Genomic DNA, 144,179 nt, shown 5'->3' with positions numbered 1-144,179 from the left:
CCTCAGGCTGTGCCCCCCCTGGCGCTCCAGTGGTTGAAGTATCCAGGGAAGTTCTTGCCTGTTATTAAAATCTGTAGATGAGAATGCAAACAGCTTCAAGCTGTCACTCTCTTCCTCCTTTGGCACCACCAGCTCAGTTGACTGCATTTTCATTTCATTTCCTCCTTCCTCCGTCCAAATTCTTGATTGCCTTTTTTAACCCTAAGAAGGCTGAATGGGTTGCTCTGGTGTGGTTCTCCACCCATGAATGGCCTCAATTGTACTCGGTTTGGTCTACTTGTGCACCTTTGCCTAAAGTTGGTGCAAAAGTCGGAAGGATTCCTCTAATGATCGGGTCAGCTGCTTCCTAAGGCAATCCACAGGGCCGAGAGAAGGTGGAACATCTTCTGCTTCTGGATTTGGCCTGAAAGACCAAGGCCAAAGTTGGGTGCATGGAGAGGGAGTGATAAGCAAGCACATTGTGCAACATGGCACAACATCATTCCTGATCGCAGGCTATGTCTGTTAAGGCATCAGCTCTCCCTTTCCCTTTCACAGCTTTGCAGCCCTTACGAGACAGCCTTAACTCTTGCATTTCATCAGCAAATTTCTTAATCATTACATTTCCAGAATTTGCCATTATAGCATTGACGATCTTACTCTGTCTCTTAACATATCTGGATCTGCTTTCGTGCCAGTGAGTGTGCTTGTTAACTGAGACTGAAAATGCGTTGCTAATGGTCATCATCCTGATTTGATTTCAAAGTGCCCACTTACACATGGGTGCATGCATGTACACAAAAAATGAAGGCTACTGTGCTCACAAATTAGAACAGAAAAACAGCATGATTTTATGAAGACATTTCTATTAGCAATGATTAGGCATCCTTCAGTCTCAAGAGACGATGGTCATGTGCTTTGTATGGAGGACTTGCAACAGCATCTAGTGTGACTGAGAAGGCCAATACGAGAGTAACACAATCCCTTCCACCCTGAAGACAAATCCAATCTGTCCCCTGTCCAACTCCCTGATTTGGCTGGTTTCAGGACTGCCTCTTTGCCTTGGCCTGCTGGACAAGGGTCTCTTCAAATTGGGAGAGGCCGTGATGCAACGCCTGCCTCCAGGCTGAACGCTCAGAGGTCAGGGTTTCCCATCTCTTGAGGTCCATTCCTAAGGCCTTCAGATCCCGCTTGCAGATCTCCTTGTATCGCAGCCGCGGTCTCCCTTTTGTGGCGATTTCCTTGTGTGGATCTTGGTATATGCCATCAGTTTCTTGTTAAGCCATACTCTCTTTGTGAGTCTAGAGAACATGGTAGTTGCTTTGCCAATGTGCTTATCCAGCTCGACATCTAGAGAGGGAGTATCAGAGATTGTTGAGCCAAGGTACACAAAGCCATGAACAACCTCCAATTAGCAATGACCAGACATCTAATTTTACAGACCTGACATATTGGGGTTGGGGGTACCAGGAACCCAAATCTGAGTTTTCCAAAAGAGAAGCCTGCCTTATGAAGTGGCTCCATAAATGTAAATAAAATATCAGTGGAGCTCCCTATTCTGGGTTACTGGCACAGGGTTACAGATAATAACAGCACCACAGTTTCAGCCTGACATGACCTTTCCTTGAGATGTTGGAGATAACGTCGGAGTAAATTTTACCATACAGCTTTTGCTTTCTGCCACATCCCCTATGGTTCTGTCTGGCACAACGTCAATAGATGCCCAACCACCTCTTCGTGTGTTAACACCCCATCTTTGACATTGTGATCTTTCCCCCCCATCAAGTCAGTGTCCAGAGTCCTCTGGGGTAAGAGCAATGGGGTAAATCACAGGGGGAAAAAACCAGTTAATGAGTCCTTCTTCTACTGCACAAAGAGGATCAGAATTAGTGCTTTGTTAAACAATGGCCCTTTGCCGTTGCAACCGATACTTCTGCATGTGGCAGCACAAATAGCGAGCAAGCTTGCAGACAGCGTGAAATAGTAAAACTCCCTTGTACAAAATGTTGCAACACGGTGACCCCGCACTCCACCCCAAACCCCATGTCTTTCCCACTGTGAGAGTGCGAGCAATTTGACGTTTGGGATGTTCTTTTCTCTCCTTGCCATGGCTAACTCTGAGGGCGGCAGCTAAACTGAAAGGGAGGAGTGGAGTGGAGATCATGTCATCATTATTCCCAAAATAATGAAAAAGTCCACGTGCCTTGGCTTTGCAATCCCTGGAATCCATGGGAACGCCATTATTCATGCAATAGTTCGCTGACGGTGTTAAGAGCTGAGTCATTGGGCTGCAATATTTTTCTCACGTTCTTTTTGGGTTTCACCCGAGCCTGGGTGCTTGCTCACACCTCAAACAATTAGAGATTCCTCACCATGCCTGAGAAGCTGCTGGGGTGGACTCTTAGAATCGGCTTGCCTCTTGTGTTGTCCTGCCCTGCCCTCGGTTCTGGCATCCCAGGCCACCAGGTAGGCGGCTGGTTGAAAAGGATGGGGCATTCCTTCTGTCTTTGCTCAGGAGGGGCCTTAAACCCTTAAAGCCTTAAACCTGCTTGCCAAGAGATGTGAGCTGAAAACCTGAAACAAACAGGAGTGAAACTTCTTGGCGTGCGCGCGCACACATACACGGAGACACAAGATACAAATGTTCCCCTGGCCTTTATCCGGTTCTTCTTTCCAGCCAGAGCAGATCCATTAAATCAATGGGAATTTGTTAAGTCAGCACTTGCACGAAGTAACAACCAGATTTAAATCTTAGTCTTTCAACTATCCAGGTCTTGTTTTTGCTGCCCAAGTAGCAAGCTCTCTCTCCAGGCTGAATAGCGTCCAGGATATGGAGAAGTTACTTTTTGGACTACAATGTCCAGCATCCATGTGGATTGGGGGATTCTGGAAACCGTTGTCCCAGAAGCCATTCCCACCACCATCCCTGAAGCTTTGAAAGAGTCGGCTGCTCTGGGTTGATCACATTGTTTGTGATCAGCTCCAGGAAAGCGCACAACATCCACACAACATAACAGGTACACAGATGCAGGTAAATAAGTTTCCATAAATATCCTGGAGCACAAGTAGCAATTGAGACTCAATTTAGACTCGTGATAATGGAATTGCCGTCTGCGCTGGAGGGGGCGGATCTGTGGCACATCCTCTTTGCTGCTCACATATTTGGAACCAGCTTGCCGTACAGAATTGCTTCTAATTCTAGAAGATTCCCTGTTACAGTTTTAAAGGCAAGCTGGTATGTCTTCTGAGGCTGTCAATGACTTTATTCATTTGTTACTTATTGCATTTCTATCCTAGCTATTCCTTAAGGAGTTCAGGGTGGAAAGCCCATCCCTCTGCTTCCACACATTATCTTCAGAACAACCTTTGAAGGTAAAAAAAAAAAAAGGGTAACGGTTCCCCTTGACAATTTGTCCAGTCATGTCTGACTCAAGGGGGCGGTGCTCATCCTGGTCTCTGAGCCGTAGAGCCAGCGTTTTGTCCAAAGACTGTTTCCGTGGTCATGTGGCCGGTGCGACACGGAACGGCGTTACCTTCCCGCTGAGATGGTACCTATTTATCTACTTGCGTTTTTACATGCTTTCGAACCGCTAGGTTGGCGGGAGCTGGGACAAGCGACGGGCGCTCACTCCGTCGCGTGGATTCGATCTTACGACTGCTTGGTCTTCTGACCCTGCAGCACAGGCTTCTGCGGTTTAGCCCACAGCGCCACCACGTCCCTGAAATTTCAGACCCCCCTCCAAAAAAGAAAGAAAGAAAGAAAAGAGAGAGAGAGAGAGAGAGAGAGAGAAGAGTGAAGGGGAAGTCATAAAATTATACGGAATCCACCATTCATGAGTGCAAAACTGACGTTACTTACGACCAAGGCATCTTTTCAGATTATTCCAGACTCAGCAAGAAAATCCAAGGAGTGCATGACGGGGTGGGGGTGGGGGGGCAGGGGAGAGGAAGCCAGGAGGGGAAACTGTTGAATGTTTCAAAAAGAAAAGCAAGCAAGTGGCAGTAATTGTAGCCACAACATCTGGGAAGGAAAATGGTAGATGTGTGTGTGTATGTGTGTGTGTGTGTGTGTGTGTAGGGGGGAGGTGGATGCAGAAGCAAAGCACCATGAACACCTGAATGGAAGTGTGTGTTGCGGGGGGGGGGGGAAGAGGAGCCTCGGACTAAAAGGCAGACTTGCAATAAAAAATCCATTAGGTTTTCACCCCCCTTCCCCCCCCCCCCGGCCACGTGGGAGCCCTTAAGTGCTTTTTTCTCCCTCTGCTACGGGACACACATGCATCCACATGTGCCTTGCCCCCTCCTGCCGCCGCCACCGCCACCGCCAAGCCCGTGGTGGGCCCAGTCCAGAACATCCTCCTCATGTGCGCCAGCCACAGGCCGACTTCATTAAAGGGCCTTCGATTAATGTCAGGATGAGCCCGCGCGGTGGGGCTGCATTCATCAGCCGGGCGACTGGCATGCTGAGGGCGAGGGCCTTTGCATAATCGGAATGGATGAAGCCCCCTCGGGGAGAGAAGAGGAGGTGGCTTTTAATAGACCCATAAGTGCTGGAGGGATGAATATTTATGGCTTGCTCTTCCTTTCCGAAGGGGGCAACGTGAAATATTCAGCTTCAGACAGGGCAGGCGGGAGGGAGGTGGCAGAAGATGCGTCGCTCGGCTCCAGGAGAAGCGCGTTCGCCCATCCCTCCTGCCGCCGGCTGGCTTGTTCCCACAAACTGGAGATGGCTGGCAGCGGGCAAAGGGCTGCCACACACAATGCACCCCCCACACTTCCCTTACGCCCGCGGGTTGCAATGTACTCCCAGTCTCAAACCTTTGCAGGCCCGCGTGTGCAGCCGTGACTTTTTATAGTGCGCCTTGTGAGTCACACAATTCCAGGGCTGTCCCAAGAGCGGCTTCTGTAGGCTTCACACGTTTAAGCAAGCAAGCACTCATAGCAGTAGGACACCCACGGACAGGTGCGTTTGTGTGCATGTGAGTGGGTTCACATACATACATTTTCCTGACTCCTTTTGTTGGCCAGAATTATTGGGGTCCATGCAAGGTTTGTGTAACTTGTCATGGATAACTCCAACTAATTGATAAGGTACCCGGGCTCATTTTAGTTGTGCCATCAGGCACATCATGAGACATACGACCAAGATGTGCCCCAGCAGCTCATTAATTAACTGCATCAAGTTAGGTGAGTAATGAAACCTTACGTGAACTTCTATAGGATTCTGGTCATTTGGTTTGGTTCCTGCCTTTGTGGAATCAAACCAAAATGGCTCCTTGGCTCTCTCTTTGGTGAAGCTGTTTAACAATCCCGAGAAAAGGAAAGTTGCCTTTCTGCTCGCCTTTGGAGTGGAAGGGAGAGGAAGTTTTTCATTTCTTCTTAATCGGATTAATTGGAGCTGATGTATCAGCAATGCTTTGCTTTTTTTTTAATAAAAAAGCTCTCTCAAAGCAGCAGTGATGCACTGTGTCAGTTAGAAACAATTAAAAGAAATGGAAAGCTTCCTCTCCTTTCTCTTCCAAAGGCAAGTGGAAATAAAAACTTTCCATTGCCTAAGGTGATTAAATGCCTTCATCAAAGGGACAGCCAGCCAGCCACTTAATGATCTTGAGAAATCTTTCTCTTTAAAGGGGAAGAAGATCCTGGTCCTATCAAACAGGGTATCTTGAGAAGTGGTATGGTTTATCCTTGCATGTGACCAAATGGATCACTCCAAATGATGTACTGCACTTTAAAGTGACCCTGTTTAACACAATCAAGACTAGACATGGGGAATAATAATAATAATAATAATAATAATAATAATAATAATAATAATAATAATAATAATAATAATAATAATAATAATAATAATAATAATAATAATAATAATAATAATAATAATAATAATAATAATAATTTATTTATTTATTTATTTATTTATTTATTTATTTATTTATTTATTTATTTATTTATTTATTTATTTATTGGACTTATATACCGCCCCATAGCGCTACAAGCACTCTCCGGGCGGTTTACAATTTTAATTATACAGGCTACACATTGCCCCCCCCAGCAAGCTGGGTACTCATTTTACCGACCTCGGAAGGATGGAAGGCTGAGTCAACCTTGAGCCGGCTACCTGGGATTTGAACCCCAGGTCGTGAGCACAGTTTTAGCTGCAGTACAGCGTTTTAACCACTGCGCCACGAGGCTCTTAATAATAATAATGATGATGATGATGATGATGATGATGATGATGATGATGATGATGATGATGATGATGATGATGATGATGATGTGCCATCAAGTCAATTCTGACTTATGGCAACCTGTTTCAGGGTTTTCCAGGTAGAAGCTACTGGCACATGGTTTACCCTTCCCTTATTCGGGGTGTGTGTGTGTGTGTGTGTGTGTGTGTGTGTGTGTGTGTGTGTGTGTGTGTGTGTGTGTGTGTGTGTGTGTGTGTGTGTGTGTGTGTGTGTGTGTGTGTGTGTGTGTGTGTGTGTGTGTGTGTGTGTGTGTGTGTCTCCTAGGGCTGTGCAGCTTGCCTATGGCCACCCAGATGGGAATCAAACTCCCAACCTCTGGCTCCACAGCTAGATATCTGAACCACCGAGTTACCCAGCCAGTCTCCCGAGGCAAGAAGGAGCATCTTAAATGCAAGGAATCTTTGCCAGGCCAAGAATGATGTGTGTGTGTGTGTGTGTGTGTGTGTGTGTGTGTGTGTGTGTGTGAGAGAGAGAGAGAGAGAGAGAGAGAGAGACTGAGTGTGTGTGTGGGGGGGGATTGGGCATATTTGTTTCTTTACAATTTCTCCTTGTTTGAGCCTGGCAAAGGAATATGAAAAAAGAGACAAAGCCTAGGTATTCCCCCCCCCCCCCGGCTATTGTCAGCATGTGAAATCCCCCTGCTGTTTGAGGCACTGTCAGTATTCCTCTGAAGTGCAAAAGAAGCCTGAGAAAGACAGTTCTCTACTTGTAGCAGCTGGAAATATTTGCATTGATAACAAATCCTCGGAATGGGTTTAAAAAAACAACAACAAGCTTGAAGCAGCTTTCATTCAATATTTTCGTCCTGGCCTGTTTCCTCACTGCCTGCCACCTCTCTCGGCTTCCATGAGAGCCCTTCCAGGGTTGCAATCTTTAAGAGATACCCTTTCAGAAGGGATTTTTTTAAAAAGTCAGTGTTATTAAGGAGATTTTGCAGCTGCCGTGGTGCGTGAACCTCGGTTCGGAGGTTTGTGCAAATTTGTAAGCACGTGTTCCTTTCTCCCACCTCCCCACCGCGATCCCCCACTCACCAGTCAGAGCGTGCTCCTCCTCTTCTCCCCCTCTTTGGCTGTTCAGCCAGTCTCCAACAGGAGCATGCGGTCTTCCTGTCCCACCTCCCTTAATTGGCCAAGGAGGGGCGGGAAGGGAATCCTGTGCTCCTGCCGGGGACTGGCTGAACACCTGAGGAGAGGGAGGAGAGGAAGGTCCACCATCTGGAGAGTGGGGGAATCTAGCTGGGGAGGTGGGGGAAAGGGACGTGTGGCGCTTACGAACCAGCACGAACCTCCAAACTGAGATCCGTACCCATCTCCACTCACCCTGCTGTTCCTCACCACCACCACCCGTGAAGATTATCCCCATCAGGATTGCCAGATTGTGAGCCAGAGGACGAACAGGGATTTGGTCTTCAGGCAGCCGTGAAGTGTGAGATGGAACAGCTGAAGCAGCTCCCGCCCAGCCGGCACCCCTCCGCCCCTGCCCTGGAGTGGGATCAAGAACCAAGGCCTTCAATCTAGATGGACCAATCATCCTACTCTACCTAGGATGAGGAGTTTGGGACAATTCAGTATGTTCATCAGGAGACCACGGTTCGCATATTTGTTCCAATTTTATGATTCTACCCATTTCTCTTCCACCATCTTCCAAGAAGCTGACAGTAGTCAAAATGCAGACCCAGAACTTCTCTAGCCTATATTTTAATTATTTTTTAATTGAGGGATTATAAAGTTTCATTATCCTCTCTATTGAGGGAGGGAGGGAGGGAGGGAGGGAGGGAGAGAGGAAATTGCTATTTTTGAGGGGCTCCCAACACAGCTAGTGCTGTCCCATTCTTTAAAAAAAATTTTTTTTGGCCATTAGAGGATGGAAAGTACTTGTAGTTGTTTTTTTTTTTTTTTAAACAGCATTTTTATAAGAAAATCATTCAGGGACGGCATGCATGGACGTACATGTACCTCTCCAAAGTCCATATGGCCCCTGGAAATCTACACAGATGCGTTTTTTGTTTGTTTGTTTGTTTTTGCTAGGAGCCCTTGGTTTAAAACCTCCTGGAACAACATCAGTGACACCTGACCTTCTAGAAATATTACAGCTCCATTCAATGGGCCCGGGATAGTCCTGACTCTGAGGAGACGGTGCGGGCCCTCCTGTCTTCCATCCCAAAGGGAAAGCAAACACGCTTTGCTGAACTCAAGGCCATCTGGGTTTGTTTGCTTCGTTTGTCGGGGAGGGTTCGTCTAAAGGTCTGCTATAGCCAAGATGAAGGGCAGTTCCCTTGCCACGAGAGCCCAGAGCAGTGCTTACATCCTTCTGCTCGAAGGGAGGTGTTCAAAGGTATCAAGGGTTCGCAAAACGTTGACCTTCTTCCCAGTAGGCAAGGCCAACTGGTTTGCTGTGGTCCCTCTGGAGAAGGAAGCGGGTGTGGCATTGTGATGGGTAGGGTATTAGACTGAACTTTGGTCAGTACTCAGCAGGCCAGTCCCTTCCTCTCTGCTCAACCCACCCTCAGGTGGTGGGTGTGCACATACAGTGAGGAGCAGGAGAACCACGGCCGTCCAACACGGGTTTGAAACCTCTCCAGCGGAGGAAAATCCTAAGGAGTCATTTCTACTACCGAACAGCTCTAACTGTCAGGAAGTTCTTCCTCAAGTCAAGCCAAAACCTTCTTTTTTGGTGGTTTGAATTGATTTGTTTGGCTCCTGCCCTCTGGAGCAGCAGAGAGCAAGCAGGCCTCATCTTCCACGGGGCAGTCCTTCAAATACTGTAATTAAAGATGGCTGTCCAACCCCGTCTCTGGCTTCTCTGGGCTAAATGTACCGGCTCCTTTAACCATTCCTCCTGGGGGGTTTGGTTTCCTGTACTGGTCACCTTCCTTTGGACACATTCTAGCTCCTCAGTCTGCTTCTTAAATTGGGGTGCCCAGAGCCAGATTTGGAACTCCTGGGTAGGTCTGACCAAAGCAGAATAGGGTGGCCTTATTCAGTTGAAGCAACCCAAAATTGCATTCACCTTTTAAACATTTTGCTTTGGTTTTGCACAGCACCCCACTGCTGCCTCTTGTTTAGCTGGCTCTCTCCTAAGACCTCTAGATGCCTTCCACAGAGAGGATTGCTCATCAAGTTATCAACCATCTTAGATTTATGCATTTCCCCCTTTTCCTGCCCAGTGTAGATATTTTTCATTTACCTTGTTGAAATTCACTTTTTGTTTTGGTCTAGCTCTCCAACCTCTTAAGGTGAGGGTGTACCCCCTGTCAGGATAAACACGACTGTGAAGCATGAGAAATCCAGAGGTGGACAATGTTTGTTCTTTGGCCTTATCGGTCCTGAAGGTATCCAGCCACACATCAGCTGCAAACACACACACATGTATAGACACATCTCAGTAAACTCCCCGGGCTTGAAATAGCTGCTGGCGGTGCGATGGTGACCTAATCCCGAATCCCAAGGACCTTTTAATAAATGGGGCAGATGCTTTGATGCCGAGCCATCTGAGACACTGAAAGGAACCTTGGCTGGATTAACATTTTAGTCTGTTTCATTTCCGTCTGCTTCTTGCCGGGAAGCTGTGCAGGGATATCTGACTAAAGATGGTAATTTGAAAAGGCAATTTTCCTGAATTGCAGGTACAGCGAGATGGGGAGAGATGTAACTGCTGGCTCAGGCAGCCAGACACAGAATAAACACCAAAGTGATTTAATGGATTCTTTTCATGCTTGCTTCTCTCTCTCTGTTTTTTTTTCTCTCTCTCTAAAGCCTCTGCGAATGAAGCAAAAATAATTATAAGCGCAAAGTGTCATCTCATTTGGCACAATCGTTCGTCTCGCCTCGCTTCCTATCAAGCTTATTCTCCTGGTGGAAAAATAAACATCTCACAGAAGGAAGTTGCCAGAGGTCTTTCAGGCTGAGAGGCAAGAGATCTCATTGTAGTGCAGGCCACCCTAGAGACCCACACAAAGAAAATTCAACAAAGCCCCACCCACCCCTTCTTTTTGCTCCCTTGGGTGTGAGTTCCCAACCTTGGTGGAAGCGGCTGCAACGAGGTGGCCCCATTATCTCTGCTTGGATCAGTCTAGATCCTGCTAAGCAGCATCAGTTCGAGGTGCGATGTGTCGATTGGGGTGATCCGTGCATCCGCACTACACATCAAGCGAATTTGTGTAACATGATCAAGACTAGGGGTTCCCAATCTTGGGAAACCCAAGTTTTCTTGGACTACAACTCCCAGAAACCCCAGTCAGTGCAGCTGTTGGTGAAGGTTTCTGGGAGCTGCAGTCCAAGAACACCTGGGTTTTCCAAGGTTGGGAACCACCGATCTAGACGAATCTTCCTTCCCTTCAAAGGGAAACAACAACAGTCAACAAGTGACAAAATCCCCCCTCCTGTCTCCTCCTCCATGCTTTGACCAACTGCTTAAGAACCTTGAGAAATGAGAAGCTTCCTTTGGGTGAAGGGAGAGAAAGTTCAACTTTCTTTTTAAATTATTGCTAGCCAGCACAGACATTTTGTCCGGAATGAATAAGTCTTGATTTTTCAAAAAATTCTTCCACTCTCAGTCTGGAAGCAAGAGGTTGACAAATTTTCTGTTGGCTTTCTTTCTTTCTTTCTTTCTTTCTTTCTTTCTTTCTTTCTTTCTTTCTTTCTTTCTTTCCTTCTTTCTTTTTCTTTTTCTTTTTCTTTCTTTCTTCCTTCCTTCCTTCCTTCCTTCCTTCCTTCCTTCCTTCCTTCCTTCCTTCCTTCCTTCCTTCCTTCCTTCCTTCCTTCCTTCCTTCCTTCCTTCCTTCCTTCCTTCCTTCCTTCCTTCCTTCCTTCCTTCCTTCTGACTTGTTCAAAAAAATACCTTACAGCAAGAATGAGAAAATTAGATATCTTCACCTCTCTAGATGCAATGCCGTCTGTGTCTGGACCAATCCATTTCCACTCTGTGTACTAGCACCAGACATGATTGTTCATAAGTCCATTCCATCTGCCTTCTGCATTAATGTACGATTCGAAAGAAGGATCAGACTGCAAGAATCCTAAAATATGCATTTATGTATGCATTGTTGAATGTGTTTTCCTCATACAATATGCATTCATAAGCATACTTTTACCTAAATAAACACATTTCTAAATGTATTTGCTCGTCAAATACTCAATTTAAATGCATCTTACGGTAAGCCAAGAAGAGCATGGATAAATCCGGAGAAGTGTGAAATGTGGAGGATAATTACGTTCCGATCTGCACATTAGTCGAGGAGGTGTGGATCAGGTCAATTAATCTGAGAATTTGCAAAGACTGAATGCTTCAACTTGTCCCTAAGCATGTCCTTAAGCCATGAGCTGCTAAGAAACTGGCAAAGGACAAGCCACACATTGCTACGGGATTAATTGCTGATCGGGTCTGGTCAAACAGAAATGTTTCCACTCAAATTCCCTAGGCTTTGTGGTGACTGCAGGCATCAACACACAATGAGCATGTTGTTTGTCTGGATCCATCCTTTGCTAAAAGCTCTTGTTTGCAAGGCAGCTGACAGGCCAAGAAAGCAAAAAGCAGACAACCATTTTCTTGGCCAAAACCACCTGCCAAAACAGAGGAGAGGTGAGACAGTTGTCTGGCTCAGAGAGGCACAAATCCCCTCCCCAATTTTTCACTCTCTGAGCTCAAGGGTCCCAACCTGACTTTAAATTGCTGGAGAGCTGGAACACGGTTCAGCTGTTTCCTGTCACCACCTACTCAACTTTTCCAAATGTAGCTAAACTGACCAGGACAAAGCCGTCAGATGTCTTCACTTTCCCCCTCCTGTCCGTTTTTCCAAGCCAGCTACCCGAAAAATGCCACAGTGTTCAGAATGTGGGATATATGGCCAATGTAAGACAAAAGAGAATATGGATCTGAAAGCGGATAAAAGAGTATTTTTCACATGTCAGGCATCTCCCCACCAGAGCCTGTGTTGTCTCCTGTGTGAGAAGACTCAGGTTTGTACCAAAAGGAGGTTGTGGATGAGTCAGGGAAGGCTCTTCTGTGGGTTTCCTGCATCAACAGGAGGTTGGACTTGAGGAACCACGGCGGCCTCGCCAAGATTTAAATCTTGTGCTTGTGGTGTGGGTGTAGCTTCTTCCACTTGGTTGCACAAAATGTCAACCTTCTCTTTCTGTGTGGGTCTGTAGGGTTGTGTGGCGAATAAAACACCAGACATGCAGTGCTTGATTTTGCCTTCAGACTGAGCCTGGTGTGTGTGTGTGTGTCTGTGTGTGTGGGGGAATCAGCTTTAAGTGAGAGCCCTGGCACTGTGGAAGAAAGGATCACATTCTGCGGACAGAGATCAGCTTGAGTTCAGGCCATGGCAAAGGGCTGCAGGACCATGGAGAGCTCCCCGGGATGGCGCTGTTAGGGCTAAGTGAAGGAATGCATGCCTTCAACCAGGCAGGAATCCATAGAGGACGTCTTTGCTTCAAAAATATCGGTACTCTCTCTCAACCTGACTTGGGCCTAAGGTGTAGCTGGGGAGGAAACCGACTGGCTCCATACCCTTTGCCTCAGTCTGGAGCCTGGAGAAGAGAAGATGGAGAAGTGAGGGAACAGGCATCTTCAGAAGGACCGGCAGGGGGCAAGGGTGACAGGCTCGTTTTCTGTGGCTGGAGACGGCAGTCTCCGAACCAACAAGTCCAAAATACAAGAAAGGAGATGCTGACTAAACCTTAGGAAGAACTTAAGCTCTGTTGGAGGAGTGGACCAGAAGGCCTCCAAAGGGGGTGGGATCCCTTTCACTGAAGTTTTTATGAAGACAGGATGGGCATCCCTCTGTCAAAAAATGCCTCTGCTGGGGATTCTTCTGCATTGGCAGGAAGCAGCCATAAAGGATCTTCGAGGGCTCCCTTCCATCATCTCAGTTCTACGAACCTCTGTCTCCTTGTCCCAGTGTTATATGTTTTAAATGGTATTGGCTCTTTTCTTGATTTGTTACATTTACCTCTCGCCTTTCCTCTGATGACCTGGGTATCCTTATTAGTCTCAAGAACCCTGTGAGGTCAGTCAGGTTGGCAGGGAGTGATGGGTCCAAGGACCCCCTGGAGGTCACATGTTTGCATCTGGTTGTAGTTCATCATCCCGACTTTCCTGTCTCATCCAGACCAGCCCTCAGTGCCATCCAGTGCAAGCTAGGTTTTGTACTGTAACGCCATTTTTTGTTAGATTTGCCGGCCGGCCTGAGCCAAAGCATCCAGGTGGAGAGAACCAGGATCTTTCTTTTCTTTGGCATCTGATTCTGCCTCTCCTACTGGAAACTGGTGCTCACCTGGAGGATCTCTTTGAAGCCGGGTTGAGCAGAGTCTTTAAAATTGAACCCACATCGGAAGAAATGTAAGCAACTTTCCATGTGGCAAAGTGAGAGGACGTCCAAGCAGAAAGAAGACGGCAGCTCTCCCTGCACCTGCAGGGTCACTCTCCAAGCCAGATGGCGGCCCTTTTCTGTCCTTGGGGAAGAAAAAGTGGCTCTTCTCAGCAGCCCGGAGGTGGGGGGGGCATCCATGCCTGGAGCACCTTCCAAGGACTGGGCATAACATCATGACTAGGATACACAGGGTCTTGAGGAGGGATGTCCAATAAAAGGAGGGGGGGGGAAATCGTATGAAGCGTGCTTATGATGTGGAACTGAGCCCAGAAGCACCCAAATCAGACGGTTCATGAGATCTCCCCAATGATGCCCTCCCAGAGATATCCTACACAGAGTGCAGGGGGAGAGAGGCTTGTTTCCTTCTGCTAGGTTTATTCCCCACTTCGCTTCATGGACCATGGCCAAAGGGAGAGAAAGCCGAGCCCTAGGAGGAATGCCAAGGGATGTGTTTGGCCTGAGAAGACCGAGAAGAGTTGGGCCAGGGATCTGCAGGGCACGAAAAGTGGTGGATCCACTTGGGTTCTGCTGCTGCAGTGGGCAGGACCTGCGTGAAGGGACACCAGTCAGAAGAAAGGAGATTTGGGATCAGCTGCAGAGAACGTCCCTGAACCTAAGATCAGTGGAACCGGCAAGCTCAGAAACCGGTGGACTCTTCTTTATGGGTGATTTTAAAACTGGGCTTGGATGGCATCAGTTAGGGATGCTTTGCCTGTGGATTTCCTGCGTGGGCAGAAAAGCTGAGCTAGGTGGCCCTCGGGGGACCTTACAGCTCCCCACCATTCTGTGACTTAATGGTTCTGTGGCCATCTCACAAGCCTGGAATTGTGGCTCCTTCCCAGAATTACAAACTGCCTCAAGCAGAATGTCTCAATGGCCAAGCTGGCTGGGGATTTTAAAAGTTACAGCCCTCCAAAAGGAGGTTTTCAAGCATTTGAGCGATAGCCTACATCCACGTTGAGCAGGGTGTGTGAGACGGAGGGACTGGTGCTGAAAATAAAGCCCCACTTATTCCCAGGAGGTTCCTGCAAGCCAACATCCAGGAGGTCTTGTGTCTCTGCTTACCAGTTATCTCCTCATGGGGAACTCTCGCCTTTTATTAACTCGGCTGTTTTCAACGCAACCCCCCTTTTTTCTTGATTCCCCCCCACCCGCTTCCGCCAGCCACCGCCGTTCCTCTTGAAGGAGACAAACAATCATCTCAACACATTTTTATTTCATTCTTCCACAAGATGGGGGGTGTCTTGAAATGGCTGCCCTTTATTTTCTGAGCCCCAGATGGCATGGCGGGAAATAATTACACTTCTATCTCTGCCGATTCTGGGCTGGTGCAATGTCAGATACAGGTAGTTTGTTACTCTTCTTTTATCACTCTTGGCACAAGTGGGCCTCAGAGATTATTCGCTGAAGTGCTGCTACGGTCTTTATCACCGCATTTTGGGGAAAGTAATTTCTAGTAATTATTATTATTTTTTCCAACAGGGGGGAAATAATAAATTAACAAGAAGGGTTTGTTTAGTCTCCTTGATGAAACTGATTAATCTCTTTCCACAAGCTTCATTACAGAATGGAAAAGACCAGGGGCCCAGGAAGCTTTGATGGAAACCAATTTCAGAACTGAGCTGAAATCTGACCTACATGGAGAAGCAAGAGAGATCCCCGGAAGGGTGGGATCCTAGCACGGCTGAGCAGTGGTGTTACACACAAAAGCTTCAGTAAAAGACCTGCTCAATCAATGGAATGCTTGGAAAGTCACATTGTAATTGATTCGTGCTGTTTGTTCAAATTTTTGAAAAGTAACCTATTGCCCTTAATGGTTACAATGCAGAAAATGTAACTCGTCTTAATTACTTGTTATTTTTACATGATGTTCTTCTATTCTATTTTGGACAGTAAAGCTGAATATTCATTTTTTTTAAAATGCCATGAAAGCTGAACGGTTCCTCCAAAAGTGACATTCCAAAGCAAGTAGAATAAGTTACTTGTTCCACCTGTGATGTACTTCTGTCCTCACTCTTTAGGAAGACCACCGTGAGGCCGACTATACAGCCTGCTTTTTGGAGCAGAGCAGGAAGGGGTGGTGGTGGACCCTTAAAGACGGTGATCAGAGCATTCCCTTGTGCCCCTTTCTGGCTTCCGGAAAGGAACTTCAACTTTTCTGTAGATTGCCGGAACTGATCCAAAGCAAGCGCTCCTCCTTCAGTTTGCCAATATCTTAGCCATATCATGAATAAGAGATGGTTCTTCCTCTCCCCACATTTCTGTGCTGCTGTTTTTCCTACCTCATAGATTTTTTTAGGCAACTTTCAGTCTTGAGAGACTATGGTATCGTGCTCTGAACAGAGGTCTTGGAACAGCTTCTCGTGTGGCTGAGAAGGCCAATTCGAGAGTGACCATCCCTTCCACACGGAAGACAAATAAAGTCTGTCCCCTGTCCAGCTCCCTGGTTTGGCCCGTTCTGGGACTGCCTCTCGGCCTCGGCCTGCTGGATGAGGGTCTCTTCAAGTTGTGAGAGGTCATCATGCAACACCTGCCTCCAGGCTGAACGCTCAGAGGTCAGGGTTTCCCATCGGTTGAGGTCCATTCCTAAGGCTTTCAGATCCTGATTGCACATATCCTTGTATCTCAGCTGTGGTCTCCCTCTGGGGCGACTTCCCTGCACTAATTCTCCATACAGGAGGTCCTTTGGAATCCGACCATCAGCCATTCTCACGACACGCCCGAGCCAACGTAGATGTCACTGTGTCAGTAATGTATACATGCTAAAAACTCCAGCTCGTTCTATTTGGAACTTTGTCCTGCCAACTGATACAAAAAATGCATCGGAGGCAACGCATATGGAAGGTGTTCAGGTTTCTCTCCTGCCGTGCACAAAGGGTCCAGGACTCACTGCAGTACAGGAGTGTGCTCAGGACACAGGCGCTATAGACCTGGATCTTGGTCTATGCATATACCAAGCATATGGCATATATCAAGATCTTACCCCATACTCTGCTAACTAAAGGGAATAACCAAAATTCCCTAATAGGCAGATGGAAGAGTGGAGCTGCTTAATCTCTCTCTCTCTCTCTCTCTCTCTCTCTCTGTGTGTGTGTGTGTGTGTGTGTGTGTCTAGCGCAGAGTGAGCACAGCTGTGCAACTTTTATTGGGATAAATGATTAGTCATTGTTATTATTCTCATTAATACCAGGGTTTACTTAGCTATGAAGTTCCAAGCCTTTTGGGGCTGGGGACCTCAACAGATACATGAGGTTTTTCCACTTATAGGTCAAGTCTGGAGGCTGTTGTCTTACATTTAATAGAAACTATGGAGTATGTATCTTTTCGTTGTTCCCTCTGGGGGACTTAGAATATCTCCCAAAGCTGAGACTGAGGGAGGATCAGAAAGAAATCCCTTGAGTTTTCCAGATAGCATTATGTTCAACGTTAGGCTTGGGTTGCTTACGACTCTTCTGTTTACTCATGCTTCTTCTTGTTCTTCTTCTTTTTTTTAAAAAAAATACCACAGCTTATGTTTGTGAAATATATTGAAAACCCTATTCACCTTAAACGTGGCAAACTTTGCCTTGGCTGCAATCAACATCCGAGCTCGCTTGTTTCCTGTACATCTGTCTTTTTGATTCCTATTTACGTCTCATTGTATTTGCTTTTTAATTAATTATCTCACCTGCTGCTTTTATTTTATTTTAACGTATTTTAATGACTTATAGTTGATAAATAAACTCTGCTCTCTCTCTTCAAAACCCTATTCTAGGCACTGTTTGAGGTTCTTTGCTCTCCAGAATTATGTCTGGTCTGTTGCAATCTATTGTTTTATCTGTCATAATAGGTTTATTCCGAGTAAAAAATAATCACCATTCTGAAGACATGGATCAGGATAGTAGCAAAGGAGTTAGTAGTAGGCATCCTTCAGTCTTGAGAGACTATGATAATGTGCTCTGTATGGAGGTCTTGGAACAGCATCTAGTGTGGCTGAAGAGGCCAATTTGAGAGTGACAATCTCTTCCACACTGAAGACAAATCCAATCTGTCCCCTGTCCAGCTCCCTGGTTTTGCTTGTTTCGGGACTGCCTCTTTGCCTCAGTCTGCTGTACAAGTGTCTCTTCAAATTGGGAGAGGCCATGATGCACCGCCTGCCTCTAGGCTGAACACTCAGAGGTCAAGGTTTTCCATCTGTTGAGGTCCATTCCTAAGGCTTTCAGATCCTGATTGCACATATCCTTGTATCTCAGCTGTGGTCTCCCTCTGGGGCGATTTCCCTGCACTCATTCTCCATCCAGGACATTTTTTGAAAGCCATTCTCATGACATGCCCAAGTCAATGTAGACATCGCTGTTTCAGTAATGTATACATGCTAAAAATTCCAGCTCACTCTAGTACTACTCTATTTGGAACTTTGTCCTGCCAGGTGATACAAAAAAATGCGTCGGAGAGATAGTTTTGAACCAATTCCTTGACACACCCTACTCTATAAACATGGAACAGTTTTTAGAACCTGACTGTGTTTAACAAGAATACTGTATCTGTTTTGAAGGGAGGGGGAAAGGCAGGGAAGCAACCCCACCATTCAGTGGTCTTATTATTTCTGTTTTATTGATGCATTTTTCTTTCTGTGATTTCTGCTCTCTCTCTTTAAGAGACACAGGTTATGAACAACAATAACTAAGCCGATGGTTTCTTCTTTAAGTTCCATAAATTTGGCCATTTCATCGATGGCACTGTGTTTACAAGTCGGCACTTTGTTTTGCCGGTAAGCAGTGCTCACCAAAACTTTTTTTTTTAATCATTCTGGAGAGAAGTGACAAGTCAGGCGACTGGCCTGGAGCTGGTGTTGTCCAGCAGCTCTCTAAACGACTGGGCTCTGAGACGAGAAGGTTTTGCTCCTCCATTTGCAGAAGACAGCAAACTGGGAGGGATAAGTAAGGTCTCAGAAGCCAGATGTTGGATTCAAGATGACCTTAACACATTAAACATCTGAGCCAAAATAGGGAAAATGAATTTCAGAAGGGATAAAGGCAAAGATCTATGTCTGGGCAGGAAAAATAAGACATCCAGCTGTTTTGGCATCAGGACACATGAAAAGGATCTAAGGGTCTTAGTAAGGTGGTGTGATGCAACGGGGGTGGAGAGGGGGAGAGTTAATGCAATTCCAGGATGCAGCATCAGAAGGATTCATATCATCCTATTCTGCTCTGCATAGACCTCACCTGGAGTTTTGTGGCTGGTTCTGGGAATCACAGTTTAAGAAGGACATTGACAATATGGAATGTCTCCAGAGGAGGCAGAGCAGCATAGTAACGGGTTTTGAAACCAAGCCCAGCCATCCTTCCCATGGAAAGGTTGAGGGAGCTGGGTGTATTTAGCCTGGAGAGAAGTGAAGAACCAGAAGTGCATGAGGTCAAAACCCAAAGAAAAGTAAAAATAATAATAATTATAAAGAAGACAACAATGTGGTGGCATCTGACTGCTATATTTCAGTGTGAGCCTCTGTGGACAAGCCCACCTCCTCAGAGAATTGTCTACGGAAGCTCACATTAAAACTTAGCAGTCAGTCTTTCCGGTGCAGCAATGTTTTTATCTTCTTTATTTTATTTTTTAATTTTATTTTTGGCCTGGTCTGCTAGCATGGTTTAACACGGCTTCTGCTCCTCCCCAAGGGAGATATGCACTGATGGGCGCAGGTTATAAAACAGGCCGTTTGGACAAAGCAGAACTTAAAAAGACCTTTCTGACCTCTTCAAGAGAGATGGTATGGCCATCGGTCAGGGGTGGTTTAGCTCTGGATTGCCCACATCACCAGGAGGTTTTAGCAGATAACCTTTCCACGTCTACAGTTACTACAATTTGGGGTATTCCTTCTGCAAGTCTTTGGATTTTAATTCAAGATGGTGGGTAGCAGTGCCTGCCTGTTTCAACAGAAACATCAAACAGTATGCAAACAAGCTCAGTGGTTTAGGTCTCTGACTGTGGAGCCAGAGGTTGGAGGTTCGATTCCTTGCTGTACCTCTTTGGCAAAAGCTAGACTTGATGATCTGTAGGGTCCCTTCCAGCTCTGCAGTTCTAAAATTAAATACAAGTTTCTTATGCCTATTAATTTCCCAAAGAACTGTGTACAATATACAAAGAAATATAGATATACAAAATTTCTGCGTACAACATACAAAGAAATTACAGTGGTAATTCAGCATGCTCCAGACAAAGTGGAGTCCAGACATGAAGACTCTTGGTTGCTTTTGCTGGAATTCAAATTTCTTTTACAGACCCTGGACCGGGTGAGAATATTAAGCCGTAAGCGCAGCTGCTATGAACCCCATTCCATACTCAGAGCGACTAATGCTTATTCAGCTGAAGGGAAATCCCACAGCCATCAACATCGCAGAAATATGTGCTCCATCTTCTGATAAAATGGCAGACAGCATATAAAAATTCTAGGAAGCCTGCAAAGCTGTTAGATAGATATAAAGCAACCACTAAATGTCATACCTAGGGATTTAATAATAATAATAATAATAATAATTTTTTGTTTGTTCAGTCGTTTAGTCGTGTCCGACTCTTCGTGACCCCATGGACCAGAGCACGCTAGGCCCTCCCATCCTCCACTGCCTCCCAGAGTTGTGTCAAATTCATGTTGGTTGCTTCGATGACACTGTCCAACCATCTCATCCTCGGTCGTCCCCTTCTCCTCTTGCCTTCACACTTTCCCAACATCAAAGTCTTTTCCAAGGAGTCTTCTCTTCTCATGAGATGGCCAAAGTACTGGAGCCTCAGCTTCAGGATCTGTCCTTCCAATGAGCACTTGGGGTTGATTTCCTTCAGAATTGATAGGTTTGTTCTCTTTGCAGTCCAGGGAACTCTCAAGAGCCTCCTCCAGCACCACAATTCAAAAGCATCAATTCTTCGGTGGTCTGCTTTCTTTATGGTCCAGCTCTCACTTCCATACATCATGACAAGAAAAACCATAGCTTTGACTATCCGGATTTTTGTTGGCAAGGTGATGTCTCTGCTTTTTAAGATGCTGTCAAGGTTTGTCATTGCTTTCCTCCCAAGAAGCAGGCGTCTTTTAATTTCGGGGCTGCTGTCTCCATCTGCAGTGATCATGGAGCCCAAGAAAGTAAATAATAATAATAATAATAATAATAATAATAATAATAATAATAATAATAAGAATAAGAATAAGAATAAGAATAAGAATAATAAGAATAAGAATAAGAATAAGAATAAGAATAAGAATAAGAATAAGAATAATAATAAGAATAAGAATAAGAATAAGAATAAGAATAAGAATAAGAATAAGAATAAGAATAATAATAATAATAATAATAATAATAATAATAATAATAATAATAATAATAATAATAATAATAATAATAATAATAATAGTAAAATAAGTAAAAGGAATGTGTAGATTTTGCGGGAAAACATGGACTAGGAACATGAAATGAATTTGGAAAAATGAATGATAGGATTCTGTGAAGAAGATCTTGTAGCCACCAAGACAGCATTCAAACAACCATTGAGAAGAACGTCTACATGGAAAATCCTGCAAGACCTGGAATAACAATGAGATTGTAATGCATCAAAGCAGATTATCTCTTAATTCATCAGAGGTGCTGAAACAGAGCCTAGTCACAAAAGAGCTGAAAACACTCTTGCCCAGTGGTCATCCAACCTCTGTTGGGAAACCTCCAGGGAAGGAGAGCCCACCACCCTCCGAGGCAGCCCATTCCTCCGTTGAACAGCTCCTACGGTTGGGAGCTTCTTCCTAATGTTGAGGTGGAATCTCCTCTCTCAGCATTTGGATCCGGTGCCTTAGGTCCTGCCCTCTGGGGCTACAGAAAATAAGCTCAGTCCGTTTTGTGTGGGACAGTCCTCCAAATATTTGAAGATGGCCACCCCATCGCCTCCCAGTCTCCTCTACTCCATGGGAAACAAGCTTAATTCCCTCCGCTGTTCCTCAAGGGGCTTGGTTGCCAGACCTTTGGCTGTTCTGATCTCCCTCCTCTGCATATATGTTCTGCACCTCTAGGAACTGTGGTGCTCAGCACTGGATACAGGATTCCAGGTGAAGTCTGACAAGAGCAGAATAGAGTTCCTTTAATTTGGACTTAATGTGGTGCTGGAGGAGGCTCTTGAGAGTCCCCTGGACTGCAAGGAGATCAAACCTATCGGTTCTGAAGGAAATCAACCCTGAGTGCTCATTGGAAGGACAGATCCTGAAGCTGAGGCTCCAGTACTTTGGCCATCTCATGAGAAGAAAAGAGTCCTTGGAAAAAACCTTGATGTTAGGAAGGTGTGATGGCAAGAGGAGAAGGGGACGACCGAGGATGAGATGGCTGGACAGTGTCTGCGAAGCAACCAACATGAATCTGACCCAACTCCAGGAGGCAGTGGAAGACAGGAGGGCCTGGCATGCTCTGGTCCATGGGGGTCACGAAGAGTCGGACACGACTAAACGACTAAACAACAACAACAATTCGGACTCAGTACTTCTGATGATGCAACCTGAAGCTCTGGTTCTTTTTTTTTAAAGCCCCCCCTTCTCTCTCTCTCTCTCTCTCTCTCTCTGTGTGTGTGTGTGTGTGTGTGTGTGTGTGTGTTCGCTCCCATAAATAAATAAAATATTATGGCAGAAGTGACATAAATTCAAGTCAGAAACCTGGCATTGTTGTCGTTTGCTTCAAATTTTAAAATATCACAGCAGCAAAAAACAGAAATGCGACCACTAGCCAATCCAACTGTGTATAAAATCACTGGGGAAGGGATTATGAAGGCCTCGATAAAATCACACTCTTTGAAGAAGTGTTAGTCTGTGCAACCGTATCAGACAAAATAAACAAATGAACAAAACACAAACAAAAGGCAACAAACACTGTGGCATCTTATATAAAGACTAATGGCTATATTGTATGGTGAGCTTTTGTTGACAAAATCTACTTCCTCAGACATTAGAATGAGACTATCTGAACTATTGTATCTCTCCATGGCCAGGCTGGGATATAGATACTGGATGAAGTGATCGTGGTTTTGTTAGTACAAGAATAGGACCATCCGGCTGTGAATAATTTCGCTTATCCGTCTGGAAAGTAACATTAGCACTGTTGACACAAGTGCCAACCTGTGAGAATCATGTTTTAGGACCCCTTAATTGATATTTAATCCTTCTGAGTGGGTCTGCAGCATCCGTCTACACCTTATCTCAACTGTTTCTCTTTCAAGTCTATTTACATTGCAATTTCCCCCACCGCACCCCAAAAGAGTCATCTTTGGGTCACTCAAAGAGTATCCAGGTAAGGTGAAACGATCTGAAACAAGTGTTTGTGTGTTGCCATTCATGCCGTCTGCTAATTCAGTTGCACAGAGATTATCCCGTTTGTCCTACATAGAGTGCAGGGGGCACTATTGGCAAAGGATGGCATAGATCACAAGTAAACATGCCCCAGATATTGTGTGCGGCATTGTCGGGACTCGTAACTGCGTTGCCAGAGTAGATGTGTGGATAGAGCTGGCACATGGGTTTGGATTCTGGTTTTTTTCAGATACAGTTGCTACCTGCTCTAAACTGATAAAGGTATTAGTGGATGTAAGCAACAGCAACCTCAAAAGGAGAAAGCCAGTTGGAAGACCTGTTCTGACCCATTAGTAGCAGTAAAGAAGTCATTCTTCACTGCCACCATTGTGTCCACACAGAGTCACCTGGCACAGCACTTTGAGGCAAAATCACTTGGATCCACTCTGACTTGGAAGCTCTTGTTAATACAGGTCCTGTAGATGTAACTACGGCTCCTGCTTGTTTGGTGTTGATGGATAAGATTCAGTTTTTGCACCCTGGTGATGTGGACAGGATCCTTGGAGAGGAATTAGTGCAGAAAAATCAACTCACAAGGAAACCCCAGCTGCGATACAAGGAGATCCGCAAGTGGGATCTGAAGGCCTTAGGAATAGACCTTCACAGATGGGAAACCCTGACCTCTGAGCATTCAGCCTGGAGGCAGGCAGTGTATGATGGCCTCTCCCAATTTGAAGAGACCCTTGTCCAGCAGGCTGAGGCCAAGAGGCCATCCCGAAACCAGCCAAATCGGGGAGCTGGACAGGGGACAGATTGTATTGGTCTTCAGTGTGGAAAGGATTGTTGTCACTTGTGAATTGGCCTTTTGAGCCACACTAGACGCTGCTCCAAGTCCTCCATTCAGAGCTTGTTACCATAGTCTTTCGAGACTGAAGGATTCCTAATCCTTGGAAAGGTAAAGGCTACCACTTGTCTGCTGGCCCTTGCCCTTCCTGGCTTATAAAAGCAGCCAAAGCGGAACTGGCTGAGTGTGTTCAAGGGGTAGTGAAAGCCTCCTTGCAGCAGGATAGGATCCCAGCTTGTTTGAAGAAGGCAATAGTGAGACCATTATTGGAAGTGCCCTCCTTGGACCCCACAGTACTGAATAATTACCATCCAGTCTCTTTTGGGCTCAAATGAGAAAGCAATTAAGAAGATGTATGATTATTTGCTTGAAACTAAAATGGAAGGTGAGGTGGAATATATGATCAAGTGGGTACAAGATATAGGACATAATATTGACATTGATCATTGGTTGCAAATATGGAAAAATAATATAAAGCTCACAAAATTGGTAAATTTTAAGACCATATATAAGATGTTTTATAGGTGGCATATGACTCCAAAAACTACCAAAGATCTATACAGAGGTGTCAAATGTTTGTTGGAAGTGTAAAGCTCAAGAGGGAAGTTTTTACCGCATGTGGTGGACTTGTAGAAGCAGGACTGGATAGTAGTGCTTACTTTGTTACCAAAAAAATATTGTTTTGTAACATACCATGAAACTCAGAATTGTTTTTATTGAACATTATACCTGCCAACATAGGTAAGACTAAGAGCCACCTAGTTATACCTACAGTCACAGCAGCCAGAATTCTTTATGCTAAGAACTGGAAGAACACTGGAGATACTGAAACAGGAGTTGCTCTTGGAGAAGATTTGGGAAGTAGCAGAGATGGACATTTTATCGGAAGTGTTGAAAGACTGTCCATTACAAAAGGCAATGGAACAATGGCTTTTGTTACCATCAACCATGATATCCTTCTGGGCCGTCTCTCTGGGATGGGGCTTGGAGGCATTGTTTTACAGCGACTCTGGTCCTTTCTGGAGGGGAGAACCCAGAGGGTGGTGCTACGGGACTCCTGCTCAACGCGCTGGCCATTGGCCTGTGGTGTCCCTCAGAGTTCCGTATTATCTTGTATGCTATTAAACATCTATATGAAACCATTGGGAGAAGTTGTCTGGAGTTTTGAGATTCACGGTCACCAGTACACTCATGACACCCAACCCTATCTCTCCATGCCATCTAAATCCAAGGAAGCTGTCTAAGTTCTAGAGCAGTGTCTGGTGTCAGCAGTGGATGGGATGAGGGTGAATAAACCGAAACTTAATCCAGACATGACAGAGGTGTTCCTGGTCTGTCGAAAGACAGATCAAGGAACAGTTTTGCAGCCTGTGCTGGATGGGGTTACGCTCCCTCTGAAAGCACAGGTGCAAAGCTTCGGAAAGGCAAAGGAAAACGGTGATTTGAATACAAGACAGAAATGGAAAACCTAAACAAGAGCCGTATGATCTGGAGATCTATTGCGTAGCCAATCCATGAAAGTAAAACAGAAGTGGCTTTGAAAAAAGACAACCTGGCATAAAAAGATCAAGGTGTTAGGTAGCAGGTATAACTTTTTTAAATAGTCATGCCTAATACTGAGAATCATAATTCCGCGACATTTAACGCTAAGAACACCATAAGAAGCATAGTGTGCTTTAAGGAGCTGTTTGAAGATAACAGGCTAACTGAATTTATTGTACCAGGAGTCAATATGGGGCTGTAAAGGCAGAAGTCTGAAATCGCAAGCCCATTATGATTAACAAAATCTGGCAAAAGGTCCTGGTTGTAGGGGTTGCGGAAGCGTTAAACCCTACCGGGAGATTATAATTTAGATGCTTTGATGAATCTTTTCAATCAACTGTACGGAATAGGAATTCTTGAAATTTGGCTGGGGTCAGCCTTTGTTACACTGTGAGTTAAAAAACAGAAAAGAAAATGACAATGCGCGCAGTGCCGTCTGAACAACGAGCTTAATGACCCATGTGCCAATGTGTTTCTGAACAATAGTATCTGACAGAATTTACAAAAAGTGGGAAGAAAGGAAGAGCAAGGCTGCTTGGATTCGGAGGAGGACCTGGGAACAGAGAAGAACTATTGGAGAGGGAGGCTGTGACAGGATTGTGACAGGCAGCCTTGCTTTTACCGCCCATGATAAAGACTTTGACAAAAGTCCGTCACAGAAAGCTGACAGAGTTGTTGGTAAAGAAGGGTCTTGACTCAAGAGATAGTCATATAATTGGCAATCTGTACTGGTAGCAAAAAAAAAAAAAAAAAAAAAAAAAAAAAGTGCCGTGGAAGCTGGTGATCAGATGACGGAAGACATAGTGATACAAAGTGGATTGTGGTAAGAACGTACGTTCTTCCTGTGGCTTTTCAGTTTGCAGTTGGCAAACACCTTTAGAGGAAGGATTTGCTAATTCAAACGAAGGTGTCATTGTCAGCGGAGAGGTTATGAACCACAAATGATATGCGGAAAAGACAGATGAAAGTTTAGATGGTCTGCAAAAGTCACTCGGTAAAGCTAACGAAGGAAGCCATGAAAACAGTTTTAAAATGAATGTTGTTTTTTTTAAAAAACCAAGGTCTTGTGAATCAGGAAAAAAGCAAGCAGCCCAAGAAATGCCCAAAATGAATGTGGGATGCATTGACAAACATTTGGGAAGCCAACAGCTGGAGGGTTATCATGTAATGAAAAGAAAAACAGAGACAGCTTGAGAAAAGCAGCTCTTTTAAAATGAAGAACATAATATGCAACAAAAAGACAAAATTGTCCATAAGAAGATGTGTTGTTTGGTGTTACATATTCCCAATCACTTCTATATGGCATGACATTTAGGCTTTAACGCAGGCTGCTGCATATACAGTATTTAAAAAAGATAAGCCAATGAAGGGCCACCAAGAGGAATGTATAAGGATCAAGCTCAGCATCCGATTATTTCTCGGGCACAGAGGACCCCGGCTGGGAAGCTGCTGTGTCAAGATAATGAGGTGCCCGGGGGTGAGCCTGTTGAAATGCAAGTGGCACTTTGTCACATCACTGCAGAAGATTTCTGTGTGTACAGAAATATGGAACAGGATACTGGCCAAAGATATCACACAGCTCATCCAGTGCTGAAAGCTAGTAAACTTTCTCTCACATAAGGAGAGAGAAAAGGCACAGATGATTCAAAATAAAAGAAATAAGAAAAGAAGTGCAGGAGTGAGAAGACCATTTGGCTGAAGAACGTCAAGGTCAACGTTGCTTTGGAGACAAGACCACACCACCGGCCGGACAGGTGGTGCTTCTGAATCCACACAGCTCTGACCATTTGGCCTGCACACCTTCATTGGACAAAGCAGAAAAGCCCAATCCCTGGACAACTATAGGGTGAAGCAGAGAGCTGCACATCAGCCCCAGGAAAGAGCAACGTCACAAAATATTCTTTGTCTCCCGCTCATCATTCATAGGATTCAAAAGATAACCAGCCAGTTGAGTTGAAGGAAGGAGGAGTCACAAGTAAGCCAGACTGAGGTCCCCATGCAGTCTACGTGCAGATACTCCATGGAACGGTAGAGCAAAAATGTTGGGTGGCTGTTGAGATGGCCACGTTGTATTCTGGAATATCCTAGTGGAAAGGATCATGAGTAATAAATAATATATACTGGCTGAAAGCCTGTTGCGTAACATCGACAAAGGTGTTAAGTTTCAGTCTCTTCCTTGCTGTCGCACTCCTTGGGGAGCATGTGTGCATGGTCGCTTGGTGTATGCACGCATGGCCCCAAGAAAGGAACTGAAACATATGACTTTATTGACATTAAGCATCAGGCTTTCAGTGAAGAGTGCTCTCCTATCTCCTTCCAGTCTTCTTTTCTCAAGGCTAAACATGCCCAGTTCTTTCAGCCTTTCCTCAAAAGGCTTGGTTTCCAGCCCCCTGATCATCCCTGTTGCCCTCCTCTGAACTTGCTCCAGTTTGTTGGCATTCTTCTTCAAGTATGGTGTCCAGAACTGGACACAAGACTCAAGGTGAGGCCAAACCAATACCGAATGGAGGAGAACATTGCAAGATTTGGAAACTACTGTTAATGTGGTTTAAAACAGCATTTGCCTTTTATGCAACCACATTGCACTGTTGGTTCATATTCAGCTTGTGATCTCCAACAATTCCAAAATCCTTCTCACTCCTTATATTACTGAGCCGGGTAACCCCATCTTGTAGCTTAGGTTTTTCCCCCCTAGGTAAAGAACTTTGCACCTATCCCCATTAAATTTCATTCTTTTGTTTTCAGCCCAGTGCTCGAGCCCATCCAGATCTTTTTGATTTTTCTTCCTGTCTTCCAAAGTACTAATGCTGTTCCGCCCAGTTTTGGGTCATCTGCAAATCTGATAAATATTCCCTGCAATCCTTCATCCAGGTCATTAATAAAAATGAGTTTATCTCTCCAGAGAAAGAAAAATTGCTTTGCTCAGTGCAACTCCTGAGATTCCCCTGGTCACATTGATTTGGGGTATTCTGCATGACAACGGAGAAACTTCGGCAAGGAGGAACATGTGGCACTGGATCTGAACACATGAACAATCTTAAGTACCTTCGTAGTCCATCTTGGAACTCAGTGTCCCTGTTTGCACAACCAGTTACTCTGAAATTCTCATCAGCATCAAATTCTTATAGCCAGAGAATGAATCAGAGCCTGGAGGTGAATGAGTGATCTCCACCAAGATTAGGCAGTCTTTGTTTCTGACATGCAAGTTGTCCTGCATGGAGATCAGCAATTATGTAAAGATTTGCAAGGTTATCCTGTCTGGTGGGTAGATTGCCAGTTTTCTCTGGCAAACACACAGCCAGTTCACAGTAGCATCAAGAGCAAGCCCGTCATCACAGGCTAACCTCCAGAGACAGAAGTGTCTTATTAACAGGAGCAAATTCAAATGGAATAGAGAATGCTTCTCCATGGAGACCGTTTTGCACATTGAACGGAGGGAAATCAAGAGATGCCAGATGAAGCAATGGGCATGCAAATGGGAAGCAATTCATCTTGGCCTGAGGATGACCGCAAGAACTGAGCAAATCAACTGGAGCTGAGCAGGATTCACGTTCCCTCTTTCTCTCTCACATACACACACAAACACCTTCTTAGCTGAAACTATGGAAAGCATCATGCAAACATATGTTAAGATCATAGCTTTGTAGAGGTGAAGGGGATCCAGAGGATCACTATCAAAAGGACAGGGCAATGAATCCGCCTGTCGGTGTGCTGTCTCCTTCCAATGCCACAGAAGGATTTGAAACCCTGAGTAGGGCCATATTAATGGGACTCCAACAGTTTGGAGCCCCAGCTGAAGATAAAGAGATGGAAACCAACAGCCGCATGGGAGAAGATAGGGAGAGAAAACAAGAAGCTGAGAAGGTGGGAGGTATAAAAGGGAAAGAGGAGGACCAAAGGAGGCAGAAGCAAGATGAGAAGGGAGGTAAAGTAAAGGTAAAGGTAAAGGTAAAGGTAAAGGTAAAGGTAAAGGTTCCCCTTGACAATTGTTGTCCAGTCGTGTTCGACTCTAGGGGGCGGTGCTCATCCCCGTTTCCAAGCCATAGAGCCAGTGTTTGTCCGGAGACAATCTTCCGTGGTCACATGGCCAGTGCGACTTAGACACGGAATGCTGTTACCTTCCCACCGAGGTGGTCCCTATTTATCTACTTGCATTTGCATGCTTTCGAACCGCTAGGTTGGCGGGAGGAGAAGGGAGGTAAGGGAAGAGAAATAGAGGAGAAGCAGGATACAACGGTGCAGGAAAAGATGGAGGGAGAATACCACCAAAGGAGATCTGATATCCCAAGGAGAAACAGTTCAAAGGAACTCCCTGAAGGCTTGGAGTGGAGGGTTAAGATAGATACAAGCATCGCACAGGAGGTTAGGTTGATATTCCTGGCTGGAGGAGTGGGCTTCCAAACCACTCGCAAGCCACCTAGGAAGGTGTCCTTCTGAAGATAGCAAGGGAGAAAGGAGAAGAGGAAGAGGAACAAGGAGGTTGGCCAAGGAGGCTTCCCATGCAGCTGGAGGGACACCAGCTCAGATGGAAACTTGGAGATACATCACCAACAAAGTGAGAGCCACAGCCATTTGTCAGGATCCCCTCATGAAATCCAATGGGGAGTGGGCTCAATGCCCCTGTTAGGTACACCAGGCAGGACCCAATGGCTGAAGGGTCAGTCCAGCCTGTGGGACAGTTCTGTTTTGTGGAACCCTCTTTCCTGGAAAGAGGAGAAGACGTTGGCCATTGAGGACGTGGGAAGGAACTGGGAAGCTGGACCTTTTGAAGCTGCCATTGATAAGACACCTGTTGTGTCTAATAAAGACATTATGTTGAAGCCAGAAGAGTCTCCTGTCATCCGTTTAGAACTTGCTCTGAAGCAGGAAACCCACAACTGAAGCCATCCCAAGAAATGGGCATCTAGGCTCTGTCTAAAAGGGTTCGGTGAAGGAGAGCCCATTGCTCTCTGAGGTAATCCATCAAACTGTCAAATAATTTTTACCATGTAATTTCCCCCAGTGTTTACTCAGACTCCCCTTTCCAATCAATTGAATCTGTTACTCCGGGTCTTTCCTGCTAGAGCTACAGAAGAAAGAAAACAGTATTTTTGCCCATGTCCCGCGTGATAACCCTTTAGATGTCTGAAGATATCTATCGTGTCACCTTTCTGCCTCCTCTGTATTTTCATCAGTGAAATATCCTTTTGTCACCAGTTCCTTGATACTCTTAGGAAAAAAAATGTTTGCTGGGCATTTATCTTTCTCTTCTATGTTGAAAGATAAGGCGGCTTTCACCTGCTGTCAATGAAGCCTCTAGGCAACTAAATTTGGTCGGCTGTGATATCATTGTACTTGTGCTGTGATCTCCAACTAGCTAGGACTGACCGTTTCTGTTGTTTGTCAGGCCTGGGATTCCCCAAGGGCCCTACAGAACTTTATAGACCTCCCAGGGAAACAAAAATCAGAATCCTGTGTTCATTACAGCAGGCATTTATCTCAAATTAATTAATAATTAATAATGAAACAAGATAGTCATTTCCAGTCTTATCAAAATCCACCTGAGTATCAGGGTATACATCTTTTTATTGTTGAAATTCCAGGCAACATCAGCTTGTCTAACTCTATAAGCTTTATTTATCCACATTGTTTCTATCTCCCAGAAGCAAAACAATATCTCAAATATTGCAAACATGTAAAAGTCTTACAGGTATAGGAAAAAAACTGTAGGCTCAAATGCTTAAAAGTGTAGGAAAACTAAATTTAAGGTGCAGGGAAATACTTAAATTAGAATTCAATCCAAAATACAGTAGAAGTAGATTTTAAGAGTAAAAAAGAACAATGAGAATGTTTCATTTACATTTTAACAAGGCAGGAGCTTATAGACTAAAAAAGCAGAATGAAAAATCAGAGAACACAATTCTCAAAACACCAGGGTTCTTAAGAATAAAAACATTAAAGAAGACTACAAAACATTACGTTAAGTGGTTGCTGTGGGTTTTTCGGGCTCTTTGGCCGTGTTCTGAAGGTTGTTCTTCCTAATGTTTTGCCAGTCTCTGTGGCTGGCATCTTCAGAGGACAGCATTCTGTGCTCTGGTGTAGTTGGCTTGGGAGTGGAGTATTTATGGCTGTGAGATGGGCTTTTGTCTTTTTCTGTAGATGGGTGATTAGTGTATCTTGTTGTGGGTGTATTGTTGTGATAAGAAGGAGAGATTATCTGTCACTGTGGTTGATGGGTGTCTTTTGTGTGTAGTGATCCCCGGTCCTTGTGGCTGGGTAGAGTTAGTTGACCTTTTGCACGCTGTATTTTTGAGAGCTGGGAGCCAAGTTTTGTTGAGTTTCAAACTTTATTCTTTTTTATTGAAGTTCTGCTGGTGCCTGTGGATACAACCTTCAGAACATGGCCAAAGAGCCCGAAAAACCCACAACAACCATTAGATCCCAGCCGTGAAAGCCTTCACGTATACATTACTTTAAGTGCTCACCCAACCAAAACCATTCAAGTGTCAATTTGCATCTATGGAGGAAAATCTATGACAAGCTGGTTCCTTCTGGAAATGAAGCCTGCTGCTCTGCTGCTACACAGTTTATATTTTGTATCCAGGGTGTTTGGTGTGGAGTTGTTGCAATGTGTTGATGAGGTGCATCCTGATATGTGTGCATCTTATCTCCCTATATATTTATAATTCTTCAGTCATTTTCCTTCCCTTCAAACTGTAAACTATCTCTTTGTCAGGGGCCCGGAGTTCCAGCATAATATTTATAATAGGAAATTCTGTTGTCCCTGAAGTCTTTCTAACTCCAAGGGCCTGTGATGTAGTATCTGGCAAGTTGCCACTATGAAGATAACGTCATTGTTTTGACTAAAATTTTTGCAAAGCTCGGAGGACTAAGGCTCTGCCACACCAGGGTGTTGTAAAACCAGAATATTAGAGAGTGCAAGTTATATGACCTGAGAATTCCACCTCCATATTTACACACTGTAGCATAAACATGTTCAGCTGTTAGGATTGTTATGGTACAGTGACCTTGCTTGGCTGTGGAGCTGGCTAATTGTTTTGCCATGGGTACAGTAGCCTCAGTTTTAAAAGCACATTCATTTTTTCAGGGCTACCCTCTTTAATTTAACACTCTATACCCACAACATTGAACAACTTGGCACTGTGATTTCTGACTAGCTATGACTGATTGTGAAGTCTCACCCACACTATCACGTGCTCTAGTGATACCGTCACATGCTCAAATCTAGCAGGGTCATCCCGTGTTGCAATTCCTCCAGTTCATTGTGTATGTTGATTGGATTGACTGCCTGTGCGAGTGAGGAAAAGCAGAAAGCCAGGTGAACACAGACAGACAGACGGACGGACGGACGGACGGACGGACGGACGGACGGACGGACGGACGGACGGACGGACAGACGTTTCCCCCTTCTTGAATCTCACTTCTGCTATGAACAGTTCAGGTGGCAGAGAACATGCCCCCCCTCCAAATTGGGGGGACTATCAATCCCTGAATCTCTCTCTGGTCAGCATGGTCAATTCGACCACTGGTCAAGGGATTCTGGGAGTTGTGTTTTTAAAAAATGTGTATTCTTGGCTGTATTTTGCATTTTCATAGATTTATCTGTTTGTTTGTTTATTTATTTATTTATTTATTTAATTTATATCCCGCCTATCTAGTCGATTAAGACCACTCTATTAAGGCTGTTGTCCTAGGCAGACAGGACTCGGAGCGGGCAGCATGAAGGTCAGTTGGATCCGTGGAGGCAGGGGGTGAAGGTTGAAACCTGTAGTCCCCTGGAGTAATTTCCCCAAGCCCAGAGATAACCAGAGGGAAGTCAGGTATCACCAAAAAAAAAAAAAGCCAAAATAAAAATAAATGCACTGAGACCCTATTTTTTGTGATAATTTTGAGTTTTTTTGTGATAATTTATTGGGTGCCACTTTTTTTAATGCTCTTGCCACGTTTCTGTTGTTTGTGTCATATTTTTGTCTTTTGCTGTGAAGTCTTGGTTTTTAAAACCTTTATCAGTTTCCCAGGATGGTGCCTTGGCACTAATGGGGGTAATAAATTAATTAACTAAAGGCTAGCAGATTCTCTCTCTAAGTGTCACTTTCCCAAACCATAATGCAGAGGATGATCATCTTGACCTAGCTGACAGGGTGGCTGCGAGGACTGCCAGCATCGCCAAATGTTGAGGGATCCTGGGAGCTGCAGCTGCAGGAACTTCTGAAGGCCCACGGCTGCCCACCTGAGGTTGGACAGCTTCTAGCTGCAGGTGCTTCCCATCTCAGAATCCTAAAATACAGTGGTGCCTCACTTGACGACATTAATTCATTCCAGCAAATCGTTGTAGAGCAAAAACATCGTAAAGCGAAATAAAAAAGCCCATTGAAATGGATTGAAAACCGTTCAATGCATTCCAATGGGCTGAAAACTCACCGTCAGCAAAGGTCCTCCATAGGGGTGACCATTTTCCGTGCCTTTGCAGCAAGGAATCCATCCCTAAGCACAGCGGAGGGCCATTTTCTTCAGCTGGCGGACATTTTGAAACCCGATGATCAGATGTTTTTGATCATTGTAAAGCGAAAGTCAGTTCCCGAAGTAGGGAACCAATCATTGCAAAGCGGAAAAAAAACCCATTCAAATCATCGTTTTGCAATCGCAAAAGCGATCACAAAAACCTCACCGTCAAGCAGATTCATCGTTAAACGGGGTAATCGTAAAGTGGGGCATGACTGTATTTGCATTGGAAGGGGCCTCTAAGGCCATGGAGTCCACCTGGCTGCTGACTGCAGGAATCCAAATAATATATCCAACAGATGGTTGTCTTATTTTCTCTTGAATGCCTCCAGCGCTGGGGCACTCACCACCTCGCCTTCATCTTGTGGTCAGTTGTCATCACCTGTTGCAAGGTCTCACCGAGTCTCAAAATAACGGTGATCCCTCCGAGTTCTGCCTGACAAAAAACAGCCACTGTTGGACTCCCCAGCCCTCAATGGAGGGAGAAACGGCAGTGCCCGGGCCCGGCATCTCTTGTCCTCCATGGGAGGCGATGTGGAACTTTCTGGCACCAAATCTGCAGCAGCGTCTCTTGCTCAGCCCAACTCTTTCCACGGGGCCTCCTTTCCGCTCGAGCGGTTAAGATGCTGTCCGTTAAAGCAGCCGAGGAAATTTGTGATGGATGTTAAAACCGCATGTCACGGAAGAGCAAAAACTTTCGGTAGTGTTCCGGGCCAATATGTCAAGCCGTTCTAAAGGATAAAATATCTGACAACGTGGATTCCCCAGTGGTGAGAGGAAGCGGCGCTGGGCTGCATACAGACGAGGTAAGCGGGAAGCTGCTTCCCCTCAAAGTTCTTTTCAAAGGATGGATGAGATCTCGTTTTGTGCTGTACAAAGAGCTCTCGGGCTTAGAGGCTGGAATACATTTTCTCTGTAGCAGCCTGCCTTTCCAACCACGACGTGTTCCATTTTGGTACCTGGCCTACAAATTAAGTTTTTTAGGATGGAGTTAAGGGGAGGGAGCCCAAAAGTGTCTCTTCCGTTCCTTTCCAAGAAAGAGAAGAAGAGCCAGCTGCTGGCAAATGGAAAGGCGCTTCATTAAGGATCTGAACAAACTGGGATATGGTGTACTATTTTATTTTATTGCATTAATGGAGTCAAGACCGTTCAGACAGAAGGACTAACACAGGACGGATCGGCCGGTTGCCTTTGAATGACTGGATGGATATCTCCCATAAAAAGAGTATGCTAATTGTGAGCTGTAAGCCTTTATCGGATCACACGGAGAGAAAGATAAGAAGGTGCCCGTTGAGCCAAAAGGAAACCGGGAAGGCTCCCGCCAGAATTGGTGGTTCTTCACTTTTATGCCAGGGGCCAGTTATGGATCCTGTTCATGGAAGAGCTTGCTTTTAAAGCATAAAAGCACGAAACGTTGAGTATTTTGCTTGTGGAATGTTACTGGGGAGTCCAGTCTCTTTGCCACAGTTATTTTTTCCTTTTACTATTTGATGCCAAAATCTTAATTTTGTCCTGCAAGAGTAAACTAAAATGGCCTTAGGCTACTGGAATGAGAAAGTCCAAGCACCCTGATATCAGCTGTCTGTCTTTATGGAGATTGTGTGATTCTGCTTCCCTGAAGGGACTTGAAACTTAAAGGGTATACATAAGCCTGGCTCTCTGCCACATTTTTAACCAGCTTCTTAAAAAGCCGGAAAGTAACTACTCATAAATAGCAAGCAGCAAGCAGCTCATAACTAATTCCTTTCTACATTGCATCCGTGTTACAACCTAGGAGAGGATGACTTCAGCACTGGTTGGGCCTCATCTTGAGTCTTGTGTCCAGTTCTGGATGCCACACTTCAAGAAGGATGCTGACAAATTGGAAGAAGTTCAGAGGAGGGCAACAAGGATGATTAAGGGGCTAGAAACCAAGCCTTATGAGGAAAGGCTGAAAGAACTGGGCGTGTTTAGCCTTGAGAAAAGAAGACTGAAGGGAGATAGGAGAGTGATTTTCAGAGACTTGAATGGCTGTCCTACAGAGGAGGGGCAGGATCTGCTCTCAGTCATCCCAGAGTGCAGGACAGGCAACAATGGGCTCAAGTTAAAGGAACCCAGATTTGGGTTGAATATCAGGAAAAAACTTCCTAACTCTTAGAGCAGTAAGATAATGGAATGAATGACCTCATTGTCTTAACTGCTCTAAGAGTTAGGAAGTTTTTTCCTGATATTCAACCCAAATCTGAGCCCTCCAACTGTGAAAGAATTCAAGAAAAATTAGGATAACCCCCTTTCAGATCTGCTTTGATTGGATTCCTGCCTTGAGCAGGGGGTTGGACTGGATGGCCTTGCAGGCCCCCTTCCAACTTCACTTTTCTATGATTCTATGACTTTATTCCCATTCCAGTCTTAGAATCTCAGAACTGCCAAGTTGGAAGGGACTCTCTGCATCATCAAGTCCAGCCCCTCTCAAGGAGGCCCAGTGAGGGAATCAAACTCCCAACCTCTGGTTCTGCAGCCAGATCATTGAGCTACCCAGCAATGGAACTATAACCTTTTAGTTGTTCCTATAGTTTTGGGGGACTCACAAAACAGTAGACAAAGAACACCCTAGAACTCCGGGGCCGGCTTGGGCTCTTGTTCTAGTGCTTGAGAGAGGGCGTGGATGGTACCAAAGCCCAGGTTTACCTCCTGAAGACCAGTCGCAAAAGAAGCCCAACCTGACCTGAAAACCATCGGAAGTTTCAAATGCCCATCTTGTGGTAATCAGATGCTTTCAGCGCCTAAGGAATTTATTTTTCTAACGACGTGTTCTCTAAATGTATTGTTTGACTCCCAGTGTCATGGTTTTCTGATGAACCTGGTGCTGAAACGTCTCCAGAGCAGGAGTCCTTGGCCTTCACAGAAGGGTGACACGCTTCTCTCAGGATGGCCTGAGAATGAAGGAATGGCTGTTTGTCTGGTTTAAGGAAGCAATATCAACACATGCACTCTTGACGCCTCCGGCTGTCTCCCTCTCCGGTGCACGGCTGTGCTGTGTAGTGATCGAGCGTTGGCTCAGTTCCTGTCCAGGTTGCATTAGCCATGGAGACAAGCGCGTCACGAATGCAGCACGAGAGGGATCCGTGTTCGGCACAACTGGCTGTGATGTGCCAAAGCCGCTCCAGTTGAAACGGCTGCCAGGGAAAGGGAAGGAGATTGCATTAAATCTTATTTGTCTTTAAACAAAGTGTTCTAATTGCTAACAGAGGAATTGCAAGCAAATTGAGGAGGGAAGCAGGAAGGGGAAAAAAAATAGAGAAGCTGTTTCGAAGCCAAGCAAATTACTGGAGAAGGCAGATTCGGAGGCCAGAGAAAGACATGGGGGAAAACAACTGGCAAGCGGAGAGAAGGAAATCACTCCCTAGGATAAACACACACAAGTCTCACAAGGGGTGTTGAATGCAGGGGCGCTTGTTGGAATGTTAAATGGGCTGGAAGGGTTCTAGATTACACCAAAGTAGGAGGCAAGGGTGTTGGGAAAACCATAACCCCAGAAATAGCATTGAACATCGTGGGTTTTTCTCAGGGGTGTGTGTGGTTTGTTTGTTTTACATTGCACTTGGTGCTTTAAAATTTGCATTCTAGATGTTTCCTTATTGCTTTTAAATGTTACTTTCTCACCCAAGGCCTTTGGAGGATAAGTGGATTAAAGAGCTAAATAAACAAAATAACACTCATGCAAATTATGTAATTATGCAGCATGTACTTAGGCGATGTTTTTTAAAATTTCACTTCCGTCAAGCGCTGTTTTTCAAGTTGCCAACAGCTAACATTAATGCAGCACTCACCATGCCTCGGGTGGTGTAAGAGAATCTAGGAGCGGCTTTGGGCAGGGAGAATCAGGTTGAGTAATGGGCAGGATGGATGATCTATAGGGAGGCAGGCGAGGGGAGAAGCCAGGGGGGTTTGGGTAAGGGCTGAGCCTGGCATCAGGCTTCGATCCTCAGGAAAAAGGCAGCAGGAGGAGCAGAGCTCACACTTGCCTACAAAACATGGCTGGAGCAACATTTTGACCTTGTCACCACAAATCTGGGTTCTGGCATTTGCTCCACAATGAGGACACCTCAACTGTGATTCCCCGCCCCTCCCCACACTTACTTACTTCTTTTCCAGCATTCACTTTCCCCAGGGTCTCTCTGTGTGTGTTCTGTGCTGCCAAATTGGAACCTACTTGCTAGCGACCCTAAGAGGGCTTTCAAGGTAAGTGAGATATTTAAGGAGTGGTTTTATTAAATGGACGTGGTGGCGCTGCAGGTTGAACTGCAGAAGCCTTTGTGTGCTGCAAGGTCGGAAGACCAGCCGTCGTAAGATCGAATCCACACGACCGAGGGCACTCCCCTCGCTCGTCCCAGCTCCTGCCAACCTAGCAGTTCGAAAGCATGTAAAAATGTGAGCCGATAAATAGGTACCCCCTCAGTGGGAAGGTTATGAGGTTTCGTGTCTAGTCGCGTTGGCCATGTGACCACGGAAACTGTCTTTGGAGAAATGCTGGCTCTACGGCTTGGAAATGGGGATGAGCACTGCGCCCTGGAGTTGGGAGAGGGAGTGGGAGTTTGCTTTGCTTTGCTCCATTTTATTTTAAACAAGAAAAAAACACACCTCAAGACACAAAGCTTCATAACTTTTCTTTCTAATTTTGGCCTGGCTTCCCTTCAAGGGTGCTGCTGCGGGTTAAACCACAGAAGCCTCTGTGCTGCAAGGTCAGAAGACCAACAGTTGTAAGATCAAATCCACGTGATGGAGGGAGCCCCCGTCGCTTGTCCCAGCTCCTGCCGACCTAGCCGTTGGAAAGCATGTAAAAATGCGAATAGATAAATAGGTACCACGTCCGTGGGAAGGTAACGGTATTCCGTGTCTAGTCACGCTGGCCACATGACCACGGAAACTGTCTTTGGAGAAATGCTGGCTCTACAGCTTGGAAACAGGGATGAGCACTGCACCCTGGAGTCGGACACGACTGGACTCAGTGTCAAGGGGAACCTTCTTACCTTTACCTTTACCACTTCTACTCCCTCAGTCAGTTTCCACGGCTGAACAGGGATTCGAACCCTGTTCTCCATAGTCCATCACTCTATCCACCACGTCACACTTGGAATCCCAGATTAATCCACCCCTTGTCATATTAACTGGCTCTTACTATCTCAGTAACTCACTCTGAGGCATTAATAGTAGAAAGAATTAAAAACACACAAACATTTTCTTACAGTTGTGAACAATCAGACAGCAAACTGACAGACATGGCTGCTTGCCCTTCTAGAGAGGGAAAAAAGAGCTGAGCAGAGAGGCGGGAGTCTCTTTGAATTCAGAAGCAGGGAAGGAATGATTGGTTAGCAGACTGACAGGCACCCCAGCCCACCAAGGTCCCTCCCAGCCACACCCACAAGAGGCAGCCTGCGAGGTTGGAAAAACTCCAGCCCTCTCCTCGGTGGTCCCTCTTCCTGGGAGCCTCTTGCCCCCCCCCCCAGAAGCAGCCATACCCTCTTGTTCCCCTCACCTCTGCTGTTGGCCGGTGAGCCCTCCCCTCCTTGCCAGCTGCTCCTGCCCCTTGGAGGCTTTTTGACACCGGAGTGCTGAATGACGGAGATGTTGACTGCTCTGCTTTTACAGGCGCCCTTTTCTGAGGGAGTTCAACGAGGATGGCTCCCTGCAGGGGAATGGAGTAGCTCTGCTCTAAAGGGAAGCTGAAGAGGAAGGCACGGAGTATTGACTCTGGCAGAAGAGTTCACGTGTGATGTATTCTAAATGCCTGTTAAGTGCTCGGGAGATGACAGAGGCCACAGCATGGCCGAGACCTGAATTAGCCTCCAAGGAGGTGGTGGGAATGCTCAGCACCCAGAGAGACCTCTTTGCCATTTGCTTGGAAGGCTTCAAAAGGCAGGAGATGCCCTCTAAGTGCCGTACCCAAGCCAGGGCCAAGGAACCGCTGCCTGCCTGCCGGCCAGCCGGCCAGCTACACATCTCTACCGTTCAACCCCTGGACGACCCCTCGAGTGGGGGCTGCAACATGGCAGGAGAAGGGCCTGAGAAGCAAAACGATGCCTTCCCAATGGCCGGGATGGCCCACTTGTCTTCCAGTGAACTCTGGGAGGCCTAGGCGGCTCCCTGGACAGCAGACCTGCCAGGGCAGGTGGGTGCAGGCAAGGTCACCCAGAGAATTTCACAGCTCAGAGAGAACAGAAGGTGGATCTTCCCTAGTTCAGACCCAACACTGTAGCCCTTTAATATCCACCGGGGGGGGGGGGCTCTGAACAACGTTCAATGGGAATGCTTGAGGCGAGGTCTCCGGATTTGGTGCGGATAGGCTAAATAACCTTCAGGTTCCTTTCCAATCCTATGATTCTACAATGCTATGTCTCCCCCACCCCAGTTGTTTCTCCCAGATATTGTTTTGTTGTAAAGCAAACAGGTGGTTGGAAAGGGTCATCGAAGCAACCAACATGAACCTGACCCAACTCCGGGAGGCAGTGGAGGACAGGAGGGCCTGACGTGCTCTGGTCCATGGGGTCACAAAGAGTCGGACACGACTAAATGACTAAACAATATCACTGTATAGATATATACTGTTTGTGTACACAGTGGTGCCCCGCATGACAATGATAATCCGTTCCGTTAAAATCGCTGTACAGCGAAATCATCATGCGGGGGAAAAAACCCATTAAAATGCATTGAAAACCGGTTAATGTATTCCAATGGGAAAATACCTCATCGTCCAGCGAAGATCGCCCATAGGGAACCGCCTATCAGCTGTTTAAAATCACTGTCTTCCGAAGCTTCTGTTCGGAAAACAGCCATTTTGCGAAGGGAAGGAAGCCATTTTGCGAAGGGGAGCCATTTTGGAGAGCCAGAAAAAACAATGTTTTGCAAACAAACAGTTTGTGAAGCAAGGACCTAATCAACATAAAGCGGATTTCCCCCATAGGAACCATCGTTTTGCGATCGCAATAGCAATCGCAAAAAAGTCATTGTCAAGCGATTTCGGCATTCACCAGGGCAACCGTCTAGCGAGGCACCACTGTATATACGTACTGTGTATATATGTGTTTGTGTATAGATGTATGTATAGGTATATATAGTTAGTGTTACAGTTATAGTTATAGTTATAGCTATAGTTATAGTTATAGTTATAGTTCTGTCTGTCTGTCTGTCTGTCTGTCTGTCTGTCTGTCTATCTATCTATCTATCTATCTATCTATCTATCTATCTATCTATCTATCTATCTATCTATCTATCTATCTATCTAGGCCACTGCCTATGACCCTCTCCTGTCTGTTCAAAAGTCCTCATCGAGTCCCTCACCCGCCTTATTGAGAGACCGGCGGCTTTCTTTCCTCCCCGCCTCCCTCCTCCTTGGCTGTGGGATCTTGAGGGATAGACAGAGAGGGAGATTGCCTTCTCTCGCACAGCCTTCACAAACCCGGGCGTCTGGCTTGCTATTTGCCGTCCCCCATCGTTCTGTCGCTCAGAGCTTTCCACCCTTCAAATATTTGCCAGTTATTACTGGACACCCCATGAGGCAGCGCTGAGGCAACCAAGAGATATATTTAGCTCCTTTCATCTTCACCCATAAAGCCAACGGGCGCTACCTCCCACCATGTGGCCGACGGCATTCACAGCTCCTTTTTTTCCTGTACCTTTCCCACCTTTCTGCACTCTTGGAGAGAAAGTTTGCCATCGGTCCAAATCAGCTCCTTCTCGCACGACCGAGGCTTGGCCAAGGCTGGCCTTACGCTTAGGGAAAAGGAGATGGCTCCCTGAGGCCGTGGGTGGCGTGCTTGAAGCGAGAGAAGCCGGCTGGGGACGGGAATTAATTTGGACTATGGATAGCTGAGTGGTTTAAGGTTGGGAGTTCGATTCCCCGCTGGGCCTCCTGGGAGTATAACCAGCCTGGGTAGCCTTGGGCAACCTGCAGAGTCCCAGGGCGCCCCTAGAGGAAGAGAAGGGGAAACCACTTCGGAGCACTCTCCGCCGAGAAAACCCTGGAAAGGGTTGCCAGAAGTCAGAGCTGACTTGACAGCACATGATGATGATGATGATGATGATGATGATGATGATGATGATGATGATGATGATGATGATGATGATGATGATCCACAATCCCCTGACTCGCTGGCATGGAAGCTGGGGGTGATGACTGGAGAATTCTGGAATTTGTAGTCTGAGAGAATCATCCTTCAAAGCAGTGATTATGCCCTTTTTTCACTCTCATGTCCCAGAATAATTGGGCTGGTCTCGGGAACTCTGCGTGTTGCCTTGGATGGCTCAGGGATGCTCTTTGACACCTGGTCTTGTTCAAGACAATGCTGTGAGGCACTCCTAGGCTTCACTTTCATTCCCTGGTGTGGAAAACCACATGAAACAGAAATGGGATCATCCAGCCTACCCTCTGTGAGGTAGTAGAGCCGGGTCTCCCACGGTTGAAGTCCCGCTACTTAGTAACAGGGATCATTATTTTGTTGTTGTTTAGTTGTTAAGTTGTGTCCGACTCTTCGTGGCCCCATGGATCAGAGCACACCAGGCCCTCCTGTCTTCCACTGCCTCCCAGAGTTGGGTCAAAGTCATGCTGGTCACTTCAGTGACCCTGTCCAGCCATCTCGTCCTCTGTCTTCCCTTTCTCCTCTTGCCTTCACACTTTCCCAACATCAGGGTCTTTTCCAGGGATCATGATATTGCTCACCAAAGCTTGGACTCCCCTGTTCTGTCTGAGCTTAATTCCCTAACAGAAGCTAGAGAGGCATGGTTTTTCCTGGGAACCATATACTATTTTGAAAGATCACTCTTGTGATGGGATATATTTAGGAATTTTGGGCTTTAAAGCACAAGTAAGAGCTGTTATCTTTAAAAAATGTCTGCTTCCCATTTGTTACTAGGGTGTCCGTCCACTATCTGGAGTTCTGTACAATATGTGTGTGTGTTGATTATAGAGGCTGTCATGATGAGCAAATGCACTTCCAATCTTATCACTGCACCACAAGCAGTAAGATAAAAGGGTAAAAAAATATGCATCCACCGATTTGTGAAGACGGTAGGGAGAGGAACAGAATGGAAGAAAGCTTAAGAAGCACACAGTACAGAATGACCATCCATGGAAAATGTCAGCTTGGGAGGGATGGTCAAGAGACCTTTTGAAGATGAACAAAATGAATTGACACTCACCGCCTCAAGGTACCTGGAATGGAGGATGCACCAAAGATGTCAAACCTTCTGTTTCTAAAGTGCATCGCCCCAAATCCTTTTGCTTAGTGTGATCAATTACACTAAAGTAGTCCCATTGACTCAGTGGGATTTGGAGAGTCTACTCGTCCATAGGTTCTGTTGATTCAAATGGGCTTCCTCTAACTATGTCACTTGGGTCCAGGCTGTTTGAAGGATTGTATCACCCCATAGGAGCTTCCTCTGTTTTTAGGATCTTCTGGGGAGGTCCTGTTCTCTGCTCTACTATCTTCCCAAGCTTGAAGGAGGGCCTTCTCAGTGGTGGCTCCCAGGCTTTGGAATGCACTGCCCCAAGAAGCCAGGTTGGCCCCCTCCCTCTTGTCCTTCCATTGCCAGGCAAAGACCTCCCTCTTCAGGCAAGCTTTTAAGCAATAAGTGAGGAGTCTAAGGAATTTACAGTGGGGTCTTGACTTGAGAACTTAATCCGTATTGGAAGGCGGTTCTCAAGTCAAAAAGTCTGTAAGTCAAGTCTCCATTGACCTACAGTGCATTGAAAACCGATTAATCCCGTAACAGGCCGTTTTTGTTCCATTTTGGTTTTTTTTCTGGTCTGTAAGTCAAATCTCAGTCTGCAAGTCAAACCTAAATTTTGCGGCCAGAGAAGTCTGTAACTCAAAAAGTCTGTAAGTCAAGCCGTCTGTAAGTCAAGGGTCCACTGTAGTTTTTAAAAAAATATATTTAAAACTGTGTTCCTCCTTGATTTTAATATTGATTAATGTTTAGTTGTTTTTAATATAATTCTAGATCAAATAAACTCTGAACTATCTCTGGAGGCAAAAATGTTGAAGCTGAGATTGTCCTACGTACTTTGGGCCCATCCTGAGAAGGCAGGATTTTCTGAAAAAGACAATCATGCTGGGGAAAGGTAGACGGCAGCAGGAAAAGAGGAACATCAAATTGGGGAGGTACTGACTCCCTAAAGGAAGACACAGCCTTGAGTCTGCAGGATAGTTTTTGTATAGTATTTTATGTACCTGTTACCATAGTATAATTTTAATTGTTGTGAGCCAACTTGGGTCCCTTATGGGGAAACAGTGCCATATAAATAAAGAATAAACAACTGGAACTTACTATGCTAAAGTAAGTTGCAACTGGAGGAGACCCGTTTGGATCAATGGAGGTGCTGACTCACCCGATCCCCAGATTCAATGGGCCTCCTCTAGTGTAATTTTGAATTGCAGTACTGGAGGAGACTCTTGAGAGTCCCCTGGACTGCAGGGAGAACAAACCTATCCGTTTTGAAGGAAATCAGCCCTGAGTGCTCACTGGAAGGACAGATCCTGAAGCTGAGGCTCCTATACTTTGGCCATCTCATGAGAAGAGAAGACTCCTTGGAAAAGACCCTGATGTTGGGAAAGTGTGAAGGCAAGAGGAGAAGGGGACGACCGAGGACGAAATGGATGGACAGGGTCACCGAAGCGACCAACATGAATTTGACCCAACCCTGGCGTGCTCTGGTCTGTGGAGTCACGAAGAATCAGACACAACTAAACACCTAAACAACAACAACAGTGTGATTTACTATACTAAATAAGAGGATTTTGGCTTGTATCTTGCCATGATGCACAATTTCATAAGACATAAGGAGATCCAGTCCAGGGGTAGCCATTATAACCTCAGCCTCTCTGAGCAGTGAAAGTATGCAAGCTGAGAACCTTTTTTCCTGCCATCACCGTTACTACCCTCACAACAAACAGGGACAGGGTTTGGAGCACCTCCAGCTACACCTCTGCAGCTCTTCAGAATCCTTGCTGAGAAGTGCATTTCCTCTCTGTTCTGTACAAGGACTTCAAGCCTTAGGGATGGCACAGACAGGTTTCCAGTTTGTTTGCAGTTCATTCTAATGATATTTGTTAGCTGCCCTGAGTATTTTTTTTTAAGTGGAAAGGTGAGGTCAGAACCTTCTAAGTAAGTTCATCCAGATGGGGCAAAAATTCCACCTACTCCATTTCTCCCAGTTGATCCCAGTTGGTTGCAAAGCAGCACAGGTGTCAGGAGGATCCACAGATATAAAAATTGTTTTCCTGATAACATTCTGCCCCGTACAAAACTCATGAAATCTTTTTTTTTTGAAAACATTAAAAATAACCATTTCTCTGCTCTAGCATCTCTCTCTCTGCCTCATTGCGCCTAATAAAATGCTTCCGACTCAGCATGCTGACCTGGAAATGAACTTCCAAGCTATTCCACAGCTTCCCTGCCTCACTGACAATCACTTCTCTCAGAAGAAGATCGGCAGAACATTTTGAAATCCTTGAAATCTGAAAATGGCTTGTTTGTTTCTGTACCTCCAGAAATCTAATTTACTTTTAAATTCTAATTAATGAAAGTGGTCCGAGTGGAAAGCTGTGTCTTCAGACGTGAAAAGTAGCAAAAACATAGCACAAAATTCTGCCCCGAAAACAGTGCAAAATTTGAAATGAAGCACACCTTGCTGAGGCAACAACAACAACAACAACAACATGGAAGTCTTGGATTTTCTCACCGTTTGCCATTAGACATACTGAGATTAGCTTTACGTCATCTGAACGGTACAGGAAAAGTGACAATGTCAGGGACCAAATACGTGCATTTTAGAGAAGAAATACTCCGTGTGGATGAGCCCTAAATAAATGAAGAAACACAGAGATGTGTAAATAATTAGAGATGAAGTCAGATGTCCAAGACAGGGGAAAATAAATGTTTAAGAACATGATATAGTTAAGAGGATCCTGTTGGATCACTCCATTTAGGGGTGATGTACCTTCAAGCCACAACCAACACAAAGCGACCCTAATAGGGCTTTCAAAGCAAGTGGGATATTTAAGGAGGGGATTGACAATTTCCACACACCCCAGTGAGTTTCCATTTCTGGGTGGTGATTTGAACTCAGGTCTCTTGAGTCCCAGCCCATCACTTTATCCACTACACCAGCCATTCTCAACAGGGGCTGCTTGGGAGGCAGCTACTGATTTATAGGTGTCTTCAGGATAGGAGCTGAGCAAAAGAGGCCATATGGGGCCCCTGGGAGCCCCAGCACATTTGAAGGGGTCTACAGACAGGAAACAGTTCTTCAGCCTCCACCTTGTAAGTTTCGTGATGTGACTTGTACGATCCTGATTTGGCCTGTGTTTCTTTCATAATGTGTTTATGGCTGTGGGTGACCAAAAAAAGGTTAAGAATGGCTGCACTGCACCATAATGCCTGAAAAAAACACACCTCCTTTTTTGGGGACAATAACCCTCAGAATCCTCTAGTCAGCTTGACCACAGTAACTGAAAAATGCCGCATGTCCAAGCTGTGATCTCGTCCACGGTTGCCTCTGGAAAACTCATGAACTGGACATGATGCCAATGGGCACAAGACGTCAATACAGGAATTCAGATGCCCATTTTAAGGAAAGGTTTCTCTGTTCCTTCCTTGGCATTCCATGGAACACTCTTGGGTGGTTCGGCTGAGCATCTGTGGCTTTGGGGGGGGCCCTCCTGGTGCTGGCCCCTCAGCTTGGGGGCTTCGCAGGGGGGCTCTCCGTTTCCTCTCCGCTGGTGTGTTTCCACCGTCTCCCTCCCATTCCCAACCCCTTCCCTTTGGAAGCCTTTGCTGCTCAATCGTCTCTCGCCAAAGTGTCCTTCTTGTGTTTTGGGATCCTCCCAATTTAATCAGAGGGGTGTCATTAACAAGCTGTTCGCCTCTGCTTCCAAGTCATTCATAGAGTAGATGAACAAGCGCAAAGCCCTTGAGGGCCTGCCGTGAGAGACATCCTGACCCGCTCTCGTTGCTTATGGAGCTTCCGCCGGCCAGCCAGGGAGACGTCCAAGCCCTTCAGAGCCAAACAAGCAAAGACTTTGTTTTTCCACCCATTCCTTCTTGCACACGCGCTCTCTTTCTTGCTTTCTCTCATGGGCACCTGTGTGTGCGTTACCTTGCCAGCTGTCATGAGCGCACGGATGATGAAACCCAGAGGGGCTGCAGAAGGAAGAACATGTGTTGATGCAACATTAGAAGTGAATGTTTAAAATCAACAGAATTCTAGTGTTTGAAAATCCTGTTGTATGGCACTGCCAGTGCAGCACAGATTTTCTCATGAGAGGCAGGAGATTTCCACTAATTAGATAATCCTTTCCTTGGTTTCATAGGGACGTGGTGGCACTGTGGGCTAAACCGCAGAAGCCTGTGCTGCAGGTTCAGAAGACCAGCAGTCGTAAGATCGAATCCACGCGACGGAGTGAGCGCCCGTCGCTTGTCCCAGCTCCTGCCAACCCAGCGGTTCGAAAGCATGCAAATGCAAGTAGATCAATAGGGACCACCTCGGTGGGAAGGTAACAGCGTTCCCTGTCTAAGTGGCACTGGCCATGTGACCACGGAAGATTGTCTTCAGACAAAACGCTGGCTCTATGGCTTGGAAACGGGGATCAGCACCGCCCCCTAGAGTCGAACAGGACTGAACAAAAAAAATTGTCAAGGGGAACCTTTACCTTTACCTTCCTTGGTTTCATGCTGCCTGCAACTTGCACGCAACGATGCAAAGTTGCATTTTCTCTGAAAACAGGAGGGGGGATCTTGAATTACAGTAGGACTCCCGTATTCACTAGGGATTGGTTCCAAGCCCCTTGTGGATAAAGCAATGACAAACCTTGACAGCATCTTAAAAAGCAGAGACATCACCTTGCCAACAAAAGTCCGAATAGTCAAAGCTATGGTTTTTCCTGTAGTGTTGTATGGAAGTGAGAGCTGGACCATAAAGAAAACTGACCGCCGAAGAATTGATGCCTTTGAATTGTGGTGCTGGAGGAGACTCTTGAGAGTTCCCTGGACTGCAAAGAGAACAAACCTATCAATTCTAAAGGAAATCAACCCCGAGTGCTCATTGGAAGGACAGATCCTGAAGCTGAGGCTCCAGTACTTTGGCCATCTCATGAGAAGAGAAGACTCCTTGGAAAAGACTTTGATGTTGGGAAAGTGTGAAGGCAAGAGGAGAAGGGGACGACCGAGGATGAGATGGTTGGACAGTGTCATCGAAGCAACCAACATGAATTTGACAAAACTCCGGGAGGCGGTGGAAGATAGGAGGGCCTGGCGTGCTCTGGTCCATGGGGTCACGAAGAGTCAGACACGACTAAACGACTGAACAAACCCTTGTGGATACTGAAAACCGTGGATAACAGCAAACGATTAAAGTGCAATTAAAGTAGCCACAGGCAGGACAGGCTGCAAGGAAGAGGCAGTCCAAGTCCCATAGGTTGATGGGTTTGGGGGCCCCTACACTGCCTTTCCTCCCATCATGCAACACAAGGGACTCAAAGACGGCTTATTTCACCCCACCATCCTTCTTGTGTGCAATTTATAACGAAGCCCATGGGTCACCCATTCCTGATGGTTAAACTAAGCCGGAAGAGCTCCTGGCTTCAGTTCTTCTTTCTTCATTTGTATCAGTGTGTTGCACAATGTAAAATTATGGACGCATATGAAAAAGGTGAAATTAAAAATAAATTAAAATCTCAAGATCATTAGAGTGTTTTTGAGCAGAGTTACATGGTTGGGTCCATGGTTCCCACTTGAACTGGAGAACAGATGAAGTCCACAGCACAGAAGGTTGTGGGTTTAAAAAAAGAGAGAGAGAGAGAACACATCATTCCCCCCCCCCCCCCGTTTACTCAGAAGAATAATTCGTTGTCATTAGCTGTTATTATCTTTTTGCCCATTAACTTGCTCTACTGTTTATCCCTTCTTAAAAGCTTTTAATTACTTCTTGATGGACCTAATTAGCATAGGTAAAAGAATAGTATAACCCTTGAAAACTCCATTTCAAACTGCTTCCAGACATGACCTGCAAGGCCTTTTAAAAGTAAATTGTAGAAATCGTTACTTGTTATTCCAAGAGAGTTGTTCCATTCCCACCTGAGACGTTACTTTCATCAGCAAGTCTGGATCAGGGCCAAGGGATCAAAGGAGACCACGTCTAACAGATTTTCTTTGATCAGAGAAAGGCCACCAGTCTTCAAATACTCATCATCATCATCATCATGATCATCATGAAGACTTTTCTTCTTCCAGGACCTTCTTCTGAGGTGAGGCTGGCCTCTTGCCAGTGAGTGGGGAAGGATGATGGACACCACGGCCTTAGAGGCCCCTTCCAACTCAGGTATTCTGTGAGTTTTTTCCAGGGTGGTCCATCATCTTCCTTGCCATCCCTACTTTCCTGGCATTATGCAGGATGTTGAGGCTTGAGCTGGTGAAAGAGTGGAAGAGAGGTCACCTTGCGAGAAGGCTCCCTGGGGTCAGCAGCTTGTTTGTCAGTAGCCTAATTTTGATAATTAGCATGGCGAGAAGGACATGACCTGGCTGGCACTGGGTGAGCCAGCTGCTTCCCGCGGGGCCGCCCATCTAGCGAGCTGCTGAGAGAAGAGCCAAGAGAGAACTTTGAAGTGACTTTGGCGGTTTCTGCTGATACCAGCTTTGCTCTTGGCTTTGAGGGCATGGCCCAACCTGTCCTCATTAAGGGATGATTAGCGGGAGCCGTTCTGCTCGTCCGACGGCCAGAGGTTTCTCTCCCACAGCAGTTTTATAGCTGGATTTCCCACCTACAGCTTGGCTGCTCGCCATCACTGATTTAAAATTGAGGACGGCGTTGCCGTTAATAATATCACCTTGTCCACTAGCAGCTTCTTTCGCTGATGGATCCTGGACGCATGAAAACTCAGCTACAGAACTTGTCTTAAATGCTCTGAAAAGACTGGAAGAAAGGGGATGAGCACCCTTGCCCATGTGCAGAATTCCACCCCTCTTCCTTCTGGGACCAAGTGAGCAAACCTTACTCTTAACGGATGGCAGACCAAGATGTCTACAGCAAAGATACCTAAGCATCTCGGCCCATTTAAACTTTTTCACTGGAGGCAAGAATCCTGTGACATATATCCACCATCGTTCCTTCAGACATAATCTTAGACAAGGTAGCCAGCCTAGAGGTTTACCAACCTCATTTAGACAGACAGAGGGGTGTGTGTGGTTAGGGTTAACCAGATCAGAAGAGTTCCATTCACTGATTGCAGGTCAAAACCTGAGCTTAGATGTAGATTCTTCGATTGATAAAGTCGTATGCCATTATGATGCCACACGGAGTGGCCACTTGTGTAACCACCATGGAATTGTTGGATGAATGAATTTTCACAAGAAATCCACTAATACCTGTCACAGTGCCCTGGTCAAACCTCACTTCTTACAGCCACTCAGACATTCTGTTCTTGCTTGTCCCAGGGAGGAAGCACCCAGGGAGAACCAGATGGGTTGGAAACTGGAGGTTTGACTGGAACCATCTCACTCCCTCAGGTAAAAGGTAAAGGTTCCCCTTGACATTAAGTCCAGTCATGTCCTACTCAAGGGTGTGGTGCTCATCCCTGTCTCCAAGCCGTAGAGCCAGCGTTTGTCTGAAGACAGTTTCCATGGTCACGTGGCCAGCGCGACTAGACACAGAACGCCATTACCTTCCCACCGAAGTGGTACCTATTTACCTACTCGCATTTTTACATGCTTTCGAACTGCTAGGTTGGCAGGAGCCGGGACAAGCGACGGGAGCTCACTCCGTCATGTGGATTCAATCTTACGACTGCTGGTCTTCTGACCTTGCAGCACAGAGGCTTCTGCAGTTTAGCCCACAGTGCCACCATGTCCCCTAAGACTAGGACTGGTATCAGTACTTTCACCCTCTCAGTCAAAATGCTGGAATGGATGTTGAGGTTTATTAAAAGATAGAGGGGGAGAGGAAAAACTAAACAATTCAAAAGGATAAAAGGATAAGTGTTCCAATCAGTTACAGTTTTGTAAAACGTAGGAGCAAATGTGGACACAGACTTACAACATTCAGGAAAGAAAGACATCAGAAACCAAAACATTTAATCTGCTCTGAGTGGAGAGATAGTATACTTCTGGGCAAGCACCGAGTGCAGACTCACTGCATCGTGTTGTAAGATGGCAAAGAGACCCAGAGTCTCCTTGTGAGTCAAGCTGAGTCCCTTTAGGCATGTGGAGAGCAAGGCATCATTCAGAGGCATGCCAGTTGACTAACTAGGTTTCCTAAGCCCTTTTAGAAAAAGTGAAAGGGCCATGAAGCACCTTTGCCAACTCGCCTTCAGTCCCTTTCATGTTTCCTCAGGGCAAAAAACAACCTCCTGACCTTTGTCATTCCCATCGACCTAATCTAGATAACTCAATAACTAGATAAGGAAGTGGGCTGGGTCCTTTCAAGTCAGGGTTACAGATAAAGTGTCTGTGTCTCTTTTGGGGGAAGCTGTGATGTATCCTCTGATAAAAATAAGCATGGGAGCATCTGATCCCCAGCCCAGTCCTTTCTTTGAAGTGTTCGATAGCAGGAGTTGAGATGAAGGTGTGAACTGTCTGTTTCCACCCTGAGTTATGCCAGTGAGATCAGTTTCCCAGGCTCACAGTTTCCCAGCATAAAAGAATCCAGCAACTGAATTTAACATTTCATACACCCCAAGTTTTTAATTTCCCCACAACATCTACCTCAGCATCCACTTCAGCATCAACCAGTTCACCCAACGGGTCCACTGTGCAATCACATAATGGAGACGTAAGTGCCACCTTCTACCTGAAATGTACAGAAAGCTACTCATACTTATACACTTCCAGCTTCCACCTGGAATATACTATAAGATTCTGCAGGCCAGCCCTGTGACATCCTGCTCAGGCGTCGGTCCTTATTTTAAGGACTTAGACCAGGCATTTCACACCCTGCAATACCCAACCAACCAAATGAGGTGGAGGGAACCCTGAAGAGATCAACAGAGATGAATAAATCAACTAGTGAAGGACTTGACTCACCATGAAGTCAATGGGCCTCCTCTAGTACAATTAACTACACTGAGCACTGGGTTTAAACAACACCTTACGTGTGCCAATCTGTCTATCTGTACTTGGATAAATGCTTATCATCCGCCACTGAAGAGTTGATGGATTCTTAATAACCACCATGAAGACCTCTCTTTGCCTCTCATAAGGACTGCTAATGAAGACCCTTGACAACCGCTAGCTGACCATCCACCTTCCGGAACTTTTGCATTTCTAGCACATTTTATATTCCTTCTTTCCATGTGTTTGTATAAACATCTATCTTCTGGGGCCCTACTCCACACAACTGAGGAAATAAAACGTGTTAGCCTTTCTGGTCCTAGTGGACTCCTTGTTTTATCTGTAAAACAGAACACATGTGTATGTATGAGAGAGAGAGACAGACAGACAGATGGACGGACTCTCCTGGCCACGTCCTAAACATAAATTATACATACAACTTTTCAGTGTCTGGCGGATCTTACCCTACATAGGTTTGCACTACTAATCCACACCTCCTAACCACATACTCGATTTAAATAAGACTGCTGAGAGTTGTGGTGTTATTTTAAAAACAAACAGAAAAGCTGTCCAACCTTCGTGCCCTCTCGGTTTGCTTCTGCTTGCCCTCCGCCTCAGTACGGCCGGGATTACAAACATATCCACATCTTCTCTGCTTTGCTTGCAGCTGGTTCCACAATTTAACTCTATTTTCAATCTGTATTTAAATAATAGGGTTTTTAAAATGACTTTAGAAAATTAGTTTTTCACTTAGTGTTTTCCCTCTCTGTTTGGACTGTGCTTTAAAAAAAAAAGCTCTGGCTAGCTGTTGGTGGAAAATTCTTCCAGGCTTCCTCACCCATAGGACTCAGGGTGCTGTCCATCTCCTGAGAGGAAGGGGACCGGTGGAAGAAGGGGCCCCGGCTTTGCTTCGTTGCCCCCCCGAGCCAAAATGAGACAGGCCAGAGGGTCCCTTTCCTGCTCCCATTGAGTGATTTGCTCTCCACCTAGGAGTTGTCATGAATAAATATGCCGAACGACTCTGGCCCAACTCCCGATCGGAGGGTCACCTCGCTATTAACCTCTGCTGCTCTTCTGAGGATTGCCATTTGTTCTTTTGCTTCTCCTTCGAAGAGCGCTTATCTCATTTTAAATCCGTGCCTTGGCTTCCCTTCTCATCCTGTGGTTAAGCATGTTTCCTTAATAGCCTCCTGTGAGGGTTTTTCTATATCTACATCAAAAGCTTTTGGACAGCTTAAATAAATTATAGCCACTGGTGCCTGGCTCTCTGCTGTCTCGTTAACCCTCTCACCAGCGTCTGACCTCTTCACACAGGTCTTGGGACCCAGAACGGCACCCCTTTGGGCCGCGTTACATGATGATGATGATCTCCAGCACCTTTTAAATATATATATATATTTGCATCCGGTCCTCCATCGCCGACTCTCTGCTCTACTTCGGCCAACTTCTGTCTCCTCCTTCTGGCCTCAATTCCTCAGAAGGGTCGGTGTCACTGATGCAATATTAGAAATGCAAATTTTAATACCGTTAACGACCCTTCAGCCTAAGCACCAAGAGCCTGTTTCGACTGCCCCCCTCAAAAGGTTTTGCAAGCGAACAGACCCCCGTTTCCCGTCAGCAGGTGCCTGGGGCCCACAGGCAACCTTTCTGTGCTTTGCTCTCATGCAAGTGGCTTCCGAAAGTTGGATGGAAACCCGCGGGGTCCTCCTTACGTGAATTTTGTTGACTTCTGAACCAAGAAGGCCAAGGCCTTCTCTGACACCAGGACAGCCTCGGCCCAGAGCAGGCCAAGAACTCGTTCCCCAGAGGAGTCAGGCGTTTCTGGTGACCTTAGAAGCATGCCTGGCCAGGGCCGTCCTATGCCCTGAATTTTTGAGGGACAAAATTGAGGACAACAGACAAGGGTTTCTGATGTCATGAGGAGGGGCCGGGAAGGGGAGAGGCCCCAGAACTGAGTCTGGGTCAGGTGGTCATGTAAATGGACAATATGGCAGCTCAAAATGAGAGGGATTTAGCGGAGTCACTGGGAAGGTGGAAGGTGGCGCCCCACAGCGGCAGTGGTGGCTGCCATGCCTTCTAAGGCTGGTGTTTTATGCAGTAGGCAGTCCTGCTAGATTAGTGACTCCCCAACCTTGGTTCCCCAGATATTCCTTGAACTAAGGCCCCCAGAAGCCTTCACCACTAGCTGTGCTGGCCAGGATTTCTGGGAGCTGTTGTCTAAGAACATCTGGGGAACCAAGGTTGGGAACATCTGTGCTGGGCCCTTCACTGGGCTTAGGGCTTATGGGAAGCACGCAGAAGTGTAGCTTCCTCCTCCAAGACTCTGCCCTATATTCGCCAGGGCTTCTATGAGAAGAAGTCTTGAGAGTCATGATGTTGGTGCTCCACGCTCTGCCTTGCACCAGATGCCTGGCCAGTCCTGAGTCCCTTCACCCACACAGTTCTCACTCCATTTATTTATTTATTTAATTTATACCCTGCCCATCTGGCCTATAAGACCACTCTCCACTCCCCTCTGCTTGCTCCTGGCATTTTAGTGTCTCCATCTTGGCCCAGCTAAGGATGTGAAACAGTTTCTGAGATGAAGAAAAGCCAAGTGCCCTGAGACATAGCAAGGAGAAGATTTTTCACAAAATACTATACGACCACAGAGAGTGACATTTTATTTCAGCGCTTTCTTCAAAATATGCAATTAACACATCCAGCCCTTGAAACATGGCATTGTATCGGTTTCTTCTCGTCTTTCGCTCAATGTTAGCCGCGGAGCTAATTTAATCATTAAGGAAACGTTCCAAATAATGTAAGGGAAATTCGCTGGGCACATCCGTCACGGTCATGATCCAGATTGCAAAGAGGTTGCACACGATTCACTGGCATCCTGTTTCTGGAGCTGGGAAAAGTTACGTTTTTGAACGACGGCTCTGTGCTGGTGGCGGGTTTCCTGGTGATGCAAAAAAAAGTAACTTTTCCATGAGTGAGACCTATCGAATTAGCCACAGCAACAAAAGCTAAAGCTCTCCAAATGACCTCAGCTGCTCTTCCTTTGCCAGGGCCCCTGCTGGCTGGCTGGGGGGACTCTGGAATTTGTAGTCCAAAAAGATAATTTTTATCAAGCTCTGTCCATTTCTTACCAACATGCTCTACTCACACCCAATGTGCTCTGTGTTTCTCTTTTTTTAAAGTCATGCTTCATCCATAATTTTGTATACTTTAACATCTCAACTGTATCTACTCATTTATTTTATTGCATTTATTATCCTAGCAGTCCCTATGGGGGTTGTTGTTATGTGCTGTAACCTATAATGACCGTAACAGGGTTTTCAAGGTAAGGGAGGTATTTAAGGAGTGGTTTTTACCAGTTCCACACACATCCCAGTGAGTTTCTGAGTGGGGATTTGAACCCGGGGCCCCCAGTTCCTGGCCCATCTCTCTACCCACCACACCATGCTGGGTGCCTGTGGGAATTGTACTATACTAGTATTCTTATTTTACAGATGCAGCTGAATAATGAATCACCTTCCCAAGGCTGCCCGGAGGCTCTTGCCACGGCAACATTTGAATCTGGATCCCACCAGTTGGTCACTGCTTCTTCCTCGGAACATCAGATTCCTCTGAAGCATGGAAAGGGTTTTGAATTCATGGCGTTATTTCTTGTGCAGCACAGAGCCTTGCTTTTCTTCCTGTCCATTCGGCGGTTACGAACCCCACTTTGTCTCATCAACAATAAAGGCTTCTAATACTTTTACATTATATGCTTGCTTTAATATCTCAGGTAGCTGGGAAGGGAATATCTAATGCATTGCTGATTAATATGCAACAGATTCGGTTTTCACTTTTCTTTTCTCTCTCTCTCTCTCTTTTAAAGAAGCCCTCTCTAGTTAGAGAGAAAGCAAGAAAGACTGTTTAATTTCAGGCCATTATCTGCCTGTAATTGCTGGAAGGATCTCATTTTGTGTGGGAGCTTTGGAAGCAAATCAATTACCCCCTCTTTCCTCAGAGGGAGGGGGCAAGTCCTCCTCGCCCTCTTTTTTTGGGTGAAAATGCCTAAATTCGAGACCCCTCGTTGGTAGCAGGCTGCATTTCATTTTGAGAGTCAGCATGGCAATATGGAAATCGGTAATGAGAACAGGGGAAAAGAAGCGCGGAGAGAAGAAGGCAGGGAGGGGGCGAGAGAGACAGGGAAGGACCGATAATGAAATAAAACGGGCTGCCACACTTTCCTAATAAAAACAGAGAAAGCGGCGGACAGATGAAGTCACAAACTGGATGACATGCAGGCAGCAAGACTGGGGGGGGCACACAGGTAATGATGATGCCAGGCTCAGAAGAGACAGGTAGAGTGGCCATGTGTCCTCTTTTGGGGTGGGCAGTCCTCAGTTGGAAGGCCTGCCAAAGGATGATTTCCCCACTCCACCCCCGCCCCTGCTTTGGGAGGAGCACCTGTCTTGGTCGTCCACGTCTGACTGAAAGACCCTCAAGGTGGAACAACACACAAAAAAAGAGAAGAAAATTCAAATCTGATACATTCCCACACAGAAACCCCAAAATGTGCTGGCCAATATTATTGGCACCCTTAACTTAACATTTGGTAGCACCCCCTTTGGAAAAAATAACTGAAATCAGTCGCTTCCTGTAACCATGAATGAGTCTCTTATACCTCTCTGCTGGAATTCTGGACCACTCTTCTTTTGCAAACTGCTCCAGGGCCTCCAGATTGGAAGGATGCTTTCTCCGAAACTGCTGTTTGGAGATCTCTCCACAGCTGTTCTATGGGGTTCAGATCCGGACTCATTGCTGGCCATTTCGGAACTCTCCAGCGCTTTGTTTGGAACCATTTCGGAGTGCTTTCGGAAGTGTGTTTCGGGTCATTGTCCTGCTGGAAGACCTGTGATTTCTGGTGGAGACGCAGCTTTCTGACACTGGCCGCTACAGCCCCCCCCCCAAAAAAATTCTTAGGTAATCATCAGATTTCATGATACCGTTCACACAGTCAAGGCATCCAGTGCCAGAAACAGCAAAGCAACCCCAAAACATCTTTGAACCTCCACCATGTTTGACTGCAGGAACTGTGTTCTTTTCTTTGAATGCCTCATTTCTTTTTCTGTAAACAGTGCCATGATGTCCTTTACCAAAAAAGCTCTACTTTTCTCTCATCTGTCCACAGGACGTTCTCCCAGAAGGATTGTGGTTTTCTTACATAAGTTTTGGCATACTCCAGTCTTGCTTTTTTATTCCTTTGCGTCAGCAGTGGTGTCCTCCTGGGTCTCCTACTATAGCATCTTTTTCATTCAGATGGCGACTGATAGTGCGAGATGACACTGTTGTACCCTGTGTCTGCAGATTGGCTTGAATTTGTTGGGAAGTTCATCTGGGTTCTGTATCCACCATTCGAACAACCCTTCATTGTAATTTTTCAGCAATTTTGCTGTTCCGTCCACATCCAGGGAGGTTAGCTACAGTGCCGTGGGCTGTAAACCTCTTGATGATATTGTGCACAGTGGACACAGGAACATTAAGATCTCTGGAGATGGACTTGTAGCCTTGAGATTGCCAATGTTTTTCCACAATTTTCTTCTCTCAAATCCACAGACAACTCTTTACACTTCATTCTTTTCTCCGCGCTCAGTGTCACACACAACACAAAGGTTGAGTCAACCTTTCTCCATCTTAACTGGTTGCAAGTGTGATTACTATATTGTCCACACCTCTTACTTGTGACAGGTGTGTCTGAATACAAACTAGAGGAGCATCACATGCTTGAAAAGCAATTATTTCCTACAATTTAGACAGTGTGGCAATCATTTTGGCCAGTGCATTTTTGGGTTTCTGTGTGGGATTTTATCAGATTTGACTTTTCTTCTCTGTCTTTTTGTGTTGTTCCAACACAAGCCAAAGAAATTGAACGTGTGAGTACCGAAACATTGGCAACTGCAACAATTTTCTGAGAGAAGGGCTGCATTTTCTGACAGAATGGCAAGGGTGCCAATAACTTTTTCCAAACTTTGAATTCTGCAGAAGCCAATTCCTCAGGAAGAGTAGAATTTTAAAAATGCAGCCCAGGCTGTCTTCAGCAGGGCCAGACGGAGGATGCATTTCCAATTTCCCAGGGATGAGAAGAGTGATGTGGCACGAGAGACGGCAACAGAGAGGCGCACTTCACTCCTGGTGAGCACTTCATTTGTTTCAAAGCACAGAAGCAGAGGCTGTTGTTTGTAAGCCAGCTGTCCCTGAGAGTCCCCTGAAAGCATCTTAGCTCTGGCTAAATTGACATGGAAGCTCTCCCCCCCACACCCACAATTCCTGCAAGCCGGTCTTGTTGTGGAAAACCAGAGAGAGAATCTCTAGCTCAGTTTTTTTAAACAAAAGAGGGGAATGTCTGAATGCAAAGATCTCTTATCTTTAGCACTGACAAGCTGTAATGCCACTTAAAGGAGAGATCCTCAATGTAAGTCCAAACCAGTGAAACCAAGCACTGCAGTCCGAACCTCTGAAGGGCAGGGGGGCAAAGTAAGCCGGGACACAACCATGACAACAGAGCTGTTCCAGTCCTTTCTGCACTGAGTCCGAACGAGGAAGGCGAAGAGGAGCAGATCTCCTGTGATGGAGCCGAGAGCTGCAGGAAACCTCATCCCAACTGGGGCCCCCAGAAGTGACTTGAATTCATTTTTTTAAAAAGTGATCTATCACGGAACAACTCCATTGAAGAAGATTGGTATTTGTCATCATTTAAACTATTTTTATCACACCTTTCTCCTTAAACAGGACCCAAGGCAGCTTACCACAATTAAGACAGTATTTAAGCTAATGACTGTGAGTATACAGTACTAAAGAGATTGCAGATAACCGTGGTGGTTTTAGAAGAGGTAGCCGTGTTCATCTCTGCAAGCACCTCAGGCAAAATCCAAAGAAAAAGGTTTCTCAAGCAAATACTTGCACACAATAGATCACAAAACGACAATACAGGAAGGGGGACTACACCCTGCCACAGACCCAGAGGCCCACTCATCTAGCCACACAGTCAGGGGACCTAACGAGGCCACACACAATATCAAAGGCAGCTTCACTTGTTCCTCAACTAATGTGGTCTATGCCATCTTTTGCCCACAATGCCCGTCTGCCCTCTCCAAAGGACAAACAGGACCATCCCTACAGAAATGAATCCACAGCCACGAATCGGACATCAGAAACCACACTACATGGAAACCCATCTCCAACCACTTCAATCTACCAGGATACTCTGTAAAAGATTTGAAAGTCACTATTTTGGAACAGGATCATTACAAATCAAGAATACAGAGGGGAACAGCTGAAATTTGTATGCATGATGGATGCCCATAGAAATGGATTGAATATAAACAGGTTTCTTCAGCCATTGCCAAATGTAATCCTTCAATTGTTATCCACTGCCATTGTTATTTTCTCCACCACTACCATGCCCATAGCTCATTACAATGCTCTAAGGGGGGAAAAACTGTCTCTATTCCTTACATTAACACATATGATTCCTCTGCCAATTTCTTTCATTCTTTCCCGTTTTGTGGTTTTACTGCATGTTCAATCCCCCAATCCCCACTCTCTTTGCTCTCTCTTCCCCCCTACCTCTCACCTCTGCTCAGGCCTAGTGTCTGTTTTCCTGTGTCCCAGAAGTATTTTTACAACAGGATCCTAAAATAAACATAGCTCTAATAACTGCACGTAACCCATTCACATTTAGAATAATGTGACACTGATATTTCATCTCCATTTCATTCTGTCTCTTAATGTCTGACAAACTGGGCTTGTCCACGAAAGCTCACCTTCAGATATAATGGTTGGTCTTGAAGGGGACACTAGTTCTTGTCTTTTGTTTTTGATTTGTTTTGTTTCTTTGGATTTTGCCGGATAACAATATGGAACGCCTTCTCCCACCAAGATCTACCCGTGTCACTCATGCAAGCCAGGAGGTGAGGCTGAGGAGCCTAACTCCGAGAGAGGCCCGGAAGGAAAAGACCAGAAATAGGGCCTTCTCGGCGGTGGCTCCTCGCCTCTGGAACAACTTACCTCCTGAGATTCGCGCGGCTCCCTCGCTGGGCATGTTCAAGAAACAACTAAAAACGCTGTTGTATAAGCGGGCCTTTCCAACAGAAAACTCCTGACGATTTTCTCTCTATATCTTTTTAATTTCTATCTTTCTTAAATTGTAATGTTTTAAAATTTTGTTGTTGTTGTTTGTTGTAAGCCGCCTAGAGTGGTCTAGTACGACCAGATAGGCGGGATAGAAATAAAATAAATAAATAAATAAATAAATAAATAAATAAATAAATAAATAAATAAATAAATAAATAAATAAATAAATAAATGGTGACCCAGACCGCGTTGCTAGTGGTAAAGGGGTCCCCATAACAGTTCAAGATTCAGGATCTCAAAATTTAGGTCCTTCCACTCACCCATGAAAATCAGGAACCTCAAAATGATTCTACTCAACCCCATGTTTTGTGGCCCTCTCGACACAAGAAGAGAGCAAGAACCATTTTTCCCCTTTCTTTCTGCAAGTAAAGGTAAAGGTTGACATTGAGTCCAGTCGTGTCCAACTCTGAGGGGGTACTCATCCCCTTTTCCAAGCCGTAGAGCCAGCGTTTGTCCATAGACCATTTCCACATCATGGCCAGCGGGACTAGGCATGGAACACCGTGACCTTCCCACCATGGTGGTACCTCTTTATCTACTCTTTCTGCAAAGGTAACATAATTGTGGAAATAATTATTTAACACCAATAAGGTGAATTAGACAGGCCATCATTTATTGTTAAGGCCACTGGTCAGCCACCAGAAAACAGATCAGCAGCAGCAACAACAAAAAGTCAGATAAATGCCAAACACAAGTAATACATAGAAGTGAGGCACAGAGAGAACAAAGTGGTGTCCTCGTTAGCGCTGTGGACTGAAATAACGGAAATGACAATGGCTGCTGGGCTTTTTAATGGGCCTTTAGAGATCAGAGATATCAGAACAGCTGCCCGGTTCTTTTTTAACAAGATGTTCTGTGCGTGCACTGTGGAATGCTTAGCTTTCCGAAGGGCCCTGGTTTTGCACATAGGAAGTATTTTCCTGGGATCATAGAACCACGAAGCTGGGAGGGACCCCCAAGGTCACTGAGTCCAATTGGCTACGAGTGCGGAAAATCTACAGTTCAAGCATTCCTGGCAGGTGGTCATCCACCCTCTGCTGAAAAACCTCTACTGAAGGAGAGTCCACCACCCTCCGAGGCACTCCGTTCCGTGGGTGAACAGCTCTCACTGCTGGGAAGTTCCTCCTGAGAGTTATTCACATCTCATTTCTTGTAACTGGAAACCATTCCTTCTGGTCCTGCCCTCTTGAGCTGCAAGAAGTAAGCCTCCACCATTTTCTAGGCCAGTGCTTCCCAACCTTGGGGCCCCAGATGTTCTTGGACTACAACGCCCAGAAATCCTGGCCAGCACAGCTAGGGGTGAAGGATTCAGGGAGTTGTAGTCCAAGAACATCTGGGTGCCCCAGGTTGGGAAACACTGGTCTAGGTGACAATCCTTCAAAAACTGATAGATAGATAGATAGATAGATAGATAGATAGATAGATAGATAGATAGATAGATAGATAGATAGATAGATAGATAGATAGATAGATAGATAGATAGATAGATAGATAGATAGATAGATAGATAGATAGATAGATAGATAGATAGATAGATAGATAGATAGGTCGGTCAGTCGGTCGGTCGGTCGGTCAGTCGGTCGGTCGGTCGGTCGGTCGGTCGATTTCTGGCATATATAAACCACCCCATTATTAAACAGCACTATAATGGGCGGTGTATGTATAGAATGACAATATAACACAGTCAAGCAAAGTATAAAACCAAACAACAACAAACTGAATAATCAGCATTAAGCCCTGATGGTGCAGCATTTTAGAGCAGCAGTACAGGGGTGAGAAAATTCAAGAAGGCCAATCGAAAGAGGAGAGTCTTCAGCAGCCTCTTGACATTAGGGAGGGAGGGGCAGGCATAGATCCACTGGGAGGTGATTCCAGAGAGCTGGTGCCACCACTGAGAAGGCCAAGCTAAAGGTTTTCTGGCCTCCTTTAGCATAGCTACCCAGAGAAGATCTGGCAGTGCAGGAAGATGAACTTGGGAAGAGATGCTCTGAGAAACAATGTGCCCCCAAACGGCTTTATAAGCAAGCATTTAAAAAAAAACCCTTAAACTTGATCTGGAGCACAACTGGTAACCAGTGCAGGTGAGCCGAGACAAAAGGAGATGTGAACCGATAGGCATGTCTGCCAGAAGCCTATCAGCTGCATTCTGGAGGCCCTGTAGTCTCTAGATCAACCTCAAGGGAAGCCCTACATAGGAAGCATTACAGCAGTCAGTCCTGGAGATCGCCAATGCATAAATCAACTCCTGAGGGCTCTCTCGTGGAGGGAGGGGTGGAGTTGTGTGATGAGCCTCAGTTAATCCAAAGCTGTCCTGGACACAGCTGCCCTTTGGGAGTCCCAGGAAAAAGTTGGGTCCTGGAGAACCCCTTAAATCAAGGAGAACTCAATATTTTAGTTCCTATTCTTTATAGTTCTACTTTCAACCCTATTATTTCCTTCAGCCTTTCCCTAAAGGCTGCCTGTGCAACCATCGTATTGCCATTGATACCTTCTTGCTGCCTGACCTTCTTATGGGCTCACTGCTCGTACGGGTGCCCTTTTAATTCCTCCATCCAGCGATTCTATTCTGATTATGATCGGAGCAGGGAAAGTTTTAACTTGGTCTATGGACTGCTGTCTTGGGGAGAAAGGTGGCATGCAAATAATACAAATAAATAAAATACATTTTGTGACCGTCTTCAAAGTGCTTGATGGTTCACACAGAAAAGCAGATTTTCACAGATAACACATATAAATCAAATGTGTTGGGCATTTAAGTCACTGCCAGCCCGATGAGTGACAAATTGCATCTTCCATGTCCCTCAGCCTGCCCCTTTCTCTTCTGATCCAGCACCCCTGGTTTGGCAGGAAGCAAGGGTGTGGTAGCCTCATCCTTGCTCTGTCACATTGAGATGCAACGTATCTCGAAATTCAGACCCACAGTTTGAGCTCTGCATTTGACTGTCTTCTGTATTTCAACCCGGTGAGCCTAGAATCAGAGCTGCGCCTTCTGCCTTTCGCAGGCTCCTTCCTCAGCTTTTATTTATTTATTTATTTATTTATTTATTTATTTATTTATTTATTTATTTATTTATTTATTTATTTATTGCATTTATTGCATTTATTGCATTTATATGCCGCCCATCTAGACATAGTCTACTCTGGGCGGCTCACAACTTTTAACAGTTACCAAGCAGGAAATGCTAACATGCACACATGAACTGAAGAAGCAGCATTTGTATGTTTCCAGAGGGACCATGGGGTGTAGGAAGGAGCTCAGAGACATTGGTGGGGTGGAGCGGCACACCCACAGATCACTCTGTGGCATTTGGTTCATTGTGACGGGAAGCAGGGAAAGAGAATGAAATAAAATCAGGAAGAAGCTGCGTTGGTGTCAAAGGAGAAGGAGAAATGTGCTCTTTACCTTAGGAATGAAACTTCCTAATTTGCCTGCTCCCGTATCCTAGACTAAACCATCCTCATCATGGGACCACAGCAGCAGCACTCGTTCCATTCCCAGGAAACAGGAAGGCTAGGTTGGGGAGAGAGAAAGGATGGAAACGGCAGAGTGCAGGCCCTTAGCCCTTTGAAGAAGAACGTGAAAGGACCCATACCCATTGCCCCTCTAGAGATTCTCATTCAGCCCTTCCCTGATGACTGCCTCAGGAAGCTGATGGGGGCTTTCTCCTTAGAACTGGGTGTTACATACAGCACTGATGTTACCTGTCTGTCATGGGTTTGGAGGGAAAGTTCCATCCTATGGAGAGTGGAAGGCGGGACATCAGGAGGAGGGGCTGTACTGTATATATATGTGGAGCGTGTGTGGAGATACTGAGAGATGCTGAGAGACACTGGGATGTGACGAAGCAGCAGCTGGGAAGAAGAAGCTGTTGTGGGAGTCTGTGTGTCAGACAGGGTACTTCTGTGTGTCAGAGTACCAACCTGATAGGTTCAGGTGTCTGTTGGTTAGCCAGAACTGATAGGTTCAGGGTCTGTGCTTCAAGTTAAGGGTTCTGGGTGAACCAAACTGTATGCTTGTATGAGTGAGAATAAGCCACGTTACTTTATTTATTCACCTGATTGTTTTATTTTTCCATGTGTGTGTTTAAATAAACCTTATTCTTTTTATTGTTTAAAAATCCATCCCTGGTCTGTGTGACTTCTTAAAGGGAATGGTTGGTGGCAGCTTAGTGTAACTGTGTGACATATCCCAGTAGGTCTGGGTTTGTCACATTGATTGGTGTCCAGCGTGTGGGATACGACTGGTCCAGTTGTCCAGCGGTCCAGTAAAGCCTTGGCAAGTGTGCCCAGAGCAAGGGGGGTCTAGTCAGGGACAGTCTGAGGCGCGTAGGTAATCTTCTAGTTGTACCTCACGGGGAGGTGCGCTAGTAGAAGAACGTGCCAACTGGGGAGACTTAGATTAAGGTGCTCTGAGGCAGCCTAGTTTTGGCGGGAAAAAGCTGAGGCAAAACTGCGTAGTAACAGTGATCTAGCTTGCCAGCTGAGAGGCCCAGCAGAGGGGGGTAGGCTCTGACTCGCTACTGTTACAAGTTAGTGCTGAAGAACAGCAGCCTAGAGAAGGCTGGTTCTGAGGCAAGAAGGAAAAAAGTGGTCGTTTTATTTTGAGGCTTGACTTTTAAAGCAGCCTGTTCTGAGGGGGGATTATGCCCTTGACTCGAAGCCAGATGGCAGAAATGAGTGATGTGAAAGACCCCCAGATTGACCAAGGTTCTGAGGATGAATTTGGCTCAGTGCAGGGTGACAGCACAGGAGAGCAGAACCCAGAACTCAGAAAATTGCTCCTAGCCCAACAGCATGAACTGAGGGTGAGGGAAATGGAGGAAAGGTTAGAGAGAGAAAGGATGGAGGAAAGAGAGAAACAGCGGCAATTTGAATTAGAGAGAGAGAGAGAGAGAATGGAGAGGGAAGAAAGAATGGAGAGAGAGAAAATTGCTCTGGAAAAAGAAAGAATGGCGTTTGAATTAAGAAAACTGGAACTGATGAACCAGAACAATAATAACAATAGGAATTCTGAGGGAGGCCAATTGTCTAAAGCTGACCTGAAGAAATTCCCTGTGTACCACAAGGGAGATTGTCCTGAGGTGTTCTTTTCCTTAGTGGAAAGAGCGTTTGTGGACTTCTCAGTGAGGGAAACTGAGAAGATGACCATCATGCGGTCTTTAATCAGTGGTAGCCTGGCTGAGGTTTATGCCGAGATGCCTGAGGAACTGATGAAAGATTTTGCAGAGTTTAAAAAACTGGTGTTTGCCAGACATGGGATAAATGCGGAGCAGCTGAGACAAAGATTCAGGTCCCTCACCAAAAAGCCAGAACAGACTTTTACCCAAGTGGGGGCCCAATTGGTGAGGCTGCTCGAGAAATGGCTATCGCAGGAAGGGACAGAGACCTATGAGCAGCTTAAAGACTTGATAGCACTGGAACAGTTCTATTCAGTCCTGCAGGGGGAATTGAAATTCCAGGTGAGGGAAAGGAAACCGAAATCTGTGGCAGCAGCCGCAGAGATCGCAGATTTTATTTCCCAAATAAGAAAGCCCTTGGGTGAGGGGAAATCTGTAGGGAAACCCAAAGAAACCTACAGCAAGTACTCTCAGGGACCAGGGAAAAGCCAGCAAGGGGGAGGGGCCCATGGTGAAGGGAAGCCCTCAGACATGAAACCAAGACCTCAGATTTTGGAGGGAAAACCAAAACAAGATGAGAGAGAATCAAAATACACCAGAAAATGTTATTTCTGTCAGGGAAAGGGTCATCTAATCTCAGAGTGTGAGAAATTAAAGCAGCTAAAAGGAATGGTGCCTCAGAATTCTAGTGGGACCAAGCCAAAAGCTGTGTTCTGTGTCCAGAAAGAGCAAGGCTCAGGGTCACTGAGGGAGCCTGTTGCCATGGCTACTCAGTCTGGAACAGCTACCTCTGCTGATCAGGCTGAGGAAAATGGTCCTCTTGTGGAGGTAAAGCGCTGCTTGCTGGTGAAAACAGATTCTCAATTGTTTGAGACAGCCGGGGTGGATGTAGGAATACTTGACCGTCAGTATAGGGGGCTGCGGGACACTTGTTCCCAGGTAACCCTATGCCATCCAGATATTATTCCTAGGGAGTTTATAATCCCAAATGAGAGCATGAAGGTGGCAGGGATTGAGGGGCAGGTAATCTCTCTGCCAGTAGCAGAGGTACCTGTCAACTTTCAAGGCTGGAGGGGAGCTTGGCGGCTAGCGATTTCATCGACTCTGCCAGCAGCCGTGCTCGTGGGAAATGACCTGGCTGAACATGTGAAACGGGTGCTAGTGATTACACGCTCACAAGCCACCACGGGGACAGTTCAGGGGGGTAATGATGAGCCAGAGACGGAAGCAGAGGGGAGTTCAGAAGCTGTGGTGGAAACCTTGACCACAGACAGCAGATTTGGACAGGAGCAAAAGGCAGACGCCACTCTCCAAAAGTGTTTTGAACAGGTGACTGACGCCCAGCTGACACCTGAAACCCCAGTGAGATTTCTGGAGGAAAATGGGATTTTATATAGAGAAACCCTGAGGAATATCTCAAAAGGGGGAGATGGGATCAGAAGTCAGCTGGTGGTACCTGAAAAGTATCGCCCCATGATCTTACAAAGGGGGCACTCTGACATGTTTGCTGCACACTTAGGGGTGAACAAAACACAGCAGAGAATCACACAGAATTTCTACTGGCCTGACATAGGGAAGCAGATCAGGGAGTTCTGTAAACAATGTGATGTGTGTCAAAGGCAGGGGAATAACCGCGACAGGACCAAAGCAAAGTTGTGCCCTTTGCCTGTGATTGACACTCCGTTCAAATGCATAGGGGTGGATATTGTGGGACCTTTGCCCAAGGCCACAAAGAGGGGGAACAGGTTCATTCTAACAATTGTGGACCATGCCACAAGGTATCCTGAAGCCATACCCTTGACTAACATTGAAACTAACACAGTGGCCGATGCTTTGGTGGGGTATATGTCCAGGATGGGATTTGCCTCAGAGATAATCACAGATTTGGGCGCATCGTTCACATCAAAGCTCATGAAACGCTTATGGCAAATCTGTGGAATAAAGCACAAGGAAACCACTGCCTATCATCCTGAAAGTAATGGATTAACTGAGAAGTTCAATGGGACTCTAATGCACATGATTAGGGCTTACTTGGCAGAGAATCCAAACAATTGGGACCAGAAGCTGCAATCCCTTTTGTTTGCTTATCGATCAGTGCCACAAGCCAGTACCGGGTTTAGTCCATTTGAACTTTTATTTGGGAGAAGGGTGAAAGGGCCCCTTGATTTGATCAAACAAAATTGGGAGCAGATCACCCAGGATGACCCACAAGACGTTGTGACATACATAGACACCTTGATGAATGACCTAAGGAGAAATCTAGAGCTGGCAGCAGAAAACCTGCAAGCTCAGAAGGTCAGACAGAAAACATGGTATGACCACAAAGCTAGAGAGAGGCACTTTGACCCAGGGGAGGAAGTGCTTTGGCTTAGGCCCTGCAGAGAGAACAAACTGCAGCTCAAATGGGCAGGACCATATAGGGTCATTTCCAAGATGTCAGACCTGAACTACCTAATAGAGCAGGAGGAGAACCAAGCAAGGAGGGTGGTTCATGTGAATGCCCTAAAACCCTACTACAGAGGGGAACAGAGGGTTTTATTCGCGATAAAAGCAGCTGAGAGTAAGGAAGCTGAATTACCCTTCTGGGAGGGTAGAGGGGAAGTAAAATACAACCCAGAGGAGGTAAAGATCAGTCCTGCACTCACCCAAGACCAGCAGCAAGAACTAAAAATGCTGCTTAGTAAATATCAACAGGTGTTTTCCAACAAGCCGGGGATAGTGAAGGGAGTGATGCATCGGATCCACACAGGGGATGCACCCCCGCAGGCAGTATCCCCATACCGAGTAACGGGACCCTATAGGGACAAGGTGCGGAAGGAGCTGGACGAGATGCTGAGGGAGAACATAATCGTCCCCTCTTCTAGCCCTTGGTCCTCTCCGATAGTCCTTGTGGACAAGCCTGATGGGAGCATTAGGTTTTGTGTCGATTACAGGAAATTAAACCGTGTAACCACTCCTGATGCCTACCCAATGCCCAGGCTAGACAACCTGATTGAAACCATAGGGGGTTGTCGGTTCATCTCATCATTGGACCTGGTAAAGGGATATTGGCAATTAAGAATTGATCCCAGGGATCAAGAAAAGACTGCCTTTTGCAGCCCTTTTGGTCTCTATGAGTTTCGAGTCCTGAGCTTTGGTCTCAGAAATGCACCAGCCACATTCCAAAGGCTGATGGACCAGACCTTGGCAGGGCTCAGTGACTTTACAGTGGCCTACATTGACGACATAGGGATCTTCAGTAATACCTGGGAAGATCACCTGATACACCTGGAGTTAGTGCTGCAGAGGTTAAGTGCAGCAGGGCTAACAGTAAAGGCCAGCAAGTGTCAGCTGGGTAGCCCAGAAATAAAATACTTGGGTCACATGGTAGGGGGAGGAGTGATAAAACCCCTGGAGGCCAAAATAGAAGCTGTTCGTGATTGGCCTAGACCCAACACCAAGAAAAAAGTCAAATCATTTCTTGGGTTGGTGGGCTACTACAGAAAGTTCATCCCGAGGTTTAGCGAGATTGCGGCTCCGCTGACCGATCTGACGAGGAAGAAGGCTGATGACCGCATCCCGTGGACCAGCGACTGTGAGGCGGCGTTCCAGAGGTTGAAGGAGGCGCTAATCAACTATCCAGTCCTGCGTGCTCCAGACTTCGACCGGGAGTTCATCATCTACACCGATGCGTCTAACAGCGGGGTAGGAGCAGTTCTGTGCCAGGAGGATGAGAATGGTGACCAGCATCCAGTGTCCTACCTGAGTAGGAAACTTCAAAAAGGTGAGAGACATTTGGCAACCGTGGAGAAGGAGTGTTTGGCCATAGTCTACGCGATCCAGAAGGCCAAGCCTTACATCTGGGGAAGACATTTTATTCTGTGTACTGACCATTCACCATTGCAATGGTTAAAGACAATGAAAACCCACAATAGCAAACTTATGAGGTGGGCTTTAAACCTACAGGACTATGACTTTGAAGTGAAGGTGGTCAGAGGGTCAGTGAACTGTGTTGCTGACGCCTTATCAAGAAGACCTGAAGATTGAAGACGGCGAAAGAACATGGACTATGTGTATATAATGATGACAAAAAGTTAAATGTACCTGGTTTTGAATTTGGTTTGTATGAATAAAGGTAAATTGATGTAATGTATATGGTAAATGTTTAAATGCCTAATTGAAATGTTTAACTTAGAATGTAAGTATGAGTAAGTATGATATGGTATGTATAACTGTTGTTGTGTATTTTACCTAGGTTGTTTTTTGGTGAAAAGCACCTTAGCTTTCCCCCTACAAAACAACTTATAAAGAGGGGAGGTGTTACATACAGCACTGATGTTACCTGTCTGTCATGGGTTTGGAGGGAAAGTTCCATCCTATGGAGAGTGGAAGGCGGGACATCAGGAGGAGGGGCTGTACTGTATATATATGTGGAGCGTGTGTGGAGATACTGAGAGATGCTGAGAGACACTGGGATGTGACGAAGCAGCAGCTGGGAAGAAGAAGCTGTTGTGGGAGTCTGTGTGTCAGACAGGGTACTTCTGTGTGTCAGAGTACCAACCTGATAGGTTCAGGTGTCTGTTGGTTAGCCAGAACTGATAGGTTCAGGGTCTGTGCTTCAAGTTAAGGGTTCTGGGTGAACCAAACTGTATGCTTGTATGAGTGAGAATAAGCCACGTTACTTTATTTATTCACCTGATTGTTTTATTTTTCCATGTGTGTGTTTAAATAAACCTTATTCTTTTTATTGTTTAAAAATCCATCCCTGGTCTGTGTGACTTCTTAAAGGGAATGGTTGGTGGCAGCTTAGTGTAACTGTGTGACATATCCCAGTAGGTCTGGGTTTGTCTCACTGGGAAGGGAGGGAATAATAAAAAAATAAAACAGTATCTATCTATCGATGGATCGACCGACCGACCGACCGACCGACCGACCGACCGACCGACCGACCGACCGACCGACCGACCGACCGACCGACCGACCGACCGACCGACCGACCGACCTACCTACCTACCTACCTACCTACCTACCTACCTACCTACCTACCTACCTACCTACCTACCTACCTATTTATCATCATAAAGCATTTTACCCCATCTTTCTCATAAAACGGATCCAGAGCACTCAGCTTTCCATACAGCTCTTGCCTGGCCAGACGTCCTTCTGTATTGCCTGCTGTGTATGGCCTTGCTGTCTGCATCTCCCCATTGACAGGAATAGGGTTTTTCCAGAAAAGGGGAAACACACAAATGGCAGCACAGGCCAGGTCTCTCACACACACACCCTGAGGGAGCACTGTTACATACAGCACTGATGTTACCTGTCTGTCATGGGTTTGGAGGGAAAGTTCCATCCTATGGGGAGTGGAAGGCGGGACATCAGGAGGAGGGGCTGTACTGTATAAATATGTGATGCCTGTGTGGTGAAAGAGGGATGCTGAGAGACACTGGGTTGTGACGAAGCAGCAGCTGGGAAGAAGAAGCTGTTGTGGGAGTCTGTGTGTCAGACAGGGTACTACTGTGTGTCAGAGTACCAACCTGATAGGTTCAGGTGTCTGTTGGTTAGCCAGAACTGATAGGTTCAGGGTCTGTGCTTCAAGTTAAGGGTTCTGTGTGAACCAAACTGTGTGTATGTATGAGTGAGAATAAGCCACGTTACTTTATCTTGTTCACCTGATCGTTTTATTTTTTAACTGTGTGTATTTAAATAAACCTTATTCTTTTTATTGTTTAAAAATCCATCCCTGGTCTGTGTGACTTCTTATAGGGAATGGTTGGTGGCAGCTTAGTTAACGTGTGGCAGATCCCAGTAGGTCTGGGTTTGTCACATTGATTGGTGTCCAGCGTGTGGGATACGACTGGTCCAGTTGTCCAGCGGTCCAGCAAAGCCTTGGCAAGTGTGCCCAGAGCAAGGGGGGTCTAGTCAGGGACAGTCTGAGGCGCGTAGGTAATCTTCTAGGTGTACCTCACGGGGAGGTGCGCTAGTAGAAGAACGTGCCAACTGGGGAGACTTAGATTAAGGTGCTCTGAGGCAGCCTAGTTTTGGCGGGAAAAAGCTGAGGCAAAACTGCGTAGTAACAGTGATCTAGCTTGCCAGCTGAGAGGCCCAGCAGAGGGGGGTAGGCTCTGACTCGATACTGTTGCAAGTTAGTGCTGAAGAACAGCAGCAATCTCTAGGGAGAGCTGGTTCTGAGGCAAGAAGGAAAAAAGTGGTCGTTTTATTTTGAGGCTTGACTTTTAAAGCAGCCTGTTCTGAGGGGGGATTATGCCCTTGACTCGAAGCCAGATGGCCGAAATGAGTGAAGTGAAAGACCCCCAGATTGACCAAGGTTCTGAGGATGAATTTGGCTCAGTGCAGGGTGACAGCACAGTAGAGCAGAACCCAGAACTTAGAAAATTGCTCATAGCCCAACAGCATGAACTGAGGATGAGGCAATTTGAAGTGGAGGAAAGGGAAAGAGAGAAACAGCGGCAATTTGAATTAGAGAGAGAGAGATTGGAAAGAGAAGAAAGATTAGAGAGAGAGAAAATTGCTCTGGAAAAAGAAAGGATGGCGTATGAGTTAAGAAAATTGGAAATGATGAACCAGAACAATAATAACAATAGGGATTCTGAGGGAGGCCAATTGTCTAAGGCTGACCTGAAGAAATTCCCTGTGTACCACAAGGGAGATTGTCCTGAGGTGTTCTTTTCCTTAGTGGAAAGAGCGTTTGTGGACTTCTCAGTGAGGGAAACTGAGAAGATGACCATCATGCGATCTTTAATCAGTGGTAGCCTGGCTGAGGTTTATGCCGAGATGCCTGAGGAACTGATGAAAGATTTTGCAGAGTTTAAAAAACTGGTGTTTGCCAGACATGGGATAAATGCGGAGCAGCTGAGACAAAGATTCAGGTCCCTCACCAAGAAACCAGAACAGACTTTTACCCAAGTGGGGGCCCAATTGGTGAGGCTGCTTGAGAAATGGCTATCGCAGGAGGGAACAGAGACCTATGAGCAGCTTAAAGATTTGATAGCGCTGGAGCAGTTCTATTCAGTCCTGCAGGGGGAATTGAAATTCCAGGTGAGGGAAAGGAAACCGAAATCTGTGGCAGCAGCCGCAGAGATCGCAGATTTTATTTCCCAAATAAGAAAGCCCTTGGGTGAGGGGAAATCTGTAGGTAAACCCAAAGAAACCTACAGCAAGTACTCTCAGGGACCAGGGAAAAGCCAGCAAGGGGGAGGGGCCCATGGTGAAGGGAAGCCCTCAGACATGAAACTAAGACCTCAGATTTTGGAGGGAAAATCAAAACAAGATGAGAGAGAATCAAAATACACCAGAAAATGTTATTTCTGTCAGGGAAAGGGTCATCTAATCTCAGAGTGTCAGAAATTAAAGCAGCTAAAAGGAATGGTGCCTCAGGAGTCTAGTGGAACCAAGCCAAAAGCTGTGTTCTGTGTCCAGAAAGAGCAAGGCTCAGTCTCACTGAGGGAGCCTGTTGCCATGGCTACTCAGTCTGGAACAGCTACCTCTGCTGATCAGGCTGAGGAAAATGGTCCTCTTGTGGAAGTAAAGCGCTGCTTGCTGATAAAAACAGATTCTCAGTTGTTTGAGACAGCAGGGGTGGACGTAGGAATACTTGACCGTCAGTATAGGGGGCTGCGGGACACTTGTTCCCAGGTAACCCTGTGCCATCCAGATATTATTCCTAGGGAGTTTATAATCCCAAATGAGAGCATGAAGGTGGCAGGGATTGAGGGGCAGGTAATCTCTCTGCCAGTAGCAGAGGTACCTGTCAACTTTCAAGGCTGGAGGGGAGCTTGGCGGCTAGCGATTTCATCGACTCTGCCAGCAGCCGTGCTCGTGGGAAATGACCTGGCTGAACATGTGAAACGGGTGCTAGTGATTACACGCTCACAAGCCACCACGGGGACAGTTCAGGGGGGTAATGATGAGCCAGAGACGGAAGCAGAGGGGAGTTCAGAAGCTGTGGTGGAAACCTTAACCACAGACAGCAGATTTGGACAGGAGCAAAAGGCAGACGCCACTCTCCAAAAGTGTTTTGAACAGGTGACTGACGCCCAGCTAACACCTGAAACCCCAGTGAGATTTCTGAAGAAAAAGGGGATTTTATATAGAGAAACCCTGAGGAATATCTCAAAAGGGGGAGATGGGATCAGAAGTCAGCTGGTGGTACCTGAAAAGTATCGCCCCATGATCTTACAAAGGGGTCACTCTGACATGTTTGCTGCGCACTTAGGAGTGAACAAAACACAGCAGAGAATCACACAGAATTTCTACTGGCCTGACATAGGGAAGCAGATCAGGGAGTTCTGTAAACAATGTGATGTGTGTCAAAGGCAGGGGAATAACCGCGACAGGGCCAAAGCAAAGTTGTGCCCTTTGCCTGTGATTGACACTCCGTTCAAATGCATAGGGGTGGATATTGTGGGACCTTTGCCCAAGGCCACAAAGAGGGGGAACAGGTTCATTCTAACAATTGTGGACCATGCCACAAGGTATCCTGAAGCCATACCCTTGACTAACATTGAAACTAACACAGTGGCCGATGCTTTGGTGGGGTATATGTCCAGGATGGGATTTGCCTCAGAGATAATCACAGATTTGGGCGCATCGTTCACATCAAAGCTCATGAAACGCTTATGGCAAATCTGTGGAATTAAGCACAAGGAAACCACTGCCTATCATCCGGAAAGTAATGGGTTAACTGAGAAGTTCAATGGGACTCTAATGCGCATGATTAGGGCTTACTTGGCAGAGAATCCAAACAATTGGGACCAGAAGCTGCAATCCCTTTTGTTTGCTTATCGATCAGTGCCACAAGCCAGTACCGGGTTTAGTCCATTTGAACTTTTATTTGGGAGAAGGGTGAAAGGGCCCCTTGATTTGATCAAACAAAATTGGGAGCAGATCACCCAGGATGACCCACAAGATGTTGTGACATACATAGACACCTTGATGAATGACCTAAGGAGAAATCTAGAGCTGGCAGCAGAAAACCTGCAAGCTCAGAAGGTCAGACAGAAAACATGGTATGACCACAAAGCTAGAGAGAGGCACTTTGACCCAGGGGAGGAAGTGCTTTGGCTTAGGCCCTGCAGAGAGAATAAAATGCAGCTCAAATGGGCAGGACCATATAGGGTCATTTCCAAGATGTCAGACCTGAACTACCTAATAGAGCAGGAGGAGAACCAAGCAAGGAGGGTGGTTCATGTGAATGCCCTAAAACCCTACTACAGAGGGGAACAGAGGGTTCTATTTGCTATAAAAGCAGCTGAGAGTGAGGAAGCTGAATTACCCTTCTGGGAGGGTAGAGGGGAAGTAAAATACAACCCAGAGGAGGTAAAGATCAGTCCTGCACTCACCCAAGACCAGCAGCAAGAACTAAAAATGCTGCTTGGTAAATATCAACAGGTGTTTTCCAACAAGCCGGGGATAGTGAAGGGAGTGATGCATCGGATCCACACAGGGGATGCACCCCCGCAGGCAGTATCCCCATACCGAGTAACGGGACCCTATAGGGACAAGGTGCGAAAGGAGCTGGACGAGATGCTTAGGGAGAACATAATCGTCCCCTCTTCTAGTCCTTGGTCCTCTCCGATAGTCCTTGTGGACAAGCCTGATGGGAGCATTAGGTTTTGTGTCGATTACAGGAAATTAAACCGTGTAACCACTCCTGATGCCTACCCAATGCCCAGGCTAGACAACCTGATTGAAACCATAGGGGGTTGTCGGTTCATCTCATCATTGGACCTGGTAAAGGGATATTGGCAATTAAGAATTGATCCCAGGGATCAAGAAAAGACTGCCTTTTGCAGCCCTTTTGGTCTCTATGAGTTTCGAGTCCTGAGCTTTGGTCTCAGAAATGCACCAGCCACATTCCAAAGGCTGATGGACCAGACCTTGGCAGGGCTCAGTGACTTTACAGTGGCCTACATTGACGACATAGGGATCTTCAGTAATACCTGGGAAGATCACCTGATACACCTGGAGTTAGTGCTGCAGAGGTTAAGTGCAGCAGGGCTAACAGTAAAGGCCAGCAAGTGTCAGCTGGGTAGCCCAGAAATAAAATACTTGGGTCACATGGTAGGGGGAGGAATGATAAAACCCCTGGAGGCCAAAATAGAAGCTGTTCGTGATTGGCCCAGACCCAACACCAAGAAAAAAGTCAAATCATTTCTTGGGTTGGTGGGCTACTACAGAAAGTTCATCCCGAGGTTTAGCGAGATTGCGGCTCCGCTGACCGATCTGACGAGGAAGAAGGCTGATGACCGCATCCCGTGGACCAGCGACTGTGAGGCGGCGTTCCAGAGGTTGAAGGAGGCGTTAATCAACTATCCTGTGCTGCGGGCTCCAGACTTCGACCGGGAGTTCATCATCTACACCGATGCGTCTAACAGCGGGGTAGGAGCAGTTCTGTGCCAGGAGGATGAGAATGGTGACCAGCATCCAGTGTCCTACCTGAGTAGGAAACTTCAAAAAGGTGAGAGACATTTGGCAACCGTGGAGAAGGAGTGTTTGGCCATAGTCTACGCGATCCAGAAGGCCAAGCCTTACATCTGGGGAAGACATTTTGTTCTGTGTACTGACCATTCACCATTGCAATGGTTAAAGACAATGAAAACCCACAATAGCAAACTTATGAGGTGGGCTTTAAACCTACAGGACTATGACTTTGAAGTGAAGGTGGTCAGAGGGTCAGTGAACTGTGTTGCTGACGCCTTATCAAGAAGACCTGAAGAATGAAGACGGCGAAAGAACATGGACTATGTGTATATAATGATGACAAAAAGTAAAATGTACCTGTTTTTGAATTGGTTTGTATGAATAAAGGTAAATTGATGTAATGTATATGGTAAATGTTTAAATGCTTAATTGCTATGGTGAACTTAGAGTGTAAGTATAAGTGAGTATAATATGGTATGTATAAATGTTGTTGTGTGTTTTATCAAGGTTGTTTTTTTGGTGAAAAGCACGTTAGCTTTCCCCCTACAAAACAACTTATAAAGAGGGGAGGTGTTACATACAGCACTGATGTTACCTGTCTGTCATGGGTTTGGAGGGAAAGTTCCATCCTATGGGGAGTGGAAGGCGGGACATCAGGAGGAGGGGCTGTACTGTATAAATATGTGATGCCTGTGTGGTGAAAGAGGGATGCTGAGAGACACTGGGTTGTGACGAAGCAGCAGCTGGGAAGAAGAAGCTGTTGTGGGAGTCTGTGTGTCAGACAGGGTACTACTGTGTGTCAGAGTACCAACCTGATAGGTTCAGGTGTCTGTTGGTTAGCCAGAACTGATAGGTTCAGGGTCTGTGCTTCAAGTTAAGGGTTCTGTGTGAACCAAACTGTGTGTATGTATGAGTGAGAATAAGCCACGTTACTTTATCTTGTTCACCTGATCGTTTTATTTTTTAACTGTGTGTATTTAAATAAACCTTATTCTTTTTATTGTTTAAAAATCCATCCCTGGTCTGTGTGACTTCTTATAGGGAATGGCTGGTGGCAGCTTAGTTAACGTGTGGCAGATCCCAGTAGGTCTGGGTTTGTCACAAGCACCACTTCTAAAAACATGCTGACCGTTTGGTCTAATTTGATCTGTCAGCCAACAGATGCCAAATTAAATGGAGAAAAAGCAAATTTATTTTCTTTCTTTCTTTCTTTCTTTCTTTCTTTCTTTCTTTCTTTCTTTCTTTCTTTCTTTCTTGATTGATTGATTGATTGATTGATTGATTGATTGATTTGATTTATATCCTGCCCATCTGGTATATTCTACCACTCTGGGCGGCTTCCAACATCACATATATTCAATAAAAATAACACAAAACATTATGACATGTCAATAACAGATACAGTGCAAAAATATAATAAATAATGAATAGCAAGAAAGAAAAGAGAGTCAAGTGCTGACAGGAGGGAAGGCCTGGATCTACATCCATGTTCTTAGTTGGCTTTTAAATGTACCCAGCATGGGGGCCTCGTGAATCTCGGGTGGAAGGTTATTCCAGAGGCGAGGAGCCACCACTGAGAAGGCCCAATTTCATGTCTTTTCCTTCCGGGCTTCCCTCGGCGTTAGGCTCCTCAGCCTCACCTCCTGACTCGCGTGAGTGATCCGGGTAGATCTTGGTGGGAGCAGGCGTTCCGCCAACTATCGAGGCCCTAAACCGTTTAGGGCCTTATAAGTAAGCATTAAAACTTTGAAGTCAAAACGAATGGGCAGCCAGTGCAGCTTGGCCAGAATAGGAGAAATATGTTGGTGTTTTCTCACTCCAGTAAGGAGTCTGGCCACTGCATTCTGCACCACCTGAAGTTTCCGCATCAGTCTCAAAGGCAGCCCCACATAGAGCGTGTTACAGTGATCTAATCCTGAGATTACGAGCGCATGCACCAAGGTAGTGCGTTGCAAAGAATTGCAGAAGTGAACTACAGGGATAGAATTCCGTGGCTTCACGTCACCCATCCCCACATCGTGTAACAGGAGTGTGTCAGTGAGATGCTTGGCCTGGATTGGAAACTAAACTTTTCATCAGCAAAGACCTGCTCTGCCCGCCACCCTCCAGTGCAATCCACCTCGAAGAGTTTGAAGAGTTTGGATATTGGAGGTGGAAAGTATTTCAAAAATCTGAGTAAGACAGCATTTTCCCTACAACCCACCAAGGTGGTTGGATCACCCTCAGAAGAGTTCAAGCACACCTTTAAAAAATAATAATTTTAAAACGACCTAATGAAAGGAATAAAAGCCACGTCATTGAAGTGTAATACTTTGAATCTTACCACTTTTCATACAATTCTGCGCATAACTAGGTTCGGGGAAAAGAGTCCTCCGTAGGATGATTATTCTAATCACCTCCAGCCATCCAGATATTCCTGAATGGTGTTTCATCTGCCTTGGCCATTATGGGAAACTGCCCATTCATTATCATCATTTACTTTCTAAAGCCACTCCTTCTGGAAAAGAAAATGGTCTTCTAATTTGCCATTTTCTGCTGTAAATATTCTTGTCGCTATTAACTTATTAATCCCGGGGACCCTTTTCCCCCCTCCTGCCATGGAAGAGATCATATAATTTTAAAAGAAAAATTTAGCTTTGGCAATTATTATTTCCCTGGGTGCTTCACGGATCACTCTTTCTCTCCTCCACTTATCAAAAAACAGTTTTCTTCTGAAAATACATTGCAAAGATCAGCAGCTGAATGTTTCAGGTAAATATAAAAAGCGGTTCCTCTGCAGAGAAGCAAAATTCTGGAGTGGGTAATGCATTTTGGGAATAGTTACAAATAAAGCATGATTTCAGCTTGCCTAGAAATTTTCCTCAAGCAAATGCAGGAACTGTACGTTTGTTTGCAACGACCCATAGCAAAGCCCTTGTTACTGCCAGTTAGCCACACAGAGACACAAAACCGCTTACAATACACGTCCTGTATTGTTGTTGGTGTTATTTCAACTTATAGAGTGGCCCACATTCATTCATTCATTCATTCATTCATTCATTCATTCATTCATTCATTCATTCATTCATTCATTCATTCATTCATTTCACTTATATGCTGCCCACCTAGACATTGTCTACTCTGGACAGGTCACAAAAAACAAGATAAAAACAGTTAATATATAACAGTTTTACAGCAATATACAATGATAACAATAGTTCATGATGGGAAGAAAAATAAATTAAGTAGTGCCTGGAGGGAAGGCCAGTCTGAATAACTAGGTCTTCAGTTGGTTTTTTAAAATGCCCAGCGAGGGGGGGGGGGCAAATGGATTTTGGAGGGGAGTTTGTTCCAAAGAGAAGTAGCCACTGCCGAGAAGGCCCGGTGTTTTTTTCTTTCCGGACCTCCCTTGGCGTAAGGCTCCTCAGTCGCCCCTCCTGACTGGATCAAGCGGTACGGGTAGATCTAAATTCAATCCCACAATCATGCAAGGAACACTTTGGGTACTCAAGTTACCGACCTCAGAAGGATGGAAGGCTGAGTCAACCTTGAGCTGGCTATCTGAAACCTGCTGGGATTGAACTCAGGTTATAAGCAGAGGCTTGACTGCAGTACTGCAGTTTAACCACTGCACCATGGGGCTTCCTTAATGCCTTAAGGCCTTTCTGTCTTAAAACAGGAAATGTAGTTCCAGGTGGCCAGCCAGTGGCGGAAAACTTCCTGGCTATTGACAGGGTGAGGAGTGGACACCAGGGGAAGTTCTTGCCCACCCAAAAGAGCAGTGAAAACGGAGCTCATGGAACCGTCTTGCAACAATGTGCTCAAGTTAGAGGAAGCCAGATTTCGGTTGAAGATCAGGAAAAACTTCCTAACTGTTAGAGCACTACGAGAATGGAATCCATGGCCCCAGGAGGTGATGAGCCACACTGGGGGCATTCAAGAGAAAATTGGACAACCCTCTGGCAGATCTGCTTTGATTTGGATGCCTCCCTTGAGCAAGGGGATGGACTGGATGGCCTTCGAGGCCCCCTTCAGCTCCATGATTCTATGATTCTGTGTCTCCTTCCTGGGTAAGAACATTATCACCAGCTTGTGACTGCTGACATAGCTTTTAGAGAATGAAACAACAGATGAGGGAAAGTCCATTTGAATCATTCTGGCTTGAAAAAAGAGAGAAGCCTCCAGCAGCGGGGGGGGGGGACCCTCTATGTTGGGAGAAAAAAAGGGCCAGACTGATTCAAACTGGTCTTTGTGTCATATGATCAGCTTTTTTTAAAAAATGCACATTTGTCTGCCCCCTTTCTGCCGTTTTTGGCCATGTAGTTGCAGCCATACACGGGAAACGAGAGACATTGCAGGCATTAATGAACTTCCCACAGGCCATTGCAAGATGTCCAGATTTGCCTGTCTCCCGTAGGATAATTCTCGTGACATCCCTTCCCCACTCAGAGTCTCCTTTGCCTCTTCTGTCAGAACCTTGGTGCAACATCAGGGCCGGCGTGGAGCAGGCGATGGAGCGGAATAAAGACGAGAGAGATGCCTTCAAGCCAAAAGTCACTCTCAAGCCCATTGAGGGACCTTCCACCAGTCGCGGACTCACCGCCTAACCTCCCTTACAGAGCTCCTGTGAGGACGACTGCAGAGCTTCAAAGCATAATAGTTTTCCGAGTGCAGTTTCCCTTGTAGTCTTGCTTGCCGTCCTGGCTTGGGAGATTTTGGGATTTGCGGTTCAAGGTCTGAGAAAATCAAAACATCTCCTGATTGTAGCTTCTTGAAGGCATAAGAGAATACAGATAATGACCCTGACGGTGATAATGGCATCACAGGGCCACTTAAGGCAGCCTCTGATTGGTTTGCACTCGTGTCCAGAAAGTTACTCGATTCGGGCATCTTTCATCTTGCAATAAGCAATTATATCCACCTTGCGTCAAAGGAGTGCCCAAGACACAGGAAAGAATGGTGCTGATGCTAGGTAATAAAAGTCTACTGCAATCTGGTTCAACAGCCATTCCTTCTCCAAGGGGTCCCCCCGGGTGTAATCCTATTTGCAGGAAAGAGGCTTATGATGTCTCATAAGGATGTCCTTATTCTCACCCTGCTACAATTCCCAGGATTTTTTTTAAGTCAAGAGGAAGAGAAAAGTGTATCTGTGTCTCTCTCTGTCTCTCTCTCTCTCTGTGTGTGTGTGTGTGTGTGTAAATTTGCACAGTTGGTTCGCAGAGTAAATGTATCGCCTTCCATTTTGTAAAATCGCAGGTCTGAGAAGAACTACGCACAAAGACAATGAAAAGACTTGTCAGCGAGCCAAGCAAAGAAAGGCTCAGGGAGTTGGAAATGTTTAACCCAGAAAGAGAGAAAAAGATTAAGAAGGAACATGACAAGACGCTATAAATATCTAAAAGCATAGCCGGCAGGAAGAAGAGAAACGTTTACTCATCTTTATTCTCCAAGCACCAGGCAGGGAGCAACGGGCTTAAATTACAGGGATGGAAATTTCAGTCAAGGCTCAGATCAGGGCCCCGTTCCCTTCCCTGGAGGCCTCGAAGGTGAGGCTGGGCTGGCATCCGCGGCCTTTGATGTTTAATTTTGCAAAGCACCAACCTTGTCTTCATTGTGGAGAACTCACCGTGCCCGAGACGGGAAAGGAAGTCAAAAATGGGACCGGAAACACATCATTTATTAACCTATACCACCCAGTTAAGGATAGGGTGGGGCAGAGCCCCGAGCAACATTAAATGTGTCTACAGAAACTTTACAGCCACTCTTCAAGGGACGGAACCTATTTTGAGGCTGGGTTTCAGCACCTCGGAGAGCTCTCGCAAAGTACATGAGGAAACCCAGGCAGGATTCACCACCTCTGCCACCTGTGTGGATTCGAGAAACCACAACGAGAAACAAAACAAAAACAAGCACACACAGAAAAGGGAAAGGGAGGGAGGGAGGGAGGGAGAGAGAGAGAGAGAGAGAGAGAGAGAAGACAAAAACCTTGGGGCATGTTGAAGACTTAACTGCTATATTTTAATGTGGGCTTTCATGGATACAAGTCCACTTCCTCAGACATAAGAATACATGCCAAATATGTATACATGTATATATGCCCCCTCTCCCCCCCCCCATAGAAGGTGACATCCCAAATGTTCAAAATACTCACCAGGATATTGAACAATGCATCTGTGCCAGAAAGAGCAGGCAAGGTCCAGATGTCTTCCTTCTGCTCTTCTTAGGCCTCTGTCCTGTTTTTGAGGCCATTCCTCAGTCCTTCTGCTCCTCCAAGAAACAGAAATTTTGCAATGGCTTCCAGAAAGCATATACAAGTGGGAACAGTCCTTTAAATATCTGAAGATGGCTATCCTTCCACTCACCAGTCTTCTCCTCTCCAGGCTAAACACACCCAGCCTCCTCAACCATCCCTGGTATGATCTGAAAACCAGACTTATGAGGGATGTTTGAGGGAGTTGAGTGTGTTAGCCTGGAGACGAGATGGCTGACAGGTGGGAGGACAGCCATCTTCAAATTTTTGAAAGGCTGCCATGTAAGGAATCAAAAAAGTTTCTTTGTTGTAGCTCCACAGCCATTGAATTGATTCAATTAATTTGAAAGAGAGGCCAAGACAAAGGGATTGAAAAAAATATATGAGGTAAGACTCCCGGATGATAGCAGTGAAATGATCTTGTGAGGTGCTAGAATTCCCCTTCATGGATGGCTGTCTTTCAGGAATCCTCTAGCTGTTGCTTTCTGTGTCAGCAGGAAGTTGGACTCAATGACCTTCAGGAAACTTTCCAACTCTACTCAATGGCTGAAATCCTGTTGCTATAACTACATCTGCAGAAGGCTGGTGACACCATCAGTAGGAGGAGTTTTTGGAAATTAAACATGTCCTACCTCTGTCCCAGGGCTCCCGCAGACCCCATGTTTCATTGTGTGAAAGCCCTGGGAGCCCTGGGACAGAAGAATGAAATCTTTAACTACTGAAAATCGCTATTGCTGGGATGACATTACTGGTGGTGGTGACCTACGGTAATCATAGAATTATTGTAGGGTTGGAAGGGACCTTGGAGGTCCAACCCCCTGCCCAAGGCAGGAGACCTCATCCCATCCCGGACAGATAGCTGTCCAATCTTTTCTTGAAAACCTCCGGTGATGGAGGCTGGCTGGTCTCTCTGGCTGGAGATCTCAAGATGTGTAGCCGTTACCTAGGACTCCAGCCAGCATCATGAGATCTGTCAGCTGCCCCTACATATTACCAAGTCCGCAAGCCACAAAAAGAAGAAATTTGCATTGTAACCTACCTGAGCCAGCACAAGAATTACCCACATTACTTAGAAGAGCAACATCAAATAATCCAGCAAGAGCAGAACGTGCAAATGAGAACATTAGATGAGGACATGTGTTCTGCAAGCACATGAAGGCGTGTGCATCAATAAGAGCTATGCTGAAGACATCACATGCAGAAGGAACTATGCGCCTGAGGGAGGAATAAAAGTGTACTCCCAAGTGCATCTTCAGATTAAAACTCTTCTGTGTGTTCTAACACAACATGCTTTTGAAAACCAGGTCCTGCTGAGGATTTACAGGAAGAAGAGATAAACTGTAAAGTGCGAGTGAGGCAGAATTTAATGGAATAAACACAGTCATGCTTTGCATTTATATTCCTTCTTAGAAATATTTAAAGCGTATCACATATTTCCCTCTTGATCTTTACAAAAGTCCTGTGATGTAGATCAGTTTGATCCTCCTTGTGTTTCTGCCAAGTTTCCAAAGCACCAGAGTGAAGCCAGGAAGCACAGGTGAAGTCTGAACCAGTGACCTGCGAGATTTGCCTCTGCCATTGCACTACAAGCGCTCCTTTTCAGTCTTGCATTCCTATCTCTTAGTGCACCCTTGACTTGGCTTTTGCGTTTGTCATGGTTCTAAGTAGGCCGGTTAGACATTTATTCAGGATTTTGTGCCATTGTTCTGAAATTCCTATTTGACTTTTTGCAAGCCTTCTTTAGGCCAGACCAGCCACTGGCTTCATCAGAGGGTAAAAAAGATCTTGGCTGTAGATCCTGAAGGACGACCCATCAAGGCCAACAAGAACATGGCTGGATGGACAGGCAATGTGATGGGCTACGTGATGGCCTCCCTTCTTAAGAGGAGGAAGAACAACAGACTAAGGTCAATGGGTGATGATGACGTTAGGGCTGCGCTCCTGCTTCCTGATTGCCACCACCAGTGGGTGTCACAGAAGCATGCAAAGAGTGATCAGGCTTCAAGAAGTGAGACAAAATATAGTCTGGACAGGCAGCCAAGCGCATCTTACTCAAAGCATGAGTAGAAACGAGGATACCCAAGCTCAGGTTGACAACTGGAAATCACTAACTGCAGAGATAACAAGAGCATTCAAGACCATTCATGGCATGACAGCAAAGCATTCCAGCAGCAAAGTTTGGTACATACATGTCTAAGCTCTGTCAAAGAGGTTGTTCTCAAGACTAAGCCTTTGGAAGCCAGCTGCTGCCTAGGACCAGGTTATTGTTGCTGGGAGATCTAGCCATTTTGTTCTAGATCACCCTGTGAGCAAGGACTGACTCTCAAGGAGATCCTCTGGAAGCCTCTGCTTCCAAGGAGACCTCTCCTGTAGCTGGGCTCTCTTTCTCAATGTCTCTATCTGGGCCCTGAGCAGGGCCCTTGCGGACAGGGAGGAGGTCCACCTTCCTCTTCCTCATCCAAGTCTGGAGCTGTTGCCTTTTCTACTCTCCTGGATCTATCAGAGCAGATGGCTCTTCCACCTTCTCAGGGTCTTGGCAATTGAACTCTGTTGGAGGATTGGTCTGGAGGACTCTTTGTCTGAGAACGCAAGCCACAATGGCCAGTCCCAGCTGAGGAAGTCTGAGTTTGGTGGAAGAACCCACGTTCACGTTTGGGAATCCCTCTCTAGAAACAAGAGGCAAGGGCAGAGCCTGGGCCCTTCAGAGAGGATCCACCACCTTCAGAGCAAGAGGTCCCCAGAGACCGCCTAGGAGGGGAATCGACCCCAAAGCCCAACAAAGGGATCGGTAGGTCAGGATGGGCTCAGTCAAGATGAAGAGCAACAGCTCCAATGTTGCCTGCCTTGTTCCTTGCTTTCAGTGTTCCTGACCTTCTCAACTGACTAACACCATGGATGGGATGGATTCTACAGACTGGACTGCTGGTTGATCCTTGCTCAGACTACCTGTCTGGTAGAGAGAACTTTGGTTCTTCCAAAGTCGAAGGATCAGCCCAACGACTGCTGTCGATTCGCAGGGGGTCTCTGATCAGAAATCTTTGGGGAAGCCCCTCCCCTGTTCCCTGCCTGGTCCTTTTTCTGACATCCATTCTGATACCTGTGAGGGACCGCTCCTGTGTCTTGCACGTTGGGTGGTCACGGATGGCTGTAGACCAGGACAGAGGAGGAGGGTGAGGAAGATTTCAGCAAAGAATAATGTAAAGTTCTGCATTTAGGGAGGCAAGACGGATGGCGGGCCATGCTCCACTTGGGACAGCGGCAGAACTGAGAAGTGTTAGTTTTTTGGACTAGAGCTTCAAGAATCTTTCATTCAGCGAAGAGAATGATTGGAACTGTAGCCCACCAAGTAGCCGTTCCAAGTTCTATGATTGTCGATCATAGGCTTTCTCCCACATTTCTATTTTGTAAATCTCAAGAACAATGAAGGGTCTCGTGGCACCTTAAAAAAGCTAGCCGCCTAGAGTGGTCATATTGACCAGATAGGTGGGATATCAATAGAATAAATAAATAAATAAATAAATAAATAAATAAATAAATAAATAAATAAATAAATAAATAAATAAATAAATAAATAAATAAATAGCTAGCAAGTTTTGTTGGGCATAAGCTTTCATCTGCTGCCCATTGTAGCTCACAAGCAAGACTTCTTAAGTCTTTGCAGTGCCTCAAGCTTCTTTGCCAACTAGAAGAGATCCACGGATATCAATTGCTGGATGCCGAATTACGACCCAAAAAACATCCCATAAACTCCATGGGTTTATTCAAGTAGAAATGACCAAAGGGATCTAGGTCTTTGTTGCTTTGCTGCAACGGGCCAACCTGGCTGCCCCTGGAACCGACCTTTGTGCATGCCCCTGCGACTCAGCAGGCAGGCATTTAGGCTCAAGAGCAGAAGCAACAGACCCAGCTTCCCCGCCAGGAAGGTGGCCCTGGCAGTCCATGGTGACGATAGAGGAGACGCAGGTGGCAGGACCAGGCAGGCGAAAGCGATGGGGGCGCTGGAAAGGTGGGGGCAGGTGGGCATGCCATTTTGCCAAAGTAAAATGAATCACCAAGGGGGGGGGGGGGAAAGGGGTTGGCACTTAGTTTTGCTTCGGCAAAATGGGATCCCCAATCTGTCATTTTTTTTCTGCTCCGTGGTTTGCTTTGTGCCCATCTTTAGTTCTGACCCCTTGTATGTAATTTTTAATTGCTCTGCTCTTGCCCGCTTTGGAGGGATTGCCATCTTACTTTATGGCAGGATTAGGAGGTGTGTTCTGCTACTCTTCATTATTCCGAACCGCATGCTTCACTGTATGTTCTTTTGTGAGCCAGCCAGAGTCATGGTTCACCACGAGACGGACAGGATATAGTACAATAAATACATTAAATGCTGGAAGAGCACGCTCGGGAGTCTCGCTGCTGACGTGGGTGATATGCATGGGAGCTCTGCCCCTTGGCACCTCGAGAGTTTTGGCGCAGTGGCAAACAACCGGCTCTGCCTGCAGGGGAAATGAAGCACGCTTGCTGGTTGCCAGCCCCCAACGGCTCTCTCCCAGCAGATTTCTAATTCCAGGAGGCAAACGTGAGCTCCTCAGAACTCCAGCAGAAAAGCCGGCCGAGGAGCTCCTTTGAGGAGGCGTCACGTTGCCCATTCAGTGACAGTCCAGAAAGCTTCATGGATGGGTTTCTCCTTTTCTCGCTGAAAAATGGGCACCGTCTGCCACAGGTTTATTATTATTGCCTCGGGAATCTGGATGGATTCCAGGGAGTCACATCAGACCTTTAACATCAGTTAAGCAAAGTACCGTTCGCTACAGGTTTTTTCCCCCAGTCTATTTAAGAGTCTAGGTTTTGCCAGACAGACAGACAGACAGACAGACAGACAGACAGACAGACAGACAGACAGACAGACAGACAGACAGAAAGACAGAAAGAAAGAAAGAAAGAAAGAAAGAAAGAAAGAAAGAAAGAAAGAAAGAAAGAAAGAAAGAAAGAAAGAAAGAAAGAAAGAAAGAAAGAAAGAAAGAAAGAAAGAAAGAAAGGGGGAGAGAGAGAAAGAAAAAAGCGAGGTAAGCTGAGGAAACTATCTTTTTGGTGGAAAGACATATACAAGAAGCATGTCTAAGCAGATTTGTACCCATAGCTGCCTGAAGGTTAACTTTTTCATGTCTGGAACCACAGCATAGGATAAGAAAGTGAAAGGGACGCTTCGCCATCGCAGAAAATTCTGTTGCAGAAAATTCACCGCTGCAACATTTCTGGGGAGTGGCATTCAAACCACTGTTTCAAAACCCCTAAGGATGGAAGTTAAGAAAGCTGACTGGAAGAAAAATGATTCTTCTGACAGGTGGTGCTGGAGGAGAGCTTTGCGGATGCTCTCCACCAGCCACAGGACCACCTGAGGGGTCTTGGCACACTTGAAGGGGGCCACAGGTAGGAAGCATGAGGAGTTTCTCTTCATGGTTTGGCAAGGGGGCTCTGGAACCTGAGAAGGGCCCCTAAATTAAGATTGCCCTGAAGCGCCAGAAAGACCAACAAGTCCCAGAGCAAATCAAATGATCTCTGGAGGCAAAAATATCGAAACTGAGGTTGTCCTACTTTGAGCACATCCTGGGAAAGCAAGATTTTCTGGAAAAGACCATGGTGCTGGGAAAGGTGGGAGGTAGCAGGAAAAGAGGGAGACCCCAATGCGAGATTGACAGACTCCCTAAAGGAAGCCACAGGCTTGAGCACTGAGGAGGGCGTCTGAGGACAGGACATTTTGGACATTTCCCATTCATAGGGTCACTCAAAGTCAGAGATGACTTAATGATACACACCAACAACAGCCATGGAGGCCCCTACCTCCTAAGAATGTCCATCATCAGATGACTCTCTCTCTCCCTGGAAACTCTCGGATCACCTGCTGTTTCAGTTCACCTTAACCCCTGAAGCTGTAGAAAATGAGATTGGTTCCTCTTCCATGTGACAGCCCTCAGGTCATCCTGCTACCCGTCAACCTTCTCTTCTCCAAGCTAAGCACGCCCAGATCCTTTAACTGTTCCCCACCGGGCTTGTTTTCCAGAGCCTTTACTGTGAGCTGAAATGGCACCGTGGCTCCAAAAAAGGCAGATGCGATTTTTAGGATACATTAACAGAGTTCTAGTCTCGAAACCCTGGAGGTATTTGTCCCTCTCTATTTGCCTCTGGTTGGGCCTCATCTTGAGTCTTGTGTCCAGTTCTGGACACCACACTTGAAGAAGGATGCCAGCAAACTGGAAGAAGTTCAGAGGAGGGCGACAAGGATGACCAGGGGGCTGGAAACCAAGCCCTGTCACAAAAGACTGATCGAACAGGGCATATTTAGCCTTGAGAAAAAGAGGCTGAGGGGAGATAGGAGAACACTTTTTCAAATACCTACAGAGGAGGGACAGGATCTGTTCTCATTCATCCCAGCGGGCAGGACACTCAACAAGAGGCCCGAGTTACAGGAAGCCAGTTCTAGGCTGAATATCAGGGAAAAACATCTTAACTGTTAGAGCAGTACAACAACAGAACCCATGACCCTCAGGAGGGGATGAGCGCTCCAACGCTGGAGGCCTTCAAGAGAACATTGGACAACCGCCTGTCAGATATCCTTTGATTTGTAATTATTCTTGCACCAAGCAGGAGGTTGGACTTGATGCTCCTCCAGGCCCCTTCCAGTTCCACTATTTTATGATCCTGTAAATTTCAGTCATCCTCCTCTGGACACTTTCTGGATGACTGATATCCTTCTTAAATGATGGTGCTCGCAAGACACAGATAGCCAGACAAGATTGGCAAACAGCAGAATATTGTTGCGAGGCATATATCCCAATTCAGATGCCCACAGTGCATTATTTCAGCCTCAAGTTTAAATACGCAGAATGTCTGTGCCTTTCTTATCTCAATCTTTCCTTCTTCAACCTGAGCGCAAGCAGGTCCTTTAATCCTTCTTCACAAGCTTTGTTTCTTGACCCATGGGGGAAACCCAATTTTGACACCTTCCCATGGCTGAGAGTTAGAGACAGACAGATACTGGAGTTTTGTTGTCTCCCGGATGGAAACTTTCAGAAGCTCGAGCAACTCCTTTTCAGTTTAGGAGCAAAATGTAAAACATGATCCAGTTCTTTTTTTAAAACAAAACAGTGAATAAAATGCTCATTCATCTTCTTCTCCATGTATCCTCCTGACCAAATTCAATATATGCAGCTAATCCCGGCATCAGGAGGTGCCTGTTGCAGCGGCTAGATTGTCGGTGTTGGGAATGACATCAGAAGCGAGCAGCTGGCTAGGAAAAAGATGCTGTCAGTCCTTATCCAGCAACGCGAACTGAATATGTGGCTGAATACACAAGGATGTGAACTGGTTCTTGTGGGAATGAAGCCCTCCAGGCCTTCTGTCTGTCTGGGCAAACGTCCATTTCATTTTGACCGCTCGGGAAGATGTCAGAGGTTCACATTCTTCTGTTCCTGTTTATGAAGAAATGTGCACAATTGGACAGAGTTCTTGTAAACACACGGACACACGCACCAACACAATTTCCTCCCATTCCAGGTAACATTTCTCAGACAGCCAGATCTTGTAGCACATTGCCTTCGCTCGATGGGGTTTTAAGCTGATTTTCAGGAAGCACCTACTGTGTGATGAGGGTCAAAGAAAGACACGCACATCCCCTTCCGGTCGATGAACACAAATGTGCTCCTAAGCAGCAACTCTTCAATTCAAGAGGGCAGGCAGAGGCAAACATCGGGACGGACTGTGTCCCCGGGGCCAGATTTCCTTGCCTTGTGGTGCTGCTGTCAATTCAACTCCAGCAAGTCCACTCCCCCCTCCAAGAAGTCAGGGGAGGGCCAACATGGTGGAATTTTCTGCCCCACAAGATGCTCATCCAGGCCCCTTCCCGTGAAATCTGGCTGGGTTTCCAGGTGACCTTTGCCGTGTGTGAGATCGCTTGCCCTCCCCAGGTGCACCACAGCCTTTCTGGACATGGCTTTGGTGTTCTCCAAGGGGGAGCCACACTCGTCTGGCCTGACAAAACAACCAAGTCTTGCAACACCTACCTTTATTTTGGCCCGGATGATCCACTCATACAGCTGTAGATCTGGGAGGAACGCAACGGGGTGGAACTGCCTGCCAAGGCAGGAAACCCATCGCTAAAGCACCCCCCGACAAAGGATCACCCAACTTCTGTTTTAGAATTTCCAGCGAAGGAGAATCCACCGCCCTCCAGGATTGTCCATTCCACGTTTGAACAGCTCTTGCCATCAGGACGGGCTCTCTCTTGATTAGCTGAAACCTCTTTTCCAGAAATTTGATTCCATCGGTTCGGGTCTGAGACTCTGAAGCAGCAGAAAACTGGTTTGTGAAAGACCTCAGGTATCTGAAAAGGACTACCATGTTATGCTCAGCGTTCCTTCCTTCAGGTAAACCATGCCCAGCTCCCTCTGGTCTCCTGCATCGGTCTTGGTTTCCAAACCTTTGTCATCCTGGCTACCCTCTTTTGGACGCCTTCCATCTTGTTAATCTCCTACTTCAAGTGTAATGTCCAGAACTGGACACAGGACTCCAGGGGAAGACTGACTAAAGCAAAATATTGTTCCCATGAACTATAATCCAGCCCCTCTGATCCCTTTGGTATAATATTTGAGCCTCAAGTATAGGAGTATGCATGGCCTACGCTGAAGGGTGGGCGGCTTTGAAAGATCCAGGAGCCATTTCCCATCACTATCCAGACACATCTAAAGTCACACCAGCCCCTCAGGGTCTTGAATTTTTTGCTTAAAATTTTCTAACTGTGCAGCTGAAGTGCAGGGATTTAACAGAGCTGAATAGTTTCAAATTCCTCAGAGTATTCTACCCCCCTTTCTCTCATCCGCTGGCACTTACAGTCTCAATAACTTGCTCTGAGACAGCAGTAGTAGAAAGAATAAGCACAATTTCTTTACTTACAGTTCTGAACAGATCAAACAGCAAACTGACAGATGTGGCTGCTTCCTGCAACAGGCCTCAACAGACTCAGTGCTTCTGGGGGGGCAGTGGCACACTGAGCGGGGGGGGGGGGCTTTCTTTGAAATAAGTGGCAGAAGGGAATAATTGGCTGCTGCTGGACGGATTATCAGCCACCCCAGCCCAGAAAGGTTCCTCCCAGCCCCACCTACTAAAGGCAGCATGCGAAGTTGCAAAAACTCCAACAGTAACCAGGTGATTTTAAACCAATGACTTCTTAAAGGTATGGGGATCTGACATAGCAAGGTATGGGGACATGTCTGTGCTTTAGCAGAGGACTGCACCCCCCCCCAATGCATTTGGAGATGTGATTCTCCCTCTTTCATAAAAAAAAAAAAAATCAGAGGTTACAGGAACCTCCATGGACCATGAAGTGGCTGGCCTCCTAAATCCCACCTCTGTCCCATATAGAGTTACCAGATTGCTGAGAATTTAGATGATTAATATAATATTTTGTGAGTCCCTGGCCAAAGAGGCACCTCCCTGTGCTTTGTGTAGGTCTGGTGGGCACCCATCCTGCACCATGCGCAGCTGGCCCCAGGGCTCACAGGCTCAGCACAGCGGTGGTTGCCATAGTGTCAGTGTGCCGTACCACATTGGTGCTTCCAAGAAAACCAGGCATGAGGAGACAAGAGAGAGAGCTGGTGAGTGCCTAGGCTTGCGCCCCTCATGCTGTTTTAAGCCATGAACGCCATCATCAGGACTCATCCCTGTGACATCACAGGGGTCCTGCTTCTGTTACATCACTTGGGGCTGCCACCTGTGACATCGGAAGGACTTGCCCCCCCCCCTTCCAGTTTTGGACTTGAAACATCAGGAAATGGGAAGCTACTGAGCTGGTCCCTCTCATCCCACCCTATTTCTCAAGAGAGCATCAAGAAGAGTCGTCTGCCTTGTCCCTCCTTTAGTCCACTGTTGATTATGCTGAGTATTCTGGGAGTTGTAGGATATCACTTTTTCCTCTTTAGGATGTGGCTTGAAACAAAGAGTGTGACGCCCCTCTGTATGGCTTCGTTTTACCTCGCCTGGACCTTTCCTGCAGCATCCCCCCCCCATAAACCCCTTGTTGTTTTTAAGCCATTGTGTCCAACCCTTCATGACCCCATGGACCAGAGAGCACGCCAGGTCCTCCTGTCTTCCACAGCCTCCCGGAGTTGGGTCAAATTCATGCTGGTCGCTTTGATGACCCTGTCGAACCATCTCGTCCCATGTCGTCCCCTTCTCCTCTTGCCTTCACACTTTCCCAACATCAGGGTCTTTTCCAGGGAGTCTTCTCATGAGACGGCCAAAAGATTGGAGCCTCAGCTTCAGGATCTGTCCTTCCAGTGAGCACTCAGGGTTGATTTCCTTCAGAACGGATACGTTTGTTCTCCTTGCAGTCCAGGGGACTCTCAAGAGCCTCCCCCAGCACCTAAACCCCTGTATCCCTGCAACGGCCAAACGTCGTAACACAGCACAGGAAGTATCAGGGCGGCCGGGGTTCTTTTTAAGCAGGACTCTCATAACCTAAGGACATTTGAATTTGCCATTTTCTTTCAGGACTTTGTTGAATATGAATAGATACTATTTGACTACTTTTAATTCAACTTCATTAAACGACCACTCACGGAGCCAGGCAATCACACAGAAAAATGCATTAAAGGTTTTTTATCTTTTTTTTTTTAGAAAAAAAAATCCTATATAAAATCCATGCTCATTATATTTCCTTTGCTTTTTTGTTCCAAAGGTACTTCAAGACCAAATTAACTGTAATCCAATTAACAAGGCTGGCCAGAATTACCCTTTCTTCTCAGAGCAAGCTGGGACTCACATGAATGGCATCCATTTTAATTTTTATCCTGAATACCTAGAAATGATAAGGAAGAGCTGTGAGGGAGCAGCAGAGAAAGCCAGAGCTTTTATCAGCCTCACCCCAACCCACCTCCTTTCCTCATTGGACTTTTTCCTTCCTTCTTAGATTTCTTCCTCTGCGCCTTCTTTAACAACTATAGCAACCACAACAATCATGTGCTGTTAAATCAGTTGCTTTATGATGAACCTTCCCGGGGTTTTCAAGGAAGAGAATACTCAGAAATGGTTTACCATACCCCTTCCCTTCTTCTGGGGTCACCCCGGGACTCTGTGCAGCTGGCCCAAGGCCACCCAGGCTGGCTCTTTTCCCAGAGGGGGAATCGAACACCCGACCTCTGTCTCCACAGCCACTCCCTAAATGCCTGAGCTACCCAGCCAGTTTCTCTTCCCTGCTCTCCATTAGATGGTACACACTCTTCAATGCTCGACTGTGGCTTCGCTACCACAGCGAATGACTGGAGCTCTGCACAGGGTCCATTTGGAAACCAAATCGGAGCTTTGAAATTGATCCCAGTTTACTCTTCGGCTGCTTCGGCCCATCAGACTGGTCCATCTGGACCAGTTCATAAAGCTTCCCTTTGCAAACCAAAACTCTTACAATATTTTTGTTGCTGTCTTTGCACTCACATGCATATAATCTGGAGGCATGATTGACCCTAAGGAGGATCGTAAAGTCCTCAAATTTCGGAAAGCTCTTTTCGGAGGTTTGCACAGAGATGACCTTTGAGGGGCCTGGGCCATCAGGCGAAGTCCTCTACCCTAAGTTTTTGTGACTCTGCAGGCTGGTTAACAGGTACGACAGGACTTGCCGGGGTGACAAACAGGTCACAAAACCCCTTAGTTCCCTTCTCAGGCCCGGCTTCTGTCAGTCCTTCCTCTCGGGTCCTAGGAGACAGGCACCGAACCCACGTCGTCCGTTGGGGCTGAGTTATACGACTCACTAGCCCCAGTGGCCAGGCTTTCCTCAGTCCTGGCTGGTAGACTCTAAGCAGTGCTTAGGTAAAAGTAAAGGTTCTCCTTGACATTTAGTCCAGCCGTGTCCGACTCTAGGGCATGTTGCTCATCCCCATCTCCAAGCCGTAGAGCCAGCGTTTGTCTGTTGACAGTCTCCATGGTCACACGGTCAGTGTGACTAGACACGGAACGCCGTGACCTTCCCCCCAAGGTGGTACCTATTTATATACTCGCATTTTTACATGCTTTCGAACGGCTAGCTTGGCAGGAGCTGGGACAAGCGACAGGAGCTCACTCCGTTGTGTGGATTCGATCTCACGATGTCTGGTCTTCCGACCTTGCAGCACAGAGGCTTCTGAAGTTTAACCCACAGTGCCATCACGTCCCTTTTAAGCAATGCTTAGTGGGCTGCAATGACGTGCACCTTATCCTGAGTCAGTTTGCATCCTGGATTTGAGTCAATTTGGACATTTGTTTTGCAATGTCCCAGAGCTAACACTGGCTGCTCTCTTTAGGACTGGGGCTAAGTCAATTGGCCAAACTCAAGACCAATTTGGTTGGTAACTCAAGCTTCAGCCACACAAGTACACAGCCATAAGAGGTGTTATTTCTTGAACATGTTGTTGCTCATTAACACGTTGATATCAGCAGTGCTGTCTTCTTCGCCAGCTTTCCCCAGAAACAGCTCAACCTCAAGTGCGGCTCTTCCACACAAGACAGCAAAGCATGTTAATGTGACAAAGCCAGCTGGACCCACGCAGGTGGTTTCAGCGCCTGCGCCATGGTTGGGAAATTCACTTTTCCAAGTAAGAACTTCCTGAATGCTGCCAGTAAGCACGCTTGCTAGCAGATTCAGGGAGCTTTCCCCCTTTAAAGCAGTGATTCTTAACCTTGGGATGCTCAGGTGTTTTTGGACTGCAACTCCCAGGAACCTTCACCACCAGCTGTGCTGGCTGGGGTTTCTGGGAGTTGCAGTTCAAAAACACCTGAGTAACCCAAGGTTTAGAACCACTGCTTTAAAGCACATATTCAGCATCCAATATGAAGGGTGTTGGTACATAGACAGTCACCATTTAATTGTGTGCCATGCACAGCTGTAATGCACACCCAGTTCTAGGAGTTGTTCTGCGTTTGGGTCCAAAAGCAAGACCTTGGGGGGGGGGGAGGAAGGGCTCTGATCAAGATGTTTCTGATGGAGGAGGAAGGTCTAAAAAGATCCGCAGGAACTCCGGCTTTCAAAAAAAGGAAAGAAAGCAGATGGCCAAAAATGGTAGAATGGCCTGGGGCACAGGCAGGACATGCATGTGGATTTGAGCTGGCTGGGGGGGGGGGGGGAAGAGAGAGAAGCTCAGTTGCACAAGCACATCCCCTGGAAGGGTTACCACAGCATCCAGTTGGTGCAGCATCTTCTCTTGGAGTGGGCTCCCACCTCGGTCCAGCCCCAAAGCTCCTCTGTTGAATGACTGCTCCCAGAATCCATGCTGGTGAGAATATCTGGGGGGTTGTTGTACCCCCCAGAAAAGAAGGAACTTTTCTCAGTTCTGAACTTAGCTCTTTGCCAGCCGCAATGATGTCCTTGTCCCCAGTCTTATTCATTCATTCATTCATTCATTCATTCATTCATTCATTCATTCATTCATTCATTCATTCTCTATCTATCTATCTATCTATCTATCTATCTATCTATCTATCTATCTATCTATCTATCTATCTATCTATCTATCTATCTATCTATCTGTCTGTCTGTCTGTCTGTCTGTCTGTCTGTCTGTCTGTCTGTCTGTCTGTCTGTCTATCTACCTGTCTGTCTGTCTGTCTGTCTGTCTGTCTGTCTGTCTGTCTGTCTGTCTGTCTGTCTATCTATCTATCTACCTGTCTGTCTGTCTGTCTGTCTGTCTGTCTGTCTGTCTGTCTGTCTGTCTGTCTATCTATCTATCTATCTATCTATCTATCTATCTATCTACCTGTCTGTCTGTCTGTCTGTCTGTCTGTCTGTCTGTCTGTCTGTCTGTCTGTCTGTCTGTCTGTCTGTCTGTCTGTCTATCTATCTATCTATCTATCTATCTATCTATCTATCTATCTATCTATCTATCTATCTATCTATCTATCTATCTATCTATCTATCTATCTATCTATTTATTTTAGAAAGCAAACCCTCGCTTTGGGCGGTGCAGGAGGCAAGATCACAGGACAACAAGGAAAACTGATATAAAATGAACAGAAACCAAAACAGGGACAGATTCGTCATCCAGCACTGAGCTTGGGGTGGGAGAGAGGAGAGAAAGAGGGTAGTCCCATTTTCACAGCTTATCAAGTGGAGGAGGATTCTCGGCTGCTGTCCGAAACCAAAAAGCCTCCCAGCACTAGCTATGGTTTTTCCTGTCGTGATGTATGGAAGTGAGAGCTGGACCATAAAGAAAGCAGACCGCCGAAGAATTGATGCCTTTGAATTGTGGTGCTGGAGGAGGCTCTTGAGAATCCCCTGGACTGCAAAGAGAACAAACCTATCAATTCTAAAGGAAATCAACCCTGAGTGCTCACTGGAAGGACAGATCCTGAAGCTGAGGCTCCTGTACTTTGGCCATCTCATGAGAAGAAAAGACTCCTTGGAAAAGACTCTGATGTTGGGAAAGTGTGAAGGCAAGAGGAGAAGGGGACGACAGAGGATGAGATAGCTGGACAGTGTCTGCGAAACAACCAACATGAACCTGACACAACTCCGGGAGGCAGTGGAAGACAGGAGGGCCAGGCGTGCTCTGGTCCATGGGGTCACGAAGAGTCGGACACGACTAAACGACTAAACACACAAACACACTAGCTGGCTGGCCATGTCCTGCTTTAACCACAGGAAGTGCACTAAAACAGGGTGTGTGTTTTAAGAGGGTGTTTTCTTGAAAGCTTTCATGGCCAGGGTCCAATGGTTGTTGTAGGTTTTTCAAGCTGTTTGGCCATGTTCTGAAGGTTTTTCTTCCTAACGTTTCGCCAGTCTCTGTGGCCGGCCTCTTCAGAGGACAGGAGTCAGAACTCTGTCTGCACTCTAGTGTAGTGTGTGGGCTAGTTGAGTAAGTTTAGCTTTGGGATCAGCTTTTTGTCCTTTTCAGGAGATGAGGTGATTATGATGATCAGGGTGTTCCGCTGATCCCACAGCTACAAATACTCAACTATCCCATGCACTACTCCAGAGCACAGACAGAGTTCTAACTCCAGTCCTCTGAAGATGCCGACCACAGAGACTGGTGAAATGTTAGGAAGAAAAACCTTCAGAATATGGCCAAACAGCCCAAAACACCTACAACAACCAAGGGTGCATAACTGTTTGCAGCTCATCATAATCATCATCATCATCATCATCATCATCATCATCATCATCATCATCATCATCATCATCATCATCATCATCATCATCATCATTGTGTTCCAGCAGCTCAATTCTGACTTATCCCTTTCAGATAAGTAGTGATAACCATTCCAAAGTAGTTTCCCATTCCCTTTTTTCTGGGGGAGCAGCTTGCCCAAGGACACACAGGCTGGCTGTGCTCCCGGGAGGCACTGGGAGGATTTGAACTCACAACCAGACCTAACCCACTGAGATTTCCAGGCAACTTTTTTTGCCACTAACCTTTGCTTTAGCTTATTGCAGGGCAGAGTTCCAGCCCCGACCGTCCAGGGTCACGCTTTGCTCCGATCCATACATATTCCTGCAATCCATTGAGAATGGGTGACATGGACAAGATTCTCTTGGGAACTTCGGGACACCCCAAGAGGGGAAGACGCCCCCCCCCCAAACCTTGCTTCTGTAGCTCTTCCTCTTGCACAATCAGTTCTGGGAGAGGGAGAGAGAAATGGTCTCCTTCTGGTTCACTCCCTCCTCTCATCTTGATTATTATGATCATTACTGTCTCATTCCAAGCTGTAAATCAGAAATATTGTGTCTCGTATTTTTCTTCTCCGGGGATTATGAAGCTAAGGCTGAGGTAGACTCAGAAGTTCAGGGACGTTCCTCTGAAAAATGGGTTTTCCAAATTGAAACTTGCCGTTTCTTTCTTCCTCTCTCTCTCTCTCTCTCTCTCTTTGGAGTAGAGGTTTTGATTGGAATCAATCTCTCTCCATTTTTTTATGAGTATAAAAAGGGAGTAGTTAAAAGTAAGATTTATTCCAAATTCATCATATCGGCTCCCAGACATTCAATTCCGTAATCAATTCCTGCTGGGGCCTCACCAAGAAACCTGCATTCAGAATCAATCTTGTATTTCATTAGGTTATTTCTGGTGTTAAAAAATATGATTGATTTGTACTTTATGTTATAGTGCTCCTGCAATTTATTTTTTAATGATATGAGGTAAGAATCAATCTTGGCTCAAGCTCCCCCCCCCCTTCGTCTTCCTCTTGCTCTCCTGCTCGGGTTCTCTCCTCATGTCAGGAATATAAAGAACTTCCATAATCCTACAGTCAGCATCTGTAGTCGGCTTAGTTTATCCCTCAAAATATGCATCGCATGACAGAGGCAGAATTTCTGCCACCACAGAACGCTCAACGGCGGCGCCCCCCAAATATCCACCTGCTGAGGTCTTCCAGAGTCAGTTGGTGGTGCTCAGTTAGACCTGTCCAGTCCGGTTCTAGGCATACCTGAAAGAACATCCCCATGCATTTAATGGGGATGTCCTATCTAGCTGGCTGGATAAGCTCAGCGCTTTAGGTTTCTGACTGCAGAGCCAGCGGTTGGGAATTCAATTCTCCACTGTGGGAGAAGAGCCAGCCTGGGTGGATTTTGGCTCTCTGTAGAGTCCCAAATCTGGGGGTCTTTCACTTCACTCATTTCGGCCATCTGGCTTCGAGTCAAGGGCATAATCCCCCCTCAGAACAGGCTGCTTTAAAAAGTCAAGCCTCAAAATAAAACGACCACTTTTTTCCTTCTTGCCTCAGAACCAGCTCTCCCTAGAGATTGCTGCTGTTCTTCAGCACTAAACTTGCAACAGTATCGAGTCAGAGCCTACCCCCCTCTGCTGGGCCTCTCAGCTGGCAAGCTAGATCACTGTTGCTACGCAGTTTTGCCTCAGCTTTTTCCCGCCAAAACTAGGCTGCCTCAGAGCACCTTAATCTAAGTCTCCCCAGTTGGCACGTTCTTCCACTAGTGCACCTCCCCGTGAGGTACACCTAGAAGATTACCTACGCGCCTCAGACTGTCCCTGACTAGACCCCCCTTGCTCTGGGCACACTTGCCAAGGCTTTGCTGGACCGCTGGACAACTGGACCAGTCGTATCCCACCGCTGCCACCAATCAATGTGACAAACCCAGACCTACTGGGATCTGCCACACAGTTACACTAAGCTGCCACCAACCATTCCCTGTAAGAAGTCACACAGACCAGGGATGGATTTTTAAACAATAAAAGAATAAGGTTTATTTTAAATACACACAGGGAAAAATAAACAATCAGGTGAATAGGATAAAGTAACGTGGCTTATTCTCACTCATACAAGCATACAGTTTGGTTCACACAGAACCCTTAACTTGAAGCACAGACCCTGAACCTATCAGTTCTGGCTAACCAACAGACACCTGAACCTATCAGGTTGGTACTCTGACACACAGTAGTACCCTGTCTGACACACAGACTCCCACAACAGCTTCTTCTTCCCAGCTGCTGCTTCTTCACATCCCAGCGTCTCTCTTAGTGTCTCAGCATCTCCTACACACACGCATCACATATATATACAGTACAGCCCCTCCTCCTGATGTCCCGCCTTCCACTCCCCATAGGATGGAACTTTCCCTCCAAACCCATGACAGACAGGTAACATCAGTGCTGTATGTAACACCAGGTTGCCCCCGGAAGAAGGGAATGGTCAACTCCTTCTGAGTGCTCTGGAAACCCCTGGAAAGGGTTGCCCGAAATCAAAATGGACTGGGCCATGTGCAATGATTTACTATTAATATATAGTGATCTCAAGAAAGCTCAGATTTTGTCTGTATCTGGGGTTCGAGGTCTCAGGGCGACAGCGGATGTTCCATGGAATTGCTTTCCTTCTCTGGGTTTCCAGGCTGGAATGAAATATCTCAGGGTGAGCAGCACTGAAGGAACGAGCCGGTTGGTTTTCTTTCTCTCTCCGTATGTGAAATGTCTTTAAAAACTCCACCCTTGAAGAAGGATGCCAACAAACGGGAGCAAGTTCATAACAGGGCAAGGGGGATGATCAGGGGACTGGAAACCAAGTCCTAGGAAGAAAGACGGAAAGAACTGGGCATGTTTAGTCTTGAGAAAAGGAGACCAAGGGGATCCTGCTTTGCCGAAACAAAAATAAGTGCCAAACTCTCCCCCTCCCCGAGCTTCATTTTGCTTCGGCAGAACAGGTGGCAACCTGCCCCCTTCCCACTGGGAGGGGGAAGCTGTCAGAGACGACAGAAGGGTGCGTATGCAGCAGCAATGGGCTTGGAAGGGAAGCAGGCCCCCTGTCTCTGAGGATGGTGATGGTCGTGGAGGAAGAGGCAGGACCACATAGGGAGATGATGGGGGCAATGGGAGTGGGCAGGCAGGCAGGCAGGTGGCTCCCCCTGGCACAAACTCAAAAGAGAAATGTTTTTCGGGGAGTTCCTGACGGTTCGTGGGTAGCCACAAACCACAAACCATCATGAACCACTGGTTTTCCGGTTCGTGCCTACAAATACTTGAAAAGTTGTCATACAGAGGAGGGGGCAGCATCTCTTCTCAATCATCCCAGAGTGCAGGGCACGAAATAATGGGCTCAAATTACAGGAAGCCAAATTTTGATTGAATATCAAGGAAAACCTTCCTAGGCGTTAGAGCAGTACAACAACGGAGCCCATGACCTCAGGAAATGGTGAGCGCTCCAACCCTGGAGGCCTTCAAGAGAAAATCAAACCACCATCCGTTTGATTGGCATTCTTGCATCGAGCAGGGTGTTGGACAAAAACTACCGAGCTATTCAGCAGTTCTGTAAATTCTATTGCCTTTTAAGGCCCCTTCCAATTCCATTATTCTATTCTGTGATTCTGTGAAAACATGACTGCACTTCTCCATGGTTCCCAGGTGGTAGGTAAAGGTAAAGGTTGCCCTTGACCTTTAGTCCAGTCATGTCCAACTCTAGGATGCGGTGCTCATCCCCATCCCCAAGCCATAGTGCTGGCGTTTTGTCCGAAGACCATTTCTGTGGTCACGTGGCCAGCGCAACTAGACACGAAATGCCATGACCTTTCCACCGAGGTGGTACCTATTTATCGACTTGCATTTTTACATGCTTTCGAATGGCTAGGTTGGCGGGAGCTGGGACAAGCGACGGGACCTCACTCCGTCGCCTGGATTCGATCTTATGATGGCTGGTCTTCTGACCTTGCAGCACAGAATCTTCTGCGGTTTAACCCGCAGTGCCACCACGTCTCTAAGGGATATATGACTGAGCCATAAAATGATCCTTAAACCTGGCTGGCACATGGGCAGGTATCCTGGGTTTGAGACGAGATCCGTTCTACACAATTACATCTGGTCCATCTCTCTGTCTCTCTCTCTCTCTGTGTGTGTGTGTGTGTGTGTTGGCGCACACAGAGTTGCCACAGCAAATGGGGGAATGTGAACTGAGGCCCTTTCTGTCCCAGTCAAACGCTGTAGCCCCACCACGAGGCAGTGGCTCCTCATCAGGCACATCCCCACTGTGGAAATATCTTCTCTATAATGCAAGCCCTGCATCTCTATCTTTTCCGTGCCAAACCAGAGGATCCCCTCTCCCACGTTTCCCACCCGAAAGTGTCAACATTCCTCTCTGGCCCACACTCCTACACAACGGCCCATCGCCCACAATCGTTTACAGTCCCTGCTTTCCTCCACTATAATTTACATGGCAATTATATTTAACACAAATGGCAATAAAAGCAAGAGTTACTGCTGTGTTGCTATCAAGTCGTAATTATCCCTTGAACAATTTGGTGATTACAGTTTTCAGTGGAGGTAGGGAGCTGGCGCGGTCCCCTTTCTATAGAGTTTGATGGAAAGTTGTGATTGAACAACCTGGATCCTGATCAAAAGAGAAAAGAGTGAAAAAAGCAGAGGCGGGAGCGACAAGACAGGGTGGTGGGAGGGTTTGCACCCAGCAAATTAGGTAAGGGGGAGGTGAGTAAAGGATGATGCTCTGTGTAGGGAAGCTTACCCAAGGTCTAAGGTGAGTTTATCCTGGCGAGGTGCAGGCCAGGTTCATGGAGCTTTTTGAAAAGGTACCACATCTACCTGGGAGAGTGCAGTAGGGTGCACATGCTTAGTGGTGTGGGAGAAATTTGCTAAGACCAGTTGTTGTTGTTTTATTTAAAAAAAGAACGAAACTAGTACATTAACCGGAACACGCTTGCATGCCAGAATCTGCACATCCCTCGGAATTTTGCCATCTGGTTCACAGTTCAATAAACACACCAGAAATGCATATCATAAGGATAAGAGGGTGCAAAAATGGATGTGTTATGGAAAAACACACACACAAACACGCTCTGTTAGTGGGGAAACACTCACAAGAAGGAGGTACACTGGGAAACAAGATTTAACAACACATTTAACGGACTGCTGAGAACACACAACAAAACAAAATGGGGTTTGAGGAAATTTATTGATTGATTTAAAATGTTTTTCAGCCGGCTGTTCCCCTCAAAAACTGCTCAACGTAGTTTACATCATTCAAAGACAGCATTTAAAGCAACAACAGTGAGTATAAGGTATCTCACAACATAATAAAATAAATGAGCAACACCAAAGCACAGTCAAAGCAATGAGGCATAACAAGCCATTTGAGAACCCCACCCAGGCAGCCAGTCCTCAGGATAAAGCTTGCCTGAAGAGAAAGGCCTTCGCCTGCTTGCAAAAGGACAGCCAAGATGGGGCCACCTTGGCCTCCGGTGGCAGGGGGTTCCACAGTCTAAAGGAGCAGCCATAGAAAAGGTCCTCTCCTGCATCCCCACCAAATGGACATGTGAAGATGAAATGTGATGGAAAGGCAACCTCTGGATTTCCCACACCTCTACCATGTACTAGGTAGCTAGGCTGCACACTAGGAGGTAGAAACTCTGGTGTGTTGAGGGGCCAGCCTCACCACACCCAAACTGCCTCAAGTGGTACTCCTTCCTTGCCACCACATTCAGCAGCTGAAAACAAGATCTATCTTCATTTCTGCCTTTAAATAAGTGTGTGGCTGTGCACACCTTGTTTTAAAAGAGAATTTTACTATTGGGAGTCTTCTGGGGAACCTTATTCTCCAAAATGCACCTCTTGTAACTTATTTTAACTCAGAAAACATGCTGGGCTGTGCTCTGTTTTTACAGCTGCTGCACCCACTAATCCGGGTAGGGTGGCCGGGCCAGCAAAAGTAATGTAGAGAACATCTTTCAGTCTCGAAGCCACCCATGTCATCCAGTGAGTCTGACATTTTGTCAGTCATAGCTCCGTGTCTGGACCTCTGGTTTTGGACACTGCCATGAGGCACCGTCATCCAGCAACCTCAGGATTCTCTCGAGCAGAGACACATCACATATTGGTGGATTGGAATCATCCACCAGATGTATGGATGGTCCCAATCCACACATCTGGTGTTAGAGGGGCAGAAGAGGAACAGGCACAGTTTTTCCCCAGTGTACGTGTACACTTTAGTGTAATGAACGCTCTCTCTCTCTCTGCTAGTCATAGAAGCAGGAGAACATCAGCATCACAGGTGGCACCATGGGGAGCGGGGAGGTTTTGCCTTTCCCAATAGGGATTAAATTCATTCTGCTTCAGAATTATATCTGCTTCCTCGTAGATGTAGCAGCAGCAGCGATCACAACGATGCTCTCCGAGGCTCCAACTGTGCAAAAAAAGTCCCAGAAACCCTCACATACCGGATGCACAAATCATCTTGTGGGAAAGAGGTTCTCAAGCTCCAGATGTTCTGGAGCTGAACTCTCAGAAGCACCAACTGGCATGGCCAGGGATCACATCGCTGAAAGCAAAACCTCTGTAGGGCCAAAGGCCACCCTTTGTTTCGCAGTTTCACAGCAGATACAGAATCGTCCGGAGTCTGGACTGTACAGGACTCGTCCCAAGGAATAAACGCTCCCTTTAAATTTCAGGCGTAAACCAGGAGCTCACTAAACCTGGCTACCCTTGCCCCTTAGAGCCAGCACCTTTGATGCCGTCCCCCTTATGCCTCCTTCAGACTAACAAAATTCATAGGCACTGGTCTGGCTTAATGGGAGATGCTTGCCGTTGCTTATCCCCCAGCCTGTTTCTCCCAGCCGTTTTATGGCATTTGGGCAGCAACAGAGAGACAAATTCCAGCCTCCACAGCCAACACGGCTGTGTCAGAGTGTCTCCCGTTGTGAGCTAAATCTCTTCTGCGTATTTATTCATTATCTACCCGGATTATCTGCTTTCTCAGCCTGGTTAGGAAGGCACTGGAGTGTGTTGAGCATAGCTGGTGCCACTTGATTCTGGAGATCATCATGGGATCTCAACAATAGGCATCATGCTGCAAGAGCAAAGAGCAGAAAAACTGAATGGATTTTTAGCAGGGGTTGAGGGAAAGTTCTCAAAGTAACTGCTCCTTTTCCTAGTTGAGACACATGTGTGCCAGGATGGCAGTCTCCTAGAATCACCTAGAAAGGCCAACCCTTTTCAATGCAGGAAATCTACAGCTGAAGCAATCCCGGCTGATGACCCTCCAGCCTTTGCTTCAAAATCTACTAGGATATAATCTCAAAAAATGATAGAATGATTTCTATACGAATCCAAGGCAGACCTTTCAACATCACAGTAATCCAAGTTTATGCAACAACCACCAGTGCTCAAGAGGCTGAAATTGACCAATTCTATGAAGACTTACAACACCTTCTAGAACTGACACCAAAGAAAGACGTTCCTTCTCATTCTAGGGGATTGGAATGCTAAGGTAGGGAGTCAAGAGATAAAAGGAACAAACGGTAAGTTTGGCCTTGGAGTTCAAAACGAAGTAGGACAAAGGCTAATAGAGTTTTGTCAAGAGAACAAGCTGGTCATCAAAAACACTCTTTTCCAACAGCACAAGAGGCGACTCTACACATGGACATCACCAGATGGGCAATACTGAAATCAGATTGATTATATTCTCTGCAGCCAAAGATGGAGAAGCTCTATACAGTCAGCAAAAACAAGACCTGGCTCTGATCATCAACTTCTTATAGCAAAACTCAAGCTTAAACTGAAGAAAGTAGGAAAAACCACTGGGCCACTCAGGTATAATTTATTTATTTATTTATTTATTTTATTTCTATCCCGCCTGTCTGATCATATTAGACCACTCTAGGCGGCTTACAGTAAAAACAACAATGTAATTTTAAGACTTTACAGCAGAAACGTAAATAAAAAAAATAAAGAGCAGAATAAGAAAAGAAAAAAAGATCGTCAAGGGTTTTCTGTTGGGAAGGCCCGCCTATACATCAATGTTTTTAGTTGTTTCTTAAAAATGCCCAGCGAGGGAGCCGCGCGAATCTCAGGGGGCAAGTTGTTCCAAAGGCGAGGAGCCACCGCCGAGAAGGCCCGGTTTCTGGTCTTTTCCTTTCGGGCCTCTCTCAACCAAATCCCTTATATATACACAGTGGAAGTGAAGAACAGATTTAAGGAACTAGATTAGGTGGACAGAGTGCCTGAAGAACTTTGGATAGAGGCTCGTAACATTGTACAGGAGGCAGCAACAAAAACCATCCCAAAGAAAAGGAAATGCAAGAAAGCAAAGCGGCTGTTCAACGAGGCCTTACAAATAGCAGAGAAGAGAAGGGAAACCAAATGCAAGGGAGATAGGGAAAGTTACAGAAAATTAAATGCTGAATTCCAGAGAATAGCAAGGAGAGACAAGAGGGCCTTTTTAAATGAACAGTGCAACAAAATAGAGGAAAATAATAGAAAGGGAAAAAACAGAGATCTGTTTTTTAAAAAAATGGATATACTAAAGGAACCTTTTGTGCAAAGATGGACATGATAAAGGACAAAAACTGTAGGGACCTAAGAGAAACAAAAGACATCAAGAGGAGGTGGCAAGAATACACAGAAAGATCTGAATCCGGGCAACCCAGATAGTGAGGTTGCTGACCTTGAGCCAGAGATCATGGAGAGTGGGCCTTGACTTAGAAAGCATGGCTAACAACAAGGCCAGTGGAGGTGATGGCACTCCAGTTGAACTATTCGAAATCTTAAAAGATGATGCTGTTAAAGTGCAGAATACATCATCTGAAAGGCTGGACTGGAAGAACCCCAAACTGGAATTAAGATTGCCATATCAACCTCAGATATGCAGATGATACCACTCTGATGGCAGAAAGTGAGGAGGAATTAAAGAACCTCATAATGAGGGTGAAAGAGGAGAGCGCAAAAAATGGTCTGAAGCTCAATATCAAAAAAATGAAGATCATGGCCACTGCTCCCATCACCTCCTGGCAAATACTGTAGAAGAGGAAGATATGGAGGCAGTAACAGATTTTACTTCCTTAGGCTCCATGATCACTGCAGATGGTGACAGCAGCCACAAAATTAAAAGACGCACGCTTCTTGGGAGGAAAGCAATGACAAACCTTGACAGCATCTTAAAAAGCAGAGACATCATCTTGCCAATAAAGGTCTGCATAGTCAAAGCTATGGCTTTTCTAGTAGTGATGTATTGAAGTGAGAACTGGACCATAAAGAAAGCTGACCAACGAAGAATGGATGCTTTTGAATTGTGGTGCTGGAGGAGGCTCTTGAGAGTCCCCTGGACTGCAAAGAGAACAAACCTATCAATTCTAAAGGAAATCAACCCTGAGTGCTCCCTGGAAGGACAGATCCTGAAGCTGAGGCTTCAATACTTTGGCCATCTCATGAGAAGAGAAGACTCCCTGGAAAAGGCCCTGATGTTGGGAAAGAGTGAAGGCAAGAGGAGAAGGGGACAACAGAGGACAAGATGGCTGGACAGTGTCATCGAAGTGACCAATATGAATCTGACCCAACTCCGGGAGGCAGTGGAAGACAGGAGGGCCTGGCGTGCTCTGGTCCATGGGTCACGAAGAGTTGGACATGACTTAACAACCAAAAAACCACAAAAATGCCTTGGATCTTATACTTTTGCAAGTCGGTGGATTTCTCCAGGCTCAAATGAGGAGTCATATTGGACCAAAAACTCCTAGATATTCTGGACTGTAGTTTGTTCCCATCTCTCTCCTCCCTCCCTCCCTTCCCCAGCCCCTGTCATGCACATGCATATATGGATGCGCTATGCTGCTCCCATCGCCACAGCAACCAGCTGTAATGTCAGAAACAGGGGGATTAAGATGCCAGATGGGGAATAAGCAGCAGGAACTGGTGGAAATCTTCACAAAGAACGCTCTACTTGCCATGCAAATGGCTCTTGGAAATAAAACTCCTACCGTGTGGAGCAGGGAGGTGGAGAAGCAAAGCGGGAAGAGCCGGTCGGCCGCATCCTGTAGCGTCAGCATCTTTGCCTCTTAATCGGTGAGCTTCTTCTCCCCTGAGCTTCCTGGAAGGTGCAGACAGGGACTTAGAAGACGGCGGTTGATCAACTGGATTGATGAAACAGGTGCAAGAAAAAGGCACTTGAAGGAATCCCATTTTTTATCTAAACGAAACAGTGATGAGGATTTCTAGTCTCCCGGTACTTTATTTTCACTCTTTCATTTATTATATAATAAATGAAAGAGTGCAAAGATATACAGGGTTTATATATACAGGGTTTAAAGTGGCATATGATATAATGCGGATTACTGTGACTTTGTTGTGGAGGAAGGAGTAATATCGGAAAAAGACATTTCTACCTATTGCAGGGGGTTGGTGGGAGCGATGTTCCCTGAGAGTTAAGACCAAGAAAAGGACAAGCAGGAAGGAGAGGGGGGGCCGTCTATTTTATCCAACCTTTTCATGGAGAAATAGCACTCAAGCCATAGGCAAAGCATCAAGGCAAGATCCCTTGCATTGTCCTTCCTAAGGTTTTCCAGGAAACAGGGTGGGAAATGGCTACAGGAAGGCCTGGTGTTATCCGTCTACCCTTCAAGACAGAACAGGTGGGCCAGAGGGCGCTCGGTCAGCTCACGGACAGAGCGGACCTTGGAAGGTAGCTAACTGCAACAGGTTGCTTTTCGAGTAACACGTAAGGAAGCCAGTAAGAATAGGACTTTGGGCTTTCCAGAACCCCATATTCCTAGGGACGTGGTGACGCTGCGGGTTAAACCGCAGAAAGCCTCTGGGCTGCAAGGTCAGAAGACCAGCAGTTCTAATCCACATGGTGGAGTGAGCTCCCGTCGCTTGTCCCACCTCCTGCCAACCCAGCCGTTTGAAAGCATGTAAAAATACGAGTCGATAAATAGGTACCACCTCAGTGGGAAGGTCACGGCGTTCTGTGTCTAGTCGCGCTGGCCATGTGACCACAGAAAAACTGTCTACGGACAAACGCTGGCTCTATGGCTTGGAAACGGGGATGAGCACCACCCCCTATAGTTGGACACGACTGGACTAAATGTCAAGGGGAACCTTTACCTTTTACTGTACGAGCCCTCGACTCCTAGAATATGCCCAGATTCCCTGGTCTTCCCAGATGATTCCCTCATGTAAGTACAGTGGTGCCTCGCATTACGACGTTAATTCGTTCCAGTGAAATCGCTGTAGAACGAAAACGTCGTAACGCGAAATTAAAAAGCCCATAGAAACGCATTAAAACCCGATTAATGTGTTCCTAGGGGCTTGAAACTCACCGTCCAGCGAAGATCCTCCATAGGGCAGCCATTTTCGCTGCCTGTACAGTGAGGAATCCGTCCCAGAAAAGAACGGGGAGCCATTTTTTTAACCCAGTGGCCATTTTGAAACCGCCGATCAGCTGTTTTAAAATCGTCGTTTTGTGAGAATCAGTTCCCGAAGCAGGGAACCGATCATCGCAAAGTGAAATTCCCCCACTGAAACCATCGTAAAGCGATCGCTTTTGCGATCGCAAAAAGTTCGTTGTAATGCGGTTTCGTCATTAAACAGGGCGGTTTCGTCTTGTGAGGCACCACTGTACTGACCAGTCTTGACTCTGATTAGCTTCCAAAGCCAGATGCGGTCTGGTGTAGGTTTGGTTTTTTTTTTTTTTTTTTTACATTTTGGAATACATTTCCCACAATTCTCCATTCTGGGTGTTCCACCTGATAGACCTACACCTATAGACACCTACCTGTGGCTCACCTGGAGAAAAGGCCTTAGGCCTCACTCAAACCTAGCTTCCTGCGCAGAAAGGAAACTTCCTTTCTGCACAGGAAGCTAGGGCAGACCTATGCCTGTGCTAGGCCTTTTTTTCCTGGTAAGCTACATTTAGGTGTTCATAGGTATGGGCCTGTCAAGTAGAACTCCTAGAATGGAGAATTAGGTTATTTATATAAAGCCTAATTGGGTAAATTATATATATATATAAAGCCTAATTGGGTAAATTCAGGGTGATATGTGTGCCTTTTTTTAACACATTGCTGAAGTAAGAAGCCTTATTTTTGTATTTTTTTCCCTCAGGAAGAGGCTTCCCTCCCAAGCATTTATACAATTTTCTATTTTAGGCGAGTATTTAATTCAATTTGGACTGTCTTTCAGAGTAGAACAATCATTTCGTGATGCTGTATAGCATAATAGCAACAATTTGGTTAAAGAGTAAAGATTAACTAAAGCAACAGTTAGAAATAAAGCCAGTTAGACGGAATCATTTTTTTTTTAAATAAATAAACGTCAGGGGGAATAACTGTGTCTTCAGAGCTTACTAGAAATCCTGTAAATAGAAAAGGGCAATGGATGTCCAGAAAACAAGTATCGGTGCTTTAAAAACACCCTAATAATCTCTTAACAATGAGGCAGCAGTAATACTGGCAAAAGTTACCGTACTGGACAAAAGAAATAATGGATACAATTTCAAGAAGGCAAATTGCCTTGTCCATTTTTTTTCTTGAATGAACATTTATTTAAAATTCTACAGTTAGTTCTTTTTTTTTCAGATCTACTTTCTGACTAATGGAAAAGAGACCTTTCTAGCAAATGTTGGCACGCTACTCTTTTCCTTTGGACGGGTGGGTTGGTGGCGGGGTGGTTCCCACCCCCTGGACTAGCCATTCATTACGTTGTGACTTATTCATGTATGGCGTCACCAGCCAGACAGGAAAATACTAAGGAGTACTCTGCAGTTCTCTCTAGGGCCAAATCCTGATATTATACAGGCGTACCTCGATTTATGAATTTAATGCGTTCTCTGGAACATTTCGTATTGTGAAAAATTTGCAAAGGGAACGTGGTTTCCAATGCATGGGTTCACCACTATAAAACTCCCAGGAGCAATGCATCCTGGGGAAACGTACTTTGTATTGCAAAAAATTAAAATAAAAATAAAAAAGTAAACCAAGGCATTGTTTTCAATTGATTTTCTTTTGTAAATTGAAAATTATGTTAACTGAGATGTTCGTAAACCGAGGTACATCTGTACCTTGAAAACGCCAGCAGAAATACAAAAAGTTAGGCCAAACAGCAGCTTCTCTTGCTGCGCAGAACTGACGAAGAGAGTGTCACACAACTTGGTAAAAATTGTCACACAACTTGGAAAAACCATATCAAATCTCTTTCAAAATGCTGTAGACCTCTGGGTTCCCAAAGGGCCACCAAACTCAGTCAGGGATGCTACGGAATCCTTTCCTCCTTCGCCACCACCACTCTCTCCCTCTTCTCGGCCAGTGGGTCTCTCTGCTGCATGCCAATCAGGGCCGTGCCTAATGCTCTGCCCATGCCCAGGCACCGACCCCGGGGCAAGCTGGGCCCGTGTCCCCCAGAGATGCGCTGGCATGGGAACTGAAGAGGCAGGGGTGGCAGAAGGAGCACCGTTTTTGCAAGTGGAAATAGCTGGGGAACCACTGTCTTTGAAAGTAACATTACTCATGTTGTTGTTGTTTAATCGTTAAGTTGTGTCCAACTCTTCGTGACCCCCTGGACCAAAGCACGGCAGGCCCTTCTGTCTTCCACTGCCTCCCAGAGTTGGGTCAAAGTCATGCTGGTCGCTTTGATGACCTTATCCATCCATCTCGTCCTCTGTCGTCCCCTTTTCCTCTTGCCTTCACTCTTTCCCAACATCAGGGGCTTTTCCAGGGAGTCTTCTCTTCTCATGAGATGACCGAAGGATTGGAGCCTCCGCTTCAGGATCTGTCCTTCCAGTGAGCACTCAGGGTTGATTTCCTTCAGAAAGTGGATAGGTTTGTTCTCTTTGCAGTCCAGGGGACTCTGAAGAGCCTCCTCCAGCACCACAATTCAAAAGCATCAGTTCTTCGGTGGTCAGCCTACTTAATGGTCCAGCTGTCACTTCTATACACTATACGCAACTGAAACAACTCATTATTCATTACATTACATTACTCATGATATACTCCCAAATAGCTTTGCATCTGCTTGTCACATCCCTTTTGAAAAACAACTTCTTTACAAACTCATTGCTGTGTATATACTTAAAATGACAATAAATTATTATTATTATTATTATTATTATTATTATTATTATTATTATTATTATTATTATTATTATTATTATTATTATTATTATTATTATTATTAAACTGCAAATTACTATGTAACTACCAACTATGTTACTTGTAACTAGTTCCTTCTGAACTGTGTTTTGTAGTTAACTTGGGCTTCTACATAGACATGTATCTTGGAGCAAGCCACACTGAACCCAACAATAAATAAAGATGTATAGAAATGCAAAGCAAGAATTTTTAATCAATTCATTGGAATGATTAATCCGTTATAATTTTTTTTTTTTGCAACAAAGTATATCTACAGGAGAAGTGCCCCCTCCTCCCTTCACGTATTTTTTTTGCACTTCTGCAGAGGCAGGAAAGTGTTGGTGGGGGAAGGTTCATTTTGAGGGGGAGGGAAGTGTTGGCAGAAAGAAAGGTTAAGTAGGGCCCCGTTGGCTGTCAGTCGCTCCCTTCTGGAAGCTGTTTTTGACATTTTAAAAAAGGCAATCAAGTTAATGTTAAATGCATCATTGATCATCTGCCTTGAGCCTCTGGGTTCCCTCCAGCGTTATTCTCCCTGTCTGCTCCCAGAACAGCAACTGCTTTTCCTGCAGGTGCCTCGTGAAAGAGGGATGTGCGGTGGATGGGGAAAGAAGGCAGGAGCAGCCGGGCGGAGCCCTGACCTCTTGCCCCTCTGACCAGACCTCAGGGATGCTAAGAAGGGGCCGATATCTGACAGGCAGTTACTCTCCCCTCCTGAGCTTGGAAGTAACTCGTAAAAAGCAGTGTACGTACTTGTAGGAAACGTCTTTGGGTTTAACAGAAGCACATTTCAAAATAATGTAACAAATAGCTACATCATTTTTTGGTGGAAGGGGTCGTATGTTCTAGTTCCTGTCAAATATTATTTTCCTAAAAGACATTTTAAAGCATTTTCTAGGTTTTTTGACGGGCATTGCTCGAGTGTTTTGCCAGTTTCCTTTCCATCCTGGTCAGGAAAGAAAACCTCACTTCATCTTGTCATTGTCAGTTTTAAGATGCAGTATCAGAAGTGGTCACTAGAGGGAACTGAAAAAAATTTTTCATGCTTTTTTGGCTGTTGGTAATGCTAGCTTGATGGCTCAGTGGGTTAAGCAGAGCTGGGTATTTCATTGTCCATTGTGTTTGTCATGGGTTCATAGAATCATAGAAAAATGGAGTTAGAAGAGGCCTATGAGGCCATCAAGCCCAACCCCTTTTTCAGTGCAGGAATACAAATCCAAGGATTTCTGCCCGGCGGTTGCCCAGTTTTTCTCTTGAATGCCTCCAGGGTTGGAGCACTCACCAACTCCCGAGATAATTGGTTCCATTGCAGTACTGCTCTTACATTTAAGAGGTATTCCCTGAAATTCAGCTGAAATGTCACTTCTTGTAGCTTTAGGCCATGTCCTCTACTCTGGGATGAGAACAGATCCTGCCCCTCCTCTGTAGGACAGCCTTTCAAGTCTTTGAAAAGTGCAACATGCCCAGTTCTTGTTGATAATCAACCCAAATCTGGTGCCCTGTGACTTGAGGCCATTATGACGTGTCCTGCCCTCTGGAGTGGTTGAGAACTCTGGAATGATTGATTTCAGTGGAGTCAAGATGCTCACTCGCTGCTACTAGACCTGGATTTTATTGATGTCGGGAAGTGTTGTACCAAGATGGGTTGGGCCCATGGTGCCCCCTGTCTCGGCAGTTCCTCGAGGGGCTGAGTCGGGTCATGGTGAGGTCTAGGTACCCAGTTGGTCTCCGTGGTCTCCAGGGGGTCTGGGTTGGCAGTGGGTTGAAGAGTAGTGTGGTCCCTCCCTATCTGTAGACCGGCTGCATTTGGACCCACTCCCCAATCCATGGGTTTTGTACCATATGGGGTGATGGCCCACACTCAAGGTGCAAAATATGAGGTCAGCTTCTGCGTCACTTCCTCCCACTCACATCCGTCCATCTTGCTGAGAGTAACGGATCCACCCCTTCTTCCTCTTCCACCTCCTTGAAGTGTGATTCCCTCCAGCCTGCCTTGGCCGTGTGGTTGGTCTGCCTCCAGCTTCTTTCCAGTACTCCGCCTTTTTTGCGCCCTCCTGGCGCCCTTTTTTGGGGGTCTCAACCAAGTCCACCAAGGGGAGGGGAGCATTCATTTCACAGTGGCCATGGGCAAACTGCACCGTCCCCCAGGAGCAGGAGAAAGTAAGCCCCTTCTGAGTCCTCTGTACTGTACTTAGAAAATTCTCGAAAGGACCGCCATACACTGGAGTCAGCCTGACATCATCTAATTACCATTAAGGACAGCACAGTGTGTTAATACCACTGAACGTGGAAATACTTTTATGAGCAAAGCAATGACGAGGTTCTGCTCCTCTACAGCAGCAAGGGAAGCTCTGAGTTCCTTTGAAAACAAAGGACCCTGCTCTCTCCAGCAAAGAGATGCAGTGATGCCAAGCATCAAAGAGTTCCTACTGCTGAAAAGCGTAGCACCAGAAGAAGCATCCAGAGGTGGACGAGAATATATAGGGCAGCTGGAAGAAGAAGAAGAAGGAGTGCTGCCACATTGAACACCCAAGGCCAAATTTGATACCCAGCAGGTGTTCGATGCTATTCCGGATGTTTAAAACGTAAGAACATTGAAAGCAGCTTTAGATGAAACCACCTGCTCCAACCATTACTTGTACTGCTTTTACATACTCAGACCATACCCATTTCTCGGATGGTGCGTGCATATCATAATCCTCATCCTACTCCAGGCGGCTGGCAGGAAGCAACGTTAAGGCACTTAATAATATTTCCACCAAAGGTTGCCCCTAAGCGGTTGCAATATAAAGAACATATTAGAAGTATATAAGGGAGTGACACATTCCTTGTGCCAGAAAACAGAAGCAGTATTTATTAAAAGAATATACCGCCCTTGCAGTGTATTGGATTAAAGTTGCCCTTAATATGGTGCATCTCAGGAATAAACAGGTCAGGAAAACAATTCGTCATAATCAGGTACCAGGGGGAGGCTTATTTGCATCTATTCCTCATTTGGAAAATCTGTCTGTCGGTGGTGTGATATGAAACGCTAAAAAGAACTTATCACAATGGCTCCCAGAACCAGATGGTTCCTGGAAAAGCACCTGAAAATGTAGACAACTGTGTCGATCTCTTATAGCCCCAGAGAACAGCAATGCATAGTGTATTCTGCCATGTATTGCCCACCATAGCAGGAAATGGAGATTTCTTTCTTTCTTTCTTTCTTTCTTTCTTTCTTTCTTTCTTTCTTTCTTTCTTTCTTTCTTTCTTAAAATCATACAGTCATAGAACAACAGAGTTGGAAGGGGCCTCTTAGGTCATCGTCCCTGTGAAGGCAAGAATCCAAATCAAAGCAGATCGGACAGAGGGTTGTCTGTAGAACCATGGAATTCATTCATGCATTGTGTACTACTCAAATATTCATTCATTCATTCATTCATTCATTCATTCATTCATTCATTCATTCATTCATAGCCTGTCCTGTATCAGGATCTCAGAGTGCATTACAAAACTGTATAAAACAATTTTAAAACACACACCATTTAAAACAAATTAAAATCGAACAGGATGAGAAAATGAGGAGACTTGCCAAAGAGTGGGAGGACAGCAGGTGCTCACCAACCATCTCTACCAACCCTCGTTGAAAGGCTCCAAGCTCAGCCCTGAATCACATTTATGTATTACAAGGAGTGTGTCAGTGATGGAAACTGAGGCCAGTACAAAACAGGCTGTTTCCCAGGGACTAGTGTGGGAAATTCAGAGTGCGGTTACACTGTGAAATGAATCATCTGTTTTTAGGGTTATTGATGTGGCTTTCATGTTTTTATCTTTATTTTTGTTCTCTATTTTATGTGTTGTAATTGCCCAGAGTAGTGAACACTAATGGGAGCTGGACACAAATTCAATCAATGAATCAATCAATGAATCAATCAGTCAGTCAGCCCAATCAGTCAGTCAATCAATCAATCAATCAAGCAAGCAAGCAAGCAAGCAAGCAAGCAAGCAAGCAAGCAAGCAAGCAAGCACTGGATCGGGGGTTTTGTCCTCTGATAGACATTTGGATTTTGGGTAGATATGTATATCCTCTTGGAATAACATTTAATCTATTTCTAAGCTGTGTTGTATATTGATTGAGGAGGCTTTTAAAATTATTGTGTTTAGAAGCGAACAGGCACTGTGGGGCTCCAGCTTGTAGACTATGTATTCCTGGAGTGAAATGTCTGCACCAAAAAGCTAAAATAAAAACAGGCACTGTCCTAGCTATAAGGAAGCTCTCTAGTGGCTGGTGCATCATCCTAAAACTGCTTTTGAGGTTTTTGTCTTGTGCCTCCATCCTTCATGTTGGCTGCCACCCACTGCCACTTGCCACTGCCACCAAATGACTTCCCACATTGAGGTGATGTGGCTTGCAAGGAACAAAATCCATGTTCTTAATTTTTTCCGAAGTGATTTAGCGCTAATCTGTGTTACAGATAGGAAAAAAGTATGTAAGAGATTGAACTGCTTAGCGTTTATTGTTGGCTATTTATTGCGATGGTTTATAATATATTGGTTTGTTATATGTATTTTTAATCGTGTTTTATATGCTTGGAAGCCGCTTAGAGTGCTCGTTCTGAGCAGATAGGCGGGATATAAATTAAATAAATACAAAATAAATACTTTCCTTCATCTTGAAGTCTACAATCCTAGCATCCAATACAGTGGTGCCTCACATAGCGACGATAATCGGTGCAGCAAAAATCGCTGCAAAGCAATTTCGTTGCTATGCGATATTAAAAAGCCCATAGGAATGCATTGAAAGCCCCTCAATGTGTTCCTATGGGCTTCAGACTCACCTTTAAGTGAAAATCCTCCATAAGGTGGCCATTTTCGCTGCCCGGTAAGTGAGGAATCTGTCCCAGAAAACAGCGGGCGGCCATTTTTTTTTACCTAGTCGCCATTTTGGAACCGCCGATCAGCTGTTAAAAAATCATCACTTTGCGATGATTGGTAAGCGAAACAGGGTACCGATCATCGCAAAGCGATTTTTCCCCATAGGGAACATCGCAAAGCGATTGCAAAAGCGATCGCAAAAAGTTAATCGCTATGCGATTTCATCGTTAAACGGGGTGCCCATTAAGCGAGGCGCCACTGTACTTGACAACTTCCACAGACACAGTTTACCCCAACACAAGTGAGCACATCTGCCAAAAGGATTCAAAATAAATCACATCACAGTCAAGTTAAAATAAATAACCCTCTCATGGCTGTTTAAAACAACTCATTTTCCAAACCAAAAAAAGGGGGCACTTAGCTGTATGTTGTGTAGGCAGAATTTTTAGAACTGATTTCAGGCATGCTAAACACCACACAAAAGCAGAAGTATTATGATGTGTAACCATGCCCTCGTTCTCTTGGGGTGTGAGAGGGCAGTGATAGGGAATCACTGTGCAATGCACTTTGTTTAGTAAAGAGCCACCTTACCCGCAGCCTGGAGCTGATGGAATGATTAACAGGAAACCTGCAAGGGCACCGGCTTTACCGAGGGTGAGGGAGCTCACAAACATTGAGGTCTGTGATGCAGCACAGCTGCATGTAAAACAAACAAGATAAATAGAAAGCCAGTTTGCTCTCAGTGACCTGGCCAAAACCTTGTTGCTTAGTGTAATAAATTGCACTAGAGTAGGCCCATTGAGTCAGTGGGGATTTGGTAAGTCAAGTCCCCTGTAGGTTCCATTGAATCAAATGGGCCTACTCAAAATGTGATTTACTTTGGCATAGTCAGTTGCAGTTAGAGTAGGCTGATTTGATTCAGTGGACCTAAGGGAGGAACTGACTCACTCAATCCCCATTCATTCAGTGGGCCTACTCTAATGCAATGTACTATGCTAAGCAACAGGGTTTACTTTGTTTGAAATCTTCCTTTTACTTGTCCCAGGTAAAGTGACATGTTGTCCACGAAAGCTTGCACCAGAGTAAATGTCATCCCCTTTGAACCCTCCATATAACTCTTTCTTATTTTTATTTCAATGGGGAGGTGGGGTCTAGAATCATAACCTGATAAGAAAATGATCCTTGCAGGGTGAGATTTGGAAGCTGGAATTTCCACACAAGATTGGAGAGAAAACTGTGGAAAACCAACTCTCCTAAGGACTGAGGATTTTTCCTGACTTTCTTGAGGGCCTCAAATTCTCTAAATAAGCCCTTGATCAGCCGGCCTGCCTACCTGGCCATGCAGTGCGTCCTGCTGCAAGTCATTGTGTTTTCTCCAAAACATCCCAAGCTTTTTTCTTCTATCCATCCACCTTATTTTTAAAAATCTGACATAAACAGCTACACTGAAAGCCACTTAATCTTCCTTGGGTGGCCTTAATTCTCTCCCATGCCTCTGGTCTTTGAGAGGGTATGTTTCCTGCATTATTATGAAAAATTGGTAGTTTAGTACAAGTGCAAGCACTTTAGTAAAATAAAAACCACTTTGGCTCCAAATGGATTTCATTTCCAGAGTGAATAAAGCTTGATGGCAGGCTGGATGTAGCCCCCCTGGGGAAAGTGAGGGGCTTTGGCTGCAGCAGGGGGCTGCAGCTGTCCTTCAATATATAGATATAGTTTTGAAAGTTCAAGGGCCACACCACAGGAAAGAAAAAAGAAAAGAAAAGAAAAGAAAAGAAAAGAAAAGAAAAGAAAGAAAGAAAGAAAGAAAGAAAGAAAGAAAGAAAGAAAGAAAGAAAGAAAGAAAGAAAGAAAGAAAGAAAGAAAGAAAGAAAGAGGAAGGAAGGAAGGAAGGAAGGAAGGAAGGAAGGAAGGAAGGAAGGAAGGAAGGAAGGAAGGAAGGAAGGAAGGAAGGAAGGAAGGAAAATCTCAAGTTCCTGCTATGGTGGGCAATACATGGAAAAAGCCATAAGCAGAGGCTGCAAAAGGTTGCAAATGTTTTGGACATCAACTTCCCAGGAATGTTTAGCTGTATATTTTTAAAAGGATGCAGGCCTGAAAGTTCAGCCTTTCTTATCCCAGGTGGAGGACCAGGTGTGGGGACTAATATGGATTAATTAGCAAGTGCTCCCAAAGTGGTTTGGAGATGAAAAGTGCTAAGTGGAATTAATCAGCATCGGAGCTTTACAAGAAGAAAATGCTCCTGGAATAATAGGAGATAATAAATCACCCCGTGTCAGGAAGTGATGTGACACTGGGGAGGGTGAGCAGAAAAGTGAGGAGGGGGGGAACGTAAGTCATGGTGACCCTGGGCGGGCTGTCCGGTGGCAGCGAGAGAGCTTGGGGAGCCCTCAGCCCTGGTGGTTTCAGCAGACGGCTCCAGAAGGTCAAGCCGGCAGCGCTTAACGATGGAGACAGAAGCCAGGCTGAGGCCAGGAGGGCCCCCGCAGGCAGGCAAAGAAAGAGAGAGAGAGAGAGAGAAAGGATTTGTTTTGGTCCTGGCATGAATGGACAGCTCCCGTTTGGAGGCACAGGAACTTTTGCCGTGGGTTGGGAAGAAAGCAACTTGGTTTCACAGGCAGAACCCAACCCATGGACCTTGATCCAGGACCTTCGCAGGGAAAGAGCACCACAAAGTCGAGAGAACAAGCTGCACCAAGAACAGGTCCAGAGGGAGGACCCAGCTGTTTCGTCTCAGGGGCTGGCCACACTGTCATACAGATGCGGTATATGGTATATGTGGTATATTAAAATTTGAGGAAATAACGACATATAACGAGCTTTTAAATGAGGAAGGACTATTAAAGACAAAAGATCAGTTAGAGAGTCAAGGACTGACTTTTTCATGGTGGCCCCAACTACAACTACAATCGATCTATAATCAGGACAAAAAAAAAAACCACGAGGATTTTATAGCGAATACACAGCACCTGATAAAATATTACTCACTACAGAAAAACAACAAATTCAAAAAGTATATAAATTTTTATTGCAATGGGACACCCAAAATTAAGAGGTTAAGGAGACAATGGTAAAATGGTAAAAGAAATTGGATATAGTATAGAACTTGAGAAATGGCATATATAAAAGATGCTGTTATTTACATATTTATAAGTTCTACGTTGGGAAAATAAAATTTATTTTTAAAAAAAGATGTGGTATATGCATCGCTGGTGTTGCAGTTTGGATCAAAAAGAGAGAGAAGACCTAGTCCGCAAGTGTTTCTACTCGGAATGATCCATCCTTCTCCTTTAAGACCTGCTGTGTACTTTTCAGGCCCAACGGAATGGCATGCATTCTTTTTGGCATGTTCACTATTTAGCTGGGAGATAGAAGCCTCCTGCGACCTCAGTTTTCAACTTCCATTGTGAGAGAAAGGGGGGGAGGAGAGGAAAGGGAAACAGGAAGGGGGAAGTGGGAAACAGAAGGCCAACGATGGAGGGAGAGAGGAGTAAAATAAAAATAATGTCACTTCCTCTGATCCTCAGCAGAAGATCAGGGGAAGCACTTCACTGACAGCTGTTTGGGGAGCAAATGGAAATTTGCTGTACGGATGGGAGGAGCACGCCAAAGGGCACATCGGTCTTCCTCCCAATCTCCATAGGCCCTTTGCATCCCGATCCATTCCACATCCAAAATAGCCAGTATGGACAGGGCCTGAGACCCTCCCTCCCGCCCTCCTCTTACTGAGATTATGTCTTGCATTTCCATTTTTAGACAGTGCAGCAGCCCCTGCAGATGCAGAACTCCAAGCCCAGCTCTTAAGGGCTCCTGTGACCAAATATACTGATCCTCCCCATATATATATATATATATATACATATATATATACATATACATACATATATACATATATATATACATACATACATACAACACACACACACACACATATGTGTGTGTGTGTGTGTTGTATGTATGTATGTATGTATGTATATACATACATACATACATACATACATACATACATACCTACACACACACACACACACACACACACACACACACACACACACACACACACACACACACACACACACACACATATATATTTGCTTGGGTACCAGAGTGCTTATTCCCCATCAGCGTCACAGGCTCAGCACCAGCTCTTGTGCTCTGTAAGTAATAATACTAAGTACCTTTAGCACACCAATTCCATGCCTGCCCAGACTGAGTCCTCTGAGAAGGCTAGGATCTCCCAGTTGCTCCACAGCACGGTGAAGGGATCCACCAGACAAGGGACCCAGCATAAAAGAGCTTGACGTCCAGGACAAAGATGGCCTATTATTTTCAGGAGTCAAACGAACACCTGTGGCAGGAGGTGGGAGATCCCAGGTTGGGTCATTTGGTGTCACTTCCTTGCTTGTCTCCTCCTGCCACTTTAACTTCTCTTCCTGCCATCACTGGGGGCCCATTGGCTTCTGGAGGAGGTCAAGACATGATGTCATTCCAGCTCAGTTTCTCAAATTCAGCAACGGGAGCTCTCCCAGTGCAGTCTGAGAAGCAAGGGTAGTGTCATGGGGGGTGGGTGGGTTTCAAATCACAAACAAAAACCACATCCTGTTTTGACATTTTCCCACTGGACACGCAGTTCCTTCAAAGCTCCATGCCTGAGCAGTCATATTTGTAAACAAAGCTCATGTTTACCTCCCCATGACCAATTGCAAAGCAAACAAATGCACCCTAACAAAATGAGAAATGAAGCAAGCTTGACCAAGGATAAAGACACATCTTTCTACATTTAAGAGATTTCTTTTTTCTACTTCTGTGCTAATTGCATTCTCTCACTCAGCCCCAGCATCTAATTGTAGCTCTCTAGCAGTATATCTGCACTACGAGTATCTCTCAGATTTATGTAAGCTTAAGCATCCTAAAGAACCTTGGAAGCTGCAAAATACTGTGCTCAGTATCTGATTGCAATCTCTAGCAGTATATCTGTGCTATGAATAACTCTCAGATTTATATAAGTTTAAGCATCCTGGACTCCCCTAAAGAACCTTGAAGGCTGTGATAGCAGATTAAAGCTGCTGGGAAAACTCTATTAAGGATCAGATCAATTCCCAAAATTTGTGAAGTGAATGTGGATGGGGAAGGAAGGACTTAGAAACATTTTCAGTCCACTCTGCAAATGTAAGTTGTCAACTTCCACAGGGATTAGGCTAGGGTTAGGGCAGCCTGACATTGCTTATACATGATCCAGTAACCTCTTGCTTGGACTACTGGAAAGATCCACTTATGGGTCTTACTTTGAAGACAGAAGGGCAAGTTTGGTTGTCAGGTCAGAGAGTCTGATGCCTGAGTGTAAGTTCTCCAATGTATTTATTTATTTATTTATTACATTTATACCCCGCGCATCTAGTCAATTGACTACTCTGGGTGGTTTCCAACATATATAATAAAACATTATAAAAATAACAACGTTATAAACATCAATAGTCAAATTATTCAAGATGGAAATTATTCAAGATTATTCCAGAGGCGAGGAGCAACCGCTGAGAAGGGCCGGTTTCTGTTTTGTCCTTCCTGATCTCCCTCGGTATCAGGCTCCTCAGCCTCACCTCCTGACTAAATCAAGTGACACGGGTAGACTTTGGTGGGAGTAGGCGTTCTGCCAAGTATTGAGGCCCTAAACCGTTTAGGGCTTTGTATGTAAGCATTAAAACTTTGAAGTCAACGCGGAACCAAATGGGCAGCCAATGCAACACGGCCAGAATAGGAGAGATGTGATGATATTTTCTAACTCCACTAAGGAGTCTGGCCACCGCATTTTGCACCCTTTGGAGTTTCTGCATCAGCCTCAAAGGTAGCCCCATGTAGAGCGCATTACAGTGATCTAATCTCGAGATTACGAGCGCATGTACCAAAGTGGTGAGCGCCCCAACATCAAGATAGGAATGCAGCTGGACTATCCGCCAAAGATGAAAAAAGGAGGTATGGACCACTAACGCCAACTGAGTATTCATGGTGAGTGCTGGGTCCAGGTGGATCCCCAAGCTGCAAACCTCACTCTTTGTGGTAAGATTCCCCCCCCCAAAATGTGAGAGAGTTTCCCAGACTACTGATGGTGGGGCCACCCACCCTCAGTACCTCCATCTTGTCCAGGTTCCAAGAACCACACAGGACTTGATAGACCTTTGAGGTAGTGGTAGGGGAATCAGAAGCATGTGTTCATCGCAGCTGGCATTTATCTGGTTAATTCCAGAATGAAATCAGACAAACATTTCCAATCATATCAACATTCATCTGGGTTTCAAAGTATAAGCATTTCCATGGTTGCTATGATTCAAGGCAACATCAGCTTGACTATTTCTACAACCTTTATTTATCTATATTGCTTCTGTGTTCCATATGCGCAAAAATATTTAAAACACTGAAAACATCCAAAAGTCTTACAGCTATGGAAAGACAGTAAGTGGAACCACAAAACACAGCATCCACACCAGAATCAAAGAACATGAAAGACACTGCAGACTAAAACAAATGGAAAAATCGGCAATAGCTGGACATGCCCAGAAACAAGATGGACATGAAATCCTATTTCAAAACACAGAAGTACTGGACAACACCAGCAATCATTATGTTAGACTATACAGAGAAGCCATTGAAATCCGCAAACACCATCACATCTTTGACAAAAAAGAAGAAAGCTCAACAAAGCCTGGCTGCCAGCACTGAAAAATACAGCCTGCAAAAGGTCAACACACTCTACCCAGCCACAAGGACTGGTGATCACTGCACACAAAAGACTAGCTAACGACACCACACATCAATCACAGTGACAGACTATCTCCTGCTTTATCACAACAATACACCCATAACAAAGAACACCCTGATCACCATAATCACCCAATCTCCTGAAAAGGACAAAAAGTTGATCCCACAGTTACAAATATTCAACTATCCCACACACTACATCAGAACACACACAGAGTTCTAACTCCTGTCCTCTGAAGATGACTGGTGAAATGTTAGGAAGAAAAACCTTTGGAACATGGCCAAACAGCCCTAAAACTTACAGCAACCAATAGAGAGAAATGTTTAAAAATATATGGAAACTAAACTTAAGTTGCAAGCAAATGCTTACATCAGATTTCAATCCAAAATACAGGAATATAAAAAGTATATTAAAATGCCAAAAACAATGTTTTGATTCCATTCTAAAAATGCAAATGCTTATAGTATAAAAAGGCACAATCAAAAAGCAGAAAATGCATCTCTTAAAATATCAAAATTTTAAAAAGTAAGAATATATTAAAGAATATGACTTTCTTAGCCTTTAAGCATGTTATAAGTGACACATAGAAAATGTATTCTAAGTGCTCAGTCAGCTAAGCCAGATTGAATCTATGGAGGAAAATTCATGCTGTCCTCATCTGTTGCCACTGTTGCTGTTGCTGTTACATGATTGTTTGCATCCTGTGTCTGTGTGGTTGCGATGATGAGCTGATGTGTGTGTGGATCCTGCCTTCGTTTATTTATATGTCTCTGTATCTGTAACTTCAGGGTCTTGATTCACTAAAAATAAAAATAGAATAATCTCTACTGCATTTTCTATTTTGGATCTTACAGTTCCTGCTAATCAGAATCTGGCAAGTTGTCACTGTGACAATAAGCATTATTGTTGTGCCTAACAGTTACAGAGTCTATAGATTCAAAGGGTTGAAACTACAGAGGTCTACTAAAATAAAGTAGAACCATCACAGGACCTACTGTCTTGTTAATAATTTACATATTACAAAACAATTATTTCAATAAATTTTCAATTCAAGCCATTTCAATAAATTTTCAATTCAAGCCCTTGTTTGATTGTCATTCTCGAATTGGCCTTCTCAGCCACACTAGACGCTGTTCCAAGTCCTCCATGCAGAGCACGATACCATAGTCTCTCGAGACTGAAGGATGCCTATTCCTATTCCTGTTCTATTCTGTGTAAACAATGTTCAGTGGTCAGGAATATGATTGTATGTTGTCGTTGCTTTCAGATTTGGCTGGAGAACTTTTAGTAAACTGCTGTTCAAGCCTCATTTTCAAAAGGCAATGTACCTTTCCAGGGCTGCTTTTTCTACATCTCTTTAATTATTTCTACATGCGATGCTTTTAACATTTCATATTTCAACATGGTCATTTGAGCAGTCAGCCTCAAGGCTTCTATGTGGCGCTCAGTGGTGTGACTGTAGCATGGTAAGGTCTGTCAGTTTTAACGGCCCCAATTCAAAGTAGTCCGTTTCAACTTTAAGACCTTCTATAATTCAGGACCACCAGAAAGATTTGGATATCCCGGACAACCCAGATAGTGTGGTTGCTGACCTTGAGCCAGAAATCCTGGAGAGTGAAGTCAAGTGGGCCTTAGAAAGCATGGCTAACAACAAGGCCCGTGGAGGTGATGGCATTCCAGTTGAACTATTTTAAATCTTATAAGATGACGCTCTTAAGGTGCTACACTCAATAAGTGCAAGTTTGGAAACCTCAGCAGTGGCCAGAGGATTGGAAAAGATCAGTCTATATCCCAACCCCAAAGAACAGCAGTGCCAAAGAATTCTCCAGCTGTTGTACAATTGCACTCATTTCACATGCTAGCAAGGTCATGTTCAAAATCCTCCAAGGTAGGCTTCAACAGTATGTGGACCGAGACCTCCCAGAAGTACAAGCTGGATTTCGAAGAGGCAGAGGAACTAGAGACCAAATGGCTAACGTGCGATGGATTCTGGAGAAAGCCAGAGAGTTCCAGAAAAACATCTACTTCTGCTTCATTGACTACACAAAAGCCTTTGACTGTGTGGACCACAGCAAACTATGGCAAGTCCTTAAAGAAATGGGAGTGCCTGACCACCTTATCTATCTCCTGAGAAATCTATATGCGGGACAGGATGCTGCCTCTTCCAAAACTACAGCTACATTGTTGTTACTTTAGTGTTTTAGAATATAACTCACAAAATGGCCCTGCCAGCAGGACTTGGGGCTCACATGCAATGGGTTTCTCTGAGCCGTTGTCCATAAAAAGTAACTTTCCTGAAATCTGATTGTGTGGAAGCTCCAAGCAGAGGTTCTTTGAACAGTAGCTCTGTGAGCTGACTCATAGCAACTGGACTTGTTTCTTATTCGGTTGAAACATTTTGCTACTCATCCAAGTAGCTTCTTCAGCATTGGTAGGAGACCCCAGACAGATCCTCACCTATCATGACCAAGATGTACTCATTTTGGACTGAGAAGGTAGGGTTGGAGGCCCTAGATATAATCTGTCTCCTATTTATCATGCTCCTCTTTCATACCTCCCCAGAAAGCTTAGGACTACACCCCCCGAAAGACAACTTTCTGTTAACGACCCATGACAATGGGTGGAAAAGGACTGCAGAGGTGGGATTATCCCTCACCCCTGGTCCTCTGTCCTTCTCAGGAGTCTATTCAGGCCAGGGGGGAGTGAAACCAATGGGGAGGATCTATCGGGGGGCCTCCTACCAACTCTCCTCAGACTGAAGAAGTTACTTGGATGAGTAGCAAAACGTTTCGACCTAACAAGAAAGAAATCCAGTTGCCATGACTCAACTTCCAGATAACTTCACCTGGAGGATGGTGGATCTTCACAGATATGTTTGAACAGTAAACTGCCTCTGCTCGCTCTCCTATGCCTGTGTATCCTAGATTATTTTATTCACCTTAGGGGAACAGTTGTTTTGCTGTTGGGTCAGAACATGCAAACTTTATTTCAGGGTACGATGGCTGACGGGCCAATGGCTTCTAGGAGTTGGAGTCGGAAAGAGTCGAGTTTCCATGCTCTGTATTCAGGGAGGTGGGCTTTGCTTTGCGTTCTTTGAGGTTGATCTTCCAGAAAAGCAAAACACAATAGCCTACCCTGTCCCCATGACTTCACCCCCACCCCCACCCCTGTTCCTTTCCCCCCATTTATCCAATTATTCCCTTGCATCTCATCCTGGACGGGTCTCTCCCGCCTCCACCCTCATCCCCCACGCAAAGCCTCTAAATTGAGAGTTAATTTGAATTCAGGTTTATATAATCCAGGCACATCCTTTGGTAACAGACAGGAAATGACTGGGGCCTTAACCTCCCGCATGAACCAGGCCAGGGAGGAGAGCCTCCTTCCATTTTCTGTTTTGTTTGGGATTTAAAGGGCTCCGATTTCAGAAGGAAGAATTTGCCGGGTTCAGGAGCTGCCTGGGAAAGAGCGGGAGGAGGTCTGAGGTGACGGGTCATCGGCCTCTTTTGCAACTGGCAATCTCCGCACCACCACCACCAGCCTTAAAACGTCTCTTGAATGGCAGGTTCCCAGTGGTGCTGGCTGACCCTGCTGGGTTAATGGACATTCTGTTGAGGAACAGAGGGTGAGAGGGGTGGTGGGGGTGGTCAAGGAGCATGAAGTTCAAAGGAAGGTCTGAGGGCCAGGAAAACGGTTGCTGGTGGTGGTTGTGGTCACATGCCGGTTAGATGTGGTGATGGAGTTGCCCTAGTTTGTGTTTTTCCACAATGCCGGATGCCGGTGGACAAAGGTGCCAGGCTAACCAGTGGACTTCTGCCCTCCTGCTGTCCAAACAATTAACCCTCTCCCTCCTCAGCCCCAAGCCAAACACGATCCGATATGGGAGGTATCGTTCCCTCAGATCCCTGAGTGCTGACAGGCAGGAAAAAGAAAAGGTTTATGAAGCCTTGAGTCATTGGCGCCCAGGGTGGCCACTGGCACATCGGTGGAAAAGAGTATGTGATTTGCATAAAGTGGTTCTCATTTATTCCTAACCATTAGGAACAGTTTCTGCTATTTTAGAGATGACGAAGAACGCCTCTCATCCCAGGGGGCAAGACTGTGATCAGGTGGCCCATGTGTCTGCTGCCCAGGCGTGGATGATGGGCCATTGCAAAGTCACTGATTTCCTTCTTCCCTGTTCCACGAGAAGCCTTGGGGTCAAGTCGCACTACTGCCCTCAAAACTCTGCTCCCAAACTCAGCTGGATCCCAACAGGCTCAAGGTTGACCTCAGGGTTGACTCAGCCTTCCATCCTTCTGCGAGGGGCCAGTGGAGAACCCAGCTTGCTGGAGGAGGTAGCGCAGCAATGTGTAGCCTGTGTAATTAAACTGCCAACCACCCAGAGAGTGTTTTAAGCACTGTGGGGTGACCTGTAAGCAGCGCCCTTCACTTTCTCTGCCCTTCTCTTCAAAAGCAATTAGGAGGTAGCTAGGCAGCCCTTCAAAAAGAGGCCTGCCCTCTGTAAAAACTGTGGCCACTCTGCTCATAACACAGTTTGAGGGACAGAGGGTAGAAGCTTGCCTGATGCCTGCACCCAATAGAGTGTGCCAGCTCCGTCAATCCACGGCGCCTTTGCCCCTTCCATATTTGGAGATGATTCCCCCTCGTTCCCATGCTCCTTGCCACCTTCATCTTTCCGAGGCTCCCTGGGTGCTTCCAATCCACAACGGAAAGCAGCCCACTCGCTTTTGCTAATGATGCACATTTTCCAGCCTGGCATTGTGGCGGTGCTGGGTTGTGTTTTTTCTCTCTTCTCTGCAGCCAGAGGGGATGTCAGTTTATTCAGATGCTCTAATGGCAAGCTGTCAAATAAAACCTTCCCCTCCGGATAAGCACAGCTCAACCTGGTATTTACATGAGCCACAAAATGAACACAAAGGAGCACAACAGAATTAAGGGGAGGATAAACAGCTTTCCTTCTGAGCTCTGCCATTTTGTGAGCGAGTTCCCTGGACAGCTAGTATTTCTCAGGCTGCTCGCCTTTAAATATCATCCCTTTTCAAACGACTCCTGATGCAGAAATGACATGGTACAGGACGGACAGATTTATTCCACCTAGGCTTGGGGCAGGCAGCGGGTGAGGAAGACGGTTCATATTCAAGGTGGTAAAAAAGTTTGGGATAAAACGAAAACTTTCTTGTCCCTTCACCTCCTGTGCATTGCGATGCGGGCTGTCTTCTAGCAAATGAGGCAGCTGCTCTGTCTAGCTGAGCCTCGTGCCCTCTGATGGATGCTTAGCTCTCTGCTACCCTGTGGCTGTATCCACTCATGGAAACGGCTTCAGGAGTTAACCTTGAGGCAAAATCCGGAGCTGGAGTCCCGAAGGCAGTTCGTGTCATTCTGCCAACTCCTGCGATGTTGCTGGAACCAGTTGTATTGGCTTTTGCCTTTCCATTGGACTATTTCAGTGACGTGGAGAGGGGGGATCTGCTGCTTGGGTAACAGCCTATCCTCCATATTACTTTACCCAGGCTTCATGCTCTGGAGAGGACACTCCTCGATACAGAGCACGTTACCATGGTCTCTCGAGACTGAAGGATGCCTATGAGGTCCTTTAACGTTCAAAGTTGAAATGGAAATGGCAGACTTTACTACTGAGCTGCTTCTGGAAGCAGACATTCAGTGGCCCACCAGAATTTGGGAGTATACAAGCACAACTTTGGGTGTGATCAGACAGTGAGAAAAGACCAGATCTAGACATGAGGAGGAATTAAAAAAAACAAAAAACAAATCACGATATTCATGAAATATCACTGATCTGTGGGATACTTGTCCCTTCATATTCATCAGGTCCAGAGACTTGGACAAATATAAAAGGATGAATATTTGCCCATTTTTATTCATCCCTTCCTGCTGGCTGGCTGTGAAACCGAAAGGGGGTTTGCCTTCGGGTGGCCAGCCTGCTGGTCAATGACCTGACTCTCAGCGGATGGTCAGGTCATTGACCGGCAGGCTGGCTGCTGAACCAGAAACTCTTTCCCTCGGCCAGTCAGTCTGCTTATCCATGTCCTCTGGATCAGCTGTTTGGTGGGACCTTGTGTTTTAACTACAAATGGAGAAATATTTATAGATTCATTGCTAAATTTGGGTGCTCCGTCACTTTGTCCATTCCTCCTCTTTGACTCGTGATGAATCCCTGATGAAGCACCATTTTTAAAATTTGTCCCCATCTCTAATCACATCTGATGGCAGTGCAAAGGGTCACGTTGCTGGATCAATTCCCCCTAAAGTGGAACCTTCCATCTGTTGGAGAATCCCTGCAGCCCATCCTCTAAAAGGAGTAGCCCTACTGCTGGGCCAAAAAGGACCAGCTTGGGCATGGATCAGGGATGGGCGGAAGGGCCACAAGAGGTCCAGAATGTGAACTAAGCCCAAAAAGCAATCACACCCTTAGCTTTTGGTTTCCATAATGAGAGCCAATATGGCAGAGTGGGGTTTGCAGGAGAACTGGATTCCAGTCCCGACTTGGCCGTAAAGAATGAGAACCACTGCAGTAGAGGGTTAACTCATGGTGGCATGATATAGCCTCCAAGGAATGGCTAGACTGCAACTCTCATCAGCTCTGATCCGCAAAACCAATGGCAAAGCATGCTGGGATCTGCAGTCCAGCGACCACATGTTCCCATCTCTGGTGGAGAGAGATAGCAGAGTTACCAAGCTGAGCGTAAGGCAGCAATTCTGGATCTCATGCAAGATCTCTCATCACTGGCTGAAATCTGCAGCCGTCTTCTAAATCTTTCAGGGAACGGCACTGGTTTCCGTTAAGATCCAGGCTAGCAACTACTCTCAGCATTCTGGCAGAATTGCTAGAGGCTCCCTTTTCCGCCCCTCAAATCATTGGCAAGCATTTCTGTCTGGATCTTCTCTCTTCCCATTTCTGGCTTGGCAGGAGTTCAATCAATGCTACCCAGAGTTGCTGGATTCCCAGTATAGTGGACAGAGTGACAGAGTGACAGGTGAGGACTCTGGAGGGCAGGATTCGAATTGCACGTGCCAGGGACACTCACTGGGCACACGGGTGAGATTTGGAACATCCAGTTTTGCACCTGTCAAGATGCTGATTAATCGGAAGCACTGCCCCAAAACCTCATCTGTTTGTCTTACTCCAGCGTGAAAATTAAAAGTACAATGCTATCCATCTTCCACCAGGCTGTGCACGGACCAGGCGTAGCGTCAGACCGGCTGCTCTTTCTGAGTCATCATGTTCCTCTTCTTCTCTTCCTCCTGTTTCTGGAGGAAACAGCACGCAGACCTGGAGACAAAACCAAAATGCTGGAGTTTTTACAACCTCAGGCACTGCCTGTGGTCTGTGTGACCAGGAGGGACCTTTCTGGGCTGAGGTGATTGTCCATCTCTCCAGCACAAACCACTCATTTTCTCCTGCCTCTAAATTCAATCAAAAAACCTGCCTCTCTGCTAATTGTTTTCTAATCTGTTGGTGTTGTCTGTTTGTTGTTGATCTGTTCAACAGAGTGAATTATTGAGACTGTAAGTGCCAGTCAATGAGAAAAGAGTGGACTATTTGGGGAATTTGAAGCTATTATCTTCTGTGTGTCACTGTACTAGGGATGGGAACAAATTAAAAAACAAACCACCAAATCAATGTATTCGCGAAGGTTTTCATGGCCGGGATCTAATGGTTGTTGTGGGTTTTTTGGGCTATTTGCCCGTGTTCTGAAAGTTGTTCTTCCTAACGTTTCGCCAGTCTCTGTGGCCGGCATCTTCAGAGGACAGCACTCGGTGCTCTGGTGTAGTTGGCTTGGGAGTGGAGCACTTATGGCTGTGAGATACGCTTTTGTCCTATTCAGGAGATGGGTGATTAGTGTGTTTTGTCGTGGGTATATTGTTGTGATAAGGAGGAGAGATTATCTGTCACTGTGATTGATGGGTGTCGTTAGCTGGTCTTTTGTGTGTCATGATCCCCAGTCCTTGTGGCAGGGTAGAGTTCAATGACCTTTTGCACGCTGTATTTTTCAGAGCTGGAAGCCAAGTTTTGTTGAGTTTCAAACTTTCCTCTTTTTTGTTGAAGTTCTGCTGGTGTTTGTGGATTTCACCACCAAAACCACCAAATTCATTTTTTTAAAAAAACCCACTTATTCGTCAATTTGTATTTGTGCCCCCTTATGAATACAAACCAATGAATTTTTGTTAGCAATTTTTGATTTGTCAATTTGTTGGGCTATAAAACGCCCCCCCGGGCACCTAGAGGCTTTACCAGAAATTCCATACTCTGCAACAGGAAGCCCCTTTCCACTGCGGCAAATTTCTTCATCATGGGTGCAACCCTCTTTCCACGGATTGATATCCTTTCACACCTGCCATCCTCCTAAGCAGGAGGAGATTTCTGGGAATGCTTTTCACACACTCCGTTCCCTTGTAAGGAGAATGTACTCACCGCAGGTGGAGTTGGGGATAATATCTGCTTATTTACAGAACTGCTTGGGGCCAAACCCGATCTTGTGTTAACCATTGTTTCTGCACTGTGGTGTTTATGGTTATCAGCTCATGTATTTCTGTCCGCTGGCGGAAAATAATGTTCAGCTATGAACTCCTGCTTTGTGAGAGCACCTTTTTAATCGCATTTCACCTTTTTATGTTGTGGTTGCTGCAGAAAACACTCACAACCACGAGTCCTGTGGTGCTGTAAAAATTAACAAGGTTCATGTTGCGGCTTGCAGCCAGTCCCTTCATGTGTGCGAAAGGGAGCATCAAGAGACATTGAGGTGCATTCTTCACCGCTTCTGCTACAATGGCCTTAAAGTGGCCAGAAACTCAGAATTTCTGCAGCGAACACTTTTATCTTCTCCTTTTCGTTCCTCTCCTACTGATAGTCGGACATCATCCTAACTATACTAAGTTTGGATGCAGGAGGTCTAAGTAAGGTTCTAAGCCTGCAGCCAAACCAGGCCCTAAGTTTCTTTGGTCAAAAGAAAGCAAATTTTTAAATGTAAAAAAAAAAAAAGTGAGAGACATCCAGAAAACTATTACACTGAATGCTGTAAAATGGAAGGTACACAATCTGATTCTGGAGAACTGAGCTCCTACATTTGTTGCTATATCGTGTCGAGTTGCCTCCAACTTCTGTTGTTGTTCAGTCGTTTAGTCGTGTCCGACTCTTCATGACCCCATGGACCAGAGCACACCAGGCCCTCCTGTCTTCCACGGCCTCCCGGAGTTGGGTCAAATTCATGCTTATCGCTTCGATGACCCTGTCCAACCATCTCGTCGTTCTCTTCTCCTCTTGCCTTCACTCTTTCCCAACATCCAGGGAGTCTTCTCTTCTCATGAGATGGCCAAAGGATTGGAGCCTCAGCTTCAGGATCTGTCCTTCCAGTGAGCACTCAGGGTTGATTTCCTTCAGAATGGATAGGTTTGTTCTCTTTGCAGTCCAGGGGACTCTCAAGAGTCTCCTCCAGCACCACCGTTCAAAGGCATCCATTCTTCGGTGGTCAGCCTTCTTTATGGTCCAACTCTCACTGGACCTCCAACTTATAGTGATCCTATAAATGAGTGACCTCCCAAATATCCTGTCCTCAACAGCCTTGCCCAGCTCTTGCAATCTCAACCCTGTGCTTTCCTTTAGGGAGTCAGCCCATCTCACGTTGGGTCTTCCTTTTTTCCTGCTGTCTTCCAGCATGATGGTCTTTTCTAGAGAATCCTGCCTTCTCACGAGGTGCCCCAAATAGGACAGCCTCAAGTTTCATCATTTTGGCCTCCAGAGAGACTTCCGTCTTGATTTGATCGAGGACCCACTTGTTTGTCTTTCTGCCAGTCCGGGACCTCCTCAGAGCCCTCCTCCAGCACCACCTTTCAAAGAAACCTATTTTCTTTCCCTTCCACTTTCTTGACTGCCCAGTTTTCACACCCATAAATGGTGATTGGAAATACAAGAGCGTGGAGGAGCTTGGTCTCCATGGAGAGCAATGTGGTGGTATATGAGCAATTTGCTTTGCTTTTGCTTTGGGGAAACATCCACGTTTCAGTGCTTTTCTCATTTAATGATCTATAATCATCATCATCATCATCTTGGAACTGCAGAGTTATAAGGGACCCTCTGGATCACTGAAGCCAGCCTTTGTCTAGAAGGTCCGGGGAGAATCAAACTTTCTGACTCTGCAGCCAGAGAACTACAACACGAAGCTCTCCAATAGGCTCAGCTTATTGGCTGCAGCCTCCCTTTGGATTGATGGTTGAACCAAGGTATGCAAAATCTCTAACTGCAATGAGAACGAGGCATTTGCTATCTTTTTAATTTAATTTAATTTAATTTAATTTATATACTGCCCCATTGCAAGAGCACAATTCTTCGGCTTGGTGGTGTCACCCTATTTCCCATTTGCAACCCTGGCCCAGCCAGGAGGGAGCTCTTAAATTGGACTGGTCCCTGCATGCCGGCTGTGGCATTCTAGGAATTGTACCCCCCAGCTTTTTCTGAGCCTTTTTTTTTATCAGAATAGCAGCTGCCGGAGAACAGGGGTTGAGTGATTTTTCCCACAGGCTCTTCCTTTGATGACAACAAGGGTGCACTTCAAGCTGCTTTTTTCCCCCCCACAGGAGAAAAGAGGCTGAGTCCACCTCTGTTTTCTCTTAAAAGAGAAAACATGGGAAGTGAGTTTTGACTGACAAATTAAAAAAAAAAAGTGTGAGGGGAAGGCTCTGGTCATCCCTGGAAGGCCATCTGCCCTGGCCCTGTACCCCCCCTCCTCTGGCCGACCCGATGGAGGCAGGGCATCCGGAGGGCACCGAGAGGGGAGAGGGAGGTCCCAAGTGGGAGGAAGGACGTGGTGACGGGCGAGCCCCTCCAGAGTGAGTGGCTGGAGGTTCAGCCAAGTTGGTGGGACTCTGGCTCTCAAGGAGGAGGAAGAGCAGGAAGAAGAAGAAGGGGGAACTCATCACCTTCAATAAAGACGGATGGAGAGGACTGGGCAGAAGCCTCCGAGGTGCTGTATTGGAGCCCTCTGCGAGGACTGCCCACCAGACCAGGGAATGGACCGACGGGCCGCAGGCTAAGGGTCAAGGGCATGGAGCTGGTGTGCCACCCTCCAGCTCACCCCAACTGTGGAGACCCCGCTGGGCACCCAGACCCCACCCTGCCCCAAAAGAGGCACAGGCAGAGGGGGCACCAGAAGGAGCACCTTCAGGACTTCTCGGAGGTTCAGGTCATCCGGGGAGGCTTTGATCTTCAGTCCTGCCCCCCTCACAGGTGCATCGGATGGGGGGAACCCAGGAGAGGGCCTTCTCAGTGGCTGCTCCCAGAGACTCTGGAACTCCCTCCCACTGGAGGCCAGCCTGGCCTCGTCTCGGCTGTCCTTGCCTGCAAGCAGGCAAATAGACCTTTCTCTTCAGGCAGGCTTTCCATTAGCAATGGGTCACCTGAGTGGGGTTTTTGAAACAGATTGTTGTATCTTAGTGTTTTGAACGTGTTATTGGCGTTGTGTATCTTTACTGTCTTTTAGGGTGGTCTCTGTTGGCACCTGGCACCCAGCTCATCCTTGTGTTGCTTTCGCCAACCCCAATAATGCCGAGACCCAGGAGTGATGAGAGTCCAGACTTCATGGACATTATTGACCTCGCCCTCGGCAAGGGCAGGAATGGTCAAAAGAGGGTTGACCATCCCTTCTCCTCTGTCTAGCTGTAGCGGTCAGTCTGGTGTCGTGGCAAATATCAAAGCTAGGCTCGTCAGCCTTGGAAGGCAGCCCATCTAGGGGAAGGAAAACTCTGATTTCAAACCTCCACTGCCTTGTGGTTATAGCCACTTATGGAAATGGCTTCAGGAGTTAACCTAGAGGCAAAATCCGGAGCTGGAGTCCCGGAGGCAGTTTGTGTCGTTCTGGGAACTCCTGCAATGTTACTGGAACCAGTTGTATTGGCCTTTGCCTTTCCATTGGACTATTTCAGTGGAGAGGGGGGATTTCCTGCTTGGGTAACAGCCTATCCTCCATATTATTTTACCCAGGCTTCGTGCTCTGGAGAGGACACTCCTCGATTCAGAGCACATTACCATGGTCTCTCGAGACTGAAGGATGCCTAATCAAATCAAGAAGGCTTACATTTTTAGACTACAGATCCCAGAATCTCCCAGTTAGCCTCCCCAATAGTCCAGAAAAGAAAGGCTTCTACCTCTGTGTCGGTTAATGGCTAGGGAGAATGGGGTTCTGTCCCCTGCAGAGCCTTGAACCTCACAAGGTGGTTTTGAATCAGCCAGCATCTTCCTGCCTGGCCTACGAAACTAGAGTACTCAGGGCAAGAAAACGAGCAATGGATGGGTGAGACATGGGTGCCATGAAAATAACACGTTCTTTCTTTCTTTCTTTCTTTCTTTCTTTCTTTCTTTCTTTCTTTCTTTCTTTCTTTCTTTCTTTCTTTCTTTCTTTCTTTCTTTCTTTCTCTCTCTCTCTCGCTCTCTCTCTCTCTCTTTCTGTCCTTCTTTCTCTTTTACTCCCTTTCTCTCTCTTTTCTTTTCTTTTCCTTTCCTGGCCATCGGTCTTGCACACCGACACAGGACTGAGCACAAAACCAGTTGTGCCACCCGGCCCTGTTAGAGTGTAACAGATGGCACACACGGCCCACAATATTTCTAGTTTACACTCTGTGATGCCGGTAGCCATCTCACCCCTAAGTTAAAACAGCTCACGATGCTGTGGTTGATACTCTTCCTCCAGTCGCATGTTGTCGTTTCCTTCCTCAAATTGGCTCCTTTTGTGGATTAAATTGTTTTTTTTTCCACCTTGGCTCTTCTCAGATCCCCTGGGCTACAAATCCCACAGTTTGCTGGCTGGAAGGAGCCACCAGGATTTGGATTCTGCCACCTCTGGGAAGGGCCAGGTTGGAGAAACCTGCCCTAAAGTGTGGATGGCAATCCTGTTCAATTAAGCTTTGTCACTCAACGGTATCGCTCTGTCCCTCTCCACGGCCTCTGGCAACGTTTATGTTGTTTGTTCAGATTTTTGAGCACCACGGGATGTTTTCCTGGACCCAAAACAGTTAATAAACTGTCATGTTTTTACTCCAGTTAGAGGACACCATTCAAAGGTCACGCTGCAGTCCAGCCAACTGTGGTCATAAAGGTCAGACAGCAAATCAAAAGTAGAGATGTCTTGATCAGAAATGTTTTGAGTGCCTCTGAGGATGTGCAGAACATTTATGTGCACCACTGAATAACGGCATTCTTTATTTCCCCATCCACATAGGAATGTAAGCCACTTCTCCTCCTAGCTGTGGCCCAGACTCTTTTCCTGTCCTCAGTGCTGAGCAGAGCCCTGGAAAACAGATACATTAAAATGATTACATCGATTAAAGTTGTAAGTAAATGTTAAACTAATGAGGATCTATTAAGTCACCATTTTCATGGTATTGGGCCCATGAAATGAAATTAATTCATTTGTTCCTAACTCAGCCCTCCAGACATGTTGGATGATGGCTGCCGTTCTGCATAGGCTTTGACCCTACTAGGTGAGGATGATGGTTGTTGAGGAACAACACATTCGGACAGCACCCAGTTGGGTTCTGGCTGCTCCAGAGGAACAGAATTCCAAAAGGGATGAATAACCACCAAGAACACAACTGAAGATGCTGTTGGCATCAGAATGCAACAGATGGATGTTGCTGTCAAGATGCTTTGACTGGCTGAGATGATTGCCAGAATCAGCATATTTGGATGCATTTAATAGTACAGAATTGATAGGGCCAACAGAAGGTCAGGACCTGTGGCAGAACTTCAATTTGTCATGACAAGACACCCACAATTAGACCCAAAGCACAGATTTCAAAACCAGGAGGGGATGAAACAAATAATTTCAGGACTTGAAGGAGACAGGAACTAGCTGTTTGGAATTCCAAACAAATTCTGGCCATCCATAAAACTCTATTTCTTTCACGGAGCCAGTCCTCAAAAAGAGATGCAGGGGAAAAAAAGCAGGATTAGGCCACCCCAAAGAGCTTGCTCCCAGATTAAGCCAACTGAGACGCTAGCACATATTTTTTTTCTTGCTTACACATCTAGAAATTAGAGTTTGGTGGTGACTTCTGGATAAACGTGGTGCGGGTGCAGGTATAGGCGTGTGCACCCACATCTTTTGCGTCAGATCTTGGGGGGGGGAGGGACAGCAGTGGCTCATCAGCCCCTCCGGTCACAGTTCTGCACCCTTTGATGCAGGTTCAGTGGCTAATTCAGCATCCTCAAAGGGGAGGTCAGAAGAAGACACCAATTTGACAAAAACAGCACACGCTAAGGCAAAGGTATGGCTGCAAAATCAGAAACGATTTTTATAACTGAAAGATGTCTCTCTCTTGACTTGGGTAGAGCAGTCTGCTTGCCTGCAGCCTCTGCTCTTCTGGTCCTATGAGTAGTTGCAGAAGGGTAGCCACAATGTTCCTGATCTCCCACCTCCTTGTGGTTCTTGATCTTTCAATCAGGTTGGCCGTGGCATGGAGGAGTGGCCGCTCTTAAAGAGGACATGTGGCCACCTCATTGAGGGGTTCGCTTAAGGCCTCTTAGCCCGTCTGTGGGTTCTCCATTCTTCTGCCTGCCGGAGAGCATTCTTGGAGGGGCCTGATGGGGCAGGGAGAGCTTTATTTGCACCCAAAGAGGCCTCTATAGACCCAGATACTTCATTGGGCTCCACCTGACCACCTCTGAGCCCTGCAGAGGGCTCCCGCATCATCATGAATCCAGTTGAATTTCTGTGGGGTCATGAAGCTTGTATTTTGAATGCCTTTCTTTTGAATGTCTCCAGCAAAAATAAAACTGAAAGCAAAAGCGCCCGACCTCTTAAGGAGCCACGGTTCCCTCCCACCCCAGGATGTGTCCTCGTTTGGTTGAAATGGGAGCAGGGAACCTCCATATTCTCCAGCATGGCACTACTCTACATTCTCCTGCAGAGCTATATCTCTATGTGCCACTCGAACTCTCTTCTTATGAGAAGAGGGCAGTTTTCCTTTTGCAATGGGAGGGGGGAGGGGAGGATTGTGTTGGATGGTCAAACAAATACAGTACCAAACTCTCAACAGATTGCAGGATTAGAGGGAGAAAGAGAGACAGTCGGAGGGGAAGGAGGCAGGGAGGGAGGGACCTGTGACTCAGCCAGCAGCATTTTTCACTCATCACAGACGAGCGGACAAGTGCATTTTTCAAGCCTTGAAAATACCTCACCTTCCAGCCCCCAAAAACCACACTTCAGGGCAAAAACACTGTGTGTGGTGTAGTTGCAATTTTAAAAAACTGATTTCAGACGTGAAAAACCTGATTCAAAGCCAGATTCTCCCCCCCCCCCCGCTGCCCCCATGGTAACTGAGCCTTTGCTTTTTTGCCCTACAGTTTAGCCACTGGCTCAGACATTGGGGGGGGGGGGGCTGCAGCCCAAACAGTAACTTCCCCCGGGCTTTGATGTCAACACTGCCCACGAGCCTCCCATGTCCAGGAGGATCCCTTGGCCAAACTGAAAGGAAAATGTCTAGAGTACGAACGGAAGCGGCTGTTGCGCTATATCGCTTCCCCGTTTTTACGTCCATCTTCCTATAAAGTCCACATGCCTTCCGTTATTAAGACAAAAGAACCACGCCGGAGCAGTCTTGCAACTCAACTCCTTCTGGCTTTATGGTGTTCATTTTCTTCCCTTCTTGAGCATGAATGAGGCTGACGTTGCAGGAGCCCAGGAGAGATCTCTCCCCCTCATCTCCCTCTTCTCCCCGATCCATTTTTCTTCCTTTTTTCTTATTCAGGAGCCCCCACCCATGCCATCCTGCACCGGCAGCTACAATTCCGCACTCCTTCCCACCCGTCTGCCTGTCTTTAGGTCATTAGATACATTTTCTGTAGCTGAATAATTTTAATTTTCTACTCAGTTACCTCGTGGCTTCTCGCTTTCTTGTTTCTCTGGATCTTAATTGCCTTTTCTGTCAGCAGGGCCTCTCTCCTCCCCTCCCTCTCCTCTCCCTCATCTGTCTCTACTAGACTCCGATGCCTTCCCTTGGGCCAAAACCCCACTTCATTCAGGATCCCAGTTGGAAGATGTGATTCCCAGCTTGTATCCCAGTCGGAGTCATTATTCCCCTGTTTATACAGTAAACCTCTCTCGTTAATTTCAAAAACAAACTTGGGAAGTTAGGCAAGAAATGAGTTCTACTCGAATATCTCTCTGTGGGGAACCATTGATCGGAGAAATGACACACCCACACAAATACATATTTGTTTGCGTGCACATACGCCACTCACCACAGAGTTCACCCTGCTCACCCACTTTGCTTTGAAATAATCACTGAAGTTGTTGGCTACTCAATCTCAGGAAATCAAGGGGGGAATTGGCAGACAACTGTGTGTAAGACAGAATATAAGCTCTTTCAGAGAAGCAAAAAAAGGGCGCTTATATGCCACCCCACTGAGCTTAAAGCACTCTTTGGGTGGTTTACAATTTTATTCTACAGGCCACTCATTGCACACACACACCAGGATGGAAGGTTGAGCGAACCTCGAGCTGTCTGCCAGAATCCACTGGGATTAAACACTGACCGTGAGCAGAGTGTTTTGACTGTAATACTATTGCGTAATGAGGAAACAAAGGAAGAGATCCTTTTTATGACACAGGATGCCTCTGTGGAACATGCTTTCTGCCAGCGCCTGGCCCTGACCACTAGGTGGGATGGGAACAGCTTAGGGAACAGCTTAGAAAAGTTACTTCCTGGGCTATAGCTAGCAGAATCCCAGAAGGGGCACCTTGTTCAAGGGATTCTGGGATTTATCATCCAAAATTCAACTTTTCCAAGCTCCGGAGAAGGAAAATAGACAAATTCCCAGAGGAGGCAGGAGACAGGTTGCAGGGGAACGCTGTTGCCTTCACATCTTCCTGGTGGGCTTTGTAGAACCACCTGGATGGCCACTGTGAGAAACAAGATGGTGGCAGAATTCTCAGTTGGAATTATGCGGGCTGTAAGGGGGCGTGAGTATCCATTTTAACACAGTCTTATACCCTCCTCCACATGGGCCTAAAATAGTCTTCAGGTTACTTATAGAAGCTGTTGGGGGGGGGGGCTGGCCAGCCTGTGGGAGACAGAGGTGGGGTGGCCCCTGGACTTTCAGAGGTTTCCCATGCTCTTCCAACTTCTTCTGGTCTTACTTGATTGAGGAACCAAGAATCGGGGGGGGGAAGGACATTCCTTAAGACAGAGGTTTAGAATTTCGGAATCATGGCAGAGTTGAAAGCGACCACCAGGATCACCCAGTCTACCTCCTGCCATGACAGAAAATCCCAGTGAAGCCACTCCTTGACAAAGGGCAACCCAACCTGTGTTTGAAAACTTGGCATAAAGGAGGGTCCACCATATCATATCGTGTCCATGCTGGTTTCTAGAATGGCCCCATGCTTTTCCACACCATCTGGGAAAACAAAATGGCGGCTTTAAAAGGTGGCTGCTGAGGTCTTTGCGGTTGCCTTAACAGAAACATGCACGTGTGCACACACACAACACACAGAGAGAAAAAGGACTGAGGTGTGTGTCTGCTAGAATCAACAGAAATGCAGCCCATCTGTTTGGTTCCCAATGGAGGTCATTTGTTATGGTGACCAGAACAGTTGTTGAGCGTATCTACAATGGACTATTGCAGCAGCTGGAGACCATTCTAATGTCCCCCATGGAATCCTGGGATCTGTAGTTTGGTAACGGACCTGCAAATCTCTCCTTTCATTCAGGGGAAAACGCTAGAGCTTTCTAACAGAGAAGTCTAAGAACGTCAGTGAACCACAAATTCCTAGACTCCATAGGAATTTGCCATTTCAGGGAAAGTCATTTTCAAATGGTCAAGCATAGATCCTGTTCTGTTGCCAAGCCTGGAAGCAGATTGATAGGGACCAACAGAATGCCGGTCGTTCCCCACCCCAGAAACAACTGGCTTTGGAATGTACCACAAACTCAAGCACCTTGTGTAGGAATACAATATTTGAGCAAAGCTTGGAAGTATAGTACTTGCCAATAGCAAGGGGCTTGTAATTAACCTCATTTCCTCTTGCAAATGCATGTTTACCTTTAATCACAACTGCAACACAACAAAAGCTTAATTTTGTTAAATTCACTCCTTTTGTACAGGAATTTCTCGGAAATTGTTGTGGGTTTTTCGGGCTCTTTGGCCGTGTTTTGAAGGTTGTTCTTCCTGACGTTTCGCCAGTCTCTGTGGCCGGCATCTTCAGAGGACTGGAGTAGGAACTCTGTCTGTGCTCTGTATACTCAGCTATCCAACAAACAGCAACAGAGCATGGACAGAGTTCCCACTCCAGTCCTCTGAAGATGCCGGCCACAGAGACTGGCGAAACGTTAGGAAGAACAACCTTCAGAACACGGCCAAAGAGCCCGAAAAAACCCACAGCCACCATCGGATCCCAGCCGTGAAAGCCCTCGAGAATACAACTTCTCAGTACTTTACTCATGGTGGAATGGTATTCTCCCTAAACACTGGAGAAGGGACAGGATATGTTTCAGATACCAGCTCAGACATTACCATGTTGTGAAGTCCATGTGACAATTTGGTGGACAGACGCAGAGAGATTTTGTATCATGGGACATTTAGATTCCCCCTCCCTCCCCAAAAGTAATCTGTAGCAACTAGTTCAGTTTCTCTTGAGAAACAGGATGGAATGAGTACTTTTTTTTACAACTACAGCAACCACAGAATTCACTACCTTTGGGGAATGGAAACTATTAATGTTGTTAATTAATTTTGTAAAGTAACTTTCCAAGGTCTCTATCAGAGACTGGGGAGGTGTAAGTTTGCAAATCTACTGCAATGCATTTATTTGTAATTTGCATACAAACAGTGTTTACATGCCCCTTAATACATGTTCTTGGTGAGACTTATAATAAAATATAAACCTAAGAAATGCAAATATAAAACCACAAAACCAGAATGCCAAATGAAGCGTAAAATCTAACACAGTATAAAAGCAGCAACGAAAGATAAAAATCAATGCCATAAGTACTCACAGAAAAGCCTAGAGTGAAGCTAAGGGAATTCATATAGAGCTGTTCCATATGGGGTAAAAATGGAACCCCTTTTCCTTCTGCTGGTTCCCAGTGGGTTGTAAAGAAGAACAGGGTTTACTCAGATTCATGTCTAAACTGCCGTTTTGAAAAGCCGTTTCTCTAAAAAAAATTGCTTCTCTTTAGGAAATCTTGAAATCCTTTAAACTACATTTTCTTTTCTTTTTTTTTTTAATCCACTTCCTTGCTGGCTCTTCTCTTCTGTAGCTACTTTTTTGTGTGTTTCGTAGCAAACTGAAAACTAACTGAAAGCTTCTGACGGAGAGGCTCTAAGTGTGGAAACGAGAAGGTCCACCAGGAATCACCACCGTGCTAAACACCATCTGCAGAGAGGAAAGCGAACCATGCCTTCAGCATGGACAAAACAGGAATGGAATATCGCGGCCACTCTGCTAACTGAGACCGTGGGAAACGTCATATGGATGGTGGGCAAAATGCCAGTGGTATCAATGGAGCGTCAGGTATACTTCCATCTATTTCCCAGAAAGAAGACCAAAGAGGACATCTATTTGCATAAAATGGGACAGAAGATTTGTATGCACAAAAGGAAAATCAGAAACAAATTTGAACAGAATCACCAAACCTCTTACTTGAGCAAGGACCCACTTTGTGGGTGTATACTTTGGATGTCTGAAACCCAGTCTACACCACACTTGGAGGGATTGAAAGGGGGAAGTCAGTAGAAGCTTCTTTGCGATTTTGGTGTCTCTAGGTGCCTGGGAGGGACATTCCTGGGAAGCCCTCTTTGTGGGTATATAACTCAGACATCTGAAACCCAAACTTCACCAAATTTGCCAGGTTTGTAGAGGAAAGTCATGGGAAGCTTCCCTACAAGCTTGGCATCTCTAGGCGCTGGGGGGGGGGGGAGAGTTTATTGGTTTTGAATTTTAAAAAAACCTAACTGACAAATCAATTTGTTGATTCATAAATTCACAATTCATGATTCATTGACCTTGACAAATCACTAATCAAAACGAACCACCATTTTTCTGATACATGATCATCTATTTCCACTTCTGTCCCACCCCATTATTGTTGCCACTCTCTAGGCAGCTCACAATACAGAATAAAATCATATACTAAAATGCCAAATAATACACGCAAAAATAAAATACAATAAACGTTGTCTCTCATCATTACTACTATCTTTAAATTAAAATGCATGAATTAAAACCCATTTGAACATCACAGGACAATATTTATATTTACAGAAGGCAGCTTTCTATCAATCCATCTTGCCACCTTTCCAAAACCTGAGGCAAATGTCGCCTGGTTGAACCTCTGTCAGAAGCTTGTTCCAGAGGGAAGAGGCCAGAACAGAGAAGGCTCGGTTCCTAGTGCTGCTTTTTTTGGTCTTCTTGGGTGTTACAATTCTTATCCTCAGGACTGTTAGGAGCATGTCTCTGCTTTTTAAGATGCAAAAAACATTGGGGAGATGTAATGGAGGTCCCAAGAGGTGGACACTGCCTCCCCAAGCTGTACCGCCTGGGATTGACCCTCCCTCCAGGAAGGACTGGGACCACTTTGTTGACCTCTAGCCATGTATCTCTCTGTGTGCGCCTGTGTGCGCATGTGCAGCATTGATGTAGTTTTGACAGATCACCCACCTGTGTCTGTGAACTGCAGCCTCCCCTGACTCATTCAATCCCCAGGGCAGAACCGAGAGCTCAGATTGACATGAGGAAGAACGGTGCACCCACCCCTCCCTCCCAAAACAGCCACTTCAGGAGTCAGAAGACCTGGCGGTTGCCCTTCATTGGCATGCAAATCCCCTGCTAAGCCAAATCCCCTTTAATTGACAATGGCAAATTGTATCCCCACCTACCTGCCTTTTGCTCCAGGGAAGGGAAAGAAAAAGGCACCAGGGATGGTTGGCTCATCAGCCAGGAAGCAGCTATCAGTTTTATCTGTGCCTCCCAGTCCGTTCCCAGTTGGGTTGCCAACACTGACAATCTGACAGGATGCAAGACCGATTCCTTCCTTCCGGCACAGCATTGGGGCCTATCTTATTCCGAGCATGAAACGGGCTCTCACAAGTAGCACGGAGGTGGGCTTTTGCGCCACTTCTCCTGGCCACAGGCTCGCGAGCCCTTCTGCTTCCACAAGGCAGAAGATCCGGCTGCTACACGGGGTTGATTTCTTGTTGTTCGCCTACTGAAAACCCCATCGCTCAGCTTTTCAACCAACACCACATTGCAAAGAGGGCAACGAGGGAGACGGCAAAATTGCAGGGCGGGCATTGGGGAGAGACTGCTGGCGAATCTCTCCTTTTAAAACTCTCCATGCCAGGATGGCCCAAAGGTGCGAGCGAGCTGAATTTACAATCTGGAAGGGCCCCTCACATTTGCCACCGTATCCTCCTTCTTCCGCAGCCTTGGGCGCATGCC

The 144,179-nt window shown here is 46.0% G+C and overlaps 1 protein-coding gene and 2 long non-coding RNA genes across 3 annotated transcripts; 2 read left to right on the top strand and 1 right to left on the bottom strand.

Moving 5' to 3' along the window:
• Positions 1-34,242: 34,242 nt before the first annotated feature.
• LOC140704239 (uncharacterized) lies at positions 34,243-55,596 on the top strand. The gene is made up of 2 exons (XR_012083367.2): positions 34,243-34,582; positions 55,346-55,596. It is a non-coding gene; the product is annotated as an uncharacterized LOC140704239 (long non-coding RNA).
• LOC140704240 (uncharacterized) lies at positions 54,487-81,964 on the bottom strand. The gene is made up of 2 exons (XR_012083368.2): positions 81,687-81,964; positions 54,487-54,792 (listed from the first exon to the last, which is right to left on the bottom strand). It is a non-coding gene; the product is annotated as an uncharacterized LOC140704240 (long non-coding RNA).
• LOC144586271 (uncharacterized) lies at positions 70,401-76,571 on the top strand. The gene is made up of 2 exons (XM_078384184.1): positions 70,401-71,340; positions 71,545-76,571. Exon 2 carries the CDS (start codon positions 71,663-71,665, stop codon positions 75,854-75,856), a length of 4,194 nt encoding a protein of 1,397 aa, XP_078240310.1. The 5' UTR covers positions 70,401-71,340; positions 71,545-71,662; the 3' UTR covers positions 75,857-76,571.
• Positions 81,965-144,179: the final 62,215 nt, after the last annotated feature.

This window comes from Pogona vitticeps, chromosome 2 (assembly GCF_051106095.1).
Source record: "Pogona vitticeps strain Pit_001003342236 chromosome 2, PviZW2.1, whole genome shotgun sequence".
Taxonomy (NCBI): domain Eukaryota; kingdom Metazoa; phylum Chordata; class Lepidosauria; order Squamata; family Agamidae; genus Pogona; species Pogona vitticeps.
The sequence above is the reverse complement of the archived record's forward strand: the minus strand, read 5'-3'. Positions and strand labels throughout refer to the sequence as shown.

Excerpts from the sequence above, each read along its gene's own strand:
- LOC144586271 (XM_078384184.1), top strand. The coding sequence starts at position 71,663 with ATGGCGTATGAGTTAAGAAAATTGGAAATGATGAACCAGAACAATAAT.